General features: G+C 41.4%; 6 protein-coding genes across 14 annotated transcripts; 3 read left to right on the top strand and 3 right to left on the bottom strand.

Moving 5' to 3' along the window:
- Positions 1-715: 715 nt before the first annotated feature.
- Positions 716-8,660, top strand: LOC138625315 (spindlin-W-like). Of its 3 annotated transcripts, none has more exons than XM_069706151.1 (5): positions 716-817; positions 1,547-1,588; positions 2,542-2,801; positions 3,211-3,444; positions 3,860-8,660. In XM_069706151.1, exons 2-5 carry the CDS (start codon positions 1,569-1,571, stop codon positions 4,063-4,065), a joined length of 720 nt encoding a protein of 239 aa, XP_069562252.1. In that variant the 5' UTR covers positions 716-817; positions 1,547-1,568; the 3' UTR covers positions 4,066-8,660. The 3 variants fall into 3 exon arrangements, with proteins under 3 accessions (XP_069562252.1, XP_069562254.1, XP_069562253.1); XM_069706153.1 differs by lacking the exon at positions 716-817 and adding an exon at positions 1,087-1,439; XM_069706152.1 differs by lacking the exon at positions 716-817 and adding an exon at positions 1,087-1,455.
- Positions 8,661-16,605: 7,945 nt separating this feature from the next.
- LOC138625310 (fizzy-related protein homolog) lies at positions 16,606-24,186 on the bottom strand. Its single transcript, XM_069706141.1, has 14 exons — positions 23,926-24,186; positions 23,081-23,160; positions 22,417-22,545; positions 22,149-22,212; positions 20,760-20,890; positions 20,573-20,658; positions 20,296-20,479; positions 20,090-20,155; positions 19,755-19,857; positions 19,410-19,594; positions 19,045-19,278; positions 18,615-18,719; positions 18,137-18,229; positions 16,606-18,011 (listed from the first exon to the last, which is right to left on the bottom strand). The coding sequence occupies exons 2-14, from the start codon at positions 23,147-23,149 to the stop codon at positions 17,970-17,972; spliced, it is 1,491 nt and encodes a 496-aa protein (XP_069562242.1). The 5' UTR covers positions 23,150-23,160; positions 23,926-24,186; the 3' UTR covers positions 16,606-17,969.
- Positions 24,187-24,521: 335 nt separating this feature from the next.
- Positions 24,522-28,928, bottom strand: plekhj1 (pleckstrin homology domain containing, family J member 1). Its single transcript, XM_069706140.1, has 6 exons — positions 28,375-28,928; positions 28,081-28,148; positions 27,843-27,909; positions 27,519-27,609; positions 26,442-26,505; positions 24,522-25,752 (listed from the first exon to the last, which is right to left on the bottom strand). The coding sequence occupies exons 1-6, from the start codon at positions 28,466-28,468 to the stop codon at positions 25,660-25,662; spliced, it is 477 nt and encodes a 158-aa protein (XP_069562241.1). The 5' UTR covers positions 28,469-28,928; the 3' UTR covers positions 24,522-25,659.
- Positions 28,929-29,090: 162 nt separating this feature from the next.
- Positions 29,091-32,798, top strand: sf3a2 (splicing factor 3a, subunit 2). The gene is made up of 8 exons (XM_069706132.1): positions 29,091-29,146; positions 30,217-30,450; positions 30,575-30,621; positions 30,998-31,107; positions 31,227-31,276; positions 31,801-31,941; positions 32,025-32,093; positions 32,201-32,798. The coding sequence occupies exons 2-8, from the start codon at positions 30,253-30,255 to the stop codon at positions 32,474-32,476; spliced, it is 891 nt and encodes a 296-aa protein (XP_069562233.1). The 5' UTR covers positions 29,091-29,146; positions 30,217-30,252; the 3' UTR covers positions 32,477-32,798.
- Positions 32,799-33,046: 248 nt separating this feature from the next.
- On the bottom strand, positions 33,047-36,278 carry LOC138625308 (translation initiation factor IF-2). 6 transcript variants are annotated; one of them, XM_069706136.1, is made up of 8 exons: positions 36,182-36,278; positions 35,950-36,058; positions 35,485-35,585; positions 34,521-34,573; positions 34,353-34,428; positions 34,120-34,254; positions 33,907-34,007; positions 33,047-33,773 (listed from the first exon to the last, which is right to left on the bottom strand). In XM_069706136.1, exons 3-8 carry the CDS (start codon positions 35,576-35,578, stop codon positions 33,381-33,383), a joined length of 852 nt encoding a protein of 283 aa, XP_069562237.1. In that variant the 5' UTR covers positions 35,579-35,585; positions 35,950-36,058; positions 36,182-36,278; the 3' UTR covers positions 33,047-33,380. The 6 variants fall into 6 exon arrangements, with proteins under 6 accessions (XP_069562237.1, XP_069562238.1, XP_069562239.1 ...); XM_069706137.1 differs by having other exon boundaries at positions 35,950-36,034; XM_069706138.1 differs by having other exon boundaries at positions 35,950-36,055; positions 36,182-36,276.
- Positions 36,279-69,090: 32,812 nt separating this feature from the next.
- On the top strand, positions 69,091-106,065 carry LOC138625305 (leucine-rich repeat and immunoglobulin-like domain-containing nogo receptor-interacting protein 3). Of its 2 annotated transcripts, XM_069706131.1 has the most exons (5): positions 69,091-69,640; positions 69,791-69,828; positions 95,664-96,273; positions 97,387-98,130; positions 98,326-106,065. In XM_069706131.1, the coding sequence occupies exons 3-5, from the start codon at positions 95,719-95,721 to the stop codon at positions 98,893-98,895; spliced, it is 1,869 nt and encodes a 622-aa protein (XP_069562232.1). In that variant the 5' UTR covers positions 69,091-69,640; positions 69,791-69,828; positions 95,664-95,718; the 3' UTR covers positions 98,896-106,065. The 2 variants fall into 2 exon arrangements, with proteins under 2 accessions (XP_069562232.1, XP_069562231.1); XM_069706130.1 differs by lacking the exon at positions 69,791-69,828.
- The last annotated feature ends 3,191 nt before the right edge of the window (positions 106,066-109,256 follow it).

The raw sequence follows: 109,256 nt of genomic DNA, 5'->3' as shown, positions 1-109,256 counted from the left end.
TTGGCGTTCATAAATGTGCAGCAGACTCAACACAAATACGGACTTCTTAGAAGATGAATGATGGGGAATGTAGTTTAAACTTACCCTGCTTTCACTACACCTTAACCACTGAGATCCAAATACATAAAAGAACAAACATGCCATCCCCAACATACAACGACTTCAACTTTCAGTTCGTCTCTCCGGTCCGGGTGTAGAGAATATTCACAGAAAAAAAAATCACGGTTTCCATTTTGAGCTCCTTCATAAATGACAAACTAGAACTTGATGAAGAAACCAGTTTAATTTTGTTTATTTTGTTTCTTTTTTTTTTTTTTCCAGTGATGCGGATTCTGCATATTTGTATTTCAGATGATGTAGCTAAAAACTTGATGTAAATTCCTCTTTGCCAATTAATAATAATTATTATTATTAATTGTATATAATATATATATAGATATATACTGTACTGTACATACTGTGCATTTTATATTTTTTTACTGCTATTTTATTGCTTTTCTATTATTATTATTATCTTATTGCTTCCTGTATGCTGCTGTAGCGAAAAAAAAGTTCCCCTCGGGGGTTAATTAAGTAACTACCTAACCTAACCTAACCTAACCTAACCTAACCTAACCTAACCTAACCTAATCATCAGCGGCTGCACGAATCTAAAGGAAGTTCCTAAAAGTGACGACGAGTCCCAGAGTGCTTTGCGAGTTGTGAGTTCCCGGCGGTAGATGTAGTTCTTCTGTCCGGTTCGTTTCCGTGTATCTAGCCTACGTTAGGTGGAGGAATCTGCTCTGCAAAGACAAACACATGTGAAATTATTGATCAGGTAGGGCAAACAGGTTTTGTTTTTTTTCCCTGATGGCTCCCGCAAATTGACCTTGTCGACCACATAAAAAAAAATGTTAATATATTTTCCACGGCTCGTCCTTATGTCTCCGTTTAATCCAGTAAGCAAACAGTCCGGGTGTAAAAAAAAAAAAAAAAAAAATCAGCGCTTACATGGCGATGCATTTTCCTTTTGTTCGGCTAGCTTATGTGGAGAAATGCAGAAGCCAAATTCTCAGGATTTTTACTCCTTAGAAATAAACGGTGACAGAAATGGTTTTTCTCGACGCCAGCCACCCCGGCTGGTCCAACTTTAGACATACTGCGGCTTCACGTTTCCGATGACACTCGACACGTCGACTGTTGTTCAGCGAGCCCTCGGCGAAGTTACACATTTATTAGCCTTTTAGTTAGCTGCGTAAATACAGTGCGTAAACCTGGCCGTCGCGTTAGCACTCAGCTAGGTCGGGTAGCATCAGCGATGGGCTCGTCGCGGTTACGTTGTTTACAACCGGTAAAGTGGGTTTATTGGCACGTTTTGCATGGGACGCGTTGGACTGAGCAGAGAGGGCTGCAGACCTGCTGAGGAACAGACTGTACTCTTGACTTCCAGGAATATTTGAGTTAATGTCAAATCAGGTGTCTTGTTGTGTGTGTGTGTGTGTGTGTGTGTGAAAATGTCAGCTGCTCCTGCTGTACTTATTAACTTGACTTCTCTTGTGTCTCACAGGGTTGTGTGAATTTATGGAAACATGTCAAAGAAACGGGGCAGGTAGGCTTAAACATCAATCTGATTTCACTCTTTTTGACCCTTTATCGGTGTTTACCTTTTTTTATACTTCACTGTGCTTCCCCACCTTGAATGACATGGCGGTAACATATGGTCATCTGCTAACTTAACAATCCCCTTTTGATCTTTATAAATGTCATAGTTTCCACTGTCGTCTTGTCTGTCAACACACGAGTCTGTGAATATGAGTTTGCCAAGCATCTGTGGGGTTGAAGGTACTGGTGTATGACAAGCAAAACAGATTATTTTCATAGGCAAAATTAGGCCCGATGTGATTTACATAAACTATTCTTGCTGTCATTTACTGCACTGCAAGAGTAAAGAAAGCTTCACAGTGATTGTTTACTACCTGTTGGGCTTCGAAGTGCAAGCGCCTCTCCCCTGATAGTGTTTCCTTAATGTTTTGTTAAAATGTTTTACGCCCTTGTGTAACATTACCCACATCTTAAAGACCTTGTCAGTCACACTAGTAACCCAAAGAACATAGGCTACTTATTGAATCGCTTGAAAAGTACCTTGAAGGTTTATTGTGTAGGATTTAGGGGGGGGGGGGGTCCATAGGTAGAAATGAAATACACTATTCATTAGTGTATAATCTCCTGAAACTAGGAATTGTTTTTGTTAGCATAGGTTAGCCCTTCATATCTCCATAGGAAGCGGGGCCTCTTCCACAGGCCCCACCATGTTGCACCGTCGTGTTTCTCCAGTAGCCCAGTAGGGACAAACCAAACACAGACTCTACAGAGGGTGTTTTACATAGATGATCTTTCCCAGTTCAAAGGGGAGGGTGAGGCGAGGGGCATTCAGTTGGTTTCAATCTGCATCCTTACCGCTAGATGCCACTAAATCGAACACACCGCTCCTTTTCAAAAGTTCATTGCACTTGTACGAATATGTAAATAGTAATACGGAACTGACCGCGTGCATATTTACAGGAAGCGTAGCAGTGGAGAGCTGAGTGAAAGCTCAGCAGCGACCTTGAGTCCGGACCCCGACAACCTCCTGGGCCGCAGGATTCAGCACAACTGGAGGGAGAAAGGTAGCTTGACCAAATGGAAAGGCACCGTTCTGGAGCGCCTGACTGTGAACAGCTCCCTCTACATGGTCAAATATGACGGCTTTGACTGTGTCTACGGCATCGAGCTCTTCAAAGACAACCGGGTGTCCAGCCTACAGGTCTTGTCAGAGAAAGTCGGTGAGTGTGGCAACTTTTATCTTGGACATTTTTATAGATTTGCTTGAGTATTGTGTTTTTTTTGGACAGATGCCCTCCACTTTAGATTGAAATGAAGCAACACCACGTTGCATTTTGCTGTAGGATTTCCTGTTGAAGCTCGAGTGGGTGTTTTTTTTTTCTTAATCACTTCTGGTGTGGTGACTATTGTTTCTAACACCAACTACCCAGTTTTTCTACTGTTTGTTGCAAACACACTGCTTTTGGTGCTGACAGACACACAAAACACATCACAGTAGATTTTAATGGTAAATTGTCCGAATTATTTGTTAATATAATAACATTTTAATTTCCTAATTTACTGTATCATGTAGAATCTATAAAGTTTTGAGATTTAAGGTCTGGTCAAAGTGTCGTCTCCTTCCCGCAGTGAACAATAAGATCAAGGTGCCTCCGGGGGCGGAGGAGCTGGTGGGCCGAGCAGTGGAGCATCTGTTCGAGAAGGAGGACGGTGAGAAAAACGAGTGGCGAGGCATGGTGCTGTCCCGAGCCCCCATCATGACCCACTGGTATTACATCACCTACGAGAAGGACCCGGTGCTGTATATGTACCAGCTGTGGGACGACTACAAGGATGGTGACCTACGTGTCCTGCCAGAGTCAGGTACAGAAATGAGAGCTGCATAAAATTGTCAATACTTTATATGTTTCAGATGCTGCTGGCAAAGTGGGAGGAAGAGAACAGGACAAATTTACATAGTGAGCATTAGAAAACACTCTAGAGTCTCTGCCGTGTTCTTTTTCTCCTGAACATTTTGTGCAGAATTTCTATTTTGTTCAGTGGTAAGAGAGTGTGTTTTGTTGTGGCACTGGTGTCTTGCCATGAAGAGACAATGCTGTCTCCAAAGAATTGGAGGGGATCAGGCACGGCACATTAATAAAGAAGCAAACATGATGCAGCTAATTTATTATCTTAAACTTTTAAGTTTGTTTCAATTTTGTTACTTTAGCTGTTTAAATCCTGTCTGCTCCTGCTACACTGATTTTAATTACCCATGTGTTTTTTTCTGTGTGTTCAGAGAACAAACACCTGCTACCAGCAGACAGGAAGCCAGGTGAGGAGCCAGAGAGCCTTGTGGGTAAACAGGTGGAGTATGTCACAGATAACGGTCTGAAGAGGACAGGCTTGGTCATCTACCAGGTCCCAGCGAAGCCCACTGTATACTACATAAAATATGACGATGATGTCCACATCCACGTCTACGATCTGGTGAAGACCACCTAGTACTGACTGTCTGCGTTCATCTTCAGCTGATGGTTCATATTCGTCACGACCAGCCGTTACCTGTTAAAGTGTTAAAGATTTCAATTTCCCTCCAGTGGAAGGCGACGTGCTGAAGATCATAGGCCCCATTTATTTTTTTTTATTTTTTTTTTTGTTATTGTTTTGGCCTCCAGGAGCTTTTTTCATTCTCACATTACAAGACGTTTCGGTTTTTGATTCTAAATTTTAATATGAACTTAATGTGCGACTATTAGATCCTCTTCAGTGTAAATAAAGCAGGTCTGAGACCGGTTGTATAGCCCAGCAGATGAAATGGAGCTAGACATTTGTTTTGGTTAAATCACACTTGTATAGTGCAACTCTCAAACTCCAAAGTCATACTTTTTGTAAGCAACACATCAAACTAAGAGAATTCAGCTTTCTTACCTATACCTCTGTGTTTTACTCTCATTTTACTTCACTTTTATATGCCTGTGTTATTTATTTCATCAGGAATCTCTGGCTGTGCTGCTGGTAACAAAACAAAAAAAAACGTGTCTGCTGTGCTTTGTGTGTCACTGGGTAGGCCTCAGTGTTGAATATAGAAGTAACATTCATTTGACCAGTGTGCTGACTTTCCCATCGCAGTGAACTCTGATTTCAGTTGAAGTGTATAGGCATGGATGAGACTTGACCGTGTCTCAAATCATGAGTATAAAACACAGATTAATAAAAAAAAAAAAAAAAAAAAGAAGTCATATTTCAGTTCTGTTTCATGATGCAAACTGTAAGTTTTCTACATTATAATAATATCTCAGAAGTACTGATGTTGATGTCAAGTTGTTTCAAACAGTGTTTGTGCTCAGCACTATTTATGTAGTTGAAATTGGCTGCCAACATTGTATACTATTTTGGACTGAAGTCTTCATTATTTGCCAAAAATTTATGAATTATTGTTCATTGTGACCTTGACTATGTTTTTTTCTGTAAATATAATGAGACATTTTTATGAACGTAAAACAAAGCTGCTTGAAAATTATTTTCTCATCTTGTTATTGTTCAATGCTTTTTGTCTCACAGTGGATGTTTTGTTCAGTCATGCGAATGTCTTGCGTTATGGTTGTAAGAAGGACACATTAATTTAGCCAAGTAGTAAACACATTATTATCAAATTATGCACATCCTGTAAAACACTAATAGAGATCAATGAAGCTATAATAAGTTAACTCCTGTTTTTCCACTAAAACTAAGAATAATTATTTAGCGTTAAATCAGAAAGCTTTTATAGTGGCACGACTGATCACATCAGAGTATGAATATTTGCAGACCCAATATTAACTAACTGAATGTGAAACACTTCTCTTTACATAGTTAAATGAACTGAAAGACATCTCTCCTTGACCTGTTTGAATTCACTCAATACTTCAGAGCAGTGAATGAACTCGCTACATGTTTTATCAGAAATGTTGCTTCAGTTCAGAGTTATGTATTTATTCAGAAACACCCATATTCATTTTACCACTGCAGTGTTTTAATAACTGCCACATTAATTTTAGTGAGATATAAATCAGTAGGCTCGATGCTGCATCCAAAAAAAATAAATTAAAAAAAACTCGTAGCAGAGTATAAGAGATGTAAACAAGTCATTTTGAGAAAACATTTTATTACTTTTTTTTTTTTTTATCTGTGTTACGGTTGCTTTCAGAGACACACGGAACATGTAGCCTAAGGTCATTGCACTTCAGGTGCAACTGTGTTTTTGAGGTAGTTGCTGTGATGCAGTTGAGTGGATGTCCCTGTACTAATAAATGTAAAGTAGGTGTTCGCTAAGTTGGTGTGCACACGAGGGGAGCAGAGCCTGACATATGCAGGATTATGGCATACAAATGCTGGTTGTTGTAAACAAAAGGAAAGTGTGTACGGTATGGAAAAATATTGGAAATTATAGATGTTTATTGTGTCAGATCTGTTTTCATTTCTGGCTTTTAATTTTGCAGCAATGCTGGTGGGTGGACCGCTGTGGCCTGCCTAGCTTATTTAACTTTAGCTTTTAAACTGATAATTGTGACACTGGCATGTTTACAGTGAGACTGTTACATCTTTTAAGGACGCTCAACAGCAAAAGATCAAAAGAATAATAGTCCACCGAGACATAAGCGCCTTTAGACAAGGCTAACATGTTGGGTTATGCTTAATATGTTTGCATGCTCACATTTTATTGACAGTTATTAGTTTGCCCTAAACCAAATTTTGACTTGCTCATGGCACCAGATGAGAAGTTGAAGAACCATCAGAGAAATTATAGTTCGTCCAAAGGGGAACATGAATGTACTTAACCATGTATCAAATTCCAGTCACCACACTTGATATGTGACATTTCACTAAAACTCCTAAATGAGAGCCTCATGGTTGCTCAGAGGATTGCCTGTCATTTGGATTCATCCTCTGGGAACCAAGAGTGCGACAATCTGATAGAAGTGGAAATTCTTATTTTAAGACGTAACTATCTGCAGTGGAAAAGTCAGTGTACAGCCTAGAATTCCCCCTCTGGGTACCCTGAATGTCTGCACAACATTTCATGCCAATCTACCCAAAAGAGAGTTGCGATTTCATATACAGAGTCAACCAATAGCACAAGAGTGAGACAATAAATGAAAGCTTCACTAAATGAAAAGTGCACTCGTGTGTCACACTTTAAAAAGTAAAGTGTAGGGTAAAATTTCCCTCCAGTTCGGCAGCTACACCTTTTTTGTTTCTCATTTTAATCAAATTCCTGATTAGCTTCAGTATTTAAAGGCCACTGAAATCAAGGAACAGAAGCTATTAACTTACACACTAGATAATTCAGGATCAGAATCATTTAGATATCTACCATACAGCTGCAGACACCATAGGCTACAATCAAATATTATTGTAGTCCTTACTTATTATCAATTTAGATGCTGCTTACAGTACTTACTGTAAAAGGCTTCCGTCGATCTGACACCCAACCCTTCATCGACAGGGAAATCTATGTGGGAACAATAAGATTACATGGTTAGAAGATCGCATAGTAAGTTTTAACTGCTTTTCATTTGATTTTAAAAATGCACATTATGTTTGTAAATAATTTATCACCTACAAATTAATATTAGAGATGACCCTGCTCAGATATTTGTAATTATTTGATGCCAAGCACAGTCTGCCATGAAGTGGAGCTCACGTCTGATACCAGTGTTGTTCTGTGTCTGCTGATCAAATGTCAGCCCTGCTTTGATGACGAGGAGACATGTTCTCTCCTGATTCCTGCTCCTCCTGACCACACATGTAGCCACATGCTGATTGCTGACTGCGTCTCCCTCCCCCAGACTCTCTCCGAGGTGCCAGGGCTGTGGTGATGGGTGCCAGTACAGACATCGGGGAACAGTTGGCATGCCATCACGCCAGGCTGAGTGCCCAGATAGTAATAACAACGAGGATGGAGTACATGCATTACACAAGGTCTGCGCTCTTGAGAATGTGTCTGATGCAATTTGTCACCTGTTGTGCACTTCCTTTTACACATCCACCACTATTTTCTACCATTTTCTTTCTTCGTGAAACCATCTGCCTGGGCTCCTGGCAATAGCTTTTATTGTTCAGACATAATAATTACACCCTTGCGTATCTTTGAGCGTGATTCTATTTCTGTCTCGTAGCAATGAGAGCTTTGAGTCTCATATCACGCAGAACAGGTCAAATGTAGAACCATATTTTCATGGTTATGGCTGATGTTTTATAGGTAACAGATATGTTTTGGATTCCTAAGGGTTCAAGACCTGAAAAAGACCACAGATAAAGTGATGTGTCATATTCCTTCTACCTCTACAGCAAATTTGACTTATTGTGCTATTCATTGCCTCTCACAATTGATACAAATATAACAGATTATACCAGAATTACAACCAGAAAGTATTGTAAAGTAATTAGATTTGCTGCTGACCAGTGCCACAAGAGAGAAGGGATTAAGCAATAGTTTGGATGCTCTGTGGGAAGCTAAAGCCAACAGTAAATTACAGCTATTTTACTTCTTTACCAAACAGACTGAAAGCTGTTTTATGAGCTGTATGAATGTGCAAGAGGGAAATGTCTTTCTGTAAAACCCTATTTACACATTCACTGAATTCGATGAAAGGTTGTTACGAGAGAATTCTCAACTCAATGTTCTTCTGTTATCATTATTACAGGACCCTCCTGAAAAACCTTGAAACTTTGTCTGCATTCTTATTGGCCAATAAACAAATGCACTTGACTCTTTTGTGTTGCTTAGCAACGCAAGCCAGTCCCTGGTTTTTATATATGAAAAACCAGGATGCCGCCAATCTGGAGACTTACAGGGTACAACGTGAGGGAGACCAGCCACGATGCATTTTTAATTAAAACATTGCAAGCTTTAATGAGAGGAAAGGGATAAAATCACTGTGTAGGGTCATGATTATCAGGGAATGGTGACATGATTGATTAATCCTGTAAAATCAGTGATGAAGACAATTCATCTTAACCTGCATGCTGGTTTCATGTCAGCTCTGGATTTCAATCAAACGATCCTTACTTTGTAGTGATCTGATCTGATGTAAATAAAGTGACTTTTTTTTCAATTTGAAATGGGTTTTACTTTTCTAGTTTGAGGACCATCTTTGCCATTCATAACAAAGATGGAGATTCTGTAAGGTCAATCATGCAGCTATACTGTCTGTGGTGTGTTATCAAGTTATCTTTTTTTTTAAATAATTTCCTTCTAATAATTCCTTAAGTCTGGACTCATGTGTTTTCCTTCCTCTGCTTTTATTCAGCAAGCTGTATGGTAGAATTTCACAAAATGTATTCTGGCAATATGGAGTGATTTAACGTCTTCCAATTGTATGTCTGTGTCTGATATTTTTCCCTCCATATCAAATAAATTTCCTCAATCGAATACGACATAAAGACCGAAAAAGACACAAATACAGTGGAGAGAGCGGGACTCTTGCTTTCTCTGCTGGGTGAGCACGCCTCTCAGTCTTCTTAGTAACAGTGGATATCTTATATTTGCTCAGGTCTGTTTACTGATATTAATCAAAGCTCAGAGACGGCCCAGCTCTGCATCCACCTCATACGCAGACCAAATACTGCCAGTGAAGTGCGATACAGGGCATAAAAAGGCTGGATACAGAGTGCACAGGACTCTTATTATTATTTCTGATCCCAGTGGGCCCCTTGCACTGCCAGTAAGTTCACACTGGATAGTTTAGGTCAGCCCCCCAATACCTCCTTTCACACTTGATGTATGATTGCCTGATTGTCAGTTTTTGTGCATTAGACTTCAGCTGCAAGCTTTATGACAGCGTTCCCCGGCAGTTGCACCTCTGCTCACCAAACCTGAGGGGCTGGCTCCCTTTTCATTCACCTGGTCACTCACAATTCTCACACACACTGAAGAAAGTAAGAAGTGCTCTACACACAGTCCATTACAGCGACTGAGGCAGCCCGCTCAGCTCACAGAATGATTCAGAGCCCCCTTATTGATTGGTGACTTGTCTTTAGTCTTGTAATTGTGATACGTAGTAAAGCTTTGAGTAAGGCTTTCTGGCAGCAGGCCATCCCATAATACGTCTTAATGCAGAGCAGAGTGTTGTGAGTTAGGAGCAGGATTTGTTTTCTCCTGGATCTCCTTTGATTTTTGAATATGTTGCATGTGATGGGTTCAGATTCGATCCCGTCAGGTGGATGTTGGTGCTGATGTGAGAAAATGAGGAAATGCACGTAAGAGGTTTACATTCAGGTTTTATTTCAAAATATAAAAGGCACCATTCCAATGCAGATTAATTATTGAGTGATAAACATTTTGATTGACAGTATGTAACAAACATGGAAAGATGCAAAGATTAGAGCAAGTCTGGAAACTACAGGATTATTTGAGTGTGTTTATTACAGTATTTCCCTGAGCAGCTTTCAGTGTACGAGGTTGAGGTCCATGAATACTGTTGCTTAAATTTGATTGCAACTTTGCCAGTAATTAACATTACTGAACAGTTGGGTGACATTTGTTGACCAAATCAGAACATTTTAAGTGCTTTTTAAAGGGTAGGTTTCATATTGTAGCAGCTGGAAAAACATCAAATCCCATCAACAGTGCCAACACTAAAATGTGAACAGATAGTGAACTGAAGAGCCGTGCAGGTTAAAGCTGACGTGAACTGAAGGGCACTGATTGTGCTGAGAGGTAGACTGGGACTTGTTGTTCTTTGATCAGCGTCACAACAAAATCACTAGTCTTCCACTCAGCACTGCCAACACTTTCCCCTCCTTTCTGTCGCATGTTCATTCTCTGCTTCAACCTGTAAAAGAAAAAGAAACAGGCTTGTAACACCACAGGGCCTTCACATACTCGAGTCTGGACCTTCCTTTTACCGTGCTGGTGTTAAACATGATGTATTGATTTTGTAGCATCACCAGCATGGACTTGAAAGTTATTTTTTCAGGATATTCATGTGTCACAGGTGTTGCAGAGCCTCGGCCAGCGGCGTGTTGATAGGTTGCGAACTTTAGATGTCGGATGGAAACACTACATGCATTTCCCATCTCTGGCTTTCTCTCAACCCATTTCTCTCTGAAGCCTGTTGACATTCCATCCTTCCTTTGTTGTTGTAATGCCAACCTTTCAGCTCCTCTCAAAAGAGGGAGATGGGAGGAGGGGGGGGGGGGCACAGAGAGAGAGAGAGAGAGAGAGAGAGAGGATCACAGCACAGCACTTGGAATAAACGCTGTTCACCATATGCAGTGAACAGAAAGCCTCGGCCGTGTACAACTGAGAATCCTAAAGAACGCTGATCTGTGTTTTTCATTCTATAATTCTTCTATCATTTTTTTTATTCACATTTGGACTGAAAGAGAGGGAGAGAGAGAGAACAGAGACATACAGATTGTCCTGCATCTCCAGTATGTTTTTGAGCTGGTAGCTATGCAACAAGACTGGGAGTCAGTGGAAGAGGGGGATGGGAAGATGGGGACAGTTTAGTCAGAGGAAGGAAGCTGAGAAGGAGGGAAAGAGGGGGGTCTTTAACTGCAAACTAGAGAAAAGAGGAGTGCTGAGCAGAGACAACACTCTATTTATACCAAGAGGAGATCTGAGAAGAGATGATCAGATGCTCCCTCAACTCATTTGAATGCCTTATCGATTTATAACAAATTATTTCATGTTGCTGTTGGACCCTGATATTCAAAAACACTCACAAATGGTAAATTTAGTTTCCAAACAGCAGCTGAATTGAATGCTGAACACAAGGTTGTGTTAATATGCAGAGCATGTGTTACCGTGATTCAAAATAAATAAGCTATAAAAGCCACAAATCAACCTGTTATTCCTTCCAGATCGCAGATAAATGGGAACGATTAGCCCTCGACGTGGGAGCTGTCCAGTGTCTTTGGTGCTGAATGACGCCCTACTTCTTTTTTTTTCCCTCCACGTCCTTCTCCTCCTCAGCTTCTCGCCTGTTATTCCGGCCCGGGAAAAACACGCCACCTGTTGCTGCACAGAAGTTTTCTCTCAGGAGGTTATAAAGCCGAAAGACCTCTGATATCTGACATGTATAATGTGCCGCGACCCCGGTCTAGTACTGTAGTGAGGTCAGTTGTCTTTTTCTTTCCTCAAATCACGGCAACATGACGACATGATAAACATTTTCTCTCAGGCGAGGCAGGAAGAGGAGGAAGGGGTTGTCATTTAATTTTCCATATAGACGCAGTCGGGATACGAACAGCTATTCGTGTTTCTCTTTTATGACTTGAAGGCTTTTTGCGTTATCATATTTGATTTTCAATAATAATTTTTTTTTTTTAAAAGAGAGAAGGGCAGCTTGTGTGGACCGAGGAAAAACAGTACAATCGTTAATATCCGGCATAAATGAAACAACCTAACATGGCATTGATTTAAGAAATCAGTCAGTAAAGGCTGTAAGTGATGGACTCACCGTGAATCGACGGGAACAACAGGTGATGGGTAGTCAAGGCTGCGCCTCTTTCAGTGTTGGGTTTTCTATTGAAATGAGCCACAATCGGAGCCTATGCGCCCTCCCATCTGAGCTCCACGTAATGGTTATCATGATGTTACTGGGTAGGCTGGAGGAAGAAGGATCAGAGTGTTTATATACGTCTGCTGCCCGGAGAAGACAAGGAGGAGGTGGGACCATGTGGAGTGACGACTGAGAGAGACGACCAATTGACGTGCGTTTTTTTTTTTCTTTTTTCAGAGCTTGTAAAGGGTGCGGCACAAACCAGCAGCCAAATTACATTATATGAAGGTTAAAAAAACATATGAATTAAACATATGGAGGCTGAGAATGTATCATGTCGATGTCATTACTATTTCTAGTTACGGAAAGGTTTTCTTTTTGTTTTTATTATCATTAATATTATTAAAAAAATTTTTTACTGTAGGGTAAAGGCAATGTAATTTTGACCTCATGTCACTCCGTAATTTTAATCTGACAGAGGAAACACTTCACGAAAAAAAAAAAACTAAATTGAAATCATGGACCCCAAGAGTGTAAATAACTTCACCTGGGCACCTCTGCCTGGCTTTGGAGAAGATGTAATTGAATTGAACCAAAACTGTGAGATCCAGATTGGACATTTACTTGATTTTCAATGGAAAGAAGAGTAAAATATCAAACAATAGGGACTGTGGAAATTGCTTGGCAACAATGGCAACATAAAGTAGAACAACAGGGATGAATATAATTTTAATTTGCAACATAGCGGATAGAATTTTAGCTCATAAAAAACAAAACCAGTTTGAGATAGATATAAAACAAGTGGAAAAAAATTATAATGAACACAACCAACAATAAAACCTTTGTGCCAAAAAGAATATGATTACAGTAAAAAAAAAAAAAAAAGATACACATCTCGTAAATGTTGATGCAATCTGTGTCTTAATACTTTTCAATCTTTTAAAGGAAGAGAGGGTTAGCAGGGTGAGAGCAGTCTTAAGGAGTCTTCTATTCCTTTTTTGAGGATGGCCTGTGTTCTTAATTTAAAGTCAACTGTCAGTTGTGGCCCAATTACAGGATCAACAGCATATAAATACATTACATCAGAGCCCATTTGTCCAGTGGGTCAGGAGATAATACTCTATTAGGCATTTTAGCGTTTGAGCTGTCTTCAAATGACTTAAATCTCAGTTTATATATCATTAATTGCATTTTTGTTTGCCTCTGGCAGTTTAGCTTAAGTGTAGGCTTGTAAGGGTGCAAGAATATGATTTAAATTTAGGTTTAAAACCTTTAAGTCTAGATTAAACATTGCTGGGTTTTGCTCCAGTACAGTAATGACATTAAAACTGAGCAGCATTCACAGTCAGCAGAGGTGTCACTGATCCTGTTTCGCCTCATGACTCTGCCTGCTGCTCACTCTGCACCACAGAAAACAGAAACTGTCCTTACACAGAATTAAAGAATTCAATTTGAACATTTATATTTGGGTCCATGTATGAATCGGATTATACCCCGTCTGAATTATGTAATTCACAATTATAATAGCTTTTATAGTAAACCTCAGAGTGAGAGGCTATTAATATTATTAATGTCAGCAATTGGACACCTCGTGGCATCTGCCTTAAGAAAGTAAAAGGAACCTGGAAACCTGGTAAATTGTCTGCACTTATGTAGCACCTCTTTATCTTAGCAGAGTGCAAAGTGCTTTACAAATTTTTGCCTACCACTGACACACACACTCACACACACCAGTGATAACAGAGCTGCCATTCAAGGTTCTCACCTACCATCAGGAGCAACTTGGGGTTCAGTAAATTGTCCAAGAACACTTCAGCATGTGGGCAGGAGGAACCAGTGATTGAACCACCAACCTTATTATAAGTGGGCAACCCACACTGCGATCTGAGCAACATGTACACTGTTACAGGAAATGGAAAAACTACAACCATTTCTGCACATATCTTTCATGTTACTCTTACACTGTAATGTCGACAAGTTTACATTTTAGAGCTCCATCTACCAACTATTTTCACTTTGACTAATATGTAAAAAATAATGACACATTGTCTCTCCAGGTTTCTAAAGCCCACAGTGACTTTAGAGAAATTATGTTGTAAGTTTGTTGCCCAAAAACCAAAGTGTTCAATTTATAGTGACTTGCTGAAAAAGAAAGAATCTCTTCTTATTTGCAGAACTATAAGACGCAGTTTAACTTGTTCAGACAAAAGATGTTCAAGACCAGAGCCCACTTATTTTAATAACAGTTAACCTATCAATTAATTGACTAGTTATTTCATCATCATGGCTTAATTTGACAACAGTCCCACTTTCAGTTTCCACCCAAGCAGGATGTTATGACACCATTAAAAAGAAGATTTCTGATTGCCTCATGCAACACTTTATCAGAGGTTTTATGTTGGTCCATTCAGCTCATGGGCTATTTAAATCACGGCATCTTCTCTGACACCAGCTAACTGACAGCTCGTCACAGTATACAGGCCGTTGAAAAACACCCTACCCATCCCCCGCATTATGACAATGTGAGGTGAGTCTCTACTCATAAATAGTGCCCATGAGTGACCCTCTCCATGTTCTATTCCCTCTGAGAAAATGGCTGAGAAGAAGTCTGGGTGGCTGCAGCCATTATTATCACAAAAGCCTTGCTCCTTTGATTTCCCTGTTATCAATGAAACTCAAGAGTCGGGCTTAGGGAGGAACCTGGGGGAAGATCCTGTTCACTGTGTTGTGAGGCTTTAGTTGTATAACGAACATTGCACTCTGTGCCTCTTGATAGAAACATCAGGAGGTAGGATTATGCTTATTAGTGATCTCCCTCTGTTCTCCCCTCTACTTTCAGGGCTTAATGTTAACATCTGCCCACCGAGAGCCTCAGATGAGCTGCAAGTCTGTGCTGAAAGTCTTCCATTCATATGATTTATCTGATCACTATAATGGACTATGCATGTTATTTTGATGACATTATAATGGAGTCTGAAGGGTAGAAAAGCTTGGGCTCTTTGGTGTTGATAGAAGCTGAGTCACATAGGCCTACACTGGATTTTCATCATGCAGAAAAACAACCAATTCACAAAGGAGACCTTTAATTTTGTGAAGTCACTTAATTTTCAGTGATTTTTAGACTTTTTTTGTCTTTTCTTTTCAAGTCAAGCTTACTAATAGTCAAATTCCAACAATGTAGCTGCAATTATTTCTGATTTATAAATTAAAACAAGAGAAGCATAATTATTCAACGTCATCCATTTTTTTTCTTCAAGTATTTAGACCCTTCACCTGTTGTTTACACTCAACAAATCCATTTGCTGTTTCAATGTTTAAGAGGGAGTTTGGATTAGCTACAGGGCACGAGCAGAGGTGTGGGAGTTTTTGGAGGCTGTAAACAGTCATTATTTTTCATGCTCTGGGTCATAACTGCGCTTGTGTGGGCTGCACTGGTAACGTGATGAAAAGTTGCAAACATCCAGGGAACGAGGTGGAGCCACAGGGTAGAACATTTAAACGCTATCGTTTTAATCAATGTGACTCTAATAGGAGGTTAAAATGAAACAGATCGCTAGTGAGAATGTTAGTTGTCTGCTGACATGATTTTAAAAATAGTCAACATTATTAGCAGGATATTCCTCCTGTGAGTGTCAGATCAGATCAGATCCTCACCTTTAAGGTAGGATGTGGTCGATTGTCTGGGTGTGGTAGCAGCACTGAATCACTGAATTTGGATCTGGACATAGAATGGCTCCCTCTGGTGTTCACTTTAGATTTGGACAACAAAGGGACACATCTGCTGGAAAGCCTTGAGACAGGTGACAAATTAAAGGACAAACCTGAATAAATGAGTGAAGAAAACCTAATTCATACATGTTATTCTGTACAATATGTAAATGATGTGAATTACATGCTACAACTTTCACAATCAACCCAACTGGAAACTTGTTGATTTTGGAGCAATGCCTTCTCTTTATGTGACCCAAATGTGGATATTTTACTCAATCAATCATTTGTCAATGCTCTCAAAGAAAAGAAAAAAAGAAATAAAGTGTGCCATTATTAGATCATTAAGATCTTTTGGCATCTAAAAATGAAATGAAAGTTTTCTGATTGACCCATTACAGTCTGGAGCCATCTAATATTTTTCTTTCAACGTATTGCTTAAAAAGACCAAAACCAACAAGGATGTGATCATATTAGCAAGTATTGTCTCTGGATCCAAATTCTAGATGAACATTAGTACTGTAATTTATTTCAAATATTAGAGTATTAAACCACAGCTGAAAACAGTCCCCAACAAAGGAATCGCTAACTTTACAATAGAGCATATTTGAAGCATTTTTAAAATCTTTGTTAGATTTGACTGTAATTGGACTTGAGTGTCAAAGTCGGGGCAGGAATGAAAGCATTGAGAGACTGACTACCACTTCATTTTGGTCTTTTCATGGGATTTGTTGACATTGAGAGAAAAATATAGAATACTACCAGAAGGTAACACTCATACAACCTCTCTTTAAAGTAAAGACTAATCACTGGACAATGAAAAAAAAAAAAGAGATGACATATGTTACAAGATATGGTCATTTAATTGTTGATTATCTCAGAGTACAGAAATATTTTCCTTTTTAACATTCTTTCTGTAATTAAAGTTGGCAGCATTGTCTTGAAGTGGCATGAAAAGAAATGTCCAGAGTTTAGCAGTGAAACTGCCCATCAGCTTCCCTCAGATAACATTAGTAAACAAACATGCTATCTCTGTACTATAAACTCTCACATGACAAATAAATAGCATTCGTTTGGATGTGGCACACTAAGTTAACCATTCAAACAAAGAAAAGAAGAGAAAATATAGCAGATGATGTGAAATCTTTTTTCCAGATAAAAACAGAAATACAACAGCATGACGCTCAACACAAAAATGATCTGAAGTAGCAAAAGAGAAGTGCGTCGAGCTTGAATATCTCAGCAGGCAGCACAAAGCAGTGGTTCTGTGCAGAGAAGCAATCACAAAAGTTTTTTACTGTGCCCTTTAGTTACAAACTAAGCTGTTTCCTTTTAATTTTCCTTGCCTGATTTTCCAATTAATAAATAAGGAAACATAAAAAGTGAAAGACTTTTAACCAAGTCAAATGTTATATTTTTTCACTGATTACTTCAGTGACAAATTATTCTAATGTACAGCGTTACCAAATAGCTATTTTCTTCAAAGATGTGCTTACAGGATGTTTTATTTCTGTCGATCCTGCTTAATATCAATGGACTAAAATTAACGTAAGTCAGATTTTAAAAAGGAGATCAGGCCCTTCGATTCAATCTTTGTTCAATCAATAACAGTTTTGAAAACAACACAGGATTATGTAATCTGTTATCAGTGTACATGAAACATTATCACCTCTCAGGAACATAAAAAAAGAAACAAACTTAGATTTTTCTGCAAAGCTGAACAAAGCCACACTGACTCCACAGATCAGACCAAAAACTGCAGTTACACACATAAAAGTAAATCTACCAGCCATGAAAACAAACACACTAAGAATACAAGTTAAAAAAAAAGTTAAAAAATAAAAATAAAAAATAAATAAATAGACAATCAAAAGGACAAACTCAATATTTGGCAGGTATGCACAACGTCAGTTTGTAAACAAAATATAATCACACTCCTGGTCATCAGGGACCGCTGGTCTGTTGGAGGGGGCGGTGGCTCATTCAGGAGGAAGTGGAATCCTGTGTGTATCACCTCGGCCCTCGACGACAGTCAAGGCTGTTCATCTCTCCAGCTCCTCCCACCCGCTACAACTCGGCTAAACAAACTAAGGGCGATCGAGGCGGCCCTCTGAAGACTACCGAGGTGAATATTTGAAGGGGCCATTTACAACTTGACACATGCAAAGATATATTCCCTTCCCGTCTTTATTCCCCCCAGAATGCAGACTACCGGATCCTGGTGAAGAGGTTCAGCACTGAGACAGATTCCTAAAAGAAGGAGGTAAGACAAAGACTGATATAAACATAATATCAGACAGATGATAAAACTGATCAATCGTGTGTATTCAAGAGAATGTAACAAACAGAAAACAATAAGTAAGGTGTATCATTACCTTCGTGGATCTCATTTTGCTAAATACGTTCCAGAACCGAAGTGTTTCATCTCCGGCCCCCGTCACAATGGCCTCTCCGTCAGGTGACATGGCCTGCACACAACTCATCATCATACACTGAATATACAGTATTGTAATAATACATGATCAGAATCATCAGGGGTAGGATTTTTTTTCATTTTAGTTCTCTTAAAAGCGTGGTGGCTTTTTGCCTCTTGATCAGAAAACACAAGATGCACACGGATGCTTAATGATTCAAAATACAGAGAAATTTTAGACTCCTTAAATGTTTACTATATTTTCTTGACCTGCACAAATTAAAATGATGACAACTTTTCTTTTTTGGAGTGTTTTATTTTCCAGTGATGCTTTCAGTATTCTTCTTCAGTTCTTTTTGAAAGTTTGAATCTATTGTGACAATATCCAACAGACATACTCGCATATAAACACACACGGTATATATACTGTATATACTGACCAGGTAGAGTACTCTGTAGGAATGTCCTGTAAGTTTGGCCACTTGAGTTAGAGAGGGATACTTCCACACCAGGATCTGGTTCTGGGAATAACCATGTGTGCTGACCTGCAGAAAACAAAGTGGTTTTCCACACAAGGCTCAAAGCAGCATTGTTGGTTTGAGACATGCGTGTTTACTGTCCAATAAAAATAATAATGATTCTGTATCATCAATTCCACTCCAGACAGAGGTGTGTAACCTCACAAAGTTCAAAGATCTGGACAGCCAAAAACCTTCCATTCAACACAACTATATTTTTTGCTTCTTGTTAGATAACACAGGATCGACAACAAATCTAAGGCTAACCTCAGTTTTTGCCTGCAATAAAAACACAAAAGTTGATTCCATTTCATATCATCACTGTCAAATCAAAGACTTTCAGTCAACTCACCAGTTCGTTGGTGTGCTTGGACCAGGCCAGGTTGCAGACCTGAGAGCCGGTGTCGGTGCACTGCAGGGGCTGACCGGTCAGAGTGTTCCAGAAGCGGATGCAGCGGTCGGCGGTCCCGCCTCCAGAGGCCAACAGGCCATGCTGGTGAGGAGACCAGGCGATGGCCTTTACTGCAGCCAAGTGCTCCGTGTACTGCTGTACAGGGAGGACACTCGAGTGGTTCCACACAAGTAGCTTCAAACATGAGGTTGGAGCAAAAAGAGGACAGAAAGCACAGAAATAAGATCGTGATTTTTTTTTTTAAACAATAAGTGATCCCCATGTGTAGCTGACAGAAATACAGGTAAAATTCTCTGTCTACATACCTTGTTATCATTTCCACCTGAGGCGAGCAGCTGGTGGTCTGTGCTCCACTTTAGCCCACAGACTTCCTGTCTGTGTCCTTGGAGTCGGCGCTCTGACTGGAGAGGCGGGGCTCTGATGTCCCGCTGCAGGATCACCCGATCACGGCTCCCAGACGACAGCTGGTCCGCGTTCCACGCCAAAGCACCTGGCAGCGGCGTACGGAAGGTAGATTGAGAGATGGTTGAACAAAACCATAAATTAGAGATGTTGCCAAAGAACTGTGTGAAAATGAATGACGGTTGCGATTCTTTAACTCCTACATCTGGCTCCGCCTCCGCCTCCATCTCCCTCGACTCACAACTCACCCACTCTGGCTGTGTGTCCTTCTAGCACAGAGAGTTTCTTCCCTGCTGCTGCATCCCAGATCTGTACGTAGCCTTTATGAGTACCAACCGCTACCAGGTTACCCTGAAAATAGACAGCACACTTTGAAGATCACTTACTTATGCATTAGTCTGTAATCGCATAACAGCACACAAACTTGAGAAGAGCATTTACAAAAACTAATTTTCTTAAGCTGAAACCTGCAACACAGATTTACGATGTTACAGTAAAGTGTAATAGTTCTCTGAGCTGCAAGGTGGAAGTTTAAGAACAGATTAGGTTTGTAAAGAGGATGATAGATGACAGAAAAACCAACCCTCTCTGACCAGCCCACTGATGTCACAGAATCTCCTTCTACAGAAAGGTCACAGAGACGTGTCACCTAAAGAGACGGGACAAAAAAACAGAGACGGATCAACATGGACGTTCAGGTGGCAGTGCAGTTACAGCCTGCGATTCTTTTAGTTGTAAAGCAGTGAAAAATGTAATTGAGGGTTTCCTTAATTAGCACATTACACAAACCTGGCTGGTGCAGGCACTCCACAGGTAGACGCAGGTCCCCAGTCCAACACTGAGCACATTCAGAGAGGACCAGTCCACGAGGTTGAGGTAGAAGTCATCTTGAAGCTCTGGAGCATCCAGAACTTTGAAAGGAATTTTGGAAATCTTACGTGTAGGTTTTCTTGGCGACCGTAGCAGCTTCTGGCTGCAATGCACAGCACAATTCGAAAGGAATACAATCAGACTTCTGTGTAACAAAAGAAACAGTATTTGATAAATGAAAGGAAAAATGTATTACCTATTACTACTGACAGGTGATAGAGAATATGGAGAGACAGTATTTCCATCCTCTTCTGGCAGAGCCCTCTTAGTACTTACAGAATACTACGAAACACAAGCAGACGATCATTAATGCGGGAAACCCCACCACCCCATTAGAATTTTTTTTTTTTTTTTTTAAATACAGCTATGTTTTCTGTTTTTACACTAAAGAGGCTCCTCTTCGCAGGAGTAGACGGCTGCAAACGACGGTCTTCTGACTGGGGGTCCTGGACTTTCTCAATGCCCGCTCCTAGTAGCTCGTTCTTCAGCAGAGCCGAGTAAGCCAGACCATCCGCTGAAGGCAGAGGGAGAGACAGAAGGGAAATCAAACTAGCCTGTTGAAATGATTACGCTCAACCGCTGTGCTACCTCTGCAATCTCTTTCCTCTCACTTGCATCTCTAAAGATCAGGGAGAATTTTTTTTTTTTTTTTGCTAAGCTTTGTTTAGTCCTTATCTGCAGTTTCCATGAGCCTGCCCAGGCTTAGCAAACAAGAGAAGGTCAAATAATCAAGTTTGACTGGAGCAGACAGATATACGTGTGAAAACAAGCTGAAAAATGGATAAAACCAACACAGAGTACAGCTGCAACACAGAAGAAAATATCTGTGACTGACTGACTGACTGAGAATCACAACATCAACTCCCGATGTATCACTGTCATGTTAAATCTTCTATGATAACTAAGCTGTCATGTTACAGATGTCATATTGCTGTAATACACAATATACTAAAAGCCAATCGGTCATTTTATCCTCAATACGTCACAGTAGTAGCTATGAAAATTTGTAAAAAAAAAAATACACTTAAAATGGTGAAATAGGCTTTCTTAAACAGAAATCAACCATATTTTGATTGAATTACAGCTTCATTAAGAGAAGCACCATCTGTGTGGCATTTATTAATAAAGCAACAAGTGTATGCACGTATGTAGAGATGGGTTAGTCACTTCAATCCATGCCATGAACAGTCAATGTTTTCCCACGCTTCCCAGGAGAAAGGTTAAGTAATGTATCTGAACTGCTATTTAAGTTCCACTAACTCTACGCACATCATATCTTCTGTAACTTCTTCACAATTAAAGCAATCCTACCTATTTACCGTTGGAGAGCTTTTACTTTTCAGCCACAGCAAAAATGAAAGGTTCAGTTTACATCAGCAGTAACTCAACACAGCTCTGACACAGTAAACAGTAAAAATAAAGGCTGATATCTGAAAGTACAATCAAGGACAACAGGAGTGAAACCAGACATGCAAGTAGTAGGTAGGTAGGTAGGTATTTACTTTATTAATCCCTGAGGGAAAAAATTTTTAATAGTTAAAGTTTAATAGTAGTTTTTTTTTTTAGTAGTTACACAAGTATAGACAGCTGAACACTGAGAAACTTTATAAACAAAGATTTCTCTTGCTCTGTGACAACGGCCAAAGCAACGTAGCTCGGCGCAACTGTCGCTGCTTTTAGTCTGCAGTGGGAAATGTTTGTCATCACGATTTGGTGCAGCATGACGTGGCTAAAGCAGGCTAACCCGGGCTGGTGGTATAGGGATGGATTACCTTTGTTGCTGTCGGTAGTGCCATCTTTGGTTTTCCTGTTTTGATTGTGCGACTTTTCAATTTCCTGTGTCAGAAAAATTTAATCACTAAATGATCATCGTCAACCAAATCTGTAAACACGGGTAAAACTATTACAGACAAGAAACTACCAGGAGAACACAAACAGCTGATGCTTCCTAATAGGTCACACTCAATACTTTGATCTTGTGAACACTGCTCTTTTGGTAGGACGGACACTGGAGTCCTGTGTGTATTGCAGCACACTCACATTAATGCGGTGGAAGTTGACACTCCAGTTGGCTCCAGCCCGGGAAGGAATGAAGCGATCACCATGCTTGCTGGGGGAGGACAAGGGGGAGCTGGTGGGTGTCAGAGATCGCACCGCTCCTACAGCTTTCTACACAAGGGAAGAGAAGAGAGAGCATTTTCTGACTGGAGGCCAAATAGGCTTTGGACAGTGATATGAAAACTTGATCACAAAACAGGAAGATAATTTTGGTGGCAGATGGTGCATTTGTTTGAGGTGTTAACAACAGGAGGTGACATTCACAAAAGCGTGTCATTTGGCTTGTAAGGTCTTGTTTTCGCTCAACAGTAGTGACACCGTCAAATGACTGGCCCGCTAAACCATTTTCTCTTCCAACACATAGAGAGTAACACCCTCTCCACCCATCCCGCCCAAGCCTTTCACTATAGTTTAACAAGTTAACAATCCTCTTTGGGAGAGGTGATCATCATACTAATTCAGATAATGACATAAGCATACTAGCTTTACTAGTCAAAATGTCAGTCTTTAGTATTGAACAGCCTTGGCTAGGCAATTTATGTTCATTTTTCAGGAGCTATTGGTTCAAGACTAAACACAGATCCTTTATGAACAAGGACCTAATAGATAAAAGAAGAAAAATCAAGTGTGTACGTTGTTTACTTACTACGGGGCTTGCGTTCTCATTTTGTATATTGATCTGTCTGAGCAGCCTGCACTCATAATCTTGATCCATGATGCCTGAAACTGGATTAGAAAACACAACGATAAAATCACACCACAGTTACTTAAACAATACATTAATTAGTTTTCTGAAGATCATTGATTTATACAGTGTTTTAGCGATATTGGCTGTGTAGATTTATTGACCTGGCAAAATAAATAAGTGATCCTGTTAACTATCGATGGCAAACCGACAGGCAATGACGTTGTTTTATGCATTTGATTAGGTCGAGGATCCTATTTATTAATTTGATTTATGAACAGACAAGCTGAATAGTCACACAGAGAAATCAGATAATTTTAAGAGTGATAGGTCGTAACACAACTAACAGCATAAAACAAAAAAGCATCACAAGGACACAAAGACAAACCGATCAAGAGTTCAACTCTAGAGCTTTAGGTTGGTTTCCCACTAGTTAACTAAAGGTAAATGTGTTAGTAAATTAAAATAACATTAATTACAGTGACCAGCTGCGGGTGGGCTGTTTAATATGGCAACAGCACTTAAATTGTCTTTCTCAAAACTAGTAACGTACAACTTTAAAAATGATTCAAACAGCATGCATTTGATTGTACGATATACGAAAGAAAAACAAACAAACATTTGTTGTTACCACAGATGTTTATCGTTGCACTGAAAGGAATAAAAAAAACACAAATGATCCAAACACCCAGCACACAGCGCTATGCTAATGCTAACGCTGACCTATCGTAAGACAGGCTAGCTGTCCGGCTAAAGCCTTAGCAACATTATTTTTTTATTTTTTTTACCCTTGTGTTAACACCTACCGTTCCCCAATAAACGCTTCCCCCCCCCTTTTAAGAGCTGTTAAATTCTTCTTCTTTTGCGATGACGATTCCAGTGGGAATTTATTGTTTTACGTCTTGAAAAGGCTTAAAAACAAAACATAAAACACAAATGTTTTTCCTTCACCAGAGGTTCAGTTTGGGTTCGCAAAGCACCACGGGAAGGCTGTGACGTCGCTGTTTTTGAATCACACATTTTGCGTTGCTACGGAAACGTGTCACACAGCTGGTCTTCGGATCCCCGCTGTTCGCACAAGCCTGTGAATTGATGCTGAATGCGTTTACCGACGATGCGCTGCATTGTGAGCACGATGATTAACAAGCGAACTAAGCCGAAGTGGCACAAAAAAAAAAGAAAACAAAAAGAGTGACACGTCACATCTCAAAAGGTACGAAAATGCAACTGATACGTTAAAAAGGTAAAAGTGATTTATTGTTTGCTCGTTCCCCCTTTAAGCATTCATATTGAAATACTTTGAACAGTATCGCTGACCTGACCATGTTTGTAGAATGAAGTAACGTTTCAGTGTTTTTAAATGTTTTGGTTTACAGATGACACACTGCATTGATTTACAGTATCCGTCAAATGGCTTTATTAGTATAAAAATAAATGACAGTGGGACAAGTGTAATATAACTAAAGACAGACTAAACACATACTATGTGCAATGGTTATAAAATGAAGACACATTCAATGACATGTGCTCTCTGTGGATAGACTCTTGACTAATGAAACAAATATTTCACCAATATGCAGGACACAACACAGCCTTACAGTGAAAGGCTGTCGACAGCGAGATTTGATCTCATGATTTGCTGAAACTCTGCAGGTGTTGGTGTGATACTTTCAGAGTCATGTCAAGAACCTGGTTTCCCAACATGGTCCAAGAGCTTACCTTAAGGAATCTGATTCAAAGTGCCAAAGAAAAGGTACAGTAGGTTCAAGTAAATGACTGAAATTCTAATAAAGAAAAAGACCCTCAACACCAAGAAATATGTGCAAATGTATAGCTAAACAGTTTTAAAGGGCTACATGGTAAATACATATCCATACAGCTGAAAATGTTTTTGTTTTTTCACAAATATTGAGCAAAATAAGTGGCTCAACTCAGCAGATCAAAGGAACACAAATAAAATCAGGACAGTAATACTGCCAAATGTTTTCTAAATTAGGCAGGTTATTAATGGTAAGCTTCTTAACATGGTGCATTTACTAGATGAACAATGGTTTACACCAAATGTTCATCTGTCCTGGATCGACTCTTGTTAAACGCAGTCATGCTCACATTGCAGATAGTCCTGTATGACAGTCACAACTCCAGCTTAAATACAATCAGAGACTCTAAAAGTCACATTGTCTGCATGTACAGCATTGTACATCAGAAAACATACCATGAAACATACAGACATTTGATTACGTAACTAAGGCAGAGATCTAAATAATGACAATGGCATCGCCTCAATCAAAAATAAAACGTTGACTTTTCCAAAGCCCTGCATTATCTGTAATCACTCATAACGACATAGCAGGAATAGTCTGAGTTGTAACTTTTCAATAACATCTACATACGTCTCGGCAACACTGAATACATTTCATGTGGAGCAGTAAAGATCTAAAAAGCAAGAGTGTAGATGGTGAACCGGTATGAAGTGAAAGTTGGAATGGCAGAGTGAAGTACAAATGAAAGTAAAGTATATCTGGACACAGGCCACCGGTCTACAGGGAGGAGGTGTCTCTGGGGATGAGTTGCAGACCATTGCTGACCTGGAAGCGGGTTTCATCTGATATACCATATTGCTCCAAAGGGTCCTGTGGGTAAAGCAGGCGGTGAGTACAGACTGAAAGTAAACAATAAACTTGAGTAAATTCCCCATTATTGAAGCAGAATCAAACTTTATATGAAATGGTTTGTTTACCAAAATCACACACAAAGACAGAAACAAACACCAAAAGTAGTTTGTGTCTTAACCTCGGTGGAGTCATGCAGAAAATCTGGGCTTTTACTCAGTGAGGTTTTAGATCTCATCACTCCAACGCAACAGATGTGAATGGGGATTCATTTTTCATTCTAATTGCAGTAAACAATTACATTTAGCGTCACCTTTTTCAAGGTCTTAAGACAGAATTTAGTTCAGAAATGTAAAAAAAAAAAAAGGCTGTTTGTTTAAAAACCTGCGGATCATCCCGATTAACCAGAAAAATTGTTTAAATAGGACACTGCACTATTTAAACATGTTCTTGCAAACTTTGTCCTGTGCTTTGAGTCACAAATCTAATTTAACTGTGGAGATTGCATGAATCTCATCAGCGGAGATCCCACAGCATAAAACCCAAACTATCAGCCTTCACTGATCTGCCCATCTATCCTCTCCTGATAATGATTTTATGCCCATAAAACCGTAATCCACACTGTAACCCTTCCCATCCTACGGCACTGCTGATTAGAAGCACCATCTGTGTGGCATTTAGTGCAGACATGCTGCTGCGAGGGGGCTCACCTTCCCAGTGAGCCTGTGGATTTCAGTTCGATAGAATATAAGGTTCTTCCTCATGAACTCATAACTGCAAGAGATGAGACAACAAATTAATTTGACATTTGAGGGATAAGTAATTTTCCAGCAGACACAGTAAAGATTAGGGCTGCACTAAGGCGTGTAACGGTAAACATATTCATGATGAACCATTTTTGTACTTCAGTAGATGTCCTACAAACCGAATCACTGCAGCTTTATTTGTTGAATACTGTCTTAATGCAGAATATTTTAACATATGTAGAAACTATAAGTGTCAGTTCCACCCAATAACCAACAAAGGAAGTTTTGGGTTTTGACTGTAAGCTGTACCATGCTCTAAAGATCTGCCCATTTTGTCTAATGTTTGGGAGCATTATGATTTCCCAGTCAACTTGAACACAAGACAAGGGAGAGAGTAGTGATGGATCAGTTAAAAGTCATTCAACAGGAGTCACATTGCTGACTCTGCGCAGCTGGAAACAGCAGAATCATTCATTTGTGATGGTTTCACTCGTGAGTCTGTTATTGGTGGCTAAAATACAACCTGAGGTGCTGGTTGTCCTACACACAGTGTTCAAATAGCATCTCACAGCAGAGGCACAAACAAAACCAAACGCTGCAGATATGTGATCATATTCAGCTTTAGAGAACACAGTTCTTCCAGCAGCCATTGAACAAAACTGATATCATGTCTCTTTTAGACTTAATAACCAGATGCAGTACTCACGGCAAACACGAGACCCAAAGCATATTTGTTCACATTTTTCACAATGTATGAAAAAAAAATTACGTTTTTGTTTGCAAAGAAAGATCATTTTAATTTCTTAATAATGCATCCTTGGACATGTGTATTTACTTATACCTGCACTTTTCTGTAGGTATTATTATTCTTTTGCGATTGTTAGATGCTAACTGCATTTCATTGGATTTTCCTTCTCTCTACAAAACGAGAAAAAAAGTCAAATCTAATTCAAAATGTAAACAAATACATTTTTCTAAACAGATCTCCATGCAAATGTGACCCTTTGCGTCGGATGCTAGAAGGAAAAGAGTCGGTCCTACCTGGCTTTGATAATGGAGTCTACCCACTCCCCACACTGGCCCTCAGTGTCGCACTCAAACAGATACTTCCTCTCTGCTTCATCCAGAAATGCTATAAAAAGAAACACATGGCGGTAATGCCTACTAATACACAACAATAAACTGTAATATCAAGTCCTGTTGTTCAGTGACATATTAACAATGCAGTTAAAATAGTATGAACACAAACATGCAAACTAACTCATCTTCACTGACTGACAGGACTTGAAACCAGACAATTGGAGAAGAAGTGGGTTTTAGTCACTGTGAAATGGGGAAGGTAACAGTGAGGATGCTGTAGCTTACCAATGGAGAAGGTCTGGCTGTCCTCTCTCTCCACCCGGCACTGCTCCAACAGCAAGGCGCCAATTGGCTGAAAAATAAATACCAGCTTAATTTGGATTCTGCATTTTGTTGTATTTGGCAAGAAATTATTTCACTTTATTATAACACACAGGAAAGACGATGGAATAAATAAAAATAAAAACAAAACAATGATGTTAGTCAATAAATGCAGTATGGACAGGTGTTCAAATCAACTGACCTCCTCTTCATCAGTCCGGAAATAAAAGAGGAAGTTGACGACAAGTTTCACCAGCCTCTTCTTTACAACTGTATCATAACAAAAGGGAACTGAGATCAAGCTGATGTCTACAACACAGTTGCCACAGTTGATGAGTGACATTAACATGATCTATCTCTTTTTGCTGATCTTGACATTAAACGGAAGTGTGTGTGTGTGTGTGTGTGTGTGTGTGTGTGTGTGTGTGTGTGTGTGTGTGTGTGTGTGTGTGTGTGTGTGCGTGTGATAAGAGCTGCATCAATGTGAAATTATTACCATCTCCTTTCTTGGGACCTCGCATCCCCAGTTCAGCTGCCATCTCTGAGGGCTGGCGGCTCAGAGACATCAGCTCCTTCTCGTTGAAACGCATCACGGTTACTGACGCAGATAAACTCAGGTTAAGACACACCAGGCGCAGAGACTGTGTGGTTACTGCTCACCCGTTTCCCCAACCGGAAACATTATAATGGACTTGAGCGAACAGCGGTACGAGAAGTGTTGTGTTTATATACCGTCACGTTCACGTCGCTGATTCGTTATCTGATGTCCTCCAAATGTGACCGAGTGTGTTTGGTCATTTCTACGGTCGGGTAGATTCAGCGGTGTTGGACTTAATGCTACAGACCGGACTTGGACACACGCACACATACACACACACGCACACACACACACGCACACAAAAACAAACACTACTCCGGAGTTGTTGGTACGCCTCACTTGTACGGTAATCGGTGAGGGTCAAACAAGGCGAGCAGTACTGCCAAAGCTAGTCCACCACATGTGCGTCATGTAATAAAATAAAAGAATTAAAAAAAGAATTATTCCGAAGAAAGAAAGAAAAATAATAATAAAAACGTGGAGTTTATTTGAGTAAAATGCACCGAGAAAGCCAGTCCGCCCCCTCTGCTCCAGTCCGACAGGTGGCGGTAACGCGCCTGAAGCTGTTTGTCAACCGCCAAAAGGAACAAAAAAAAAAAGATGCAAAGAACGCATGCGCACCACAAACCTACGTAAGCGTGAGCCTATCGTTCCCGTCGTTGTGGAGTTGGTGAGTGTTTTTGGACAAAGTAAAGCTGATAGTAGTGTCTTGTCATATATAGTTTGTGTTTTGTCGTGTAACTAACCAACTAGTTATTACATACACTGAATAGCTACGTTTAGCACTAGTATTCGCTAAAAGCCATTCACTACTAGCCGGTAACACAACTAGCTTGGCATTAGCATTGTCACAATGCACTCAGGAGCTGGCGTCACCGTGCGCTCACATACTGCAGCTAACCGGACGTTTTCGGGATCTTTCAACATATTGCATTTGTATTATAAAGTGATCAAATTGCCCACTTTGCCTACGTGACGTATCTCAAGTAATTCCCAATTACTTTGACGAAATAACTGTGCTGTTACATTTAATCTCGACTTATCATTTCTTTTACTAACGTCCTTTGCGAGAGAAGTTAAAGTAAATGGTCATAGTTGAACAAGAGTTTGAGGATGCATTGACTTTAAAGCTCGTGAAATGCGACCCAGACTGGTTACAATGTGAATTCTTGTATCCTCAGGGTATACGAGACGTGCAAAACACGGACTGTGTTATCTGAACAAGTAAATAAATTCAGCAAGTACTGACTGAAGTAAGAAGGGTTGTATACACACAAGTGGTACTGTGTATATGAATCCAGGAGTGCAGTGTTTTCCTCAAGGTTGTGGACGACTTGTGTTCATGTATTTGGTGTTGGGGGGCTCTGGTAGTCTTCCACCAACAAAATATTACATTAGGTTTGATTATGAGTGCATTTTTACAGGTTTTGATCAGTATTTTTGGCTCCGTCGGTGTAAAAGTTTCCCAAAATTTGACTACTACTAAATAAGTAACAATTCAATAGCTTAACTTTATAATAATATCTTAACCACAACTTTTGTGAAAAAAGTTTTTACTATAGAAATGGCTTGGGTGCTGCACGTAATCCTTTATAAGGGTAGGAAAACCCCTGCAATAATATTAGTAATTGTTATTCTATATTTGAATTTAAAAACACAGATTGTGTTTTATTTTGTCCCAGATAATTGGGAGGGAACTATTTGGAAAAACTTTGGTCTTGACTGGCTGCTCGTGTTTAGGTTTGTCTGCGTGGTTGAATCCACCACCTTGCAAAGATGGATTTCCAGCATCGAGCTGGAGGGAAGACGGGGAGCGGTGGGGTGGCGTCGGCCTCCGAGAGCAACCGTGACAGGCGAGAACGGCTACGTCAGCTTGCCCTGGAGACCATTGACATCAATAAAGACCCCTACTTTATGAAGAATCATTTAGGTTCATACGAGTGCAAACTTTGTCTGACACTTCACAACAATGAGGTGAGGACACACATGATGAAAATTTCCCTAGATTTTGTGATCTGACCTTGGTGTTATTTCTTGCGAATTTGCTGTCTTGTTTGAAAAAGATCAAATGTACAAACTACCCTCTTTTGCATTACAGGGCAGCTACTTGGCTCACACACAAGGAAAGAAACATCAGACCAACCTGTAAGTTCGTACCTTACTCCAATATGTTTGTTTTGGCTCCATTAAACTGTTGTTTTAACATAACTGCAGTCCGGTTTGCTGTCATGTGCCTTCATATAATGCCTTTCAGGGACACTTGTCATTTTGAATGAAAAGTGGGACATGCGAGATTTTTATTCTGGGTGGGGGGTCTCGCCTGCTCTCTATACAGGACTGTGTTTTACCAAATGTCTGTAATGCAATGCAAATGGTTTTCTTTAGCTAGTACTGAAAATGTCATTTTAGGAGTTTTAGTTTTGTTTGCCCCAGTAACAGCAGAGGAAGTATGCAACCATCAACCCATGTTGTCCAATGTGTTTATTACCAGTAAAAACAATATTGTGTTTGTGTGGCGCAGAGCGCGGAGAGCAGCTAAAGAGGCAAAAGAAGCTCCTGCTCAACCAGCTCCAGCGAAAGTGAAAGTTGAGGTCAAGAAGTTTGTCAAAATTGGTCGTCCAGGATACAAAGGTAGGCAAGCTGTTTGGTTATATATCAGTGCAGTCATTATTTACCTTATGATGATAGTAGTTTCATGACAAATCTTTTTCATTTAATTTGGATGGTCCATGTCTTTCTCTTCTTTATAGTAACCAAACAGAGGGACCCAGAGACCGGACAACAGTCTTTACTTTTCCAGGTTAGTATGTTCAGTGTATAGTTGCTGTATAGTTTCTCCATTGTCTCCATCCCCACTGAGCCAAGCCCGGTAATATACTTCGAACAGGTTCTTAAACTGCTGCCTGATACAACGCTGCATGCTAAATCCAGTACTCATTGTTTAATTATGGGCATCTATTCTTTATGGAGGAGCTGCCAAGGTTGTTAATTACAGCAGAGCAGATGTTGTTGATAAGTTTGGCTTTCTATGCTACACAGTTGGTATCAAACAAAAGCTACAGATGCCACTTTTATTTCAGTTACATTCCTGTGATTTTTTTTCTTCCCCCCCTTGCATTAATGGGACAGATTTGATCTTGTTAGTCAAATGAAGAAACAGATGTAGACTGAAATTGGGTCACAGACACAAACCATCATCTCATGCTCCAACCTATAAAGTTCCTTCCTGCAGCAGTAATGACTAAATGTTATTTGTAGCCATTGGCATGTGACTGACAAAGAAAATCACTGTTAACTTGTTGTTTTGTTTTCTCTGTCCATCAGATTGACTATCCAGAAATCGCTGAAGGAATTGGACCCCGGCATCGTTTCATGTCTGCTTATGAACAGCGCATCGAGCCCCCTGATCGTCGCTGGCAGTACCTGCTGTTGGCTGCTGAACCATATGAGACTATTGCCTTCAAGGTGAGTAGGACCTGCTCTTGTCTCTTGCCCTTATAATGGATTTGTCTTGGTGTAATATAACATCAAGATGTTTGCTCTTCTAGGTCCCCAGTAGAGAAATTGATAAAGCAGAAAACCGCTTCTGGACCCACTGGAATAGAGAAACTAAGCAGGTAGTTATCAGCTGTCACGTCGTAGTTTATCACAAAGCCAATATGCGTATTTTACAACAAAGGAAATGTGTTTTACCACGTTTTTCTTTTGTTATTTTTCCTTCCAGTTCTTCCTGCAGTTCCACTTCAAAATGGAGAAAGCTGTTCCCCAGCCCAGCGGTCCACCACCACCTGCCAGTGTGAAGCGCCCCCCTCCCCTTATGAGTGGCGTTGGGCCTCGCCCACCAAATGAGACTATGCCCCCGCCCCCACCGGGAGGGATGCCGGTCCCTCCTCTTCCACCTGGTGCTCCAGGTGCCCCCCACATGCCCCCTCAGATGCCCATGCCCCCCATGCCAATGAGACCACCCCCTCCAGACGGCCTGACAATATCTAACAATTGATCCCCTACCAGTGATTTATAAATGTGTACTGTCATGATGTGCAGTCACAACGCCCTGCCTGTCTGCAGTGCCCTTCTCCCTTAGATACTGCAGGTATATTCAGTTTTATTATCTTCACAAATGTCTAAAGTTCACATTTTTGAGATTTTTAAACATTTGTTGGATTTATGTAAATGTGCAGGGCCATCTGTTATTGCAGCAGTATGAATATGACCACAAATTTTTTTCTATTAATATTTAGATTCCAGATATGGCGCTATGATTGGTAACTCCACTTTTGTGATTTTGTTTTTGTAATTAAACACTGTAGAGAAAAAGAAGACATTTGCTTCTCGGAGTCTACTTCTTCAAAAACAACACACTAAAACATTTATTTACAGCTCCTGAACTACGTCAACTCTAGTTTGCTGATCAGGATAAACGCTTCAATTCACCACGTTGTAAATTCGGCTCTCTGGGGCAAGTATCGGGCAACAAAACAGGTTAAATTGGGCAAATTGTTGGTAACACTCAATCTTGATCTTAAGTTTGTCATGTTCAGTTTTTCTGTTCACATTTAGTAGAGCTTGATTGGGCATGATTTATTAGACATCATCACATCTTTCAACACCAAAAAGAATCAAAGCAACCAAGTGATCACATTGGCATTTCAAATAAGGCATAAACATCCACAAAACTGCAGTTGTCTTCACGGGTAACCAAAAGCTTTAACACACAAAAGTCACATCTGTTCAGGAAAGCATCAAAATGCTGGAACACAATGTTGATGACCATGCCTGCCATTTAATTTTAAGCACACCTTGTTGAGACTCAGTGTTGGACTTTTTTGTTGTTGTTATTTTAGAGTCAAAATGACCAACTTTTAATAGATGTTACCAAATCAATTTAGATGAGAATTCTCAACTCATCCTTTTTGCTTCTTTTGCTTTTCCTTCTTTTCCTCCAACTTCTTATTTTTCTTGACAACTGTCTCCTCATCTCCTTCATTCTCATCTTCTTCATCTGCCACTTCTTCAGGGTCTTCCTTTTTAGCTCTCTCTGTCTTGTCTTTGATTTCATCATCAGTGACTTTCTTGGCTCTCCTGTCCTTTGATTTCCCGTCTCTCTGCTTCACGAGTTTTTTGTCTGGCAGTCGCTTGTTTCTGAGACCTCGGGATGCCCGTGCTGATACGCCACTCTTTGATTTTCCTCTTTTGACCTTTCCGTCACCATCACCTTCATCCTCTTCCTCTTCGTCGTCTTCATCATCAAGGTCAGGCAGCCACCAAAACAGGACCTCCCACAAAGACGTCTCAGGCTAAAGGGAGCAGAACAGTCGTAGAACGTTTCTGGCTGTTTATCTCATAATAGGATGATTCAAATAATAACTTAATCTTTAAATAAACCAGTCATAAGTGTTCAGACAAAACTAGTAACCGAAACCAAATTACCTCTGGTGTTTGCCGTCTGTGTTGTAATGTTCCTGAACGTCTCATTGTCAGTCCAGCCGCTTCTTCCTCGTCCTCTACTGCCCCCCGACCACGTAAGGTTTCTGTGTTGTTGTTTTTAGTTTTTTTGTTTTTGTTTAAGAAGAGATCACTCAGTCACAGCAGGCATGTTATTTCTGTACCTGAGATCTTATGTTTGTTTTCTAGTTTACTTGCCATGAAGTCTCTGAAAGCCAGAGGTGAGCACCAGGATGGTAATGGCCACAAACAGGCAGCGGTTTAGAGTGACATTCTCCCACGGTCTTTCCATCTCAGTCAGGTTCTGCATGGACATGGCTTTGTGCAAAGATGCTGAAGGAAAGGCAAGAATTGAAGGGGACACTTGTGACAATCAGGTATCGTACTTAAGTGTTCAAAGCTGACCAGGGTTGAGGAGAAAGATGTCTCACTTGCTCTGGGGAAGCTGGGATCTCTGGGTAACGGCTTGGGTTCTGCTCTTGTTTGTTGTGGCGCTGGCGCCATTTCCTGTTTGGGGACAACGTGTAGCTTAATAGAAAACGATGTTAGGGATGTGAGTGCAGTGAAAATGTGTTCATGTTGGTTGTATTCTGACTAACCTCTCTGATTTTCCTGGTAGTGAATGTTTCTGGAACAGATGGATGGAGGTTTACTGAAGAGCGATAACAATAATCATTAATAACGAAAAACCAAACAACCATGCCTTCAATCTGGAATTCACGCACCCACATATATTCATGTAAAATTCATGAATAAATGTTGGTTGTATGTATGTTTTATTTCATTATCCCCTATTGACACAAAATAAAAGTCTGCTATGACAAAATTTATACTGAAGAAATACAAATGTCTGAACAACGTTCAGTTCCAGTAAGGCTACAGCTTTGAGCTATGTGCTTATACGAGCAAGAAGACAACATCCTGATGTTTAGCAGGTAGTTTATTAATGTTTACCATGTTTTCCACCTTATTTAAGCTTGTTTGCATGCTATATTTGCAAAATAACACTTAACACAAAGCACAGCTTGAAGCTAATGACAAGTGTTTGGTCACACATTAACCAAAATATTGGACAAATAAAAGTGTCGCCCTGATGGTGGTGCTAGAGGAAAAGTCAGTGGGTCCCCTAATTACTGCAATTCAACCTAAATACATCTTGAATGTACAATATTTTAACGCAATCCACCTACTAATGTCATTATGGTCATTATACGTAATAAATGAGATGAAAAGTCAAGGATCACCACAATCTTTATCTTTACCCTCTGAGGACCACAAAACAGGACTGTATAAAATATTTCAATCTGGTCCAAAGTGGTGGCAAATAAAACCACTTTTCCCACATGGCCTTTTTCGTAGTGAAATGATCCATCCAGCATGGCTGAGCTTCATTATCACTGTGCTGCCTTTGACCAGGAGTCATATTTCAGTGGCTTCCTGTGTTGCTGCTCCCAAGTATTTATAGACTTTGACAAAATATATATACGGTATATTTACAATGGGTGAAAGTATTCATGCTCAGCCGTTACAGTTCAGTGGGAGTGTGTCTGTGTGTGTCCCCACCTGGTCTGCGAATCTGTCGAACAGGCTTCTGTGGAGGAGGATCTGCTCTTGGTGGCCCGAACTCTTCCTCAAATGTCTCATAGCTTTCTTCCATTCCTTCCCTGAGAGAGAAAGAAGGAGGAAGATGGAATTAGCTCAAAACTAGGACTCTTTTCAAATATTTTTGGTAGATTCAGACATGTTCGTATTGTACAAAACTAGTCAGAGGCCAGTTCAGCCTGTGGCTTGTTGGCATTTTTTGGAAACAGTTTTATTCTTGCCGGATGTTAACTTCTGAAAACAAATGATTCACTGGCTGCAAATGTCATTACAGTTGTTCCTACTGTATCAATATTCTTTTCACTTTGTGCCATTAAAAAACAATGTTCCAATGTCTCATCAGCATTCAGTTTTGGCTGCACGAAATTATACAAGTAAAAGGTCAGCTTCTGCAGTTTATGAATGATATTATATCAGTTTCCTGACCTTTACATTTACAGATGAATTCTGTGAGGCCCTCATGTCTTCGATGACATTTCTAAACGGACATTGACCTAATGTCCTTGTAGCCCTATAAATAGAAAAAGCAATGCTTCTAGGGAGACAGATACATGTTATATAAATACAGAAAAAGAAAAGACATGTTGATACTATTGTACATATGACTGTCTTCTTCAGTGATGACTAACCTTTGACCCTGATCGGAATAAGGACCTACCTGCCTCGACATTTGGGGTCCCCTGGGCAGTGTCGTGGGAACCTTTGTCACACAGCCGTTGTTCCTCTGATCAGATGGCAACAGTGTCCGGCTCTGAACTGTCTGACAGCCAAGCACAGGTGCTGGAGAATAAAAAAATAAAAAAAAGCCTTTGAGTGTCAGTGAGAGGCAATGACTGTGGCAGAGTTGACATTACCATGTCTGATAATACTGTCTGATCCCAGAGTGCTGAGCGGGTAAAAAAAAAATATAAAAGTTTAAACTGACTTATCTTATTTACTATCAACGGAGTTAGAATGCATCTATCCTGAAGGAATTTGAGCAACTTTGACAATACCCCTATAAACTAAAATGTAGTTTTTACATTTATTAAACAAATGGCCAAAAATGCCTCAAATGAAAGATGAAACTTTTCTTTAAAAATAGTGATATAATAACAATTCTTTGGATGCTTTGTCACCGTTTGTCAGGGAAGTGATTTGGACATCATGTGGATAATTTACCAGTAGAGAGCGCTGCCGTACTTGGGTGGTGGAATTTGAGCCACTCTGCTCTACAGATGAAGTCTGTAGGCTGTCAGACAGAATAACTGTCACAGATTAACAGAGGGGCAGACATGTTTCCTCCATGAGCTCACCCACAGATGCTATATCAAGCACTTTACACACATATGGCCATTTTGTCTCATCAGATTATATGTCTGTAGATGCTTTTGTGCATCTTCCCTCCTTTTTTTCATTAGTTGAAGTGGGCTGTCATACTGTGATTTGTGTGGCTCTGAGGCAAACTCACCTCTTTACGTGATATGGAGGCTGCTAAACAAGAGGCAACAGAAACAGATGTAAAAATCGTTTGGTTATATCAGGGTTTGATGTTTGCAGGCCACCTTTCTGTGGTAGATAAGAGAAAGTGTTGATGACTCACACCTTTGGTGGCACTGCACATTTGCAGCTGAATCACACATTGTAATACCCATCAGAAATCAGAATTGGACATTGACTCTGTAACCTTTGATGTGAGTAAACCATAGACTGCATATAAAAGAGTAGACTGATCAAAAGAACCCGACACAACCAATTTGTGTCTGCAGTGGCAATTTCCTTTTAGCGTTAGGGCAACATTTAAATTTGTTCAATACTTTTGACCAAATAGCACTAGAATAAGCTCTAATTTATGTTTAATGTTATTTGGCAAACAATGGTTAACATTATACCTGCTAATGAGCAACATGGTAGTGTAAGATTAGATTTGTTTTTGTGGGGATTTTTATTGTGATTGTTCTGTTTCTCATAATTGGGAACTACATGATGGGGTGCACCTTACCTGGAGTGTTGATATTGATTGGCATTGGGCGGAGTGATATGGTGTAAGGTGATGAGGTCTTGCATTACTTCGGTTGAATAAGAGTTCAGTTGTCCGTTGTAAGGACGGAGATTAAAGGAAGTGGAAGAGGTAGACATTCCTGTGCTTCTCTTAACCCCCAAGCCCAAAAGTAAGTTGTTCCAAGAAACGGTTTCAGCTACAGTTAACGCGAGTTACCAGCTTTCTATTATCATTGTCGCTGTGTATATGTCAGCATGCTAATGTTAGTATTTAGCTCAAAGCCCAGACTCATTCTTAGTGTTATTACAAAATGTTTACTCTTCATTGATAAATAATTGTATATAGGCCTAAATAAAATAATTAAATGCAAAACAGTATCACAAACAGCTTTTTCAAAATACCTAATACAGAAAATATTTGCATCACAACCCATCAGTTGAAGAGGTTGAATCTCCATTTTTCTGTTTTCAATACAAAACGGCGAGTCTGGTCAAGGTCATTTCCCAAACAATGTAGGCTATTCATATTTCTTCCCTATAATACTGTAATATTCATGAATACCTCAACTAATTTCTAAGTCAGACTGCAGTCGACCTCAAGAAGTCCCTCCTTTAACTGATGTTCATATTGTTCTCCAAAAATATCAGTTTAGTCTGGAGGACACGAACCAGGCTTTAGCTGCTCATTGTGTTCTTTTATGGCACAAAGTGTCCAGTATATAATGTGTGGATGTGTTGCGGGAACTCATAGTCCAGTACTAAGAACACATTCAGTGGCTTTGTGTGCTGTTTTAGCTTTATTCTCACTTGTAATGAGTTTGTCTGCAGACTTAATTGACCAAATGCACACTCTCACCCCGTTGATTTGTCAGGGCTTATTAGTCCCAAGGATACTGCTTCTTCGCTAGTTAGAGTGCATCATCTGTGTGAGCACTTCTTTCAATTATCACTGATTGAAAAGTGCTTTTGATTTGGATAAATTAATTCTTCCAAGTACCAAAGTGAACCTGCAGATTTCCTCCTTATCGTTCGGTAATCTCGGCTCCTCTTTGTATCTCGTTCTCAGGTCGAGTTAAAAAAGTGAATCTGTAACAGGTTTGGGGCCAAAGTCTTTAAAAAATGTTTCAAGGGCAACTTAAGTCCCCTGTGGACACATCGTGCCCAATAAAGTGAGCAAACATTGCTTGCGGACACATACGTTCTAGATTCAGGCACCAGAGAGATCCGAGCTGGGTGAAGCTTCCTGTCCCTTTTTGTCCTTACATAACGGGGACTGTGCTCAGCGGACAAACTGACTGTCCAACACCCAGTGGGAGCTGCTCTATGACCTCCCTCTCTGAATAGTATGGTGGAGTATGAAGTGACATCAGCTGTATTCTCTCTGGAACTTACTGGCTTACAGGGTCGGGAATTTAAATAGTGGAGTTAAATGTTGTGTTTTATTGATGTTAAGTATTTTGGTTTGGTTTGTAGTCGAGAAAGAAGCACTGACGTGTCTTTAAAAAGATACCTTTACAGAGCTGAAGATTTTGGCTTAATTTGTGAAAGAGAATTCGTGACTTAGCTGTTCTGAAACTCAATATAATCCAGTCTTGACACTACAAAGACCTGACTTGAAACATAACAACATAAACACACTCAAGTCTTAAGTTTTTGCCTGGTTTTTACCCAAAGCAACTGGATTTACTTGAATTCTTAAACACATTTCATCTCTGATCCAAAAACCTTCCTCAGTCTTGACTGACTGGTGGTGAGCCCCAGGCTTTTAACCTCTTGTGGGGTTGTTAAAGAGGATTTGTGTGGGAAAATGATATCGGCAAAGAACTCCTCCAATCAAAAATATTTTCTTTTTCTTTTCTTTTTTTTTTCTTAAAACATGTCTCAGAATCGTTTGAGTATTGGACATTTTGCTTGAAAAACACTTAGCCTCCAGAAAAAGCTAGTAGTAGTAGTAATTCAGATTTTTGTTAACACAGAAAAACGTAAAAACTTTTTTTTATGGCAGGCATTCAGACTTAAAAGACTTGTGTCTTGTGACTTGAAATTTGACTTGTGAATTGACTTGTCCTGAAAAAAATTAAATATGACTTGCAATTTGGCCCTGAGGCTAGACTTGGACTCGTGGTTCAAAAGCTGTTTCACACAGGAGATAAACGCTGTGCAAGAAATAAAGGCATTGGGACTGTTTATTGAATAAAGAGGTAATAGTAGAGCTACAGACGGGACTGCAAGGCTACCTCACAGAAGTAGAGAATGATTGATCCTGTCTGGATCTTTCTGTGTTTCCCAGAAATCTTGTGATCGATTGCATAACCAAGCTGTTCCATTCAACTCTTCATGGTTGCATGTTCAAATATACAGTATGTATGCACAATATATATTGGTAAAAAGGTTGTTGCATAACTGATGTTGCTTTGTCTGTAAGTATTATGAGGCTAAATCATATTGTGTTTACTTGCACTAACAATAACTTCTGTACTTGTTATGTTGCTGAGGCAGTACTGCAACTTCACCTTTAGAGACTTTATGATGTATGAGTAGAAAATAATTAATCCATGATGTATTCTCTTATGAAACTCAAAATTTGCATTTAATCTGGCCTTTTTATTGAGTCATTACCTTTGTCTCTGTGTGTGGTTTTATATACAACAGTTAATTTTTTTTTTTTTTAAGTTATTATTAAACACAAAACCAGCAGCTGCCATCTGGAGAGCAAAGCAAAGCACCAGCAACCCTCATTTACCAGACAGCCTCACAGGACGACCTGCCTGCCTTCCAGCACAGATAGCGGCCTGCGTGTTAAACAACCTCCTCCTCAGATTCGCTGACAGTGTAAAACTTGCATCTGAAGAGGAATGACACTGGATCCACAAGGATTCAGTCATATGTCTCAGTGCTGCTCGCCTTTCACTTTGAATCTCAAACCAAAGCCTTCATGTTCTCCTGGAGCGACTATGGGACTCTGTGTGTTTCTCTGCCACTCTGTATCTCTTCAGGCAGCTCGCTCAGCCTTTGATCTGTCAGAGACCCCAACATGTAACTGCCCGGCTCATGAGTGCGAGTCCTGCTGGGCTCACACGGGCGCGCTGTTCTGTAATCCGGACCGTGCCCTCAGGCAGATAAATGTTTGAATGTCCAAACAGTGTAATAATCTGCCGATCACTTTCCCATTGCGGGAGTAGGGAAGCAAAGGTGGAAGATCCACAGAGATAATTCTGAGGAAGGAGCTGGAACGACCAAGAGGAATGCTGGGATTTATTGGTGGAGGAGCCCGGCTCAGGGAATAGGGTGATTTGAGTAGAAGACAAGTTGAAAGATTTTCATCATGCGCAGGCTATGGGTTTCCTCCCATTGACATCCCCCCCACCCCCCCAAAAAAATATATATCTTGAAGCCGTTTCATCGTTATGGGATGAACACAGGAGATCGAGAGAAGATGAGAAAAGAGAAACTAGTTATTGGATTTCTTTAAAGGAAATGGAAATGTAATTTGCAGTGTGTGATCATGAAAGTTCAGCGTTATCATCTCCCTGCTACAGAAGTCCTTGTTGTGTAGCTTTGATACTGAGGTGTTATAATAACTGACACCTTTTGTTTTAGTCTGCTTTTGTCTGACGTTTCTCTCAGTTTTACCTTTTAAAATTGGTTTGGCACTTACTCTTTTCACTATGTTTCTCTGGGGAGGCATGCCTGAGTGATGGGCCCCTATTCAGTCAAACACCTGAAAGTTATTTGGCCCTAATATGTACAGCCCTCCCATCCTCCTCTCCGTTTCGCATTGTGTCTGTAGGCTATTTTATTGATGGAGTAATTTGCCCTGAGATTGTGCTGTGTCTCGCGGGTGCTGTGTGTATTAATTACCATCTATTCATCTGAGGCTGTTTAGCCTTTCAGCATGCTCTAAAGCAGTAGTTCCAGGCCAGTGCTTCACAGCTTCTGTCACAGCCCTAATGCTCTGGCAGAAGTGTGTGTGCCTGTGGGAGACGAGTAATGCGAAACCTCATGCACTGAGGAAGCGTGTGATTTATTACCACAGCTCAGCGATGACCACGTAGTTGACGTCTAGAAGAGATGCAGCACAAACACAAATCTGGAGCTGCAAGATTTTGGATTTTTGATCAAATAAGTGAATTACGCAGTATTTTGTGTCGTTCCCTGTGCATATTTGTTGCTGTGCATGCATGCTTTTAATCAATAACTCATTTCATTGTCTTAAACTCATCAGAAATGTGTGAAATTGCTAATCAATTCCAAGTACAGCTTTCATTTCACAGTGAGAGAGAAAATGATTGGAGGGAGTATTTTTGTTTTTGCAAAAAAAAAAAAATACATGAGAGAATGTGTGTGTGTGTGTGTGTGTGGGGGGGATCTGGACTGATTGATGATAATTCTGTTATCAGTTAGACTATTTTATGTTAATGCTAAAAGAGAAGCATTTGCACTCTGAATTTCAGTCCAATACCACCACCTGTCTGTCTACTGTTTGCTGGCAGGAGCTGTTAAGTGTGTATATTTCATAAAAAAGACTAGCTCAAGGTTCATCGCGGGTTCCGTCTTACAAAAATGTTGCCTGAAATCCTCCATTGCAAATCTTGTATTACAGCTGACATGAGTACTGCCTGACGACATCCTCAGCCCTCCTCTTACTCATCCATCAACCTTCTTCTCAGCCTAATCAAAGAGCCAACACATCTACTTAGTTTCTGTCTGCCCGTCTTAGCAATTAGTAGCGGTGTTCAGCCTGCGCTATTAGAAATCTAATCTTCTCAGGCTTTTTGGACAAGATTTTGTTAAGTTGCAGGGATGGCGAGTGTGGCAATACATCTTGCAGAAGTAGCAAGCTTGTTGCTCTACTTAAATGTTTTAATAAAGCAAAAGTAAAATGCAGTTTAGAAACTCGCTCAAGTAAATGTGAAAAACAGGTTAATAAATTTGATTCTCGACAAATCCGAAAAGGCACATGACTTTTCATGATATAAACATGAGATTCAAATACCTGCTGAGAAAACAATTTCATGCCAAGGTCCAATTAGTAACTGTTCTGGAGTTTTCAGCGATATCGCATGTTCTTCAATTGACGTGGCGCTTGCTCAGTTGTCAGTTTCAGATCAGAATAAAATGGGAGTTTGAGCATCTATGATTCCATGACAAGTGGGCAAACTCCACCTCCTGATGAAGATCATGGGATGTGATTGGATGCTCAGAGCAGCCATTTATGGACTTGTTTCTCTTTGGGGAGAATTGACTGTTTTTAACTGACTTTTTGTTTCAAGCCTCGTAAAGACAGACATTACAGATAGACGTGTAATATTAAAGTTACATTGACGTTACTGTATTGCTGTTTAGCAGGATTTCTGCAGATACAATGTACATTAAAGTATGAACTAATACAGGGGCTTACTGTTTTTATATTCATAATTATGTAAACATTTGGATTGCAACAAAGCATAGAGCTTCAGTCAAATAAGTCACAATCATTAGAGTGCTGAAATAAATTTATAAAGCCTCAGTTCATAATCAAGTTGTGTTTCTTTAGTTGTAACAATAATCACATTCTTTTTGTCCACATTATAAAACCAGTATTGAAAAACCAACCATATCTAAAAGCATTTTGACCTAAACCCACGTAACTTAGTTTTATCTTTTTATTAGTATTCCTATATAACTTTATACTTTGTGTCTTTATCTTATGTCTTTCTTTTGTCTTTTATTGTGAAGTCCTCGTGACATCTGATCCAGAGAGGTGCCATGTACAGAAAATGTACTTGCTACCAGAAAAGCGAACACGCTGAGACAGAAACAATGATGTGTGCAGCTATGTAACTTGTTACTCCTTTAAACAGCAACTTCTGGAAAATAAAATAATCCCTTTTGGAGGTAAACATGAGCTCGTGTAGGAGACAGAAGTCTTCAGAGACAAGTCTCCTTGTTGTCTTTTCCCTGCTTGATTTGTATTCACATCTGCTGCAACTTCATTTGTGATCTCAATTATAACGTGTTTTTCATAACCTCGCCGCTTGATTTCGAAACCAACATTGCTCCAGTTTTTCTTTTCCTTTTTTTGAGATATTTCACCCCTTGATGCCTCTTCCCCTCCACTATGTTTGTGCGTGAGCAGCCTTTCAGCCGGCCCCTGGTTGTCAACTGATTGCAGATAATTACAGCTATTTGACTGCAGCTTTCACAGCCAGTCCTTTCTGGAGGCACTTAGAGAAGGAGAACATGCCAAGCAGAGGCCCTTAACTGCCTCTGGAGATAACTACCCACACAATGGCACAGTGAATATGACAATAAAAACCATACATCTGACCGATGCTTGTGCTATCAGGTATTCACACATAAAGCCATCCTATAACTGACTGAGCTAGTGAAAACCTCAGTATTTAAACAACAAAGGTTTACATTGAAAAGGCAATATTAAGTGATGTAACTCAGTACAGTAACAAATTCTAAAATCATTCCCCTCTTTCAAGTTTCAAGCATATTTTACACAGAAATGACATAAAATGCCTGTTTAAAGCATTTAAAATTAGTTAAATAATTCATACTTAAAATGAATATTTTTCAATATTGAGGAGTAAAGTATCTTTCATAGTTTGAGGACAAATTGAGTTCCTTCTTAGTCCCGTTCTCTCCCACATTATGAACCTAATCCTGGTTTGAAGGAATGTAATTGTTCTCGAGCTGTCGTACATTAGCTACATGCCTCTCAGCTCAGTGCTATATCCAGCACAGTAGGAATGAGTCAGACTCTTTATGATGACAACTCTCCCCGTCATGCTCTTTCTCCCTCTCTTTCTCTCACTGCACCGCCTGACACTTTTTTTTTTCCTCCCGTTCTTTTTCGTCTCTGCTCGTTGTCTTCTGCATCCTCCCCCCCTCCCTCCCTCCTTCTTCTTCTCCTGCTTACATAAGCTGCATTGAAAGCAGTGACAGCGGAGACTTGAGAACTCATCACAGTCCTCACTCAACAGGAACACCCCTTCTGTCTGCCTCCTTGTTTCAGGGGGAGCCATGACAGCTGCACACTTGACCGCGGGCAAAAGTAGATAATAGCAGGAGAGATCAAAGCTGATAAAGATAACAGACACATGCACTTTCTCCAGCTTTCTATCTCTCTCCCACATACACTCCTTCTCTCTGACTTGACACACATGAGGTACATTATTTTCAAAGTGGAACCAAAAGTACAAAGCAAAAACCTGCAGTTTTTTTTGTGTTTTTGATTTTATTCAATGTATAATTTATTAGGCTGTCAGACATTGTCCTGGTGATGAAAGCAGATGCAGAGAAGAAAAAGAGGGACTCCAAACTCCTCTGTGAATTTAACAGTCTGAAGAAAAATGTAAAAGGATTGGTTTAAAACTCACCACAAACATTGTTGCTTTAGTGTAGTCTCATAACAACAATTTTGTCTCAGGTTCATCAGAACCTTTATTTGAGCAGCAGCAGTACAGCAATACCGGAGAAAGAAGAGGGCAGCGGTTGCACTGGAGTCTTGTGTTCACAAAAAGAAGATTTGAGAAACTTTTTTGGCACTTGGGGCATTACTTTTTAAATTGGATATGCTGAACATGTTTGCAAACAGATTATTTGCACATCCAGCAGCTACAGAGCAGCGTTGTCTTTCATCTGGAGTCATGCTTCTGTCTGCTCGATTATGGCCAATATTCACTTGTTTTTTGCTCTGTTTTTGTTCTCTGCCATCTTCTGACGGAAATATTTGGCTCCTTAGCTGCTAGATGCTCCACTACGTTTACATTTTTATTTGTCTATCTTAATGTGATTCTCTCATGCCTATATTTAAAGATTTATTGCTGTAATCTGTCATCTTGTCCATTCTGGCAGTCAAGACATTATTTCCTAATCCCACGCCAAAGTATCTAATGTGGGACAAATTCCATCGATCTCTTCTGGCCCGTGTGAAAAGAACAAATAATTAGAGCAGCCACCAATGTTTTGGACATGTATAGTGTGTGAAAATAGCTTTTTTAAGACAGGCTTGATTAAATCCACAGTATTTCTCTTTCACTGACACAATAATATGGTTCCTTTAGTATTATCCTTATGAAAATCAATAAGATGTAAGTAAGCAAAAAAAAAAAACAGCTGCACGCTGGCGCTGAACTACCACCCTGTCAGATATTTAGTTGTTAAGCAACAATGTTCATGTTATGACAGGCTAACAGGAATACAAAATAGATGCTTTTGTTGTACCCTGATAAGATGTTTTTTTTCCCCCTCTTGCTCCTCTGTCACTGGGCTCAGTTTGTATTTAAGGGCTGTGAAATGAGGCAACCAGAGGAAAAGCAGAGGATAGAAGAACTGCAGACAGAAGGAAGGTGCTAAGTTTATGATTATTGAACTGAAATATGGCCCTGGTTTCCTTTAGGCTTGTATTGTCCTGGAAGCTGGAGGTTCAGATGCGCACACACACACACACACACACACACACACACACACACACACACACACACACACACACACACACACACACACACACACACACACACACACACACACACACACACACACACACACACACACACACACACACACACACACATAATCGCACACACTGACAAATGTGCAAGCCTTGTTTTTTGGTTTTTGTTTATCTCGACACTGCAGGCACTCAGACAAACCCCTCTGATTTCACATGCAGGCTTGCCTATGTAATTGTTATGCCCACTGAGTGGTTGCTGGCACCTGACAACAGATTTCATATTGCCTGGATGTCGAGTGTATGTAACCACCGCAAGCATTGAAAACACAGCAACCAGCAGGGATTTTTGAACGTACAGGCAACAAAGATACTTTAAGCCAAATTTTATTCCCTATATCTTTTGCATGTGTTAATGGTTGCGCAGATGAGCAGGATTTGCTGCCTCCTCCTTTGATTAATTCCCCCCCGGGCTATCTGCATGATTGTGACTCTGTAATGCCATCACAGATTATCTAGAAATTTTGGTGATTATTCATGTCTTTTTTTGCTTTGCGGCTGTGGAGCAATTATGCTTATCTGACATTTACAGTATTCCAGAGAACCAGACATACAGCTCAGTTTAATATATAACAGCAGTGAAAAATAACGATTAATAGGAGATCAATACTAGTGGACATATGTGCAAAGCTGCCTGCATACAGTATGTATAATGGGCTGTCTGCTTGTTTGTATATTTCTGTGTGCATGTCTGTGAACCTGCAGCCGGTGATAAGAGGGTGATCAATGCATGCATCGCAATAACAGTCCAAGACTGTTTCCATTTCAGCGGAGGGTAGGAGTCCCATGCCAAGTACCAAAATAAAATAAGATATACCATTTATTTTCTGAGTGCAGTTAGAGTGCAGTAACAAATGCGAATCTGAGCCTCATTTATCAATGTTTATTTTCTGTATGCATAAAATGCCATGAAGCTTGACAAGCATTTGCTAATTTGTAAATATATCATAAGATAATTGGTGCCCAATGTGAAACGGAGCCCTGAATTTAGCACACCTCATGCCAGAACTATCAATCTCTCTGCAATGCATTACAAAACAAAATCAAACTGTGCATTTTTCCGCCATTACTTTGCCCAGACCTGGGCTGAGGCAATAATTCACTGTATATGTGCTCTCTATAACAATGAGGCTTGAATCAGTTGTGACTGTGCTGCCTTGGCCCCGGTCTCAGGTGTTAGGCGGTCATGCTGGGCAGAAAGCAGCCCAGTCTGCATCAACACACATCATCTACCCCTCTCAGCCACGTTCTCCGCCGAGAGATAGAGCTCTCATCACTCACTACTCTCCATCAGCCCCAGTGATTGGCTTATTATCAGATGTCCTGCACAGGGGAAGAATGAGCCATGCATCAATGCACATATTGCTGCCTCCACAAAGACTTGTGAATCCCTCACACTGGCTACACAAACATCAAGGAGCCTAAAAGGATAACACCTTTTTTTTTTTTTTGTATCTGTCAGTTGTAAGAGCCTGACGGGACACACTTGAATGTGAATACATGCTGATGTACACATACTGGAGAAAGCATGAGAATCTCACACACACTGAAGGTAACTATACCTGTACTGATGCTATAGCAAGAAAATGTGTTCATTGTCATAGTTAGATTGACCTTGACAGAAAATCATGTGAATGGGGCAATCCATTAATATTACATGGCATTGTTTGCACTAATCACCCTCTGGGCAGTCATATAATGTTGTTTGCAGCTGTGGTAGAAGTTTTCTAAAAGTGAAAAAATAACCGTGATGATGTTAACAGGGTTATCTCAGCAATTTTTTGTTTCACATTCGTAACTAAAAATCTGCAAATTACAAACTTGGGGCATCACATTTGAACACCACCCAAAAGTGTTGTCACAAGGATGTTTTTGTCGCTTGTTGTGTAGCTGGGAGTAAAAGTCAGGATATGTTGGCATCTGTTGCTTGAGTTTTATTATAACTTTAATTTAGCTGTCTCCTCAGACATTATGGAAGTGCAGTACTAAATCGTCTAAGTGCCACTTTATGGTTCAGCACATGTTCTTATGGAACATTATACATGGCATTACTGTATCCTGCATTGCTGCAGCGGGCTATTTAAAGTACATAGAAACTATATTGCCACATTATATCATGCCAGTGAGTTCACAGTGCAGTCAAATGTACAATGTGCCAGCTGTTACTACCTGTCTGTTTATGGAAAAATATGCTGCCCATAGGCTTACTGGCACTTCCCTTGGCCGAGGGCCAAAGCCATCTAAGATTTGTCTTCTAGTCCAAAATGTTTATATAAAATCATTACTAAACAATGAGACAAGCGGTGAGGGCCTGCGCGGTGTATTGGCTGAGCTTTTCACAGGATGTATCTGCAGCAGAGCATGGCTCTGGTGTAATAAACTGCAGTGTGCTGGAATAATCTCTGTATGTTTCAGGCTTGATTTCACCACAGCTACGGAGGGAGGACATATAGTCAAAAGGAAAGTGTGGTGACACGGGCTCCATCTTCATGCTGGAGTCAAAGGGTCCAGGGATCAGCATCCTACCTCGTGTGTGTATGTGTGTGACTAAGTGTGTGTGAAAGAGCAAGAGAGAAAGAGAGAACATGTTTGTGGGTGTATTGGTTTTCCTATAGCCAAGGATATATTTTTCAGTCTGAGGTGAAGGGAGGTAACCACCAAAAGCCTGAACAGTCTTCCACCTTCCCTCTCCCTTATCCTCTTTGCACAATCCTTTCATTTTCTGGCCTCTCCAACATCGTGTCTCCAAATGCACTATAATTCTGCAACCAATTTCATACTGTATTTCTGCCAAAGCCCCCATTTTCCCTTCACTTCTACCCACTCACTTGTCAATCCTACTCTACTTCATGCTTTATATATTCTCATTTAGACCTCCCTCTTTCAAGCCGGTTAATCTCTGCCTCTGCTGCTCCAGTCCACACCTTTTACTTTCCTCCTTTCAAGGAGCTTTTCCTCATTCTCTCCTTCATCCCTCCACGCCCTTCTCCCTGACCTCGTCGAACCTGCCTTCCTTCACTAAACCCTGTGAATTGCCCCCTATGCTTAAACAGCATGGGACTGCACCACTTTTCAGACAGCTGTTAGAGCTCGAGGGTGTGTCAGGTTTAGTATCTGAATTTTTGTTGTTGTATGTGTGTGTGTTTCAGAGACTGTCGGGGGGTGAGTAGTACTAGTCGTGATTAATATGCTGTTCTTTCTCCCCCCATGCAGATTGGACATCCTGGGGGGAGAAAGGCAGCACAAGGACAGGAAGTGGGGCAGCTGAAAAAGGAAGTCAGCTAATGAAAGAATATTTTTAAACTTATTTTAGAGTGAAAATATGCTGATACAGTATTGTGCAAGCATTTCAAGCACTTCAAATTCTTATTCATCACACAAAACAATCAGAGAAGCATCTGAATGGTCCCAAATTTGTTGTGCAGCATGACAACAAGCCCAAATGTATCCTGTAAAAAGTCATAAAGATGTATCTTTAGTAACAAGAAGAACAAGGATTCCTGAAACATCATGGAATGAGTCTGAGATCTTGTGAGCTGACAGACACCGAGACAGCAGCTCGGGTACAGGTCAGTACTCTAAAACTCAATGTAATGTACTGTGAAATTACCGATGATCAGTTATCAAGACCAGACTTCCTCTCCATCAGAATAGTCAGTTTCCACTCAGCTAACAACATTATTCCTCAAAATCAAGTGCATATTGGAAGTGAGTAAAATCATGACATGGATGTTACAGTAGTTATTGGTTGGGTGTTTTCTGCCTAACCCCACCTTAAAAAAAGATTACTCCCCAGTCTCTTTCCAAACCTTTACAAAACATTGTTACTATGTGCTGAATTTGCAGAAAAGAGAGATTTGCTCCGAGAGGGCTAATCTTATCTGATATAAGCCTGCTAGAGACACCAAAGAAGTGAGAGAGCAAGAGTTGCAGAAGAAGGGAGGAGGAAGCCTATTGTAGAGAGTGCTATGTTTTGTTGATATTAAGACAGACAATGAACGATAGCCCTCATTGCTGATGCATTTTGGTTAACTTTTGCATCTATTTGTTGACCGAGATGAACTGAAACCAACACTGAACTCTATGCATGGCTGTGGAGAAGAGACGGGGATCATAATGTGTGAGTGACACTGCAGGGAACGACTAGAGGCTGGGGAGGCATTTTTCACAAAGCCACAAGTCTTAGTGGTAAATTAAATGCCATTTACCTAACACCATTTTAATCCATCAGTTTTAGATTGTCAATATCGGACCACCCTGCAGAATCGCAGATTACATTATCCTCGCTTTCCACAATATCTGCACATGGCAGTATAATTAAATTTCAAAAAAGATTGGTTAGGGAAAGGTTATGCGAAAAACATTGTGTTAAGATTTCCTGTCTGTCTCTGTTTTGTCTGTCATGTGTTTTTGTTTTGGTCTGTGTCTGGGGGGCGTGGACTCTTTCATTGCTCACCTCCAGACACCTCCCACTCTTCACTCCTTATCAGGTGGACACAGCTGTCTCACGTTCCAGTAATCATCACCTGGCAGTATATGAACCCCGGTCCTGCACTCCATCTGTCAGTCCGTACAATACCCTCACTACTACGCTGCGGTTCTGTAAGTCAGTTTGCATATGTTTGCAATTCAAGTTCTGACCCTCCTGTCTGTCTCCTGCCTGCCGCAGTTCCTACCAGCGTGCCTGCCTGTCTGTAATCCTGTGATCCTCCCTGCTATCCTGTGTCGCACCACGGTTGCCACGCAGTCGATCCTGTTGCTCTCCTGTGCCGGACCACGGGTGCCACACAGTTGATCCTTCCTGACGTGTTGTATCGGTCCAAGGGAACCATACACCCATCCTGCCGGATATCTTGTTGTTTTGGAAAGAAATATTCTTCCCTGAAAATCCTGCTGTTGCCCGTGCTGCATTTGGGTCCGCTCACAACACATATCGTGACCGAGCGGACTCCATCTTACTGTGAACCTAGGACATTACGTCCACCCACCTATAGAAACCTGATTGCACCATAGGCCTGTCAATCAAACAAGACATGCCCCCAAACACACCTCTCTTTGAGGACGATTATCTAAATAATTAGGGGATTATTTTTTAGATTGTTCAACAGAAAAATAATCAACAGGAGCGAATTTAGCAGATGACACCATAACGACTTGTGGAAAAAATGTCATGACTTTATTTCATGTGAGAAGTCAAATGAGAGTCAATGGAGACAGAGGCTTTCTGAAACCAACCCCCAGTGGCCCTCAGTGTTACTGCACTTCAACCCGGTTTCATGGCAAACAAATCAGTGTCACGTCTTTGCCTTCTGAGATGTATCAGTGTCTGTGACTTCCACCATCAAGCCACCCCTCGTACATCCTTACTTGAACTTCAGCAGCTTCTGTACTTTGTCTTTTTAACTCCGTCATGTTACCTGCCTCTATTTACATACGTGTTCTAACATCAAATACATGCTTTCCTTTTAGTGGATTAGGGTGTGTATTACAGGCTTTGATAGCAGGCTATGCACTTTATGGCGCCTCCACACTGGCTTCACTTTTTAGACCTAGAAGCTATGTATGTTTTCATATACAGTCTATGACACGGCCAAATGATTCATAGTAGGCTACATAAATAGATTTTATGTATACATAAATAGATTTTATGTAGCACAGCTTGAGTTTGTTGTTGAGTTAACGAATGTGCTAGGAGGAAATGGTGAATTTTGTGACACAGGATAATGATGAGGTGTGTGAATACTGTACATTTACTAATGGAAGTTGAAGCTGAGGCGTTGACAAAGAATGAGTATGTGTGCTCACCGTCCCATTTCTGGATGAAGACTTTAAAAGAGAGAACCTGGTTGGATGGATGTGCTTATGTGGTGTCATAAGGGTGTTGAGGAAATAATTGCAATTCTCCCGTCATGGAGGTTTGGACTTGACTCCAGGTTACAGTCTGCCTGCAAGGACTATAGAGCAGGTGGAAGGAGGAAGATATAGGCACAAAAATTAATTAAAATTCTCCCTCTCTTCCTTTTCTCTTTTTATGCATACATAACCACTCGCTGCTCATGACCACAGGATTGAGAGCCACAAAACTAGGAGGAGGGCAGAGAATGAAAGGTTAGATTGGGAGATTACTGAAACAGAGAGAGAGGTGGAGAGGTAGCAGCGTGATGAAGGTGAAAGATTAATAACCGCCTAGTCCTTGGCCAACAGGCTATGTAGTTATAGCCCAGCAGCTGTGGGATTCATACCAGCAAATGTCAGGCTTACAGCTACAGCATGTGCTAATATGTGTCTGCGTTACCCTTCAAAGCAACAGATTGTACCATATTCTTTATTGTATACACCTGTCAAATATACACTTTTGATAAAAATGTCATATATTGTTACTATTTGCAATATTGTTGTATCTTTTTCTGAACAACTTCCTTTATAATGTGCCTTTTTTAGGTGTGATAATGAGGCACAGAAATGATACAGAATTTGAAAGAGTTGGTGTTTTCAACACAGACATGGATGGTGTGTGTGTGTGTGTGTGTGTGTGTGTGTGTGTGTGTGTGTGTGTGTGTGTGTGTGTGTGTGTGTGTGTGTGTGTGTGTGTGTGTGTGTGTGTGTGTGTGAGAGAGTGAGTGTGAGTGCTTTCATTGGGTTTTTAATCAGGGCGTCACGCTCTCGGTTCCGATTAGGTACAGCAGGCAGGGCTCTCCAGCCGGCTGCTTCTGAACAACAACACGCTCTAAAAAGGAGATAATGTTTCGACACTCACAGGCTCAGAGAAAATGAACGACTCTGCCTCCCTCACTCTCTCTTCCTCTCCTTCTCTCCTTCTCATCTGCAGTCCAAATCAGATCGATGCTGAGAGAAAATGAAACTCTAAAATAACAGGAAGGGGGGAGCAGCCTCAGGTACAATACATGTCTTGTCACGTGAAAAAAGGAAGACAAGAGAACCTAATATGAGGAGCAACCAATATGATTGGGTGTTGTGTCCTCTGGCCTTCCACATGTCACAAACCCTTTTCAAAGATCATCAGATGCAAGCCACACACACACACACACACACACTCAGTGTGTAACAAACTGCGAGAGACGCACGACCATAGTAATTGTGTTTTTGCTTTTGCGCATCTGCAGTGACAATATGTGATCCTCACACTTCATTCCACATGTCAAAAGACATTATTCTTGTTGCTTCCCATTAATTGACTCATCTTTCTTTCATTTCATCTCCAGCCAGCGTGTACAAGGACTCATCTCCAGGCTCCGCTCCCATCTATTGGGGACATTATGAGGAACAGAAAAAAGAAGGTAATGGAGAATTTTTTTTTTTTGCATAAATTATTGTTCTTTATGTGCATCTTTTAATTAATAGAAAGTTTAATGTGTGTTGGAGAAAAAGCTAAGACTATCTCTGTGTGCCAGCAGCTTATAATTCAGTGAAGGTGGCACATTATTATTAAATATGAGAATGGCCCTTATAAGAGAGGAGAGAGGGCGACTGTTCAACAATCACTACGTTGTCTTATGTATGATGATATTCATAAATACAATTCAGCACCAGAAACAATAGACACACAATCAGTCTCACAGAGCACAATCAGACCTATTGTAGAAGGAGTAATGGTAGAGTGTGATGACATGGGACTTAAACTTCTTCACTTCACCTTGCAAACAGAAAGAATCGCAGAAAAGTTCTTCTCACATTACATTTTTGCATATTCATTATGCAGTTGCTTTCTTTCATCTACGTTATTGTCGTGGTCGTGCGTCTCTCTTTCATTATTCTTTGTTTGTATGAATGAACAGATTTATAGGGACCACCTGTATCATTAATCTCTCTGTGAACCAATGATTAACTCTGCATTTTACGGCCCCCAGGATTATTTGAATGCATTCTTATTAACAAGTCTTCAGCCATGCTTGCAGCGCTGTGGGGCTGTACTTGTGTATAGCAGTGCTTTAAGCTAATTTTATGCACATAAAATATGCACGCTAACATTTGCTAATTACCACTAAACTCAAAGTATAGCTCAGTCAGATGGGAATGTCATTCCATTTGTAGGTACTTAGTCCTTAAAGTAATGGACAAAATAAAAATCTTACTCAATGATGGTGCAAAATAGAAGCCAGGTGACCATGACTGTGATTTCGGTTCATCCTGATGAGGACTTTAGTGTCTGGTAGAAGTTGATGGGACATTTCTTTCAAAACCATAAAGGTGAACCTCATGGTGGTGCTGTAATGGAAAAGTCAGGACATCACCCAGATCAGTAGGATTCCTCCTCCGGCAATGATAAATGTCTGCACCAAATGTCAGGGCAGTCCATCCAATAGCTGTTGAGATATATTTCAGTTTAGACCAATAAGGCTGACTGACACAGTCTGCCCAGAGAGACAAGCTGCTGGATGGCTAAAAATCATAATATTTGCCAGTAAGTGTGGATTTGTGCATTAATGACTGTTTATGCTTTGTGACAGACAGCAACCTGTTGAGGTTGTACCCTGCTTCTCACTCACTACGAGCTGGGATAGGCTCCAGCCCTCGGTGTCCCCGCACAGGACAAACAGGTAATGTATAATTTACGTGTGAATTAACTCTGCATATTTATAATTTACGCCTCACTGAAAAATAAAGGTTTAACACAGAGAAGTGATGTGGCAGATCCACAGCAACATTACCTCTGTTGCTATCCAAACACAACACATTCTAATGAAATGCTTGGTAAGACACCCATAATTTACCGAAAACCCATATGGTCTGGAGCAACTATGTGATGGATTATTGCATGACCAACTGTAACAGATGCCCCGTTATTGGCTCTGAATGGAAAGTCTTGATTCACGGGGAGGATGCCTTCTGTTTATTTCTCACACATTTTTTTTTTATAACTCTATTACACCAGCAGGTGATGTGGGGCAGTCAGCCACAACCCCACCCCTGACCTGCCGACACTCACCCACCTCCATGTACGCCAACATTTTTTGGAGTCAGTGGGGTATTACATATTTCAAGCTGGAAAAAATGTGAAAGGTGATGCACACTCTACATTCACTGTCCTTGGGCTCCACATGTCTCCTGCTAATGAAATCTAAACACACATCAGATAGCACTCCTCTCTGCAGTGGCCTCAAGAGATTTTTTGATCCGATAGTAAAGTTTTAATTATTGCATAAAAGACCTCAGTGGGCCTACTAGCTGTCTCCATTTTTGCGCTGCTGTTTCCTTATTTCAGTGAAAGGGCCCTCAGGGTCCTGCAGGAGTCCCAACCATTAGTGTCGACATTAAAATCAAAAAGCAGCCAGGCTTTTCTACTTCATTCTGAAACTAACATAGCTTCCACATTACTTGCTGTGTTAGAGGCAACATGACCTTGTTGAATCGCAGAGTAATCTCACACCAGCATATAAATTAGAGAACAAGACAGAGACACGTGAAATATCCCAGTATATTACTGTGTGATGTGACAATAATTTGTGGCAGACTGTTGGCAATTTCAGACAATATTCATACAAGATGTTTTTCAGGACATCATTTGACATCAAATACAGGTATGCACTGAACTTTATAAGCAGAATATAAAATTTAACAGCTTGACAGTAATGAAACCATAATTCAATGAACACTTGTTTTCAATTGTAGCTGATGGAGTTCTTCTGTGATCTATATGTCATCATTGCTGAGCAAGTTCAACCAAACCAACAGGAAAGTGAGACGGAAGTAGATCAAACACAGTCCTGAGTCTAAAGGTTTTGGATTTGTTCTAAACTATACATCTATGATGTTATTTTAGGGACAGAGCTGCTAACACATTCTGCAAGAGATTTCACATTTAATGTACATCTAGTTACATTTAAATGTACTATCTTTGTTCTTGTTTTAGCCTTGTTATTTACACAAAGCACCAAAATTCCATAAACCATAAACATAAGATATCCAACAAGTGGAAACTATTTATACATGGTGGCAGTGAAATGACTAAATGACCAAAGTGTATTATTCCTTACCAGAATTACCACCTTGCGATTGTATGCCTGCAAACCATTTTTACATCCTGTCCAGATATATGTGGTAATGACTCTCAAGGAATTTGACTATTAAAGATAATTCTGATAGAAAATATAGTTGTAGCCATAACACAAAGACTATACTTCAAATATGTATGTTGCTGCAAAGAAGCTACAAATTCTAAAACGTGGATGCTTCACATACGTCTTAAACCTGACAGCACAGAGGATCTAAGCAATCCCTGCGGTTTGAAGGGAGACAACCTAGATTAGTGTCACCATGTCAGTATCAGACCAAATGTGAAATATGGTCATAATCTCCTCTTCTGTTCTTGAATTATAGCCATAAATAATGTTTAGAAAATTGTTTTTGCAGACCATTATGATGTCACAATGAAGTTGACCTTTGAAATGTTTGATATAAAATGTCATCCCTTCATCATTTTATCCTATCCTATCTATTATAGTGTAAATTTTGAATTCTCGAGATATGGCCACAAACATGTTTTGTAAGGTCACAGTGACCTTTGACTTTCTACCACCTAATTCTAATCAGCTTATCTTTGAGTCCAAGTGGCTCGTGCCGAATTTGATACAACTTGAAAACATAGAATAAAGCACTTAAATTTACATACAGAATCTGCACATCCATCGCATTTAGTAAAATCAGCATCTAGTCATGTAGCTGGCCACAGACAAGGCCCATCAACAGCTTTAAAGCACACAGAAACGTCATGTGTATCTATACGTGTCGGCCTCAATGCAGATTCTGCTCAGTAATGTAAGGGCCGGTAGGTCGAAGAGCAAAGACAGGTGGGGTAACTGGTATTTAGGCCACTCAAGGCCCAGTTTATCCCTATGTGAGGGTGAAACAGATGTAAATGAGCTTTTAAGCGCAAGCTAGTGAAACGGCATTCTCTGGAGCTCCCTCATTTATCCCCCTTATCCTCGCCTAAGCCGGGGATCCAGACAGCCGTTGGAGGCTCGTGCCTGAGTTTATGGAAGCGAGAGAGTCATTTGGGACGGTGACCCAGATGCCCCTGATCTTCTGTCCATCAAGCCTCTGTTTCATGCCTGAAATACGCTCATCTCCCAGAAGCTATGCCCGTCACTGTCTGGGCTCCCGTCAGGAATTTTCTGACTAAGAGCCCTGCGCTCTGCAGTGGCACGATAACAAAAACATCTCTTCCCCGTTAGGCTGCGAGCTCTTCTCTCCTCTCAGGGTAAAAAATTACATCAAGCGTAGATTACTAAACCCTGAATTTTGGGCATTTTGAAAGGATTTTTAGCATCTGTAATTGCACTGCCACACCTGATATTGTGTCTTCTTTTTATGTGTGTGGAGCAAGTGGCTGTTACTAGTGGATTATAGTTGCCATGGTTTCTTCTGTTTTGATCATTCTTATGTAATGTTATCGGTGACTGGTTGCTGTGAAAAATGAACACACACACACACACACACACTCAGTTTGTGTCAGTAAATGTTGCTAACCACCCCCACATTCTTGTCCTTCCTCGAAGAGAGCAGCCTGAGGACAAACAACAGCTCCTCTCATATCATCTTGCTCTCTCTTATATCCATCACACCCTCTCTCTTTCTCCCTCCTTCTCACTCTCATTCCCTCTCTCAACCCTTCCCTCCTTTGCCCTTTTTTCGGCTTTATTGTCCCCGCTCTCCCTCCCCCTCTGCCCCAATTCTCCTAAATCCACTTTATCACTCTCCAGTCATAGCTGTATTGATTTCTACAAGGCCTCTCCTGTCATATCTCCATATCTCTTAATTCGCACACACTGCATCTCTTTCCACTTTGCAGGGTTGTTTTCATTTTCACACACACATAAACACACAAACACGTCTTTCCCTCCCTCTTTATCATTTTTCTATCTGCAGCTACAGTATCTCTGGAAGGCACACACTCTATCTGTCTCTCCCTTCCAGATATGATTATTATTAATCTCTATTGCTACTTTTCTATCAATGTCCTCTAAAGCATCTCCAGCCCACTAAGCTTTGTCCCACTCACTTATTAAAAATTTCCGACACTCGTCTTCATCTCCCTTCTCCTCACCTCTCTTCATTTCTGAGCTTTTGTTGTGACTTTCTATTGGACGTCACATACACTGCCTCTGACAGCCTGGTGCTTCCTCTAAGCGAGTTGATGTGGGTTTGCAGTGCCTTCAGGGCACTGCATAGCTGCAGAGTTTTTTGCTCTTTGATGGTATCACTGAGAAACACACATTGTATGTCGGTGCCATGCTGTAGATTTACATCCAAGTTCTTACTGCTCGTGGCTGCTGGTTAGTGTGACAGAGTGGCTGCCGTGGAGGCAAATTAGAGAAATATTTTACAGCAATCACGTGAACCCACGTTCTTGCCTTTACTGAAGTTCTCTGAAAGCCTGTGGGATGCTGAAACATATTTCTGCAAGGGATACAAAATGTTTTCACCGAGACACAAGAAACATATGTTTTTGGGTAGCTGAAGACCACAGTGTTGCAGATGAGCAGGTATTCATGGCTTCAAAATCTCAGCTTGCTGTATAAAGGTTTGGTGTGTCAAATAGACTAACTGCAGGCTAGGAGGAGCAGGTAGTACTGAGGATGGGCCAAATCTGAACTAAAAGCAGGAAACAAATGGTGAGAGGACACAGATGACTAATGTATTCGTTTTCAGATTTTGTGCTATTTAATCATTTATTATGGATACAAATTTTGTATTATTTTCCCTTACAGAAAAAACATGCAACTTTGTGGTGACACATGTTTACCACATGATAACATAGGGAAAATTGTTTTTTTACACAAATCTTCATGGACTTCACAAATTACACAATGAAAATGTTTTTCCCACTGGTTGGTCCCATGTTTCCCATGGGCTAAATACACGTTTCACACTGTCACACATCTCATGTGGCCGCATGAGTTTTTGCACATGTGAAATTCATGTGGTTTTTCTGTAAGGATCTTCATATAATAATTTTTTGTAACGATAATAATAATAGATAATAAAGATACAATTATTTTGTGTCAGGATCTCCGCCTGTCCCCCCGATTCCCCTTTTCCTCATGTTTCCAGTCTTCTCCCCTGTTTGTTTATGTCTGTCATATGTTCAATGTTTTGGTCTGTGTCTGCAGGGTGTGGAATCATTCCACTGCCCGCCTCCAGTCACCTCTCACTACTACACCTCATTCAGCTGGTACAGCTGGTTCTCATTTCAGTAATCACCACTTGGCAAGTATATGAACCCCGGTCCTACACTTCACCTGCGTCAGTACGTCCAATCGTCTCACCTGGTACCACGCTGCAAGTCAGTAAGTCCGTTTGCTTGTTTCTGCAATCCTGGTTCTGACCCCCTGCATGTCTTCTGTCTGCTGCAGTCCTACCAGTGTGCAGGTCTGCCTGATACCCTGTGGTACGTACCTGCCATCCAGTGTCGATCCACAGAGATCATCTGCACGAAGAAGGCTTCCTGTGTCAGTCCACGGGAAACCCCACAGTCGAACCTGCCTGCTGTCCTGCGTCGGTCCACGGAGATCACTAGGTATCCAGCCCCCTGCTCAGCGTCGGTCTTCAGAAATCACCTGTCTGCCTCGCTGCCACCGCTGCGCTTTCACCGGAACCCATGCTGCCCGCGGGGACGCGCACTCTAGCTTGGACTCGCTTGCCTCGGCCCCGGTGAGAATTGCGTGGACACTCTCACCTGCCCTCACGGGGAACGTGAATCGATGGAGAGGTATATCTCGGACTGGCTCACCGCCGAAATAATTTGTCCCTTGTCTTCGCCTCTGGGAGCGGGCTTCTTCTTCATGGCAAATAAGGATGAGAGTCTCTGCCCCTGCAATGACTACAGAGGATTAAACCAGATCACCGTAAAGAACAAATATACTCTGCCTCTCATCAGCTCTGCCTTCGAACCACTGGCAGGAGCCACCATATTTACCAAATTGGACCTCCGTAATGCCTACCATCTCATCTGGATTTGTGAGGGGGACAAATGGAAGACCACATTTAATACTCCTCTGAGACATTTTGAGTACCTAGTAATGCCCTTCGGATTGACCAATACTCCTGCGGTGTTCCAGGCCATAGTCAACGACATCCTCCGCAACTTCCTCAACCGCTTTGTCTTTGTCAACCTCGATGACATCCTTTATCTACTCGTCTGGCCTTCAGGAACACTGTCATCATGTCCGCCAAGTATTGCAACGCCTCCTGGAGAACCAACTCTTCGTGAAAGCCGAAAAGTGCCAATTTCACGTCTCATCAGTTCAATTCCTGGGGTTCATCACTGAGAGGGGTCAGGTTAGAATGGATCCGGAGAAGGTTAAGGCGGTGACTGAGTGGCCAGTTGCATCGAACCATAAAGAGCTCCAGCAGTTTTGGGGGTTTGCCAACTTCTACTGCAGATTCACCCAAGACCACAGCAAGATGATTGCCCCTGTCGCCAAACTCACCTCTTCCAAGATAGTTTTCACATGGACTCTAGAAACCAACCAGGCGTTCCGTTCCCTTAAGGAACATTTCGCCTTGGCAGCCATCCTCATCCAACCCAACGACAGCCGTCAGTTCATTATGGAGGTGGATGCCTTGGACACGGGTGTGAGAGCGGTGCTGTCCCAACGCTCTGGTTCAGACTCAAAGCTCCGTCCCTGTGCTTTCTTCTCTCGCCAACCCTCACCAGCAGAACGGAACTGCGATGTGGGAAACCGGGAGCTGTTGGCAGTCAAACTAGCCCTGTCCCGCCCTCCTGTGTGCTAGGGGCCCTCACTTGGGAAGTGGAATCCACGGTGCGGGATACCCTGCGCACCCAGGCTGACCCCAGAGGCGGACCTCCTAACCGCCTGTTCGTGTCCCCCCAATCTGCTGCCAGGTGCTGCAGTGGACCCATGACTCCTGGATCTCCTGCCACCCAGGCATTTGACGCACCATCATCTGGCTGCGTCGGTCCTTTTGGTGGCCCTCCTTGGAGAATGATGCTCACACCTACGTTATTGCCTGCCCCACCTGCGCTCAAAGCAAGGCATCTCACAGGCCCCCTGCTGGACTCCTGCAACCTCTACCGGGTCCTCATCACCTATTGTTCCACATTGCTTTGGACTTCATCACCGGGTTTTCCCCGTCTGACAACAACACCATGATCCTGACCATTGTGGACCAGTTCTCGAAGGCCGCTCACTTCATTCTCTTGCCTAAACTACTCTCTGCTCGTGAGACCGCAGACCTCCTGGTCCTCCATGTTTTCCGACTCCATGGCATACCAGCGGACATCGACCGTGGCCCCCAATTCACCTCGCAGATCTGGAAGGCGTTCTGCCATGGCTAGCCTCTCCTCCAGCTTCCACCCACAGTCCAATGGTCAGACTGAGCGTATGAATCAGGAGCTAGTGGCCATCCTCCGGTGTGTCACTGCATCCAACCCTTCATCATGGAGCTCCCTACTCCCATGAGCAGAGTACGCCCACAATAGTCACACCTCCTCTGCCACCAGACTGTCACCTTTTGACACCCTCACCTGCCCACACGGGGCTCGTTGACTTTCCCCTTCCGGACTAGTTAGAGTACCCGCCCCGACTCAGGGAGGATCCCGAGTCAGGAGGGAAACAATATTTGGCTTCCAGGCATTCTGGACTATACCTGTGTTTATGCACATTCAGTTTTATTTTCCAAAAGGTGGGGGGAAAATAAAGTGTCCTGTTTTCAAGCTACCTGCTATGTGTTTGCGTTTGGCTCCGTTTACAAACGCCACCTCATAACACATTTGGAGTTACAAGGAATCCTCACTAGTCTTTGTGTTATAGAGCACTATAGTATACTTTAGACACAGCAGGGAGCTGTTTCCAGCAAAAGAGCTCTATAACCTGACTGTAAATGCGCTGCTCCAAAATCATAGACCAAGTTAGCAACCAGGTGCTAAAGAGCCAGATGCTTTATCTCCTTAGGAGTTGGTATGAGACCAATAGAGAGTGCATTCATCAGGTGGCCAGAAAGACGGCTCTAAATGAAAACTAATGTTGCTGTGAGTCAGCTGGACGTGTAAATAGGTTTGTTAACTTGCCAAAGCAACTTTATTAGGGCGATAATATATCAATACACAGCTGCCAAGTGACCAAAACAATCAGTTATGGCAGGTTTAAGTGCTGCCCTGTTCATGCCAAAGAGACAAAATCCTTGGTGAGAATTTAATTGCAACACATTTCATACTCAGAATTCAGACACTCAGATAAAATGACAGAGTGTGTTTTGAGCACGCTGCAGCAATTTGGGAGCATTTACAGACATGGCTTCAGAATCTTTGATCATGTAATTTTTAAGCTGCAGCCATTGTTGTCATACCCGCTGTCAAAACACATTCTGCATGTTTATTATGGGCTTCTGGCCAATCTCAAGTCACAAGACAATACTCTGGATAAGAACCAAGAGTGAGAGATGAGGGCTTCTGGCCACCCCTGAGGCACCTACACAGACTATCAGTCCATCAAAAACCTAATTTCTGAAGCTTGGCTCCTCTCACCTGCCAAGTCTTCCTTATCACCTTTTAGGCAACTTTTCCCCCAACCAACTTCTATTCTCTTATTCCGTCAGTTCCTTCCTTTACTCCTACTTTCCACCAGGATCACATCCCATTTGCTTCTTCTCTCGCTGCCACTCTTCTCCTTATTTGTCTTTTATCTCACACTGTCCTCATTCACAACACATTATCCCGTTTTGATATCTTCCACATGTCTATCGTCCATCTCCCCGTCTCCACCTGCCTCCAGTCTCCTATCTATTTTCTTATCCTTCAATTTCACTGTTGCCTTCCTACACTTCTACCTCCTCTTACCCCCCCACCCCTTCCACATCCTCCTCCTGCTCGCCACCCTGCTCACGTCCAGGTCTGTTTCCACTGATAAGACTCTCAGTAACACACACACACACACACACACACACACACACACACACACACACACACACACACACACACACACACACACACACACACACACACACACACACACACACACACACACACACACACACACACACACACACACACAGAGGAGCAGATAACAATGTTGCATTGCCAACCCAGTTAGAATCACTGCTAACTCCTGCTCTTCCTCTCCCCTAATATTGATGCCAGTGAATGTGTCATCAACAATCTTTCTCTCCCAGTCAAATAAGAGCAGTGAGGAGACGAGAAAGAAATAGATTGAGAGAGTGAGAGGGTGAACAAGAGAGGACAAAAAGTTATTTCTTTTTTGTAAATTCATTTTGGTTTGGGGTTGCACTGAAAACAAAGTTATTACCTTACATGTCATGGCCGGCTCAGGTAGAGAGTGCGGTGAGTAAACTGCTCTCTCTGAGACACAGGCTGAACCACAGGGCGGTCAGTTTATTATTGTTGAACACAGATAAAGTGTTTCTGAGCCACACAAAAAGATACATTGCTCATTAAACGACCAATAACCACAAGTCTCAATTAACACCAAATGTATTTGACCTTGTTGTAAGTATAGAATAATTGTTTTTCAATTTGTAGACTAATTATGATACAATGCATTTGTGTTAAACTTATGCCAACAGTCTAACCAACAGATCACCCACACTAGATATTATAACTGCATGGAAAGATATTGAAAAATGGCAAATGACAACGTCATTTAGCAGATAGTAAAAACTGAATTGAAGCTGTATGTCAACATTAATTCAAAATCCCAATCTGGATAACGTTTTCTGATCTAAAATTTTCTTATTAGAATATTTTGAAAATCATGTGACGACATTTTGGGGGAAATGAGCTGAAAAAATGGCATGTTACATTATAATTACAATTTACATCACAATTGTAAACCATAATTCAACTTGTTGCTACGGAAGATTAAAATAGCTTTTTTTTGGTACAAATGAAACAACAGGGTTCTCATCGTCTACCTCCTGTTATCGGGAAAAATCTAAAGGCCGACTCATGCTCGTGTTTATATGATGTGACATGACGTGAATTTTGTCATTTGCCCATGTCTGACACAGTTTGCACAAACCCCTCCATGGATGTCTGAGTGCAGGCTAAAATTTGTGATTATGCAGACTAAACGCACTGCAGACGCGCCCACTGAACTTGCACCTGGAATACAATATGCATAAAATGCATATCTATTTTGAGGCTAAGCCGGGACATTTGCTTTTGCACACCTTTATAATTCATCAATAGAATACTACAAGGACACACAGATGGAATTAAACTCCTGGTGAAACCGCTCTCCTGTAATATGCCTCTGTCACTTTAACGACCATAGGCCCCCCACGTCCACCACTGTGAAGCGATAATGTCCATCACATGCAGCCATGAGACCATTAGTCTGTTGATAATTAAAGAAGTGCCTGCCAGACTTTGGAGGTGCTTTATTTGCACATGCTTTCCATCGATGATGCCGCCACAGGGGGAAGTTCCAAATTTTTTACAAATCCTGTGCTCTGTCTGCCCACTGTGCTAGCCAACAAACTCTGGCTCATGTCCATAAAGCAGACCGACACACACCCTCAGTTGTAGCACGAATGTAAATATTACTGTAATTTAGGCAAATCTTTAGTCATTTTAGAGTTTCTTCAAAGTTCAAGTCATGTTAATACTAAATTTGTGTATTTCCTTTTTCTCTCTCTTTTAATTTTTAAACATGAAACCCTCTGAAGTTTTTTAAGGAATTGAATAACAGCGCTGTGTTTTTGAGTTTGGGACTGTGACATCCCAGTATAGTTACTTGATGGGAAATAACTCAGGTCATATGAGAAGTACGTGGTATTTTTGTGAGTGCAAGCACAGTCACAGATGTAATTCCTTCGGCCTTTGACTGTCTGCCTTTTAAACAGACTGAAATGCAGAGAAGTTGCCAAACAAAACAGTAATGAACAAGGCTGTGATTAGTTGCATGACACAGCTGCTGATAGGGAGCATAAAGGCTGGGGGGGGAGGGGAAGACAATGGTAATGTATTCATGTTTTAATCAAATTTCCTGTTTCTTCGTGGAGAAATTGCTCATACTATGGATTTCATTTACATATTATGAGGTAACTAAGCATAAGGGCACAAGAAAAGGTAAGTGTGAACATAAATCATTCATACAAGTGAGATTAAAACCCTGTTGGGTTTGTAGATTATGAAAAATACACAAAACGGCTCCATTTATCACATATATTTGCAGTGCTTGTATTTGGGCCTGTATTGATGAAACTGGATTCTCTGGACTTCCTTTGCATTAGCTGAGTTTCAGCTCTCTTAAAAAGTTGTGCTTTATAACAGCTATTTCTTGCTATATTCCATCCAAGCCATCTGATACATTGGTGTCTGATCCACGGCCCACGTACACTCAGGACTCAAATGCCATCCTATTCGGTGCTAAATGTCAGTGCAGCTGAAAGTACCCCCAAAAAGTGTGGCTTTGAGAATGGAGACTGTCACTCAGGTGCCATGTGTGACCCACAGTTCTTACATTTGCAGCCAAAATCTCAACACACTGCATCCACTTTGAAGGTATATTGTGTACATAGTCACTGTACACCCACAAGGATGTATTGGCCATTGTTTAAGATAATTAAGAGAACTTTGGAAATTATTTCTTGACTTCAAAGAAGACGGTGTGGTTACAGAAAGGTCGGATTTCTGCAACCAACTGCTTGTCTTATTCGGAACAATTTGTGAGAATAAACAAATGCAATGGTCTGATTAATTAGAGTTAATAGATGAGACAAACTGAAATTTGTATAGAGAATAATGTGGTTTACCAAGGAGCAGGTGTTTGTTTTTTCTCTGATACCCCATTTAACCATTTGTACAGTTGAAAGGTTGTTCATAAAACATACAAAACACCACCTGCTCCTCTGGTGCTTAGAGCCAAATGTTATATCATCAACAATATCAGAATCATTCTGAAACAAAACAATCTCAGCTATCAAGTGTTGCAGCAAATTCTGTAACAGCTTCTCACAAGATATTCATTGACATTGACAAGACGATCCATTTATCTGTTCAGGAGCAGACATTGTATTACCACCTCATTTCTTCAAGCAGTTCTGCAGTTGATAAATTTCAACTTTTCTTTATTCAAGAAATTTTTAACAGACGCATGGACAGCCACTAGTAACTGTTAGATGTGTATCTCTTATTCATTGCGCAGTGATTTTAATGTCATCAGTTAATTTCCCCTTTGATAAAACACCTCATACTGACAGGAATCGATTTGTGTTGCTCCCAGTTTTTTAATTGTACCTACTGTATGTCTCTGAATATAGTACGGTAGAGAAAGAATAATTTTTTTTCCGTGGTTTAAAGTACCAAAAAACAGCTTAATATAGTTCAACATCTCTCTTAAGCTTCTGTCTGAAGCTTTTTTGTGTTTTTATGTCTTCAAGGAGCATTGACATCAGTGAACCTCCTCTGATTGGCTGAGTCTTCTCTGAATGATACACGCCCGTGAAAACTAGAGGTTTTCTTTGGCCTTGTAGCTTGTTAGCTCCCTAACAGACTGACGACTTGATGCTTTCTTCTGCATGAAAGGTTGGACAGTGGGCCATGCTGAGAGAGAATATTCAACATGAGCGTGAGTGTGTGATGTCACAAACTTATAGAAGTTCAAATGGCACAGTTACTGAATACAGACTGTGTGAATTTCTCTGTGGACTGTGTTTTGACACTTTCATACTATCTTTATAGAACCTACCCTTGCTTTAATATTAATTTTTTTTTTTTTAAAGCAATGATTTGATTGTCGAGATCTGCTTCTGAGGAATTACTACATTACATCAGTGCAGTTAATGCTGTAAAGTTGGTCTAAGCTGCCCCGCTTCAGATGTTTTGTTTGTTTATTATCTCACCAATATGGTTACATGAGTTCAGTGGACAAACATGCCCCTGATGCATGAGCTCGGTACAAATACATCCTCTGGTAAGAGTTCAAAGTTATCTTATGTTTGTATTGTGTCTCCCAAAATTGCCAACAATAACTGCTGGCACACTTCCTGAAGTTAGCTGGGTTTAGGTCAGAGTTTGAGAGTGTGAAGCTGCTTCACTTGTGAGAACAGGACCTCTGAAGTGCTGCATGCAGTCACGAGGGCTATTGTGGAGCTAGCTGTTGGTGGTTGGTAAACACTTTAAATTCTTACTAGTAAGTGATGCTTTAACTAACTGGTTTTATTTAAAGGACAAAAAAGCTGCAACATGCCTAGAGCCAATCAGTGCAGTGCAAAAGACCCCTTACATGTCACAACAATAAAAGTAAAGGTTTAAATAATACAGTTAATGATGGCCTAATTCCATTTAGCTGCTTCAGTTCAGTTCGGGTATTGCATGCTGGCTCACTGTCACACTGTCATGTCGTACTGAGAGACCTCAATAGAATAGACATTGCAAATGTTATTAGTAATACCTTTGCTTTCTCAAAGGGACTGCCATGCCATGCATCCGTGTACCTATTAGCAAAACAAATTTGTGTGTGAGGACTGAGGTGTAACCGGTGCATTTATATGAATATTGGTATTAGTATAAGTGTTTGAAACATATTGAGTATACAGCAGAGAAGTGAGTAATACTGCAGCAAAGAAGGAGGACTATTCTGAACAAGACTGCAGCAGAGGAGAACGTTAAAACTTTGCATGAGTACATACACCTTGAAGTAAGTAAGATAAAAAAAAAATTCAAATTTGCTTGACCTGACCCTTAAACGTGTTGTTATATTCAGGCTTTAGCAGTGGAAAAACACGTGATGTGGCGTGTGTGTGGGCGGGCAGGTCAGATTCGCTCAGAGGTTGGAGTGGTAGGTGTTTGCTGGACTTGGCCCCCACCAGGCATCATGACTTGCCCAACCCTTGGCTTCAGGGTTGCAGGGCAGACTTCTCCTTTCCTGCGATGAGCTGTTAACTGACCTCAGGGGCAGTCAGTCAGGCTAGAAGAGTGTGTTTCTCTCTGCGTGTGTTTCTCAGTGTGTATGTGTGTTTCAACCTCAGCTCACTGTGATCTGATCTACCCTGACAAGGCAACAGGACCGAACAATAAAAATGTCTATTTTCCTTCTCTCTCGTTCGCTCCCTCTCTCTGCACGCTCCGGGCGAATTGGGGGAGGTGATTAAACAGAACAAACCCACTGAGAGAATGGCATTCCCAAAGAGTAATTTTTGTACACTAAATCCCCTTTTCTTTATGTTAGACTCAAAATTCTACTGCACAGGAACGATTTAATTAAATATATTGCTAGTTAAATGGATATGACAAATTTTATTTCATTTAAGGGTCACCTGCCCTGTTTGATATGCTGAATTGTAGTTGTCAGGTCGATGCTAAAAAACAGAGGAGATTATTTATAAATCTCCACTCTGAAAGTTATTTTTTGTTCAGGAAGCTGGAAATCACACGTGTCCTCAATTAACATGCAATAGTATATCAATCATGTACAGTATAAAAACAGAAAATAACAGAAAATCGCTCTAATGTATACAAACATATCTGATATACAAGGACATCTGCCTTTTCAGCTTCCATTTTTGTTTGGATTAGTGAAGGAACACAACTTTGGAAACATGTGTGCAGTGGACAGTATATTTTTTATCTATCTAGTCGAGGAGGATTCTGGAAATACCTTTAATACTGCGATAAATGTTGACCTTGTCACTTTGCTACATCTGCTGTGATTTTATCTCAGAAAAACATACGCCTACCTCTGTCCTTTTATCGGTTACATTTTATTTTATTTATGAATTTTATATATTGATCTTGACACTCTGTTCCACTGTGATCTGATCACAATACTTAATATAATTCAAGTCTATTGAGATTTGTAAAGCACTTTTCTTGCCTTTGAGTTACTATTATCATTAGTAGTAGTTGTTCTCTTTTCCATGCTTGCAAATATCTTCCTCTCTCCTCTTTTCCCATTTACTAATTCCTGCTCTCATTCTCTCCGTTTTTTTTCCTGCCTAGTTGTTTAGAGAGACTCCCTCAGCCATACGCTCAGCGGCACACTGAATTGTGAATCTAAACAGCTAGAGCAGCAGCAGATAGACAGTGACTGAAGAAAAAGGAGGGAGGTGGGGGTGGTGAGAGATATAGAGTGAGAGAGCTGAGAGAGAGAGCGAGAGATGAAAAGCATGCTAAGCGAGAGAGAGGCGCTCAGACTGAGGGAGGCAGAGGCAACAGCTACAGCAACAGCAACAGCACGCTCCTTCCCCATCCTCCCTCTCTTCTCTCATAATTCCAAATCCATGCCGGGGGGGAGATGGAGGGCACCCTGACCCGTTGAGGAGCATTGACTGAAGGAGAGGAAAGTCTCATGTGAGCCGCATCCCCTCCTGTGAAGGCCTGGATCCTTTTTTTTTGGGGGGGGGAGACAATAACCAACTAGGAGTGAAAGGAGGTGTGTACACACGAGCCTGCTGGCTGGAAGGAGGGAGGGAGAAGCAGAGAGAAGAGGGAGATGAGTGGTAGGTTTGGTACAGCTGCTGATGCCAGGGTCTGAGAGTGAGACAGTCTGAGGAGATCTGAGGATTAGAGGGCTCGCACGTGTGGACCAGTGTCAGCGGCAACTTGTGGGCCAAGAGCAGAGGAAACTAGATTTACATACGCACACAGCTGGACAAGATGAGGAGGCATCAGGGACCACGCTTCAGTCCTGGGTATGTTCACTTTTACTACACACTAACACAGGCATGTACATTTTATCTTCAACCATTGCTGTGTTTTTACAAAGACACACTTGAAACACAACAGTGCATGTTCAGGGTTGACGACTACCCACCCTGACAAGTCTCCCTACTTGCCCTCAGATACTTGCAGCAAAGGAAAGGACAATGAGAGGTTATGTGTGAGTCTGTGTACGTGTATATATGGTCATGCTTTCTCACCATCTAACATCATGTTATTACATGCTAGAGGTATTTCATAATGGGTTTGTAAGCTTTCCAAGTGATGCATGTAAATAGACTACCACTGATGTTGTCATGTTTTACGTCGCTGGACAGAACTCTTTTATGCGTGTAACATTGCTCATTATTACATTACTGTGTACATGAGTTATGTGTTCTGCACACAGTGTGCCATCATAAATTGTGCACAATAAATCAAATCTGAAAGGATAACTTGGCTGGGTGCAGAAAAAAAAAAAAAAAAAACTGAAGTGAGGACTTGTTTGTGCACTCTGGTCTGAGACACGTATAGCTGTGCCTACCCATGCTACACTGCAGAATGCCATGTGTGATAATATGACATGCGTGGCCGTGTGTTGTGTCATGTTGTGGCAAAGTGCATATGGCCTATGACAGCAAGTTTGTATGTGGTCTTTCAGCACAGCGGCACCCTATTTCACATCTGACCCCCGTTCCCTCTTACTTCTTTCTCCGTTTCCAATTATAGACTGTCACCTCTCTCCCTTTCCTCCTGATCCTCTATCCTGTTTCAATCTTTTGCTAAGCAATTACCTTCACATGAATCTGCTCCTCCGGACAGAATACCTGCCTTCTTAACAATGAAAGTGAAGGATTTGTGGTGATTTCATGGCCTTTTTTTTGCTTTGTTTTTTTACCTGAACCTGTGCAAAAAGCAACATCAGTGAAGACACGTCATGTTACAGCTGCTCCCATAGAACAAGGACAGATATGTAAATCTAACAAATACCTCTGGAGGCTTTTCAGTGTTTGCACAAAAGAATTATACCTCTAATCATCCAATCAGCTCATTATTTCCTGCTTCTCATTAACATGTTTGGGTTTCTAACTTTATCGCTGTTCACATTCTTATCTTCCTGAAAACAAAACATAAAAAAACAAAATCTCGCTGGCAGGGAGATTGCTCCCAGCATATGGACAAACTTACTGTCGGTGTCTGAGAAACTTGCCAGTGAGCTGGAAACCCCTGAATCACAACCTCTCTTCCTCAACAAGAGACCTTATATAGAAGCACACACACATTTATATTAAAACAAGCACACCCTCCCACCACCAGTAAAACTCTTCTTGCGCAGCAGTGTAAGCTACCTGAAGCTTCACTGTCCTCTCTGCTACCAAGACTGTAAAACAAGTCTGAGACTGGAAATAAGACAATGTAGGATCACTGAGGAGAAAGATAAGAGGAAGAGCAATATAATGAACAGAAAGAGGAAGATGGGAAAGGTGACACGAAATTAAATAGCAGAAGATTAAGGTGCCAGTGGAAGGCGAGGAGTCTGAGCGATAGAGAGTTTGGAAGGTGACAGAAAAATGGGAGATTATGGGTGACACTGTTTGGCCTGAGTGTTGACAGGTGCTGATTGCGGATTTCTTTTTCCAGTGAGTGGACACGGCAGTAAAGTGATAGTTTTCACCCACCTGTAGGGGAAGAAGGTGAAGAAAGAGACAGAGACAGGCAGAGACACAGATTGCCACTAGAAGCAGAGTTTTATTTATTCATAAAAAAAAACTTCTGCTGCAGTTATTTGGGTTTGTTATTTCACTGTTTTGGCCATTATCCCATATAATAATGTTATACTTAAGTGGGGCAGAGCGGTTAAAAGGTCACACAAGTTGTAAATGACACAACCAATTATCGAAAACCACTTAATTGGGAGGTAAACGAAAAAATTTGCAAATCTGAAATGTTAGTAAAAGTTTCACATCATACAGGGAAACTGTGCGAGCCCACAACTACACAAGGTTTAGTCAGGTCATTACACAGTGTACAAGTAAAGACATAATATGGTGGAAATAGGCACCTCCAACTTGCACTGGTGAGATCATTTGCATTCAGTCTACAAAGTAGAGACTGGGTGTTATCAAGGTCCCACCTCCTGCCTCAGTCTTGATCGTCTTGGACTGTTGTGGATGCTTGCTGTTCGCCTCTCATTTTCTAGATGAAAATGATGAGTAACTCCAGCTAGTTAGCCACATATCAACTACTTTTTCCCCATAATTTGGTTTTATGCTTAGCTTGGTATTGAAGTGAGGGAGCTAGGACCTTAAATTCACATCTCTGTCAAGCAGCAACCAACAGTGACGTCTGCCATTGGTTTGCGAATTGCCGTTATGAAACCTCAAGAGTGGTTGATGCCAGAAGTAACCATATTTGGTGAGCTTAAGAAGATTAATCTGATTGGGCGCCACAGGACTGTCAATCAAACAGACAAGCCCCCAAAAATGTCACTTTTTGAGGCTTAATTTCAAACTAATGATGGGATTATTTTCCGACTGACCACCAGTCAAACTGATAAGAAGGAGTGACTTCAGCGAATGACACCAAAGTGACTCATGGGAAAAATTTATTGATTTCACATTTTATGAGGGTAGTTGAATTTGAGTCAATGGAGTCTTTTTGGAGCGAAACCCTAGTGGCCTTTGGTAGCATTGCAGTTTAAGGCACTTTTGCATCAGTCTAATTTTTCAGACTTAGAAGCCACATCCACTTTTATATACAGTCTATGGTCTCTGTGCATACTTTGTTTGCAAATGTAATCATCAGTGAAGGATGGCAGTGCCCATTTTGGAGATATTTTGGCCTCACTTCAGAGTAGCAGTCATGTTATCTATCTTCCTACACAGTCATTGATCAGGACACACTTAAAGGTTTTAACCTTTTTATTGGAACAGTATGCATTTCAGGTATACAAGGAAAAGCCTTCGTACTTTGTAACAGACCCGACTGAGACTAAGATACACAACATTTGATGAACATGAACTTGTATATAAAGCTGCTCAAATGAGAATTATCATCTGCATTATTTCCTATTCTCGCTGCTCTCATCCATCTCATTTCTAGCCACAGCAGGCTTCTGTTTTCAATGAGAAAGCTTTAAAAAAAAAAAAACACCTGCTCTGCACCAAATGGCCAACAGACAGTTAGTGACTTGCTGGTGAGCACAGTGGTGCATTTAGCTGGAGCCAAATATTAAGACATTGAATTGGTGGGTACTATTGTATTATAACCACTACGACTGCTGGCCAAAGCTTTGAAAATACTAGTTGTATGAAATTTCTCCTTCAGGCTTAAAGCTCTCAGTGGGGTGTTTGGGAAACACGGCAGATCCAGAGACACAGAAGGTTAAGGCCTCGGGGAGAAAAGTGCGAGCATCATGTCTCCGCTGGAGGACACGTGTGAGAGGAGAAATGAATCCATACAGTGGTCTTCACTCCAAAGGATTTGATTGGGATGGCGACCGGGGGTACGTGGGCGTGTTGAAGGAGCTTTTGATGTGTGCACACGTGTCTGAGTGTGTACTGAGTGTGTGTGTTTGAGGATGATGGTCGACCTTGAAATGCACCAGGGGTCTTAAGGATGTCCTGCGTGGAGGATTGCTTCTATTAGATTGCTCAATTGTGAAGGTGATTGCATGGACAAGGGCAAAGACTCACATCCACAACACCCACAGCTAACCACAAACACACACACACACACACACACACACACACACACACACACACACACACACACACACACACACACACACACACACACACACCCTCCATGTTAAACATCAGACAACCACACACAATAAAACACCAGCCTTTAATAAAATTTAGTTAGAATTACAGTACAGAGCCTTGTGTTGCATCAGAGGTCGCTCAACTGGAATTAATGGTCTTGCTTCCAGTATCATTCACAGTGGGTGAGAGTATAATATTACGGTGTGTGTGTGTGTGTGTGTGTGTGTGTGTGTGTGTGTGTGTGTGTGTGTGTGTGTGTGTGTGTGTGTGTGTGTGTGTGTGTGTGCGTGTGCGTGTGCGTGTGTGCGTGTGTGTCTGCTGGTGTTGTCGTACATGTACGGTGTAAAATAAAGGCCATGATCCCAGTCAATAATGAACAAAGCTACCTCAGGCCAAACAACATGCAGGTGGGAACTACAACTCCTCTGCAGTCCCAGCCTCCTTTTCCACTGCATCATGACATCCTGACCTTCTTCAAAACCTCCTCTTCTTCCCACTGTTTCTTCCTCTTTCACTTCCTCCTTCAGGATAAGTTATTCTCTCCCGGACTTCCCCTGTTTTCCTCATGCTACCCTTTCACTTTCTATTCCGCTTACTTTAATTTACTTTCCCTGCTGCATTTTCTCAGATGTGACTCTCAAGCCTTCAGATTCTGTTGTTCATTCTTCCACTCACTGTTTCTGTCTATCTCCCGCACTTCCCTGTCTGTCTCTTCCACCCTCAGCTGCTTGGGTCTGATAGGAAAGTTTTAAGGTCACCTGCTATCTCATGTCTAGCACTCACAATGAATTAGCATTTGGTTTTGCTTCATTATTCAGTCTGTCACAACCATCCCTTGAGTCAATCTCAGCGCCTTTAAAATAAATCAAATTCGTGTTGCTTGAATCTTTCTAATTACAAAAATCTCACCTTCTGTGTAGTACAAAGTCCTTGAAGATGTGACTACCCCAGTTCACCGCCATTGTGATTAGAGACAGTAAAATATTCTCATTTAACTGCTTTCAATGGCCCTCTTTGTTGAATGCAAATAAAAGAAACATTATTTGGTTGTTTACTGATGCGCTATTGCTTTCTCTCATTCCAAGGAAAGCTTCTCACTTCCTTGACACCTCATTCGAAGCCACCCTAACAAGGTTTCTTGTTCAACAGATCAGAAAGCAGAAAAATAAACTGCAGTTAATGTCACACTCTGCCAGCAGCCATTATTATCAGGCTTCTCTTACAAAAACAGAGTAAAAGAAGTCATGGAAATAAAGCGGCTTAGTGTTGGCTTTAACAAACACAGTTAAAACAAGCCGTTTATCAACCTTCAAGCTAAGCCTTGAACATGCCATGCTGTGCTGTGGCTCGCTGTGATTCTCTGTTAAGTTCGTAACTGGAATTTCACCATTCAAGTTGAATTGTTGAACGGTAAAATAAATCCCCACTTTTTACAATCTTAACATTAAAAAGTGAAGAGGCGAGCTGTTTTTGTACCAACAAGGACCACAACCAGACACATGTCATGAAACTAGTAGTTCACTGGTATTTAGACAACTCTGTGTTTACACCAAAACTCCTGACAAATATTTTGAGTTGTATGAACCAGTTTTCATGACCCATCGTCACTCTGCAACAACTTACTTCCTGTTACAATACATCTGCTGTTGTGCTTAGTTCACTGTAGTTTCCACTGACTGGAATTGGCCAAGCAGAGATTTTAAGGCAGCTCATAGTTCAGTCTTCATATTATGTTTGAATATTTATTTCCCAAGCCGTGTACTGGCTTCTCTTTTCTGATGGGCGAGATCAAGGACATTTCTGTATTTCTGTAATCATTGAAGTTCATTCTTCGCTCTGATAAAGTTTAAAGCTCTGCCTGCTCTAAAAAGAAGCTAATAAGTGGGCCTTTAAATTGAGATTATTTTGGCCTACTAGATTTCTGTGGTTGGCATTTAAGTAGGACATTTTATAACTTGAAATGTCTCAGTTTGTGTTAGAAGTTTATTAGAGTTTAAGAAAGAAAATATTCCTTAATACCAAGTTGCATGTTCATGTGTGGTGTTGGGCTGAATGAAAAATGTGAGTGTTTTAACAATCTCTTCTTCTCATCACCTATTGCATTGCGAGGAGTTGGATTGCACAGTGTGTGTGTGTGTGTGTGTGTGTGTGTGTGTGTGTGTGTGTGTGTGTGTGTGTGTGTGTGTGTGTGTGTGTGTGTGTGTGTGACCTGTCATTACTTGCTCTGCTTGAATTATGGACTCGTGTTTTCATTAAATTTTGATGTGGGTCATGAAGTTTGTGACTCTGCTCACCTGCACCTCCACAGATGTTAAGGCAGGTCAATGAGATTGTGTGTGTGTGTGTGTGTGTGTGTGTGTGTGTGTGTGTGTGTGTGTGTGTGTGTGTGTGTGTGTGTGTGTGTGTGTGTGTGTGTGTGTGTGTGTGTGTGTGTGTGTGTGTGTGTGTGTGTGTGTGTGTGTGTGCACTCATATCTGTTATTGTTAATTAAATGTTAATGCAGGTTAAATGGTATCACCTTCCCTTTTAATAATGCAACTCAATTAATGACCACAAACGAGACATAGGAGCTCTACTTTCTTCACTCGACTTAACCTCTTCTCTCTTTCTCTTTTCTGTAGCCCATCTGCTGCGTGACAACAAAAAGTAATTTAGTTTAACTTTTAGATGAGCAGTACTTCCAAACTTGCTGATCAAGTGATTGGCCTTGATAGCCTGTAGTGTGTGTGTGTGTGTGTGTGTGTGTGTGTGTGTGTGTGTGTGTGTGTGTGTGTGTGTGTGTGTGTGTGTGTGTGTGTGTGTGTGTGTGTGTGTGTGTGTGTGTGTGTGCGCACGTGCATGTGTGTTGCCATCTAATGCCATCTGTAGACCCGACCTTTTGGGGCAGGGGGGACGTTATTCATTAACTCTAACAGCAGGATTTTGATGCTGGAGCACTCTGGAGTGTGTTTATATCTGCGTGTGCATAGAGGGTGCTCTTTACACACATAAGGTCAATGAGTCGCACTTGTTTCACTTTTCTCCTCTCTTCTTTCTTTTCCCTCCCTCCATCCGTCGCTGTCTTTCGCTTTTTCATCTGTGATTTTCAGTGGATGAACGGCTTTCTGATCCATGAGGACTCTGTTAATGAATACTGTATTGCTATTGATTCCTCCTCTAAACCCCTCAGTTTGTCCAGGCACAATACAAACTGCGTTTTCCGGCGATGTTGAGAGGAGGGCTCAGCTGATAGCTGTGATGGAGTGTGGTGCCCCGGCCCTGCAAATTGAATTTTAATGATTCAAGTATCATTTCTTGAACACTGCTCACTGCTCGCCAACAGAATTAAAAAGTGAGGTTCTCTATAAAATACTGAGAGAGAAACAGTCAGGAGAGACATGTTTTTGATGTCAAGATACGTTAAAGGGCATATGTGTTCATATAACATTAAAGTCAAGTTAACTTGGTAAGAAATCATTACACACATATTTACAGTCCACTTGTAATTATCAAAACAATACAATTTTCCTGTCTCACTTGTTTGTTCTTGTAGAGGAAAGTGTAGTATTGATCCACTCTGATATTTGTAAGAGGAGGCACTAAAAATAGTAAGTAATATTTATTTATTTTCACATACCTGGTGGCCAACATTGTTAGCTGGTAATATTTGCAGTTAGTGTCCTCTGTGATATGAGCTACTGCCAACGTTACTCTGTGATTCAGTTTGTTATTCCATGTCATAACTTCTATCTTTGTGTAATGTACAATGTAAAAACAACGAATTGTACAGACAGGACAAACTGCTGAAATTGCAGCACTTTGTGGGTCACAGTTCCCATCGCTGCCTTGTTTTGTTTTCACCCCGTCCAACCACGTGATGTCCTTAGACTTCCCTCCTGTTTTCAGTCATCTGACTGCCACACCCATGTCCCCCTGTTTCCTTTTCCCCCAATTATACCTGCCACCTAGCCCTTGTTCTTTGTCAGACTGTCAAAGGTTGGTTCCTCTTGGTCGTTTCCTGATTGTTCCTATTTTCTGCCTGGCTGGTCATGTCTGGATCCCTTTTCGTGTTCTCGTCGGGCAAATTTTGACTGTGTGGGCTTGTTGAAAGGGAAAAAAAAAAGTCTTAAATCTGAATTTATAATCTATATAGGGCTACGACATGCGTCTGATAGAAATGCTGTTTTTTAAATGTGGTGACAGTTTTAGTTTTTCCTTTAGATCGAGGATCTAAAGACAGATTTTGTAGCAGCTTGAGGCAAATGTTTGATTTAGAAATATAATATAAATATTTAAAAAAATAATAGAATAGAATAGAATGTCAGTTGACCACTGGTAGGAAATTTCCACCCAAAAAAACATTTTCTCAAAGATCTAAACAAATATTCCTTTATAAAAGATAAGTACAATAGTTGCAGTATCACTATGTTTTGTATTTCCTGAGACAAAAATTTAAGTGAACTCAAATGAACAAATGCAAAGTTTTCTGTAAATTGCGTCTGGTTGTGAATTTTTGTTGTGAAATATTGTAAAACATCCTCCGCACTGCTCTGGCAGTAATCTGTTTGGGTGAATGTAGATGGACAGATTTTCTGTACTATCCTTCAGCACTGACCCCCTATTCAGCACACACACACACACACACACACACACACACACACACACACACACACACACACACACACACACACACACACACACACACACACACACACACACACACACACACACACACACACATGCATTTCGCTCTGAGGGAGCACAGATTCGGACATTACTTCTGCCTCACTGCTACACAAACAGGCCTGCAGAAGCCCGGGGACTGTTCACCATTGTGCGTATACACACACACATAGATGCACACTCACATTGATGCAGGCTCCCATGTGCGTCACCCCATCCCCCTCCAGAACTGGAGGCATGTGGAAGTCACTTGGGGATGCAAGCCCATATGTGTTGCTTCGTCCTTTATATGTCACTTATAATAATGAAGAAACTAATAGTTGAGTCACTGTGTAAATGTATACTGTATCTGTAAAGAATAGGAGTGAAATTCCACTTTGCTTGGCTTCTGCTCTCGTTTATACAACATAACCGCCTCGAATCGTGCGCTCCATTGCGCGTTGAACTGTGTTTTTCGCCAGCTTTAAATTTTCCCTGGACTTTTTGCCTTTTAGCAAGGCATTTGGGGTATTTTGTAGCATTCGAAAGCAAATACCAGGGAAGAGAGGCCACATCCACAGAAAACTTCCTGTTTCCCTAAAACAGAGAGAAAAGGTGCTGCATTCTTAATGCAAACGTTTACATTCACATATAAAGAGAGTGAACGTGGAGGAACAGATAAAAGTTCTTCATCAGTTCATGCTCTTGCGTGACAGACCGTGTGGTGCCATGTGTCCCCTGACTCAGTTTGTTCCAGCGGCTTTTTAAAGTGACTACGGTTGGTTTAGAGAGGACACAAGCCTGTGGCGAGTTGCTTCTCTTCTTTGTCTGCTTGTCTCTTCCTCTGTGGATGATCTGGAACCTTGTTTTCCAATAACCACTGTAGTGGCTTGATGACAAAACAGCCCTTTTTCCACCAGCTATCTTGAGAAAAATAATTTTTCTGTGAAGGTGAAACAATATTTCCTCATATACTCACACTTTGAAATTGCTAAAGTGTCTCCGACTGTAATCATTTTCCCAGCCGTTTTTTGTCTTTTTAATTCCTTACAATTAAATCTGTGATACCTGTAATTCTCTTTTATTTGAGAGAAGATTCAGCAGGTGGGTTCCCACATTCTCACCCACTTTTTTGAGCGTAATTTCCAAAAAACATTGTTGTCTTATGCTCGGGCCAATGTGGTAATATTTTTATCTCCAAACCCTCCACGTCCTTTTTCGTGTTTTGTTTGAGAGTCTTGTCTCCCTCCCTCTGCCCCTTCCTGTTTCATCTTTTTTTCACATGTTGTGACACCCACAACCTCTCCTGCACCCTCAGCTGTCTCCACCCCTCCCTCCACCCGCGCCTATGTTCTTCTTCCTTCTAAACGTCTAGTCATGAATTTGTTATGCGAATCAAAATAGAGCAATGACTCTTTGTCCCGTCCCTGCATGTCATTGGTCTAGAATGAATAATTCAGCCACTGTGGTTGAAATTAGGATCAGGGAGAAAAAAAGGGAATTATTTTGAAGCTGCACTATTCAGGCTATTTTCGAACGGCGAGCTGTCAGCGCCTTTCCTGCAGCACTCACTCTTTCTTCTCCTTCCCTTCTTGCTCCTGCTTGTTCCTCCCACCAGTTCACTCGCTATCACATGAAGATAGAACAGATTCTTCTCCATAATGTCTTCTCCATCTTTGGGAAGGACTGCATACTAAGCAGATAGGATGGGATTGACGTTGGATAAAGTCAGCCTTTGTGTTTATGTGGTTGGGTTGTTTATGTATTTATCCACTGTGTGTTGGGCTTTGAGCATCTTCCAGTAGAAATCCTGAAGGTTGTTTGTGAGTATTAAAATGAAGGTTATGAATGCTGTTTTGCAGATATCTGCTGAATAAGCTTTGATGGCATAACATGCAGTATACAGTTTGTTTCAGCAGCTTTCTCCCTCAGAGACAGCCATTGATCTCATTTATGGAGCACTTGCTGCCTCACAGTTTGACACGCATGATCTTTGGCTTTTAGGATGACAGTTATTGAATGCCTTGAAATTAGTCCAACTAGCTCTCAGTTTGACTTTTATGATAGTACTTTATAAAGAGGCAGTCACAGCTGAGAGGCTAAAATGTAGTTCGCTCCACATCAGACAGCCTATTTGGGTTACCAAATGGTGCAGTGACTGTAGAGACCTGATGACCCGGTGAGAATGGGACAGAGGCCATCGAGCAGTCGAGCCCCTATACATCCATACATGATCCACACATGGACCAAAGCACAGACACATGGCCTTGAATGCACATAAGGTCAATCTTGCGCTCGGATACACACACACACATAGATGCAGATGCACACTTGGATGATTATTCTCAGTCTCCTGGGGCATCATTGAAACTTTTCAGCCATGACCTCGCTAAGAGGGAGAGAGGGAGCGAGAAGAGCATTAGAGGGAGCAAAAATGAGAGACAGAGAGAGTCCTTGAATTTTAACTGGATGCTCCCTGGGGAGAGCTCCAATCATCTATGTGTGTCTTCAGTGCCACAGTCCTACAGCTTCTTTTAGGAGCTCAAGGACCCTGATGGCTCTAATATTCTCTCAGGAAAGTGGGTCTGTTATCATTCACTTCATTGCTGCTTTTGGGAGAGAAATCATTTGATTAATCAGCAGTAAAGGGTTTCTCTTATCTGTTTTTAGTGCTGGATAATGACATTCTTCCAGCGTTAGCCAAGTCTTCCAGAGCAGAGAATGTACCAGAGGATATATGCCACTATCAGTTATCAGTAATGTGATCGTGGTCCCAACAACATCATCTCTATGGTACTGTGTGTTTTAAAGGAAACTCCCTGCAACCTGGGTCTTTTTTGTAGTTTTTGGCCACTTTTTCTATCAGTTTTGATAATGTTGTAGTCATCAAAGAAATTTCTGTGATGTGAGAACTTGGCAGCAGCGCTGCAATAAAAACAGGTTGTTAGACAAGCAACAAATGAGCCAGATGATTACAGATAGCGATGGATGGATGGATGGATGGATGGATGGATGGATGGATGGATGGATGGATGGATGGATGGATGGATGGATGGATGGATGGATGGATGGATGGATGGATGGATGGATGGATGGATGGATTCAGAGTTTTTAGATTATCAAATGATCTTCCAGTTCATTCTTTCCTTTTGCAATTTGTTTCCAAGGTCAAGGATGATTTTCATGTCTCCAATATAGACAAGAAGGACTTAGAATGCTTTAAAAAAACAAATTTGATTATATACTATTTCACTATAACTGTTCAACTCCACACACTGAGGAAGATCATGTGATATTATAGAAAGCTTCAGAACAGTTGTTTATGGACCCAGTATTGACAGGATTTTGTCACTTTTTGCATTTCTTTTTCCTCAGGCATCTGGTTCTGACTGGCTCATATTATATAAGACCATATAACCCCTCCCCCCCATGTTGATGTGCAGCATTCGATCAATATGCCAACTGACAACCATGTGACCACGACACTCATCTTTGTCTTTATTTTAGCCTATTTAGCTTGAAACTATTTCTGTTTATAAGATCCCAGATCAAAGCAATTCATCCTGCTGAGTGCAAAGATATTATGAGGAATAGTAGTATATGTGCGTGTGCGTGTGTGTGTGCGTGTGTGTGTGTGTGTGTGTGTGTGTGTGTGTGTCTCTGCCTGTGTGTGCATAGGTGCAGACATGGATGGGCAAATACAAGCTGTCACAGTGCTGTGAGTTCAGATAGGCTGCTGTCAATCAACAAGCCAACCCCGAGCTCTCCTCAAACTCGACAACCCACTGATTGCCCAGCACTTGTTCTACCGCTCTCTTCCTCTGACTCGTCCTCCCTTAAATCCCCTTCTCTTATCTATTTTCCCATCCTATGTGTCTTTCCATCATTTCACCTTCTTCTCACTCCTCCAACATCCCTTATTTGTTCAACCACTTTTATGATCTTTCCAAACTTCCTCCCCTGTGGTCCTCCTCCTCCTCCTCCTCCTCATCCCTCTCCTCCCCCTCCTCCTTCTTCTCCCTCTCCTCCTCCTGACAATAATCTGTTTTCTTTTCGCCACCTTGCTCTGCATTGTTTACAAAGCTTACAGCCAGTTGTGTATATAAAGACATTTGTGTGTGTGTGTGTGTGTGTGTGTGTGTGTGTGTGTGTGTGTGTGTGTGTGTGTGTGTGTGTGTGTGTGTGTGTGTGTGTGTGTGTGTGTGTGTGTGTGTGTGTGTGTGTGTGTGTGTGTGTGTGTGTGTATCCTCCTGTGGGATCTCTGGTGAGAAGAGGATCCAGGAAGTGTGATGATCACCTAATGTTCTGTGAAGCACCATCTTTTTACAAACATAAAGCTGCTCAGTGCAAACATACACACACACACACACACACACACACACACACACACACACACACACACACACACACACACACACACACACACACACACACACACACACACACACACACACACACACACACACACACACACGCTCTGTTGGTGTTGTACAGTCACAAACCGAACAGCTTTATCAGTGCTCAGGGATTGTCGCCTTTGTTTCCTCAGTACAGAGGATTCAGCTCTCTCCTCCACATCCCCTGCTTTCTTTCATCCCACATCTCCATCCTTGTCATTCTCCATTTCTCCCCCCCCTCCTGAAATCAACCATCCCCATTTTTTTTCTAACCTTCACCTCCATTTCACCATCTTTCTCTCCCCTCCTTCTTTCTGCCTCTTCATCCCCACATCTGAAACGCTGGCGACAGCTCCCATTGGTCGCACGGGCAGAATCAGAGAAATGGGCAGCCAATAAGCTTTCGGGCTAACAGGGTCACTATTATCCATGAAGCAGTGCAATTACTCTGCTGTCTACATCCCTGCTATATATGCACATGCAATGCTCTCCCCATCCCTGTGCCTACACTGCACATTCCCACTGTACATGATCATCCTTCTTGGGCACATGGTTTATTTACCTTGGCAGAGAGTGGAAGGTCATTTTCAGATATTGGGGTCTCGTTTAATGGCAAGTTGTTGAATTATTTTACGTTTCTTCTGAGCTTTTATTGTCTGAGTGAGATTTAACATGAATTAGCAAATCAGTTTATGCATTCAGGTCAAAGCTATGTACATATTCATCATAAATTCTGCCTGTGTAAATCCAGCACCATGCTGCTCTTCAAAGACTGTGGAAGGAAAGCTGTCACACTCCTCCCCTCCCCCTTCTTTCTCCTTCCAACTTGTTCCTTTTTCTCACTGTTTACTTGCCACACACACAGTTGTATATTTGTACCACGTAGCAGGGAGGCAGTCAGGCTGTGTTTAGCTGTGCATTTCTTCTGTGGACTTGAAGTGGTCGTTTCACTTGCCATCACCGCCTTGAGTTTTAAAATGTTTAAAATAGTTTGTTTCAGGCTTCATCCGAGCATACTGTGTGTTATCGAGCAACATCATGATTTCGTGTGGCATTTGGCTGAGCTTCAGACCTAATTTGCATCATTAGATTCTCTAAACTGTCAAATAGCTTTGACCTTCCTCCATCATTAGTGACAGAGGGAGACAGAGCTTACCACCTGCTCTTTTCCTCCACTTTCATCTATCACGTTCAATTCTTTCCTGTCCTTTATGTCCATCATCTGCTCCCCTGACATCCAAATATATCTTTCACTCACACTGCACTCATATTATGCAACTGTACATCTATTTCAATGTTCTCCCTTCAATTAGTTTTCATCACACTCCTTGCTGCTCCCGTCTTGTTTGCGGTGGTATATCGAGGAGGCGTTGGCTATCTTAGTTTTAAATTCCCCATCTGGCTTTCACCTATCTAACAAGCTGGAGAATTGAATTAATTTCTGTTTTGCGAACACCGTAGGGATACAACAACACACTCCCACACCCCATACGCACTCAACAATATGTACACAAACACACTGAGCTGTACAAGGTGAAAAAGGGTCTGTTGCCTTTCAGGTGAGATGTCTCCAGGGAAATGTTTTCCTTCACACAAGTCGACCAGCTATCATCACAATCTGCGGCTGATCCGGTAGCGCCGAGAAGAAAACGTGATTTCACTTCCCAATGACCAACCCTCGGGATCGCCCCACCATTTTGTTATCTGGAAACTCATTAGCCTTTAGGAAGGAAATGACACCAGAAATGAACTCCTTTCATATCCCATCTTCGGTCCAGTAATCAGAGCGGTGATGACAGAGTGTCCTGTTTGCATGAAGAAGAGGTTTGTCCTCTTTGTCAACAACATGAGATTTCATTTGTCGGAGTGACTAACAAACTACTGCACTGACATGTAAAAATGAGACATAAATATTCAGAGTCAGCATTGATAAAACATGAGGAAATACCATCAAATAAAGCTGATGGTTGTCACCAAACTTTTTGGAAGCATGTGTGAAATAATTAATGAGTCATTTCAATCCACACCAGTAATAAGGCCACAGATCCCCAAAGGGCAAGACTAATTCAAGGCTGCACAGGCACTTGTCATAGTTCGTGTCACTCAAAATGATTGGTGTCTGTATGTGTGTATCTTTTCAGAGACAGGTCGAGTTTGATTAAATGATTCTATCTGCCTGCTATTCTCAAGCCTTTTTTCTCAAACTTGCACTTTTCTAATAGTGTAATAATTGCTGCGCTTGCTGGTTAATTACACCTCAGGGTAAACGATTGCCACACTAAATGGTTTTCCTCAATACACTTATAAAAAGCCATGTAAACAGAGGCTTATTCGCGGGTGCACAGGCACAATTTGTGCAGCTCTATGGAGCATCAGCGGTGCACGTACCAGACTTAATGACTTGTAAGTCTTCTATCTGCCTACCAGCTGGCATGTGTCCAAGCCTCTGATCTGTAGAGAAAGCTCTTCATCGTCGCTGTAAAAACATTAGAGTTCACATTCGGCACCGTATCACTCAGACCAACACACGCACTGTTTCAACATATCACAGCCACCTTGCTCCGAGAAGAAAAAGGTAGTTTTGTACATCTTTCAGCATGAAGAAACTTGCTCCATATCTGCTCCAACCTGCTCACTGATGAGGCAACGTCCCATCTTGGACTACAGGAACACACTTAGTGATATCGCCATAACAGCCTAATGTGCAGATGAATGAGGTTAAAACAAGTAGGCAAGGAAAATCTTTCATTCTTGCACTCAGCTTACTTGTGAGTCAAATCCAATTTCCATCAGCTTGTGATAGACAATAAAGTTTGTTTTCAATGATTTCAGTGTATATTTTTAGTTAGCTGCCTGTGACAAGTGAATTGGCATTTAAACAGACCTAAATTTAGTGGTAATGTGTGGGGTGACTTTTGTCTGCTCCCCTTTTAGCTCTGGAATGCTACTCATGTCAACCAACAACACAGAAACGGCCACTGCACTCAATATTTATGATAACGCTGTGACCCCTGAACCTACAGATCACCTGACTTTATTAGGAGTTGGTAGGAAATTGTGATATTGTGTGGTAGAAGTAGTGAATACGTGAAGTGAATCTAAAAATGTAAGGACGAAACACCTGAGCAGAGACCATATGGTCGCTAGCAAGGTTACCAATCTAATAAGACAGACTTCCAGGCTGCCCTTTGTTGTTTGTTTACAACACTATACTGTATGTATCTGCCTGTGGGTGTGTGTATGTGTCTAAGCATGCTGCGCGTGTTTTTTCATGTGTCTGTGCTCTCAGTATGTGTAACCATGTGCTCAGGTTGGAGCCAGAGAAAAGCAGGTCAAAACACCGCAGGGTGTGAGAATCATCAGAATAGCTACAGCTAATTAAACGAGCCCAGCCTTTGACTAGAACAGAAAGAAGCATGTTCGCCAAAAGTGAGTCCTCACTGAAATGCTGTTTGTTTGCAATGTATTACATTTCTGATGTTATCTGATGCCCAAAACAACAACTAACCTCTTCAGTTCTAGTATCCACTGGAATGGATTTTAAAAAGTCTTCTGGTCTCAGACAATAGAAATCCACTTAAATTTTAAATTGTTACCTTATGTCTCCGTGGTTTGTTTGTGGTTCCAAGCACCCAGCCCATTTCCAATGAAAAAACCTTTAAAATATTTGTTTTAAAAAAAGGTTAGGCATGGCGGCACAGTGGTGCAGTGGTTAACACTGTCACCTCACAGCAAGAAGGTCTTGGGTGTGAACCTCGGCTGGGACCTTTCTGTGTGGAGATTATATGTTCTCTCTATTCCTGCGTTGTTTTTTTCTGGTATAGTACGGCTTCCTCCCACCATCCAAAGATATGAAAGTTAGGTTAATTGGTGATTCTAAATTGTCCGTTGTGAATGTCAGGGTGAATTGTCTGTTTCTCTGTTGGCCTTGAGATTGACTGGACAGGGTGTCCCACCCTCGCCCAAAGTCAGCTGGAGTAGGCTCCAGCCCCCCATGACCCTGCTCAGGGTAAAGCAGGTAGGTAAGGGATGGATGGATGGATGAAGGATTAATTACAATGAAGGAAAATGCCACTCAATGCAATGCAAAAAATGTATCTTTTTATTGGATTAGTCGACAAGAGGGAAAGACAGTGCCGTGGTATCCTTGCTAAATTCATCAAAACGTATGTATGATCATATACAAGTTGAATACATGTAATGTGGAGAACACAACATTTTGTCCCAGTGTACTTCAGGTACAATAAAATAAGATGGTGATGATGACAATGTCATTCTGATGGCTTATGTTAGTGCATGTTAGGATATACATTTTTCCCATAAAGCATGTTTGTTTTGTTTTACAACAAATTCAGATTGAAGTTAATATTTGGAATATCTGCAGAGAACGTTGAGCTTTTAATAAACTTTTAAAAATGCAGTATTGTAGTTTGATTTTGGCAGATGGGATGAAAAATTTATTATATGTCATAAATGTCTGTTTATCAATTTTAATTTATTGTTTCATCGTTCCGTGAAGGTCGAATATGAAAGACTGTTAGAGAAAGGCAACAGATGGGGCACAACAGGTTTGTAGATGAATTCGGAGAAGTTTGTTCTACTTTTGAAGAGAACAAACAGCGTTTGAAGTAAGTCGCTGGATGCTGCAGTGCTTTGTTTTTGTTTTTGTTTTTCCCTTTAATCCCACCATCCCTTTGTGTATATTTATCACAACTGTCAAACAGGAATGTCTTCAGCTGTCAGATTAAGCCCAGAAAGAGAAGGAGGAAACACACCCTCTACTTCTCACGCACATACAAACACACACACACACACACACATCTCATTGATGTTTGTCATGGATTTGATGATCTGGACTGCACTGCACAGTTGCTCATTATAACAAAGAGAAAATTAACGAATGCCTGTATTGAGTGGAAGCAAAATCAAGCCAGGAGCAAAGTAGCAAAACACATCAAAGAAGTGAAGCAAAAATATTGTACGTTTCACAATGTGCATGTTCTCAGTGACACATTCAATGCAGCATCTATCTGCTAAAGTACAATAGGAACATTTTGATCAACTGAGGGTACGAGTCAGACCTGCGGAAACACTTCAAACCAGCCCTATGCTGAGGCAAGTTTCAATCTGCCTGTTTTTATGCACATTTTTAAACCGCATATAAAAAAAAAAACTTGAGTGGAAAGAAATTTGAAAAACAACAACAACGTGAATGAAATAACTTTAGTGAAGATGGTGTTGTTGGTTCACTGAACATCTAATGTGGTGTGCACATTTAAACACTGAATCCCAAAGCCGTTCCAACAGTTTATGTTGGTGGTTCAGGATTAACAAAGGAGGGATGAATGGGTGTTTGGATGGGGTTTTTTCTAAACATGAAAGGATCAAAAACAAAGACAAAATAAATACATTAAATATAAAATCAAATGTCAGCATTTACAAATCGCTGAATGAGAAAGTAAATAAGAATGACAATGTTTAACTTACAGTACATAGTTAATGCATCCACAAACTTGGTTTTACCATCCTCTTTAAGGTAACAAACATAGAGGTCTAAAGTCATAATAGAGACATTTAGTAGACATAAAACACACAAGAAATATTAAACAAATACAATGAAATAACAGGTGGAATTAAAGTTTTCCTTTCATAAATGTACTGCTAATGAACTGCTGACATTGTGCTGAATATATACTGCAGTACAACTCAAGGACATTGCCTTCGATATTTTACGACATCAAGACAATAGACATATATACAAAGACGTGTGGACACTTCCACACGTTTCTGCGATACGTCAACACGTCCACCATATTGGTCCGGGCAAGACCGGACTTTCATCACAAACAATTAAACAGGGGAGCTGGAGTTTTCTGGATCTAAAAACATGATAACATTTTTAATTCCCAACCGCTTTCAATTAGTTGTATTTTTATTGCAATGTTTATTATCAACGTGGAGTTCAAAATAAAGTTTCCCTCCAGCTGCTTAGAATCTTGAGTTATCCTACAATCTCAAGCAGACACTCACGAGAGGAGTGTTTATTAACATCAGGCTAACACATGAAATGATTTACTTATATGGTGGAAAATTGTAATAATGATTGTAAAAACTCAGATTTGAGGGAGATAAACCTTTTTTGGGCACAGAAGAAGTCTAAGATTATGTACTTCAACAAAAGTGTTGCCTTTATATTTTTGTTGAATGTATTTCTGTGGCTATACCTTGAATAGTCGTCATCATGTCAGTGTAGTTTATGGATCAGCTGAGTGTTACTAATCACTTTGAGTACCTTCTGCAATGCGGAGTGAAACTGATACACACTAAAGCTATCCGTGCCATGGGATTTGCCTGTCTGACTCCATGCTGTGCCCGGCACCCGTCACTGAGGTCTCAGTGTTGGTGAAGTTCAAAGTGAAAACATGACAGACACACACACACACACACACACACACACACACACACACACACACACACACACACACACACACACACACACACACACACACACACACACACACACACAGATGCGGATGAAATGACCTTTTGGGCTCATCTCCCTTCTAATCCATTTAGTGTTGTCTACCTTCGGCCCACACACCAACCCAGACAGCTCCTGTCTGAATTCAGAGGCATTTGTGTGTGTGTGTGTGTGTGTGTGTGTGTGTGTGTGTGTGTGTGTGTGTGTGTGTGTGTGTGTGTGTGTGTGTGTGTGTGCGCGCGCGCGCGCGTGTGTATTATATTATTAATCAAAAAGCAGTTGCTCCAACATAAAAATGATTTTAAGTGTCATGAAAGCAAATAGTTTTTGGGGTGCGGTGTTTGTTAAATAAGTCATGTGAGGATATGAGGAGATTCTCTCCTTAATAAAAAAAACAGCACATATACTTTTATTTGTTTATTTATTGTCTTGTGGAGTTTTATCTTCGCCTGTTTTATCTTTGTTTGCTGTGTTGTTGTTCTGTGGCTGTCAGGCATTGTTCTTGATATACTGTGCGTCCTCCGCTGTGGTTCAGTTTCAGTGTGATTTTGGCTGACTTTGATGCAGTTGAACAACTGAGGCCAGAGTTTGGTTTCCGTAGTTTGTGCCACTTTTTGCAAACTAACTCTGTATTGGTGCCGTGTTGCTTGGCTGTGTTTCTCAGGAAAGATGCAGACATACATCATCTAAGAGAATCACAGAGATCTGTGAAGTATTTTGGGGATCACCTGTTACAGGGGAGACAGTAGGATGCTGTGTGAGTCAGAGTCCTTTGTTTCGTGAAATATCATCCCCTGTACGAGGAGACAGTCATCAGCAGAGGAGTGATGATGAGTGTGTGCATGTGTGTGCTGTACACTCCTCCCTGTGTTGCTTCATGTTGTCAGAAGTGTGAGAGGACTGAGACTGACTATGTACTGTAGATATACTACCTTGCATCCTCAGCTGAGCTGCCCTTCTACTCAATGTACATACATGCAGTGACTGAGTGTGAACGTGTGTGAGTGTGTGTGTATTACAATTAGAGGTGCTCAAAAGATAAGTTTGGTAGTAAAAAAGTGAAAAGTGAAAAACTACAAATTCTCCAATCTGCTTGGTCTAAAAAGTTAATAAAAACTCCCCGACAGGCTGACTTTTATATTCCTGTACCGTGGTGAGAAGTAAAACCGCTGAGAGTCAGTAGCCTGTTTTAAACAGAGATCCTACAATATTGCCATAAAAAGACTTGTCATTATGACTGAATATTTTCAAACTGAACCAAACAAAGGCAGAAAAATGCCACCAGCATGTTTGATTTTTGATAACATGCTGGCTCTCCCAAATCAGAGGCGTGACTGTGAAGTATATCATGTGACACAACGGCCTCCAATGTGACATATAACAAATGCATCAGACAGCGACACAAACAGTAATGGAAGGTAAACTGAGTGTTGATGTTAGTTGTGCAACATATCTTCAAAGCTAAATTTTCCGCGTGCACACAACAACACTAAACCAGCATTTTCCACACGTGGGGAGAAAAACACTGTTTTGGTCCATTTTAGATTTGTAAAGTCTTTGCAGAATAAAGGTTTCCTCCCCAGTTTTCTGTGAAGAGCAGTGACCACAAGACCTGCACCAGTTTCCTGACACACATTGCCCATTAGAAAAGTCTAGTTGCCTTTCTCCATCTTGCTTCTGCCTCGTTCCTTTATCCTTCAAAATACCGCACAGTCATCCTCAGGATAGTTCATGGAATAACCCACTACTGTATTTAGCTTTTGAAGTTTCCTTTGAAGACGGTATAACCACACTGAATATCAGCCACACTCTTGTAAACAACGTGGCTTTTTCCTTGAAGAGGCAGCTAGGGCACAGTTAGCATAACCCACAAAGCCACATTAGCCATGTGCTGTCCAGTGAAACATTACTGCAGCAGTCAAGTCAATGGTTTGTGTTTTAGGATCTAATCAGCTGAAGGTCAAAGTGGGCAGCATGTCAGTCTCAATCAGTCCACACTCGCTGCCTCAGTGACTCAGAGTTCTTAGAGAAGGAAGAGGATGCAGCTACAGAAGGATTTCATGGCACCAAGCATCGTCTTGAGTATCATCTCTTTTTGCAAACAACTGCAGTGTCCTTCACACTGCGTACTGCAGCCCACTGAACTGATGTCACCTTGAAAAATGTTCTGTTTTCTACTGAGCATCTGGAGCTTTGGTTTATCATCGTGTTGGTGTTATCTGTCACTGGGTGTCGCTGTGATGATGGCCACGATGTAGACAAATGGCTGAACCTTTGGGACCATTGATCCAGTGTTTATTTTTCTGTTTTGGGTTCTCTGTCTCTTCTCTGTGTTCCTTTGTTCTGCTTTGTATCTATATTTTATTTGTGCGTTCCCACTGCATGCGTTGGTGCGGCTCATCACTGTGGGGATCCTGCTCTCTGAGCCTCTTCCCTGGGCTTCTTCCATTTTTTTTCTTCCTAATTATACTTTGATGGCAGTTTTCCTTTGTTAGCATCAAGGGTTTAAAGTTTGGGTGTTGTTTTTGCTTTTTCTGTCCCCAGATTACAGTGGGAATCGTGAGTCCTTTTGGGATTTTAACTTTCATGAAGTGCAAAACAAGAAAAACTTGATCCGATTTCAAATACTCACTTTTGTTGACGTGCACTAGTTGATATTTATTGTATATTACAGTCATTTGGCCAAACAAAGATTTTCCAGATTTGTAGCGTGTCTTTGCCCCAGCTGACCGTTCACTTTTCTTTCCTCCACTCAGTGCAGCTGCCAGAGAGCTGTTAAGCTGTATTCCACACTTCACTTGGGTTTAAGATGGAGTGACTAAGCACAGACTTAATATTGGACTTCTAGCTACTTAGCAATGGAAAGTACAAACTGTCAGCTTACCTCTGGGAAGTAAAAACTTGTCAAGTTTGCACCTCGGTTTGTTTGCAACAATAAAATGTGAAAGCTTTCTCTAATAACCTGCTGACTGCTTGACTGCTCCTACAGATGCTAAACTGTGATTTATTTATTTTTTCTTCAAGGTTTTTATTGAGTGTGTGTGTGTATATGTGAGAGAGAGAGAGGGAGGAAAGGCCAGAGAAAGCGGAACAGGAGACACTAAAGAAGGGATAGGCTGAGGAGATCCACGCTCCGCTGGCCAAATATAAAGGCTTACGAAGGCTACCAGTCAACATGCATGACCTATTTACTGTCAGGCACACTGCCACACAACAAATTAAACACCAGACAATGACCATGGCCACATTTCCTCCCTACAGTTATTTGGGAATGGTGCGTGGTGTTTTTAATCAAACTACCAGACTGTATAAAGCAGGTGATACAACCGGTTTTTGAAACATCTGGCCGTAGTCATCAGTGTTGTGCCTGTGCAGTCTGGTGATGAACGTATGACTGGGCAGGAATGTTGTTCCACAGCATCTGTTCATTAGGTCAGCTTTCTAAAATGTAGTAATTTTTAGCTTCTGAGCTGATTTTCCTTCCATTCTTCTTACTTTTTCTCCCTAGACAGCTGGCCTGTGGCTGACTACGCATCCCACACTGTCTGGATAGTTGTGGGATATGCCCCTGCTGTTGCCTTAACATCTGGCAGATGATAATTTACAGTTTGTAGTGCTGATGTGGTGTTGTGTGTGTTCGCTGTCCAAGTGGAGGAAAGAGATGTAAGACTGACCCTGTGCTCTTTAATTTTGAAGAAGGATGTGGAGGCAGTCAGATCCACAGGAGGACACAGGCTGCTGATTAAACAACCTGCCATAACAATATCTGAAAGTAAAATAAACTTTCCTCTTTATTTGGCATAGGAGTGAGAGTAAAGGTGTGTGTTTATTCCCCTGCTCACTGGATGATGCCCACACTCCTTTGGGTCTATGTGTTTGATGAAGTGTGTGTGTGTGTGTGTGTGTGTGTGTGTGTGTGTGTGTGTGTGTGTGTGTGTGTGTGTGTGTGTGTGTGTGTGTGTGTGTGTGCGTGCGTGCGTGTGTGCGTGCGTGCGTGCGTGCGTGTGTGTGTGTGCGTGCGTGCGTGCGTGTGTGCCAGAGAGAGCGAAAGAGAGAGTTTTAAGGATTCCTGCCTGTCCTTGAGTCAAGCAGTGAGGATCTTGTCTGCCTCAACGATGTCAGCTCACTGATTCATGCTGTGGCTCCACCACTGACCCGTAGGATGACTCTCAGGGGTGTGTTGAGACAGGTTGCATCCATCACACTGCCTAAGAGCTGGGCAGATGTGCACTAACACACACAGGCACTGTATACACACAGAATATAACAAGACTAAGAGTTTACAGTCATGCTATTGACCATTTGCAGCACAGCTGGGCTTTGAGCTAAATGCAACTGTCAGCATTTTTACAAAACATCACAAACATCCTCAGGAGACTTGAATGTCTGTACCAGATTTCGTGACAATAAGTCCAATAATTTTCAAGATATCATAAATTAAAATTTAATCCATGGTTTTGGAATGAAAAGGGAAATGATCACCAAAGCTAGTAGGATTCATCATCTGGCCACCATGAATGCAAATTTTCCTAATAGTTAGAAACAGAAATGTTTCACTGGATAAGTGAAGACATTTGTCCTGCTCCTGGTGCCAGAAAAAAAAAATAGAGGATCACCAAAATCATTACATTTTATCATTAAGGCACCTTGAATAAATGCTCCAAATTTTATGGTGTCCAATAGTTTTCACCACATCTTACTCAGAATCTGGTGGCAATAAGGGAAAAGTCAGGGGATCAAAAAAGTTTGTAGTTTTCATTCTCTGGAGCCCATTAATGTCTGTACCATATTTTGTGGCAATCCATTTGATAGTTGTTGAGATATTTCAGTCTGGACCAAAGTGGGGGACCAACTATCCAATCAATGATGCTGATGCTGATGCAATCCTAAACATTTAACAGTGTGAAGGGTGCAAGATGAGGGAATATAATCATGTCACTGGCACAAAAGCTATCCAGAAGATGTAGGGACCCAGATGCTAATGTGGTTTAATTTTGTTTTCTAAAGGGCTCATTATTCCAGAACATCTGTACGCTCGTGTTAGTTTTTCAGATCTCTCTGTTCATCTCTTGGGCTCTATTCCACTGAGACATTGAGGTTTGCTGCTCTGTTATTGTGGTCATGGTGAGTTGTTGCTGGTTGACAGTGCGAGACTGAGTTGTTACTGAGAAGTGGGTCAGTTTGTGCAGTAGTCTGCACAGCAGCCTCTCCATGCCTGCCTCCCAGCGAAAGGAAAGATCGTGCCAGATTTCAACCAGATCCTTCAAATATGGGATCTGCAAACACAGTGTTTTCCACTGAGTGTTTTCCAGGCCTGTCGAAAAATTGAGGGACTTATCCACCCTGAGGCTCAGTAGATGAGACAGCTTCTCTGGGGGTTTTGTTGCAGTTTGGGTGTGTGTGATCGTGTGTGAAAGTATGGGCATGTGTGCAAAAATTTGTCAGACGTCATTTAAATTTAGCTTAAATCCCATCTCATCCTATTTGATCCTATTGATGCCAACGCATTCAAACAGTCAGATATGATTAGGCGAAGAGGCTGTTTGCTAAATCTAACTTGCTAGAAAGAGACTTGAGGTGAAGCCCACAGCAAAGACAGAGACTGGCGACTTTTGGCTCTTTTAACTGAGTTGTCCTCTGAACACTGCCCATTAAAGACAAACCAACCCATATATTATTGATGTGTTTGGCTCTGCCCGACTCCACTGCCAGCTTCAGAGTGCATTTTAACATGATACTCCCTGGTGATGATAATATATTCTCTCTCATTTCCAGTTGATCTGAAAAGCAAACAAGAAAATAGTTAAGAGTTTAACATCTCAGGTTTCTGATGAGCAGTTTGTGTTTGAAAGCAAAAAAACTTTTTTCTTTCACTTATTTAACCACAAATATGAAAGTATTCATTTCACTTTCTGCTAACCAAATGGTCACGAAGTTGTGTTCCAGATCTAGTGCCAGGTGCTCTTTGACTGTCTCCATGTTGAAAACAGTGTGTGGGAGAGATGACCAGTTGCCTGAAGGAATGTTAAAGCACAAGTGATTCATCTCATCCTTTGCACAAGGAGGACCAAAACGATTTTTAATTCATACGCATTAAAATGCCAAGCCTACGCACACATGCATCAACACATACCTGATCAAACACATAGTACTTGGCTATAAGTAATTCAAACACCTATTTCTCCTCACAGTTCAAAGGGGCAACGTGCGCGGCTTGCAGGCATAATGAGACTGCTGAGGAGCTAGGTCTGTGTTTATGCATGGTGATAATAAATTCATTGTTTTTGTCAAAATAGAGCAGACGGTCTCAGAGTTGCAAGGAGAGCAGAGGAGATGCAAGATGCACGATTTTAGCTGCAGCAAGAAGCTCCCTCACATGGCTCTCAGTGTCCCAGTTCTCCAGCTGAAACCATGGATGAATTAGTGAAAAGACAAATGATGTTAAATATCTTAAAGCTGTCCGTGTTCCTGTGATGGGGTCTCACCAGTTGTATTTCCATGTCGTGTCATAATGCGTCTCAAATGTCTAGCTTTTACCACAATATTACTTAACCAGTAAGAGATACAGATAATTTATAGCTGGGTGGATGTAAATTTTATCAGCTTGAGAGATGATAGGTGATGAGCTCCATCGATCTCCTTCGCATCTTCTTCATCATCATGTATCTTTTTCTCTATTTCTCTCCTCTCTGCTCTTCCATGCCTGTCTTCCCTCTGTCTTGTCTTACAGGGGTCAGGTGCACTGACCCTGCCTGCAACAGGTGAGGAGTCAGAGAACCAGGGCCATGATTGGCTCTCCTGGCCCTGGTGGGCGTGCCTTAGTGCCATGGCCGAGGGTGTGGCGATGGTTCCTGGCTACTTTGCTAGTGGCCATGATAACCTTGACGCTGCCAGGAAGCACTCAGGCCTGTCCGCCACGGTGCGAGTGCTCAGCTCAGCTGAGATCAGTGTCATGCCAGCGGCGGCGCCTCACCAACATCCCAGAGGGCATCCCCACAGAGACACAGCTCCTGGACCTCAGCAAGAACCGGCTCCGCTGGGTGCAGGCGGGTGACCTGGCACCGTACCCCCGACTGGAAGAAGTGGACCTCAGTGAGAACCTCATCGCAACATTAGAGCTCAATGCCTTCTCCACCCTCCACAGTCTTAAAGTGCTAAAGTTAAGGGGGAACCAACTGAAGTTAGTGCCCATGGGGGCCTTTGCCAAGCTGGGAAATCTGACCAGCCTGGATCTGAGTGAGAACAAGATGGTGATTTTACTGGACTACACCTTCCAGGATCTGAGGAGTCTGAAACAACTCGAGGTGGGAGACAACGACCTGGTTTATATATCACACAAGGTAAGCTCTATGGCATCTATCTGTGGGCTGTTGCAGGCTACTAATGTGATTTTGGATGGAAGAACAGACGCTATTTTAATAATCTTGCTCGGAAATTTTATTACAGAAGATAACATCTCCATGTTAATAGCAGTGGAAAGCTGTTTATTCCATGTTTTTACATTAACAGTTATGCCAAGCTGCTATTTGCCAGCCATAGTGGCTGCAGAAAGATTTATTTGACTCAGAAATAAATAGGGTAACACTCAATATGAAGGTACAGCCAGCAGCCAGGTAACTCAACCCTCTGAGGTCTCTCTGGTTGTGCACTTCCGGAAAAGCTTAAAATTGTATGCCTTGGATTATACGTTTGAGGAACCCAAACACACTTACATAGTTTGATTGTGTTGAAAAATTCATAGAAGATAAAATCTCAAGTTGCGTTTTTAACAATATCAAATGGAGTTTATACATTTAACAATGAAAACAGAGACCCCAGAGGGATAACTTTGACTGAGAACAAGAAAATAACATAGATGGTTCTGTCTAAATGTAACTAAATCCACCTGTCAGCACCTCTGGAGCTCACTACTCACAACTAACATGTCATAATATTGTTTAATCTGTACAAAACCTGCAGTGTATATGACAGGTTGTGGTTTTAGTTATGTGGAGGATTTCCTGGTTGAGTGCAGGGATTTTCTTGAGTTCTAGCTGGCTGCCATGACAACAGAGCCAGGCTTGTTTCCAGTCTCTGTGGTAACTAACTAACAAGCCATTGGCTGTATCCTTGTTTTTAAAAGCTTAAGTATTCTTTAACAAAGGAAGGATTATGTGTTTATTGTGAATAAGGAAAATAAAACTGAAACTTCATTAATAAACACACACTTATATTAATCCTTAGTATTTTGTGAGCGTGTATTCGGGGGAAAAAAATTATCTTTTAGTTATTAAAGGAGTTTGTGAACACTTTTCTTGGCACTCAGCCCTTCAAACTCCTAGAATTTCCCAACAGAAATAAAAACTACATACTACATATATCATGCTAATGGACCTTTCATTTTTTTTTTGTCACTTGTTGGGTGTAAATACACCTTATGTCTTCATTTTGTTTGTCGTCATCCTGTTCTCCAGGCATTCTCAGGGCTGCTGGGGCTGGAGGATCTGACAATAGAGCGCTGCAACCTGACATCCATCTCTGGCCAGACGCTGTCCTACCTCCGCAGTCTTGTCACTCTTCGCCTTCGCCACCTCAGCATCACTGCCCTGGAGGACCAGAACTTCCGCAAGCTCTCCAACTTGCGGGGTCTGGATATCGATCACTGGCCGTATTTAGAGTACATCTCCCCTCTTAGCTTTCAGGGCCTGGACCTCCACTGGCTCTCCATCACCAACACCAACATCACCTCTGTCCCCTCCGCCTCCTTCAAAAACCTGGTGCACCTCACCCACCTTAACCTGTCCTACAATCCCATCACCACACTCGAGCCTTGGGCCTTCAAGGACTTGCTGAGGCTAAAGGAGCTCATCATGGTAAGCACAGGGTTGATGACAGTGGAGCCCCATGCCTTTGGAGGCCTCCGACAGATCCGGGTCCTCAACTTCTCCTCCAACGACCTGCAGACTCTGGAAGAGGGCTCCTTCCACTCTGTCAACAGTCTGGAGACCCTCAGAGTGGACGGGAACCCCCTGATGTGTGACTGCCGTCTGTTGTGGATCCTGCAAAGACGCAAGACCCTCAACTTCGACGGCAGAGTGCCGGTGTGTGCAGGGCCGGTGGAGGTGCAAGGGGTCAGCCTCAACACCTTCACCGATTCTGCACTCTTCGACCACTTTACATGCCAGAAACCTAAGATACGCAACCGTAAACTGCAGCAGGTAATGAAGATGATCACATCTAGTTTTAATACTCAAAGCATTTCAATGATTTGATTATTAAAGTTGTTTTACTACTTTATACAATTATAAAAAGTGTGATATTGCCAGATTTTGCCGTGTTTATGTTCTGCTGTGTTTTTTTTTTAATCTCCTCCATTTATTCATCCCTGCACTCCTCTCCTCCTCCTCCCCCAGGTGATCGCTCGTGAAGGCCAGCCAGTGAGTTTTCTGTGTCGAGCTGAAGGAGAACCTGCCCCTGCGATTGTCTGGATTTCTCCACAGCGCAGACGGATCACAGCAAAGAGTTCAGGGCGCATTACTGTTCTCCCTAGTGGCACCCTGGAGATCCGGTACGCCCAGCTTACTGACAGCGGAACATACATCTGCATCGCCAGTAACGCCGGAGGCAACGACACCTACTTCGCCACGCTCACAGTGCGTGGCCAGCCGCTAGACGCCGCCTCAGCCTTCTTTCTCAACCGCTCACTGTACGGCGGCGAGTTCTTCAACGACACAAATCTGAACAGCACACGTGTTTTCCTCAAGTTCACCTTGGACCTGACCACCATCTTGGTCTCCACGGCAATGGGTTGCATCACTTTCCTGGGGGTTGTCCTCTTCTGTTTCCTGCTGTTGTTCGTGTGGAGCCGAGGACGTGGCCAACGCAAGAACAACTTCACAGTGGAGTACTCTTTCCGGAAATCTGAACCCGTAACTGGAGGCTCTTCAGGAGGGACCAGGAAGTTCAACATGAAAATGATATGAAACAACGCAGCCAGGGGTCCTTCAGGGGAGGCATGAGCACGTTCCATAAACGTGTTTGACACACGCAAACACACACAGCCTCTGACTCGCAAAGAAGTACAAAAGTGCAATATCAGTTCATGTCTATGGCTCTACTCAAAATTGAGTGCACACGTCAAAACTGGAGCCAAGACTCAATTTGGTTTGATTTGTGAATGAAAACAAAATGACCCTGATCTCTGCCTCTCAGTGGTTTTATTCAGTTTGTGGTTAAAACATGCTTGAACGATACCGTAAGGAACAGCAGTGTTGAAAGAGCTCCTTGTCGTTCGTGCTTGACAAGAATAAAGTTAAGAATTATAGGAGATAAGTTGTAAATTGGCATGATCACTGAGCTGTGGAACACTGGTAGTCCTGTCTCTCGGTTACATCAGCGAGAAAATGAAAACGGTTTTCCTTTCTCATTTAAATTTCCCCCTTACTGCATTTTGTGCAGTCAGGGATTTGAAAAGAAATATAATACAGAGAGACCAGGCTACCATCAATTTAAAGAATTTGTAGCTATGTTTCTCTAAAGTCTGCATTGTTACATCTCGTGCATGTAGAGTTGCAGTTGAGAGTTAAGTATTGTAAATTCACACCACTGAATAAAACACATGATTTTAAAAGAGAGCTGAATATGTTTTTCTATAGAGCATATAATAGGCACCATTATCTATTCTGACCGCAGCTGAATGGTGAAGATTATGAAGGGCCAAACACTTCATTAACATTATCATATGTTGTTTGTGTTAATGAACAAAAGCTTAATGGATGTAGAGTATGATCAGGTAGGAATCAATGGGGTTGGATCACATAAATGACAAACAGACAAAAAAAACACGATTCGGCCTTTTCTTCTGTGAGATTTTGCGACAACGTTAGCTGTGTGAGTTTGGGACGAGTGCACTGGCCCAGAACTGCCGTGGCTGCCTGTGGCCTGTAGGGTTTGGTTAGGAAGTCAAGCCCACTTGGGCACAGGCCGCCACGGTAACCATAGCAACCGACACAAGAGAGAGCAAGGGGGACTGGGCTGGCGGCCACAGGTGGGTTGCAGGTCGGGGTAGAAGGGGAGGGAAGACAACAGTCACTGTGACCTCTACTTCCTCTCCTCTACATCACAAGCCTCACTCACGCCCTTTCATCAACAGGAGAGGGTGGACCCGCCGGCCTCCGCCCCTCGCCCCTCGCCCCTCGCCCCTGCCCTCTGCTGTGTCGGTGGCCGCCTGACCTCACTGGTGCTGCCCAGGGGGGAGCAGCCCGGAGAGTCGGGACATACTTAGAGGCAGACAGAGGACACACAGTCCCACTAGGAGGTGTGCACATAAGCACATATACAAACACATGAACCCAGCAGCACATGTATAGCACCTTTTCTCAGGAGAAGTGAAATAACTAGTCGACAGAGTGAGAATGGTTACACATATTTACTCTGTTGAAATATAACATTCCAGCAATACTGTATGTAGAGCCATAAAGCTAAAATTCATTCTCCAAGAGAGAACTGATGAAAATTTGTGAGTGAATAAACAAAGCCATAGTCTGTGTAGGGTTTTTTTATATATATATATACAGTTAGTGTGTGCATGAATCAGTTACATAATTATTGCCACTGCCATCTTACAAGCTGTCCTGATGATCACAAGACCATCTGCTGTCACTGGGCTTGCATAAAGTTTCACCTCATAACACACACACACGGAGAGAGGGGATAAAACCACATCAAGGTTATTTGGACTGATAGGAACAACAGTCACAGTTCTACATGAATAAACATATAAAATGATAAAGCACCAGAGCAATCACATAGTGTGACGCTGACTGCTCTCTCTCTGTCTCTGAGACGGCCGGTGTGCGAATGTCTCTGCCTCCCTAGCCCAGTGCATCCCCCCTCCTCACCCTTACCCCCTATACACCCCCACTGGGTCCTCCTTTGGGAGGGGTCCCTGGCTGGAGACTGAGGATTCAAATGTAAATGAAGTCGTGTTAACCCTACCCACGCCATGTGCATCGTATAGTGGAGAGTTGTACTGTGGTTTTAGAAACAAAAAAAAGTGTTTGAAGTGTTCTGTTGCTTCTTGTTTGTCCTTCATTTTAATTTCCTCAGTTGTTGTTCTCTTTGACCTTTTGGCTGTTTACCGTTTTGAAGTTCCCTGTCCTCCATGCGGGACTGTTCTGTTTTCAACACCTCACATCTGTGACCAGGCAGAGCAATATCTTGATGAAGAAACGAGACAAGATCTAAAGCAGGGGTTCATAGCTGGTGTGCACAATAAAAAAAAGAAGAAAAAAATAAGTCAAATATACCAAATGAAAATGGTGACATGGTTGATTGCTTTCGATTGTAAGCTGACAGATGTCATTCGTTTGGACCCAGCATCCTATGTTCTCAAGGGCTAATGTTTCCAGGGTCAAATGTTCCAAAGGGCTTAAGTTCCATAAGGATCTATGCTCCTAGAGTCTTATGTTCCCACAGGTCTATATTCTAAGGGTTCCTAGGGTCCTATGTTCATAGGGTTTTACGTTCTGAGGGTCTATGTTCCCAGGTTCTATATAGTACATAATAGGAACCTGATAAGTAATGTTCCCCTGCTGTGTTTTTGTTTAATACGGGCTATTGGGGAGTCAAGGTAAAGGTTAGGTTTAGACTGGGGAACATAGGGGCCTGGAAACGTACATACACTTTGCTTCCCATCAGCAGGTTTACAAGTTACTGTAAAGGCTTTACGAGCTAATTTCTGAGCTGGTGGTTACGAAGAAACACTGAAGGACTTTAAATAGTGATGGATTTACAAATAGCTAGCACTGCTGATGACATAGGCCCTATATGTTAAAGAGAAGGTAAATATAATTTAAATTTTAAGATTTCAAATCATATCCTGCCAAAACAAAAAACTGTATGACAATAACATAATACTATATAATAGTTAATGTTGGTTAGGTTCGAAAGAATGTGAGCATGAGCAACTTGTCAAATTGCTTCAAAAAAGTTTGGAGCTACTAATCTAAAGCACACTTCTGTCATTTATTATAAAAAGCTCATGGTTTGGAGATAATTTGCCCCAGGTAAGCGAAAACCTCGAACTTTAAAAACTTTTGCAGGATAAATCATGCAAACTCCATTTTTGTCCCTTGTAAGACATGATGAAACTACAGCTTCTGTGTCAGGATGAATAACTGAGCAGCTGTTAAAAATTCATGAGGCCGAATGAGAATAGATGAACAAATTGGCCTGGTTTTTGACATGGCCTTTAACAGTGTCTGCAGCCATTTTGGCTCTTAGGGTGTTGAGAACAGGATGCTGCCTTAATGGATATCTCCCCTCCCCGCACCAACCCTTTTGTGTTTCCATTCCCCGGTATTTCTCAGTGGAAACTAGGTTTAGAAGACAGTGAGAATGTCTGCAGTGATTGTCGATGTTGTTGTGTAAACATCAATCCCAAATGTAAGGGTAGATGAGGGTGGGTTTCATTTTACTACCTTCTTCTCCTTCGTCCCTCTTTACCGTCCTCCTCCCTCTCCCCTGTCTTCTTAGCATTTCCAACCCTTGTTGTTCCTGTTCACAGTATTAGGCTGGACTATGGTTGTGTGGTAGTAGACACGTATTCTGTGTGGTTAATGAGTCAGTGTTGTCGTGCTATGATTTGTTGCTCCTCGAGATGCCATCAAAGACGGAGCAGTAACCGGATCAGCGGAGACAATAGATGAAAGGGGTGACCCAGGTTCCCAGAAAAAAAAGAAAAAAAAAAACACTGGTTCCCATTTCACGTCCTACCCATTCCTAAAAAAAAAAGAAAAACGTCCGGAACTTTCCCGCTCTGCGCAGAGCCGCTCTGGGATCTTTCTCTGGATATAAAAACCCATGGACTGTACTGTATGTATTTTCTCTGGATGATATCTTGTCAAACTTTAACATACAAATGTAGAAAAGGCGTTGGGTTGTTGCAAAACAGTGACTAAAAGCCTACACTCACTTTTTGCCTACTGAGATCCAGCGAGTCATCCTGACAAGGAGGCAGTCCATTCATTGACATTTCAAACTTGGTCAGAGTTGGAAATAAGCACTTGTATTTATTCAAGCCACACAAGTCCTTGAGAGCTGAAGGAGCTCATTTTGCTTTAAGCTAAATGGTGTTTGGAAAAAAAACAACCTGTGCCCTCCATCTTAAATGACCTTGCAGAAGCTAATTAAAAGGTTTTGAGGAGTATGTTAAACATTGTAATCAATATAACTGAACCTTTGACAAACTATTTTTCAGGAGCTCTTCTCAAAATCAAGTTGCGAGTACACAGCTTTGCAGCCAAACCATTGCTTGCTTCACTCTGGCTGACAGACTCTCTGTGTTTGTAGATACCAGCTGAGGCGAGCTCGATTCATCTCCTCTGATTCTTGAGAAAGTAGGCTGAGCGATCCCTCTGCTCCCTCCTCTGGTTTGTCCTTGCCTGGGGTTGGGGTAGCATAGTCGAGACACCCCATTTACAGCAGCAGCCTCACTGTTAGTTTACCTTTCACTGGGGAACTCTTCAAAGACGCAGACCAAAATAAGAAAAACCCTTAGATACCATAATCATGGCGTCATTAACAGCCAAGCCTAAATTATTCTTTTTTTTTTTTTTTTTTTGGTGTATAACAGTGTTTCCGTTCTATTTCTGAATTAAAGAAGGCTTCGCTTCCAATAATCTTAGCTGTTCTCTTTGTCTTATGGCCAAGAAAGACCAATTTTAGTCTCACCTCTAAGACTGCTTTCCTGCAGCCTTTGTTTCCTGTCATTTTTGATTCCATATTAGCTCTAAATGCTCCACGTTCTACAGCTGCTGTTTTGATTGGATTAGACTTGAGCTGAATTATCAGAGCTGAGACAGGCGGTAAATGGGATGACGGAGAAGTGAGCTTTGCTGATTGGGTGATTACTTGGCTTATTAGTCACATTTTCATAACAGACCTCTCAGAACGGAGTGTCATACAAATACAAGAGTCTGATTTCATCATGTTTTTTAGCTTTTTTATAAATCTGTCAAACATAAATATTACTTATATGTTTGATTTTCTCCATTTGGGTGATGAGACAAACAGCCACTAGTGGCTGCTATCCGGGTATAATTGGGCATGTTCCAGAGCTTTGCTGAAAGATTGTTGGACAGACAACTGCTTCATCTTAACCTTGACCAGACAATTGCAAGTACACCCCCTCCCCTCCTCCTTCTATGTGACAATACTGATCCCCACTGGTCAAAGTGAGTAACAGCAACAAATGGGACCATACTCTTGAGTATTGTATGTGGTGGTAAAATAAGCCAACAGCTCTGGATCTCTTACAGTAATACAATGAAGAGAGCAAATTGACTGTTAGCTTCATAAATCAGTGCTTCACTGATTTTCTTATAGCCATAGCGTGACCTCCCCTCAGCACTGGATGTGTGTGGGGTGTTGTTTGCTCTCCGACAGCAGCAGATTTATCAGCAGACACCTCCATCTGATCAAAAGCAACAGCTCTGACCTTCCTGGGACTCAGTCTGTAAATTAGACACCTGATAACACTTTCTGATGGCCCCGTCACCAAAACATTACAAACAATAAACCACAAAAATATCACAGCATTATTCTTTCTCTGTATATGACTGAGTGCTGACCAGTAAATGATTGGTTACTCTTTAGAGAAAAAAAAAAAAAACAACGTTATTTCTTGTGGTCTAGCAGGTTAAATCTATGCATGCCTTTTGTATACAGTGATTGGTCTTGCAAAACTCTCACCTACACATGTATGGAGAGCCAGGGGGGGCATTGTTGCTGGCCATGGGACTGGTTGAAACAAACTCCTGTTAGACTATTAAAATCTGGTACCAATTAAAGCCAGCGGCAAAGAATCACCTGCATTAAAAAAAAAAAAAAAAAAAAAAAAAGGTGTGCATCTTTCAAGAGAAGCATTTGTTTACTCGGGATGATTGTACTTTTACACATATCTATACACAAACAGATGATCTGCTCAGATGTGTAAGCTGTAGATAAAGCAATTGATATTCCAAGCAGGATGGTGGGACTGATCAATTCTGTATGGGGATAGGATTATTAATGGCGTAGTTTTATTGATCTATCTTGAACCTTGTCACTCTACCTAAATCCCTCTGGAGTAGGAGGAGGCGTACAGAGCTCTTATATACCTGGCTGGCACTCATTCCTAGGTTTCCACATTACCTTTCAAAACAATTTCAATTTTCCTCTTTTAAGAACGAGATGGTGCCAGATTCTGATTTATTTTCTCCAGGTCTCAGCCAGTACAATGCTCTCTCACCTCTCCCACTCCTCAGAGGAGACTTTCATTGGTATATCTCTGCATTTGTTGGAGCCCTCTCGTACAAAAAAAATACAGAAAAAACATCAAGTGTATTTCTCAGATTTCATGAACTTATTCTATCTACTCTTTTAATGTCTGTCCCTATGTTTCTCTGCCTGTCTACCTCTTTCTGTCGCTCTCTCTGTCAACCTGGCACCGACCTCGTTAAGCATTTCAGAATATTCTTCATTGATCCCTTTTAGTTTTCGCACTAATGCACATTTGTTCCTCTTTGACACGGTCGTTGCTGAAACCTAGGAATGGGTGCTGAGCACTCCAATTAAATGCAGAGCTGATGTAAGGTAAAGTAGTTCAACTTGTCTGATTGAATGGTGTCAAAAGATCAATCATTAATGTATAAGAGACTGTTACACACTAAATACCAAATTTGGACTCTAATACTCTCTGGCTACATGAACATCCAACTGCACCTGAGTTTTTAACATGTATATTTTGTGCTGTGACGTGTTGATCCTTGGATGTGAAGAACAGAAACTGTGCATATTAGATCTATATTAGCCATATCATGTCATCAAATCTGTAGACCTCCTTGCCATGTCTGACAGAGGAAAATGACTGTTTAACTGTAAATAGTGTAGGTATAGTAACATAGAATTTAACTGCTGCTTCTTTTCTCCAAGGATCACCCATGTTTTGCTCAGTCCCATGGCTGCTTGGTCTCAAAGGGAAGGATAAGACAATAATGTACTTGTCTATAAAACACATGAGTTCTTTTTTTATTTCAATGTATGTTTTATATACTGTCTGTCTTGTAAATGAACTCCTTTTTCGTCATAAAAGCATGATGTGACTCTGTCAACTGAATCCTGTGTCTCTTCTTTTTACATACAAGCATGAAGCATTATAAGCTTCTCAGGATTTAAGAGCATGGCTGCAGGGACTTCTCCCACTCAGCTGCCAAATCATCAGTGGGGACAGGCACAGATGTTGGACTTTAGTGTTTTCTAATAAACAAATACATTTTAAAATAAGAAATGACCCACAAACCAAATGTACAATATAAACAATGAAATTGCCAAATAATGAGCCAAAAACGATGCATCATTGTTATTCACTGTGTGTCCACTGGACGTCGCTGTTCTCATGTCTGAAGCTCAGGTATACCAGGTAGGAAGGTCACTGTTGTTGTCAGGTGTTTGACCCCGGAAGAACAAACATTTTCTAAACGCCGTGGCGCTAAAGTTTGTGTTGCGTTGCTTTATCGCTGGAAACATTTATGAACTGTGGATACAACAAAAAGCAATTTTGCAAACGAAGGAACAGCTGGCAGATGATTTACTCCGCGTAACGCAGCAGGGTCACTCCTGGGTTAAACACCTCAGAAGCTTGAAGTAATCAAAATCTAACTCCTTCAGTACCTGTCAAAACATCATGGATAGGACGCAGGAGCTTACGGTGCCAATACCAGAACCGGCTGTGGAGGAGCGGAGCACGGTGCCCCACGCACAGAGGTATGCGTAGAGTTAGACTGTTCCATGGTCTTTTATATTGTGTGCACACATAACTGATCTAATGCATTGGTCGCCGAGGTTTGAGGACAGTATATTTACACTGTTTTGTTTGATGCAGAGAACTATTCATTGACTATCTGTTCATCCTTGAGACATTATGTTATAATGTCTTTTCATCACAAAGAAAAACGAGGAACAACCACTTCGTGAGTAGTTGTTGATTCAGACCGGATGAATAGACAATCACATAGGTGGTTCTGCCTTTTTTTTTTTATTCTGGTTAGCAAACAAGATTTCTGTCATGAATTGGGACATCAGTAAATAAATGTTTTACTTATTTATTTATTTTTAATTAAGTTTAGTTCAGGTGAGACAAGTTCTTGCAGACCAAACACCGAAAACTAATTTTAATGGCCTATGCTTCATCCAGAGGGGTCATAACAGGGTTTTTACCTGAATCTGGATGTTTTAAGTGCTGTGATATCTGTGGGGGATTATTATCGAGTTTAATATCGAGTTTATTACATAAACTATGCATTGTCACATAATTTTGAACTATTATCAATAAAACATGTATTTAAAAATGCACTGTCTGCCATACAAATAATAATCACCAAACACTGATAAAACAAAGCTTATGATGAAGCTAGTGGCTTCCATGCTGTGATTAAAAAAAAAAATGCTTGAGTGCTGCTAAAGTGTTATAATGTTAGAGAGACCCTGCACTATCCATAAACTGTTGCTATGAGGATGGAAGTGCATTATTGTATGCAATTTCTACAGTCTGAGAAACTATTGAGACCTTCATAGTCTGATTTAAGTGTATAGATGCTATATACCAATTTAAATTGACTACTTTTTGACCAATAAATAAATACATAAAAATATGCACTTTCACAACAGAAGTTTGTTCCTTACTGTTTGGAGAAAGCTTTGAAACATGGTTTGGAAAATACAATTCAAGGAAATGGCAACTGCATTGACATATGAAACATGGCAACTCCAAATAATCTAAATATTTTAGACATTTTACTTTGGGGTGGCAGGTTGCACTCTACGTTTAAATGCTTGTTCTGATTTTTTGGACATTTTTAAAAAAGCAGCTTCCAATATTTTCATAGTTTTTATTCCTGGCAGTCTGCAGGGCTATAAGGCAGCATTTAAACCTTCATGTTGGGAAAATAAATTTACTGAAATTATGTTTGAGTTCACTGAATAAATCTAATTTGAGAAATCCAAATGAAAATTTGAGACTTGCTTTTTGGTTTGTTTGAGCTTTTCAGAGCGTGGTGGGGTCTGCATTGACAGGACTTTGGCATTTCTAAAATCCTGGCATTGGTCTTGATGGGAATTTTAAGATTTACTTTAATCGAAAGCCGCCCAGACCACAAGTACACAAACGTATAGGGGCGAGGGGGTCCACGTAGTTTTACTTTCATTCCACCAGATGGCAACAGAGCACCACAGTGAGAAACCACCACATAGAAAATGAAAAGCCAGTCGGCCAATTGCTTGCTTCTTTATTCGTTTTAGTCAAAACACACAATTTACCCATACTGGTTTTTACTTGGTGTATCATTTGTTCCAGTTATTACTTGATTCTTCCTCCACAGGCTGAAGGCAAACCAACATGACCGACAGATTCACTGCATTGCTGAGATCAAGATCAGAAGAAAGGCTCTCGGCGGGATGGCCACATGTGTGCCTGTGTGCGCATGCTGTGCATGTGTGCAGGCATTTGATCAACATCTTCGATTAGATGTCCACTTAACAAGTCAGATGCCCACTACCCCCTCCCTCGTAGCCGGGGAAGGGTCCTGAACGCCTCGGCCCCCACCGTAAAGGTCACTCTGCAGAGGTCAAAGGTGATCACACACACATACGCTGAGAGCTGTTCTCCTCCCTTTCCTCCCATTTCTCCTGTCCAGTCAGTTTCTCTGCCCTCCTCCATCACTCTCTTTCTCTCTCCCTCCTTTTTTTTTTTGTCTCTGTTTTATTTGAAATTGATTGTCTCTACCATCACAAAGACACTTGGTTCTGATTGATTGATTGATTGGAAAGGGAAGAGGGAGAGAACATCGACACTGGGGCTTCCAGAGCTCTGAGTTCTGTCTGAAGGAAAAAGCAAATGACGCCATTTTGATTCCCTGGAAGGAGCCGTATTTCAGCTGCCCGGCTGTCTGTTTGTTTAAGCTTCAGCTGGCTCCTAAAGCACACCCATGTCGATCAAATTTAGATTAAATCCGGACGAGCTGAAATACAGAACCAAAACTGAGAGACTCGCTAGCAAACTCACACTCACACCTGCGTGATAAAACAAAGAGATACAGAGATGGAAGTGTGGGGACTATAGTGCACAAGAAGGGAAAGACGCAGTGATGAACCTGAAACACATACAAATACACGTATTTTCTACAAATACACAAACAGCACATAAAAGACAGAGCTAAAAAGAATAGAAAGACTACTTGGAAACCAAAACCCAGTTGTTTGTTTTCCCCTTTTCTCCCCCTCCGCCGTCTGTAGAGATACAGTTCAT

This window comes from Brachyistius frenatus, unplaced genomic scaffold (assembly GCF_029030835.1).
Source record: "Brachyistius frenatus isolate BFR_SWC_R1_liver_20210118 unplaced genomic scaffold, ASM2903083v1 Contig_61, whole genome shotgun sequence".
In the NCBI taxonomy this organism is placed as follows: Eukaryota; Metazoa; Chordata; class Actinopteri; family Embiotocidae; genus Brachyistius; species Brachyistius frenatus.
This window is presented reverse-complemented; position numbering and strand designations above follow the sequence as displayed.

Coding starts and splice junctions, on each gene's coding strand:
- LOC138625305 (XM_069706130.1), top strand. CDS start 95,719: ATGATTGGCTCTCCTGGCCCTGGTGGGCGTGCCTTAGTGCCATGGCCG. Junction 96,274..97,386: donor TGGTTTATATATCACACAAG/GTAAGCTCTATG, acceptor CCTGTTCTCCAG/GCATTCTCAGGGCTGCTGGG. Junction 98,131..98,325: donor GCAACCGTAAACTGCAGCAG/GTAATGAAGATG, acceptor CTCCTCCCCCAG/GTGATCGCTCGTGAAGGCCA.
- LOC138625308 (XM_069706133.1), bottom strand. Junction 34,574..35,484: donor TCGACAGATTCGCAGACCAG/GTGGGGACACAC, acceptor ATCGCTCTTCAG/TAAACCTCCATCCATCTGTT. Junction 34,429..34,520: donor CTACCAGGAAAATCAGAGAG/GTTAGTCAGAAT, acceptor GTCCCCAAACAG/GAAATGGCGCCAGCGCCACA.
- sf3a2 (XM_069706132.1), top strand. CDS start 30,253: ATGGATTTCCAGCATCGAGCTGGAGGGAAGACGGGGAGCGGTGGGGTG. Junction 31,108..31,226: donor TGGTCGTCCAGGATACAAAG/GTAGGCAAGCTG, acceptor TCTTCTTTATAG/TAACCAAACAGAGGGACCCA. Junction 31,277..31,800: donor AACAGTCTTTACTTTTCCAG/GTTAGTATGTTC, acceptor TCTGTCCATCAG/ATTGACTATCCAGAAATCGC.
- LOC138625310 (XM_069706141.1), bottom strand. CDS start 23,149: ATGGATCAAGATTATGAGTGCAGGCTGCTCAGACAGATCAATATACAA. Junction 22,546..23,080: donor ATGAGAACGCAAGCCCCGTA/GTAAGTAAACAA, acceptor TCCCTTGTGTAG/AAAGCTGTAGGAGCGGTGCG. Junction 18,230..18,614: donor CCTACAGAGTACTCTACCTG/GTCAGTATATAC, acceptor AGTTGTGTGCAG/GCCATGTCACCTGACGGAGA.
- LOC138625315 (XM_069706151.1), top strand. CDS start 1,569: ATGTCAAAGAAACGGGGCAG. Junction 1,589..2,541: donor ATGTCAAAGAAACGGGGCAG/GTAGGCTTAAAC, acceptor GCATATTTACAG/GAAGCGTAGCAGTGGAGAGC. Junction 2,802..3,210: donor GGTCTTGTCAGAGAAAGTCG/GTGAGTGTGGCA, acceptor TCCTTCCCGCAG/TGAACAATAAGATCAAGGTG.
- plekhj1 (XM_069706140.1), bottom strand. CDS start 28,468: ATGCGTTTCAACGAGAAGGAGCTGATGTCTCTGAGCCGCCAGCCCTCA. Junction 28,149..28,374: donor AGGTCCCAAGAAAGGAGATG/GTAATAATTTCA, acceptor GTTATGATACAG/TTGTAAAGAAGAGGCTGGTG. Junction 25,753..26,441: donor TCCACAGGCTCACTGGGAAG/GTGAGCCCCCTC, acceptor CTTTACCCACAG/GACCCTTTGGAGCAATATGG.